Below are 121,896 nucleotides of genomic sequence, written 5' to 3'. Positions count from 1 at the left end.
GATTGCCTAGTCCAACCCCACCTGCTCAAAGCAGGGTCAGGTTGAGCAGGTTACTCAGAGACATGCCTAGGTGAGTTCTGAATGTCTCCAAGGATGGAGACTCGTCCACCTCTCTGGGCAACCAGCTCCAAATGCACTAAAGCCTTCTGGATACTCCTTCACAACCAAGACTTCAGAAATGTAAGTTTACTTTACTAACATAGCTAACACAGAGATGTCTATGCAAGTCTGCCACAAGCTAAAATTATTCAGAAGTCTGAATACCACCACCACTTTAGAACAGGGTGTTAACTGAAATGCCTGGAGACCAGTCAACCTTCAATATCGATCAATTAGCTATTCATCTGTGCAAATCCCAGACAAGCACTATTCATGAAGACAAGTGTTTGTACTATGACTTGGTGGATTTCAGAGACAGTGCCTATTATGGAAGAGCCAGGACCTGGACATATTTATTCAGGTACACAATGAGGCTTAAAGGCCCTGAGGATGTCAGAAGCCGCATAGCTGTATTCAGAAAGTTTGAAATCTCTTGTGAATACTGTACCACTTGTCAACTCATCCTGAAGAAGTTAATTTTGTGAACAGGGCCCAGACAACGCTCCTCTTCCTCTGCTCTCCCTCTCCATTCCCATTATTCCACACACACAAAATTTAACCTCTGTCTCACACTGTACCTCTTCAGCTCGGGGATCACCATTCTCACATCTCGCCTCCACCAATTTCCAGGCTTCTAAGAACTCACTGAAGACCACCAAGCCCAAGAAAGAAGGAATAGTCATTTCATCATTCTCATGACAGAAGTAGCCCTGAAAGAAAAAGAACTCTCTCTTTCATAAGCAGCATTTTTAACACTTTTAACGTTTGTAACATCACGGAAAACAGGAACAGTGGATCCTGCACAGCTGGTGACTCAACAGCATTTCTAGTACTGTTGAAGGCCAACAGTGACAACCCTCCCAAACTAATTTGTTCCACCATGTTGGTTTCAACATAGTTTCAACCACTGTTAAAATTATTTAACCGTATTACTGATGTGAATGTTAGGGCAAGAGAGCAAACCAAGAGCTGTTTAGAGCTTCAGGATTTGGTTTCCCCCCTCCCCTTGAAAAGAGTTCCCCAATAATGTACTGGAGAGTTCATCCCATTACTTATCTTATAGACAGTTATATGCAAATAGGCAAGAGACAAATGGAAATTTAGGTAAAGCCATATCAGACTCAGAAACCAATCTTTTGGATTGGTCAGCCTGTGGCTGGATGCCCACATAACAGAAAACTTCTCAGCATCACCATAGTCAAGAGAGATGCAGTATTTCACACTCTTTTGGCCCTTGCAATCCAACTTTTAAATACTAATTATAACGGGCATTCAGTAATCAGCAGCTAAAGTCATCAGATGCGCACACAGCCTGTAAAAACTCTATGTGGTGGCAGAGAAAGCTGAAGAAGACTTCAGACAACATAAAAGGAAAAAGGAACAAGTTACGGAAAAAACAGGAAAGATCAAGTCACTGTAACACTTCCCTCACAGGCAATATAAAGCAGCAACAGAAAAGCACCTAAGCACATTAGCAGGGACAAAGGAACAGTCAGCTCTGGCAAAGGGACAGTGATAGCTGCTGACAGCAGTAGTATGTTTTCACAACTCCCTTTTATTTCAGAAAAAACGAAAATAGTCTCGTATCCTGAGTTTGAAAGAAATAGTTCACTACACTACTTGCTGTTTACATGGGACACAAAGTGGCAAGTTACCTACACTGGGGGCTAGGAGATCTTTAAAACATGTCAATGGATTTGTTTTCTACAAACATAGTAGTGGAAGGAGAGAGCTCATACAGGAATGGTTTGGCAGGTTGCAATATTGGAGTAGGGGAGAACAGCCCATAATTCAAGGCCAGTTTTGCATACAACAGGAAGTTTAATCATCTTAACAAGGCTTTCTTACAGCTAATTGTAGCAATGACTGAAGAGACAGACTTCACTGATCAATACTGGATCTATGTTTAAAAGGATAATTCCTTTTCTTTCAAACCGGTATTGTTGATCCCACTAAATATGGTTCTACCATCACAAACCCCCCAGTATCTTCCATTGTTAGCAAGCTCATTAACATCTGCACATTTTCCATGGTGAAATCTGAACTCTCTCTTGCTCATTATCATGGAAAGCAGCTAGAGCTGTCTTTCTAGAAAGTCTCCATTTTTAGACAGTAGGTCATACTGCAACAGCTTTCATCTAGGAGTTGTTTCGTTATGTAGCATGTGGGCCTGGGTAGGAACTAAAAAGAGCTTTCCTGGTCATGAGTTTTTTTTTCCTCTCCAACCACCCTCCCACCAAGCACTAAACGTTTTGGTCAGCTTACTGTACCCTGATACATATTACTCAAAATGAGAATGCAGAAAAGTTTTTTTTGTTGGTGGTTAAAAAAAAAAAACAAACAAAAAAACCAAACCAAAAAAACCCAGTAAATGCCAAACATGAGATTATTGTTCCTGTGCATTACTTCAAACTGACATAAATAACTGTACATTGCTAAAAACACATCAGATATAATTTGGTGGGTACTGAGATGTGCCTGAAGTCTGCCAAATCACCACTTATCTGAAATCACAATTCATCTGAGAGGCTTATTCTGTCAGTGAAAGTCATTATCTTCTCAAATACTCCCAAATTTCTGAAGTCAGGAAATGGGTATCTAGAGCTACAAGCTTCCTGAAGAACTGACTTACCTCTTTCTTTCTTTTCCTTCTAGGTAAACCCAAATATTGCTAGTCATTCACATTATACAGTACTCAAAGCATAATTTAGTCAGATCCCATCATGTGTGCACACGCACACTCTCCAACCTCAAGTGAAAGGTATGAAATGTGGGATTATTTTTTATTCTCATCCATTTACTTGTTTTGTCTTTTTCTAAGTTATTACATTACTCAGCTCAGTGTTCCCAAATGGTGGAAGTGATGATATAACCCTACAGACTAAAAGTCTTTACGTTCTGGTACAGGAGTGCATAGTGATCCATGACAGTAAGCCAAAAGGTTCAAGAAACAGTGATACAAAATACTGATTATTAATTGCTATATGGCAAGGACTAATTGAGATATTTTTATGAACTCTCTTTAGAAACTGGCCACTAGGTCTGTGGTCTACGGACTATAGTCTGTGGATTAACTTCAGTTTTTGATCTAATTTATAAACTCCAGCAATTGAGTTTGACTTACCTGTTAAGAAAAGAAAAGAAAAGAAAAAAAAGAAAAGAAAAGAAAAGATCCCCTTACCTATCCTTTTTTTTCAAAACAGGAAGATCATGCATTATCCATGATGTTAAGGTGGATTTGTCCAAGATCTAACACTAGGTTTTTCAGTTTTATGAAACCGTGTTTAATGCTGAGTCACTTTCTCATATGTGGTCTCCACAGAGTCCTCTAATATCCTCTATTAACTCTTTACCTTGTTAGTCACTTAATTCATTTGCCTGTTTCCTTCCTCTGATAGAGCTGCATTTTCAAATCACCAGTTAAAAGCTCAAGTATCAACAGTTAATAGTCCATGTAATGATTACACCTGGCAATAATAAAATTCTTCAAGTTAGAAACTGATCAGATGAACAGAGAGAATTACTTTATCAGTTGTAACCAATAAGAAAACATTTGCAAAAGCTAGAGGCAAATACAATTCAGTTTAGAATAATCCATCCTCAACCCTGACCACTGAGCTTTCAAATTATAGTCTCACAGATTGCTACGTGTTCATCTTCATTTTTCTTCAGGGACTGGTTAGTTCTCCTTCCTTTTCTTATCTTATCCTTTAACTTGCACAAAGCTTAGAATTCTATTCAGAGATACACATTTTTGTGGTGGGGTTGAGTGGGAACTCAAACATGATTCATATGAAGGAATCTTGACCTCCACAGCATGATGTCAAGGACAAGTACTGCTGTAGATACAAAGCAAGCTCATACAGGCATATTTTTGTTTAAAACATTATAGCGACTCTTAAAAATGGTTCTTACGATGAAAGATGCTGGAGCTTGAAGGTAATACAATGTTTGTTTGACCAGTCTTAAAACCATAAAACGATCTGACTAACATTTTGTTTAACCAGTAAGCAGAACACTATGGCAAAATGATTACTGGTATTTACATCTCCCTATTCTGTTCTTGAGCTGCAACATTTATTTTCATATGCATTGTTCTGAGTAATCCCAACACAGAATGGAAAAACATGTCAGTTGTTTCATTTCAAGATAGTTTTAATCAGGTAATTACAGGAAAAAACATTTAAACAATCTTTATGGTGTTATCTGCTATGTCAACTTACAAGGATATGATGTAACAAACCAGTTACAAACTTAAAGGCATATTTACATTATATACTCGAAGTAACAAGCTATATTCATATTCATAAAGGAAACACCTATGGGATGAGTTAACTAAATTATACACCATTTAGTAGAAAGAAATAGCAGTTGAGGTTTAATGGAAACAATATACACATGAGGCACTTCGAGGTCATTAGGGTGGAAAGCAAATGGCACCAAGCGAAAGAAGGAAAACTATGTACAGCTTATACTGCAGCTTTGAACATGAAGGCTTCTTCTTCACCGAATGCTTTGATTTCTTAAATGAACCATAACTTTTGCAATTAAGAGAAGCTTTCAGGAAAAAAAAAAAACAAATCAAGCCCAAAAGACCCCCCCTAACCCCTCCTTGTATTTGTCAGTGCACCGAAGAAAATGGAAGTTTTATCCACCCAGCTGCTGGACTAACAGTACCATAAGGCATCTTTTTAAAGTTACTGTTTTGTTGCCAGCCACCACCCTTGATCTTCATTTTATTAATATGAATGTGTCACTGTACTAGCTGCATACTGTGCCATAAGCTCTGAAAAGATTTAAAGTCTAATTTCAACCTGTGCATTATTTACACGGGAGTTCAACATTATCCTCCAGGTACACATGAACAGATCATTCTGAAGAGAACACATCTGAAATGGGAATGTTATATTCCAACATGCAAAATTAAGACATTCTTCAAAATACCTTTGTTCCTCTAGAGGAAACTGCATTGGTTTAGACTGTTTGGAACATCCCTTACATAAGCTCTGGAAAGGCATCCGAGTTTTATGCCACCATTGGCTGCTGTTTACTAAACAGTTACCATAGTAATTGTAGATTATTATCAGAATATTGCTTTAATCTTGCACACAGCTGTAGGAATACCCTTCGCAACTACTGAATCGCATGTGCGAGCACACAGACCCACCCGAGCATACTCAAAACTCGATTCGTATCACAAACTAAAAGGCTAGATTCCCTCTGCATGAACATCAAAACTCCATCACTTTGCTGTGGGAAAGAACTTCAAGGAGGGGGAGGGGGGAATCCTTCTTATGAACCCAATGACAGAATCAAAAGAATTTTCATTTCATTCCTGATTTTTATGCTTTTGTGTAATAAGCCATTGTTAACTATTTTAAACCTAACAAAATATATGCTTAAAGCATTTTTACTTTCAATCAGTATTAATAAGGAAATTTAAGATGCACGATGAGATAAAGAATCACAGTAAGAGTCCAAATTACTATTTTGTAAATTCATAACTAAAGCTTAAAATATTTTTGTAGCTTAAGGAGTGCACCGATAGCCAGTTAAATGACTATGTAATCAAATACTGTGCCTGAATGCAGCTGAATGTTCTTCCCCCAGTAGATGGTGCACGAGTGCTGCTATCATTTAACTTCTTCCCCCACTTTCAAGGGGAAATAATTTTCACGGTAAGGAGGTTTTCAACAAGTGAGGGACTTAATATCTAGTGATGGTTTCCCAAGGCTTGAGTCTCCCCTCCAAGCAACACAAAGCTCTGCTACTACATGCCTGACAAACTACAGTTCTGATGCTAAGGGCAAGGGGAGGAGTAAGGATTGGGGAAGAAATTTCTCTTTTCCCAAATGCTCAAGAAAGTATTTCAGAAGAGACAGAATAAATGTTACATGCTGCCAAAACCAAAAGATGCACAGATGTAACAGCCCATTCTGGAGTGGGTTTGCTGTATGTCCACCTTCCACTACTCATCTCCCAGCTGCAACAGTGGGTAAGATCCCTAACACCAGAGGAAAAAGTACGTGTGCATCCTACTCAAACCAACCCTTATGTAACCACATATCTCTTTTAGTCCCTCTCAAACTGGGCGTGCAGGCTGACACTTCCAGCACAAGAAGAAAAAGGGAACATATGTCAGTTCAGTAACCCTTTTTAGATGGATCAAGTCTTCAAAGAAGAAAGCAAAAGGTGAAAACATTTTAGCAGCAAAGTGGTTAAATGCAAGGTGAAAAATATTAATGCACACATTCAATAGAAATATTAAAGCATATATGTTTCATACAAAATACAGTACAGGACCAGGAGTTTCACTATGTTGTATAGTGCTGAGAGGAAACTGTTAAACTCATTTCTTTCTGAAGTATATACACAATATGATTCTATAGCATTTTCCTATACAGCCAGCAAGTTCTTTTCTTAGGTTGTTCATACCTCTCCACCTTGAATTAGGAACCTAGCACTTACAAATATTAAATTCCTCTCATTCACTAGAAAAACATCACCATTTTTTAATCAAAGTTGTTTTTAAAGTTAACAGTCTATTCTAGGCAACCAAGTTTAGCTGAAAATGTGCGAAGCATGAAAATCAACCAGAGTAGCAGCTTTCAAATATATAAACAGTAAAAACCAAGACTGCTGCTACCATGTCATATTCTTGGACTTAATTCATCCAATCTACTCTTAATACAAAACTAGAAGCTCTTCCGTAACTTCTACAGTTATCAATATATTTGTCTTCTTTTCAATGTGAAATAATACTTTGAGATGATCTATGTACACAAGGTGGTCAATTCAAGCCATAATATAAATATAAATGTTTTCATTTAAAAAGTATTTTACAGACACATAATGTTATATACATTCCCTCATTTTACTTCTGGGCTACAAAGGAAAATTAAGGGCACCGATACATGCAGAAAGAAAAATTACACAAAAATATACTGAAGAAATGCATAGGAAGTGAGAAAAGCCAGTCATGTGCATCTTTTAAAATCAATTAGGTTTTTTGTTTGTTTAATAAGAAGGGTATACTGAGGATAGTCTGTCCCACTCCAGCCAGGATATCAAATAGGTACCTTCGCTAATGAATTATGACTGGTTTTAGTGTTTTACATATCTTTAATGAGAAGTTAATGTTTCTTACTTCACGACAGAGCAAAGCATGTAATGTTTTAAAAAATTCTCAATGGGTTAATCAGTTAATTCTTATCTGAAAGTTAAAGACTTAGTAAGTACAAAGCCATAACAAATACCATACACAATATACCACCACGCATACAGATACATACACACACTCTCTCTCTCTCACTCCCTCCCCCATCCTCCCTCCAAATTTCCTTAATTAAGAAGTTCACTCCAATTTTGCCTGGGCTGTAATTTATTTCTCAAGCTAAGTCTTTTGTTGTTGTTTTTGTACAAAACACACAGTACTTTTGTTCTTGCCCGTTCAAATAAGAAAAAGTTGCAGTTCAAAATAATGAAAACAATTTCACTTTTGTTATTAATCTTTTGTTTTAATCATAGTACTCGATAAACAGCTGAACAGGATCCTAGTTTAACAGAAGGATAAACAAGAACACTGATGACAATTTGTTACAACTGCCTTAATGTACCTTTTGCTTAATGAACATTTGAATATGCAATAAAGTATTTTTGGAGGACACCCCAAAAGAAAACAACTTGCTGGTTGAGCAACAGAAACAACTTCCTTTTTGCTATTATGTTGAAATCAAAGTCATTTATATATAAAAATAAATGTTATGTTCTAACAAGAACATTTTAGACAATTACATCTGTGCTTAACAAAAAAATATTGGTCACTCAAGACTAGAATAATTAATATTTTAAAGGTTTTAGGATTATCAGAATGTATGGATACAACTCAACACAAACTGTAGCTGAAGGGAAACAGGACTGAAAATATCAATTTGTCCATCTGGAATAAAAATGCGACTAAATTAACTAATTAAATATTTAAAATACTACCATGGAATGTGACAGTAGATATGGTCCATACCTACTATATCAGAGGGAAGGAAAGTTTAACATGTAATAATTCGTACCTTACACATTTAGTTAAATATAAACATTTGTTATTTATACATAAAGTTGCTTCCAAAAAACTATTAATAAGTGATTTAGTTGCACTTAAAATCAGTTTCATTTCTCATTTGCCGAGTATTAACTTTTCTTAATCTTAAATCAACTGTCGCTAGTGCACTTTTAGTTAAGATTTCCCCTCAGGTAAGTTTTAATCCTTTTAAAAGAGCCCCCTCGCCTAAACCATGAATGTACAAAGTGGCAAAAGTTAATCCCTTTTAGTATAATCATAGTTTATATACTCATTTTATAGCCAATAATAAGAATAGGCTTTCCTCTGCAAAATCTCCTTCACAACTTGCAACAAATGCCACGCGCTCAAAGGAAATAGTTAGGCATGGCTAGCACTTGTAAAATGCCAAGGTCTGACAAGTCTTGTTGCTTCCTCCACATCAAGCATCTCTTACATGAAAGAAGATTCCCTTCAGCTTGCCAAAAAGCTTCCACAAATCCAAGTTAGATGCTTCCTGGAAACAAAGATTTTTCAGCTCTGTTTGGCACAAGACTGATTCATCCCGCAGCTTTATGCTTTCCTCCACAGCACCCACATACCTCACCACAGTGATGGCACGCTCTCAAGGGGAGGTAGCAGCACATACATGGAGCAATGAATGAGAGTGCCACCAGTGCTAACCAGCGTAAGCAGAACTTGTCATCACTAGTGTCACACGAGCAAGGATCAGAGAAATCTCCTTCAGAGTCTGACATGCAGTGATACAGCATGCTCTCTGCGCAAAGCATGCAACTAACTTGGTAGATACATCTTTTAATAGGATCTGGCGCATCTTGACATTTTCCTCTCCCATTATCTTCATGATTAAACCTTTCCTGGCAGTATATACAGCGGGAACGCTCACCATCCTCTTTTCTTCTTTTTGAGTTTTTAAATTTTGATGAGGAAGGCTGAGTTTTAAATACCACAGAACTCTTTGAGTCTTTCAGGGAATTCAACTTAGTTCCATCCCCACACGGGTATAAATAGTCAGATTTTTTACTGTCTGATTTAGAAAATGGTATATTTGAGTCTGCATCATCCCTCTCCAGGTCGTTCTTCCACATGTCAGGATGCCTGTAGTCTGCATAACGACGTATCAAAATGTCACGAGGGTTTATTCTAACAATTTCATCTTCATCCTGAAAACTAACGTGTCTGCTTGACTTCAGTGGGACCTGAAATGGCAAAGCAAGGTAAGTTTACTACAGTGAAGTCCCAGATTTTGGTCCACCTACAATGTAAAACTTCAATTAGAAAATTAAAAACAGGATTTTTTTTTTTTTCCTTGCTGCTTGAAGATAAGAATTTCAGCTTATTTTCTTACTAGTACAATTTACAGACTTCCCCATAATAATGAGCCTTTTTCATGATATTAGGACCATGAGCTTTAGTATTCTTTCCTGACTTTTTAGTATCTCATATGAGCTTTGGATATTTTGGTATCCACATAAAATTGATACCGTTCTTTGAATTATGCTCAAAAATTCAGGTTTTAACATCTTACAGTAGCAACTAATTAATTCCACAGATCAATTATGCCTTAAGTGAACTTGCTGATTTCACATCAGTGATGATCCGCTGCTTCAGGATTAAATCCCTGATACATTCACTTTGAGTTACTTGTGTTATCTAGGAAAAGCTTTCCTTTATTTCTGCTCTAAGTTTTCAAACTCCCTCCACTTTTGCAACAAGAGTATTGAATACTGGTTACTTATTCTCAAAGCTGTATTCTAGATAAGGATTTTGCCACATGAATAATAACATTCAGTAGCATGATCAATCAATAACAGTGGCTGCTAAATGCATCTCCCCTTAGCTAATATACAGTACTTAAATCAATCGGTTTAGGACACCAGCAGGCAAACACCTAAGTACTTCTTAAATTCTCAACTTGTAATGAACTGACCATAATTGAAGACCTTTTACCTCAAAACGAAAGTAGGAAGGAACGTGCTAAACACATACAAAACAAACACCACAGAGATAAGGGAGTTCTTGTTTATTCTGCCTTACGATGAAAGGGCATGGGGGCATGAAACAGTTGTTGAAGGTGGCAAATTTGAATCATCCAAACTGAAATACTGCATACCTTAAATATAAGTGTAAGATATTGGACTGCCACTAAATGTTACTGAAATCACATTACAAGTGACTTTCAAGAAAAGGTGCAAATAACGACGGGATAAAAATTTAGGACGTGTATGGAAGGAGCTCCCGAAACTAGCAGATAGTGCAGCAAAAAAGCAAAAGTCTCGGTATGTCCCAGTATTCCTGCTTTACAGACAGGCAGTTATTTTCCTACACTGTAGGCCTATTATAATCTGAGCCAGAATATAAGCGAGCTTCAAGTCAAATTCCACCTTCTCCTCCTGTCAAATGCACAGCCTGCAAACCATCTCACAGAAAAGACTGGGGGGAAAAAAAAAAAAAAAAAAAATCTCACGCCCTAACCCATTAGCCTTACAAATTCTTCCAGAATCTTGAATTATTTGGGAATGCATCTTTGGCATCAGTATTGTTACTGAGAGTGTTTACCTTATTAGTACTGATCAAATTAGTGAGAATTAACGTGTCATCATTCCATAGTCTAGGACAACAGTTGAACTGCATATTCCTAATCTGTTGCAGTGTGTAACAACAAACTACTGAAGATGACTTTTTAATTTAACACACTTCTGGTTCACTTTGCAGGTGTCTATGCTCCTACTACACTGAAGTCTGTGTGCCCTGGTTTTGGAGTAGGAGGCAGAGGAGGGAAGAGAAAAGGCAGCTGGGAAAGAGGAAGGAATAGCTTCTTAAAATATGCCAGCTTCTGATTATGTAAGAATATCTGTAGCCTGCTCTAACCATCACTTCCCTGCTTGATAATCCTTGTGTGATATATTTTAAGTACAGAACTGTAATTGGAGCTGCTTTGCCCTGGGAGTTTCAGCTGGAGTATGCTAACAAGAGTAATTTTTTTTTCTTGGCTCCAAGCCACGCAGTTGGACTTCTACAAGGTCTCGAGGATACAGGGTGAAGAAAGGTTATATCCTATTTAGCTAACATCACTGCTCTTCCATACTTCCCCAGGCTCCAATGCAAGCAGTTAGGCCTCCCCTTTGCTTATAAAAGCAGAGTGCTTCTCAACTCTATTCTTTTTTCAAACAACAGAAAGAGCCTATTGTTTTAGCATCAATAACTAGCTATCGCTAATTGGCTTTTTTGAACAGTTAACAGCCTAAATTTATTTAACGGAAAAAGCATCAAAAATGTCATTACAATTCCATATGTTACAGGCATAAAGGCTCCTAACCCCACTGTCCACACAGAATATTACGCAAGCATTTAAGACATTAAATAAACCCCCATTGTTGAAAAGGAAAAAAACCCCCAAACCTCAAACCAAAAAACTCACCCTTAACCTCCCATTCCCCAGACAGCTAATAGCCATTAAAGATCACTAACAACTGTAAAAATCTGACCTCTCCTCAGTCTTTGAAGGCTTTTTATTTGTTTGAGCAGAACACACCACATACATAGAACTCGTTTCTTTTTCTCAAGTCCCCAGCCAAACATCTACTAAAATGCTTAAGGTCTGATATGTTACAACAAGGCAGCATTACATTCTTTATGCAACTGATATTAAGAAATCATTTTTTAAGAAAGCGAGTGGGAAATGCTGAAAAACAAGTGAACAGGAGAAACGTTGGAAAAGCTTTATTTATAAAGTGCTTACATATTGGGTATTCAATGGGACCTACATGAAAGCATGAGGTACATGAAACCTTAAGAACAATACACAATCCAGACTCAGTTAGGTACAAATACCAGCAAAATTCAATGACAATAATGCACATAGTCCTCTAGCCATTCAAAATTACAACTCAATACAAGTGCCGCCTCTGTGTAACAGCTGAGGCAGGAAGGGTGGAAGAATGTTACAGCAAACTGAAATTCCACAGAGTATCTCATTATGAACTTAATTAGCCAACTGGAAATTAGGCAGAAAATTTTTGTTGCCACGACTGAACTCACTAGTATTACGCCCTTCTTGAAGGGGTGCACCTTTAAACAAGGCATGGACACTTGCTTGGTACTGTAGCCTTCCCTGTCTCTCCTCAAACAGATATATCTGACTTTGCTCAGCTTGCAACTCCACAGTATGAGGACACCAGCAGCTGAATATATCATTGCAAAATACTAAATTTAAAGTTAAACACACATCAGTGTATTAGAAGCTGAAGAGCTGAGGGACTTGGGTATTTTTAGTAACAGTCAAAGTATTACAGGTAAAGATCTGAACTGTCATTAATCACTTCTTTAGAGCATGTACTTCTTGAGCTATTCAACTTAACGAGCATAGTAAGAGTGTTCAAACTTACACAAAAACGAAACAAAACAGGCATTTACCTCAAGATCTGCTGTGCCACATGGTGGCACATGCATGGAGTTCAGCAGAGACAGTGCAGTATGCACACATACTGAATGTGTGATTTTGTTGACTTGCCTATGTTCTAAATGTGTGCACCCCAGGACCATGCAAAAAGCATGGAATGTCGGATGCAGGTGGTGCTACAATACGAGAAAAATATTTTAAAGAATATCTACTAAAATTTCCATGGAGCCTCCCGTAACTTCAGTCTACAAGAATTGAATTCTAGCATTGTCATTTCAAAGAAATTCCTATTTAATTTCTATCAGACAGGCACTACCCAGCGTACCACAGCTTAAATTATCATTTTCTCAGTAGCCAACTCTATATGTGCTCTTAAAACACACAGGTACTTTAGACTACTGCACTTTACAACTCAGTGAAGACTAACAGCACATACATCACTGGTTACTATAGCTGTTAAGCATTAGCTGCAATAACCTAATCACCCATCTATTCTATTCTAAGAAATTTTAAAATTCTCTTCGCAAGTAAATGGGAAGAGGGGAAACTACGTACCTCTTGATGAACAGAACAAACAAAAATATGAGGTGATTTATACAAAGAGATAATTGGAGCAGATCAATGATTAAAAATCAGAAGTTAATAGATTCAAACTCTTTAGTCAGTTCTCCAGATAACACTGTTTGCTTCTTTTGCCCAATAAAGCAGTTAGAAAACAGCTGTTACAAGACTTTAATGCAATCTTATCTTTCTTTGCAAGAATGACCAAGGGTATTAAAAAGTTTTATTTCAAAGAGCAGAAGTATTTTCTGATGAAGTGTTCACAACTACTTGAACTTGCATTCTGCTTTGACTTCTGTCATTAAGCTTATTCTAAAAAGATTCCCATGTGTTTGCTTCTAAGCATAAGACCTTCAAATTAATTATTATCCAACTCACTATTAAGTCTACCTCTACAGTCTACAAAAACTGTCAGTTTCTTTGAGGCTTAGAGAAAAGCAAAATGTATATTGTTAAAGGAAAAGCTGTAACATTGCCTTTCCAATCTAATGTTGTATAAATATGACCTCTTTTAAAAAATGTCTATATATGAGCCTTCCTCATGTTAGTGGTTTTTTCTTCTAAGAATCTGCTTACCAATAGCTCATTACTTTTCATGCATAACTGATATATTGTCTTCCTTTCTGTACCAAAATAGAGTATTTTAGTTTAAATAGGCAGTTAGAATTCATAAACAATGTTTCACTAAAAGTATTTAGCAAAAGTGCCCCACTGTGTAATGCACCCAGGATATCCATTTTAAAGATACTTTTCAGTATTTCTAACGAAACCAATATTAGTATACGTGTAACCAAGACTGAGCTCATGGCCAGTTAGCATTTTCTGTACAAATTTAAACAGCTTTTCAAGGCTGCAGATACAGAAGTCTGTAATACAGAAATCTGACTTCAAAGAAAGTAAAAGATTTATTAATGTAGTCTGCTGCACTACAAGCATAGGTAAATAACTTCACAAAGCTTTACCTCTGCCATAATAATGCTGTAATATTTCAGCTGCAAAGATTATATTGATCATTTCAAGAAGCTGAGAGTATAATGCTACATACGGGGACTTAGAATGAAGGTGCTTTCTTGTCAGAAACTACATACTATGCCATTAATGCAGCAAGCAAAGTAAGAACTGCTTCTTTTGTTGGTAGTCTTACCTGGTTAGGTTGGCTAGGAAAACAGGCTCTCCTGGTGTTGAAATCCTCAAATGCTGAAGGCCTTAAATTTGCACTGTTGTAAGGTTCACTGGTTACTACAGTTTCGTGTTGGAAAAGGTGATCTTTCATTAATGAACCTGATGTATTTTCTTGAGTAGTCTAGAATACATAAAGAACGCCCTTGAAATGATTTTGCATTTACACAAAAACCACACCAAACCCACCAAGTTCATACATAAATGCATTCATATTCTACATAATGTGTTAGAGGCATCTATAAACACAAGTGTTTTTAAACACACATTTCTCAAGTACTTTTAAGTAGGCAAGTATTTTCTTTACTATGAGTCACCCTTGGAAAATAAGAGTTCCTTCTCTGCAGACCATACACAACTTGGGCATTAGAGATACATGCCTTTGTAACTCAGTTGCCAAATCAGCCTGAGGAACTTACTTTAAGGAAGGAGAGATTAGCCCAGTCTCCGAGATTATGCTTTCTCTAACTACCCACGAGGCTGCCAGTATTTACAAATATCCAATCGGAGGAAAAAAATTCTGAGGCAAAAGCTAGTCAGACCTTTTAAAAAATTAAAAGCAAGATCAGCTGGAAAGAAACAAAAAGTCAGTTTTAACATATACTGGCTCAATTAAAATATCTAATTACAGCAAGCGTGTACTGAACAACTAATGACTGTCTTTTTGGAATTAAGGTTGTATCAGGCAATTTGATACAAAAATGAGACTATGTGGCAACATATCATGAGATATCTACAGGATGTGTGCCACTCAGAATAAGGAAGAGGAAGTAAGTTTGGGTGGAATATTGGCTTGTCAGATGATCCAATTTCTGAAAAGAATAGAAAAACCAAACAGTTCTCATTCTTTAAGCTTAACTGACTGGGATATACTTAGGATACAGTAGAGCATATTGATACAAATCCCATCGGGCTGCCAAAAAATGTACTGTACAATGTTTTGTTTGTATTGAGACATGCTGTAACGTTAACTGGCTGTCATCATCTGATAGCACTGAGAAAATTCTGGCATCATCCAACTTCCGGCAATGAAAATGTTTCAGCTTTATTGTAAGGATTTGTATATATCAAGAAAACATTAAGGAGGAAACAATAAAAATACTGCAGGAAACTACTGAGGCAGAGGCAAACCTGAAGTTTTGGCAGCTTAAGTACTAACACCGAATCATTAGTTTTCATTTATCAAAATACTTAAGGAACTTATTCTGTGATTACATTAGCACCTCACGTACATAAAAGCCTAATGTATCAAGTTCGAAGGCATCTAGATAAAGTGGAAGCAGCTGTTCTGTAGCTGATCTTTAGAAGAAAGAAAATCATCACACCACTAAGAATTTATATATTGTTCAGAAGGACTCTGAGTGGAAAAACATTAAAATCAGAAATTAATTAATGATCAGCTTTAATTAATACTAGAGAGCATATACCCCATGAAAGACAATAGCTCCATCAGGTTAAAGTTCCACTGAAAAATTCTGAACACAGGCAAAACTCCAGAAAGAAGTACTTTTTGCAGATCCTTGAGCATGACAACACCACTAAGCAATCGACCCTGTTGTCAAAATTAAATTTTCTGGTCAAACACTGTTGGGAAAGGAGTACAAAAGCAATGTTGAAATGACTGGCAAGAGTTAGATTTCATGGATGTATACTTATTTTAAGAGCAAAAAGCATAAAATATTAGTGCAATATCAAATATCTTCCTAGCAGGAGGTACTCCTGCAGGTACATTGCCCAATGACATAAAAAGCTTCCAAAACACTGGTTCAAACCACAGGAGAGCCGCATTCAGAATGAGGAAGAAATGTCTACAACTATTTTTGGTTTGAGCAATGTTGTAAATGCTTACAAGCAGAAACTATTTAAGTTAGGAACACACTCAACAGCTAGAGGCCATTTTACAGAAACCGCAGTGATAAGCACTAACCCCTCTACCCCCCCAGATATTACCAATTTGAGTGGTCTAGGGAGAAGGATGAGAGCTGCAAAAACTACTACTCCTTCCTTCCCAGGGAAAAAACACATACTACCCACAAGCCAGTCTTTATCCCTGGGTAAGATCTGCAACAGCCTGCATTATTTCCTGTCCCTGCAGGTGATTCACACCTTTTTTCTTCAGAAATAAACTACCTACACTATAGAGCAAAAAGGACACATGCACATGCTCACACAGACACATATGCTCCCCTTGGCAGTCAAGAAGTGCTCCGTCTAATACAGGATACAGGCACTGATCATCTATTACAGTGCTAACTAGTAGTGCCAGACACTGATGTATGAAATACAAACCTTAATCTTCAAGCAAGCCTTCGTGCCCTATATGCAGCAATTATAAAGGAATGCTTTTATAAAATTCCAACAGAGACACCACAATTCAAGCTAATTGACTTCAAGAACAAATTTGGGGGTGGCAGGACACAGAGAAAGGCATCTGACCTTTGTAAGGCAAGAACTCACGAGACAGCTGTTCGGAAAGCACAACGCTCAGCCTACAAATCTAGATACTACAGGTAAGTGGACACAGCCTAACTTCTGGTATTTATGAAAAATGAAAAGCGATCAGGTCAGTTATGATTTTATTCAGCTTATAAATATTCACTATGCAGAACTACAGAAATGCCAGATGAATAACCCAAACTCTGTATATTTAATTAAACTGATAGTTTTGACGCAGCCAAACCACACTTATTAGGATCAAAAAGGCTTTCTTTGGACGACACTTCCTGCTCCAAATGTGACGTTTTATGACAAGGTCATAAACACCTGAAACCCCACATTTATAATGGAAACACTGACAACCTGATGGGAGAGGCTCTAGAAACAAAAATGCTATTGTATTGAAAATGCATTTAAGTAAAAAGCAAACATGTAAAGTTTTCCACAAGAACTGAGCTTGGTATATTAAATATACGGAATATTACACACAAACACAGATGCACACATTCCCCTTTTCTACTGTCCAAAGCAATTACACCGCCCACATTCAATATCCTTTAACCACAGCCTGCAAAGTACAGTACTGGCATAGGTTATTCAGTATCATCTGTAAAGTAACCTACGCCAGTTTTTAATGCACAACGGAAATCTGGTTTGCTCCCAGCTGCTGGTATAATAATTACTGTCCTATGGTTGCTAAGAGATACTCTGATTTTTTTTCCAAGACTACTAAAACATTTCTGTGCGCGCAGGCAAAAGGATGCTGGGTAAAGCAATAAAATGACTCCAGCTGTAGCTCTCCAGCAGAATTCAAAGCCAGATGACAGCTGTAGAGAAAATGAAAACCAGACTGAGCTTCTCTTCTTCAAATTTTCTCTCCTTACTTCTCCCAGTTTGCCAGACTTAAGTCTGGGAGAGAATTCAACATTGTTCTGCAAACATTGTTAAAAATGTTCTGCTCTAAGTAAGTTTAATGATTACACAGAAGGATGGATGAGAGACCACATTTCCGTTGCATCCCAGTTCTTTATTTACTTCCCATGAGGCCTGAAAATCTGCTGTTTGATGCTAACCAACACAAGAAGAGTTTAAATGTTTTTTCCTTAATTTTTTAATTGTGAATAAATGATACAGGTTTCAAAAACATCTGAATAACTACCTTCTGCTTTAGCTATTTCTAAGACTTGATGGAGCAACTATTTTCATATTTGGCAAAGAAACTCTATTATAATCAGGTAAGTATCTCTGACATGGACTGAAATATTACCTAGATTACTCTGAATGTTTTGTACAGTTTAAAGTAAAAAACCAAGGCATTTGACATGCCTCTTTCTTCCAAGACTGTTCTACCTGAATATATAAAGCATACTAGAGGTTTTTAGGGATTCCAAGGAAGCAACTAATAAATGAAAACACAAAGCATAACTCTGAGGAAATAAGAGAGATGGAGATGTAAAAAGCTGTTAGGGATACTGGTGAGAAAAAAAAAATTCCTCCTCTTTTTAAATACTACTCCACAAAAAAGCTTAATAAACCCAAATAATTTTAGCACAATACATTATTAGTTTTATTTTAAATGGATAATATAAGCTAGTATTACTTCTAGTTCTAGGAACTACACCTAGCCAATTTATTAAGTGCACTAAATATTGCTAATTTTCAGTGTTTCATCGTGTAGTATTTTCTTCTCCAGCAAAACAATACAGTGTCAAGGGTAAATTATTTCACATTTCCTTACAAGTCATAATGTCAAGTTATTTTTGTAAAATAAAACTTCTGCAAACCTTTTGTTACAGACAAAATAAATTGAATGGTCACTAAATAGTGCATTTAGAAAGAGGTCACCAAATAGTGTATTTGCGAAGAGGCACATTAACCATTTATGTCTGCCTGCACCAAAATCACTTAAGATGAATATAAGTTGTGGGCCTTTTCCCCTTCATATTGACAAAAAGCCCAATGTACCTATTTCTGAAGGGATAAGCCAAACTTTTTTTTTTTTCTGCTTGTAATTTATCAGTCTACAGTTTTCTTCTGCCAGTAGTAAGAAACTCAAAAGCATAAGTGCTCAATTTCTTATTACTTTGAAACTGTTAAAATGTGTTGGTAGCCTATAAATAACACCAGTATGGCTGAATCAACAAAACCTGAAAGAAATTAAGACTCAACTGCTCTATTCTTCAGTTCTCAAAAGCGAGACTTACACATTTCAGTATCCAAAACCCACATAAAGATACTTTATAATGCATGAGCTCTAGATTTCATTTAGTTAGATTTACTTCTAAGAAAAAAAAAGAATTCTGATTTTTACATTTTTTCAGTTAAGCTAAATGAGTTAGAGCAAGAAGTTTATATTTGGTAGAAGAAAAGAATCTGAGCTAATCTTTGCACAAACAAACAGACAGACTTAAACAAGTTGCTTGTCTACTGCATTCAAAATGCCTGGTTTTATACCAAAAAATCCAAACCTCCTACCAAAACAAATTCCTAATGAATATATCTGTAATTATATATACATTCCCAGCATCCATTTGCAAACATTACAGGAAGTCAGATAGCTCTGCATTAACTCATTTGTGTATTTCTATTTGAAATTAATTTAGTAATACTAAGGCTTATTTAATGATATAAACAATTTGCATATAAAATGTTCATTAAACAACTAACAGTAATTGTAATCATTTAAGCAACCATAATAAGCAAGTATGAACACCCTTAAGTGATGGTATTTTTTTAATACTAAGATTTTAACATTATTTGTGAACAACAGAGCATCTAAAAAAGCTATAATGAAGCTATGTCTTCTTAAAATGATAAATTTGATCTTCAGTAAGAAGAATGCTTTCTCTGTGAGACTGCATTTAAAGAATGTAAAAAAAAGATCTAGTGACCCAAGATACAATATAGCGAGCAAAATGCTAGCCTAGAAAGCACAAGAGAAGAGTTCAGGTTTTGGATTTGCATTTAAGAGTTGCACGTACAAGTTTTGCACAACCCCTGTTTCTGCTTGCTACATCTATAAAATGCGATACAATACTCATTACAAGTAGGCATTGAGGCTTAACAGCAGTCCCATCGACTAGATCAGAAGGCTGTGTGTTTTGATCTTATTCGCATCATTTCATTTGCTCTCTGTAGTACCAAATATAACCAGCCAGTAAAATAACTTATGAAGCATGTTTTGCTTTCTTCATCACTAATTACCTTCACTTTTTAAAAAAACACTGTTAATGAAATTTATGTACAAACTACATACTACATTCATACTTCAAATATGCACTAAATATAGGATTCCTGCTGTGTAAGATGACTACAACAGCAGAGGCAAAACACCTTGACAGCAGATGATGTAACTGACAAAAGACCTATTAAAATTAGCATTTTCCAATATACCTTGATGACATCCTGGGGACTTTACCTACAATACTAACTAAGAAAGAAATGAAACCGAAGAATACCAATGCACATGATAGTTACTACAGGGTATAGAAAAAAAAAAATAATCTAAGTGTATTAACAAACATGCTATGAAAAGTAAGTGTGAACTAACCCTTTTCTCTTTTTGATATTCTGCTATTTTAAAAGCAACTTATGACTACTTAATATTTTTAATTAAATGGAGGAGCTCCACTGCTTGATCTTTTGTACTTCATTCCTTAAAGGTTACAAATTACAATTCTGGAAGATTGTTCTGATGAAACAACAAACATCCCATTGCCCTCATATCCAAGTGTCAACCTGCTATAACATTCTATCCACACTCTAAAATGCCCTTGCATAAATACACTCCAAAACTTACTAAAAAATACTATTAGAGTCTTGGGAAAACAGCTTATAGAATAAATGGGGGGGAAAAAAATCATTAGGCCTTTTAAACTATAGTGGGGTGGGAAGAAGTGGGGGGACAAGTCAACATGACTCTTCAAATACGTAACACATAATATGATATCTTTAAACAAAATGGTCTTAGCAGTCTTTCAAGTTAAAAAAAACCCTGGGGTATCAAGTTCCACTTTCAACAGTATCAATCTTGGAAGGGGGAAGGAATTAATGACTTGGAGGAGAATGTGCACTATTTGGTATTTCCAAGATATTTGTGGTGACTAGACCTGGTGCCTGTAACTAAAATGCTCTAGCCTTTCTACACTGACATTCGTAACGCTGCGATTATTCTTTCGTTATTGATACAGAAACCTGATTTAGATGAAGCATAGCTAAACCAGGGTGGGTTCAGCCTTTCCTGCATCTCCCCGCCCTTCTGGCATTGTTATCGATAGGCAAGTCTAGCATCATTTATTTAACTTTGGTATGCAGAGATATGGTAAGAAATATTAGCTAGCTTTTTTTCCTCTAGAAAACAGGTAATTCTTGCCATCTATCCACAGCACAAATCCACAATTAAGCAATGTGTGTTGTGGTGAAGTAATGAAATATGCTTTCCTGTCTGGAATGTAACAGATAGTTCTAGCAGCAGTTTGCACCAAACAGGATTGTTTGTACCTGTAAGTTATATATAGATACTTTTAAAAATATATGTTTTTTTAAAAATATATAAAAAGTAAATCTACATCATCTATTTACGTATCTAAATATATCTATATTTACATCTAAATAGAAGAGATGATGTAAATACACTTTTCTCCACTTTTCCAATAACAAACTTCGTAAATATAAAGAATCACAGATATTTGCTTCAATTTTGGCACCCTTATGTAGAAACATAATAACTAAGCAGCATAATCAAGAGCTAATTAGTTTCCCCTAATCTCATTAGGCCTGTAGAAATTGCTCAATTATTAATACTTGCAACAAAGCATGTTTAAACAAGTCTTTTAAAAGCTGATTAAGGATTGCATTAACTTTAGCACACATTTCCTCCACCCTGTCAAAATCTCATTCCTATTTTAAATCCAAAATATCTAATATTTATAGCCATTTTACTTTAAAGTGCCTTAAAATAAAGCACTGCAAATAAAGAACAACAGGTGGTTGCACAGCCAACACTTACACAGAGATACATTTCTTCTACCATAAAATGGAAGGAAATCAAGAGACTCTTCTGCATTGCCACTGCATTGCAGTATCCCTTCTAAATACTTGACTCTCAGACTCCTATCATAATTTTATTCTTACCCATATCTTCAAAGTAGGCTGCTAATTTTCTTGATTTTGTGTTGCAGAGGTTCTACACTGCATCTATCTACACTGATAAAGAAGTTAATACTGCATAAATGACAAAACTCTTTCCCTCAAGAAACCACTTAGGAATACTATCAGTTTTCTGAATAGTCACTAAGACCCCTGAGTCAACTTGTTTCTATACCAGCTTCATATTAATTTAAATATCTGCACTCTGAAAACTGAACGTGTGTGTGAATAAAGCCAAGACTTTCCCTGAAACTGTAAATAGGAAAGAAGAGATGACAAGCACACATAGACACAAGTAGGTTTTTACTCAGTTGTATTACAGCTATTTACTGTATATATGTATCCATAATATTTGTTTATACTGGCTTTTTAATTACATGGATTCTTGGATATTACCAGGTAGTGCTACACATCAGTGTTACAGTACTTGATATGGTATTTGTGTAAAGCATTATAACTCTGAAGCATAGTAGAAGATAAGTTTTTACCTCTTACGCCATTATGACCTATAGAAATTGAATGGTGCAAATAAGGATCAGTAAAAATTTGAACCTCAACAAGTGACTGCTTTATCTTCAGTGGGTTTTTAAAAATTATCTGAACTTCCACCCTTGTTTGGACTAGATTATTTTAACTGTTATGTCAGCGTCTTTTCAATTTGAACCATACAATGTTAGTAGTGTCTATCACTGCAGTGTGAAATCTAGGAAAACAAATAGGATGTGCATGTAAAAGACGACGACTCCTGACCCCTCTATTTTTTTTCCCCCAGAAGAATATTTCATGTTCCCGTGAGTTCAAAGAGGACACACAACCTAGAACAGACACCGTAAACTTAAAAATTAAACTCAGGATGGTTAATCATCCTATTGATTAAATATTGACTACTTAGTTTAGGACAGACAATATTGTAAGTCTTCTAGATAATTGTTCTGGAACTTATTTCATTAAACTGAAATTTGCTATTGCTCTTATTTTGCTTATTCTCACTAATGAAAACAAAAATTGTTCAGTGAATTTCTTCAGAAAATAACTGCACAATTAATTTAAAAATTTAAATACTCACTTGAAAGCAGTCTTCTGCCACTTCAACATCATTTTGGGAGGGTGGATAACCTACAGAAAAAGTAAAAAAACTGATATAGACAAGCTTATTTTCATTTTATTTACAGTTTACTGCTTCCAGTAGTCCACACCATCCTTCAATATCCAGCTATGATGATATGAGTATGCTTGTTTACTTTTTTAACCAGTAGATTGCTGTATTTCAGGTTGATTTTAATAAGTACCATTCATTTCTACATTCTATATTTTATATACTGAGTATTCCTAACCACACTCTTCTCTCTTGTTCACACCTTCCTTGTAAAAACATTTTCAAAGTGCCATCAGAAGTCAGAAGCAAGGGAGTATATTCTTGTTAATGTAGCATTTTGAAAATTAAAGGCAGAATACATTCAGTTGGCATGAATGCATGCTGTGCTGTATTTTGCTATAAATCAGCAGAAATTGGAACTGTGAGACCCTAAGAGAGAAAAGGACTCATATGTTCTCTAATTATTTCTCTTGCAGGGATATGGATGATATCAGCACAATTCAAGAGAAGTCATTTAGTATGTCAAAAAGCATTTCCCTTCAGAAACATGTTTCTCCCTTTGCTAATACGATAACACACATTAAATCCCTAAATTTACAGCACATCACAGCACAGAATACTTTGTTTGAATTTCTCCCTTTGAGTTACTTTTTACAAGCCTGAAAGATATGTTCTTTCCATTCAATAGATACCTGTTCTCTTCCCTCCCTCCCTCTCCTCATCCAGCAATACATTTATCATATTTTCAGCTCAGAATCGAGGCTTGGTGATCTTCTTCAGTTTGCTCACTAGTTTCCATGAGGTCAGTGAAGCTCTGGAACCATTTAGCCATATTACTATTAGAGTAAATTCTACTGTCCCATATAAACCTGTCCTCAGAACTATTCTGTGTCAGCTGTTACTAAACAAATAAAACTATTAACTGAAAGTATGTGCAGATAAAAAGAGAACTCAATGGGTCTCAAATCATTCAACTTCACAGGTTATGCTCTAAGAATACAGAAGCTGTAACAACCTTCTGAGAAGAAGGTTCAAGAAAGACAGTAGAACACTCCAGCTTCCTCCATTTTTTCACCTCTAAAAAAACAGAGGCAATGCTTTATTATGTAGGAATGTTTCATGGAATTACCTTATTAGTGTTTGTGAAACAATTTAAGACACTTGGATGAACGGCACTTTAGAAATGTCAGAAGTACTATTTAAGAACTGTTAAAATCTCAATATGCTATAGATCAATCCACATCCTTAAATACTGTCAGCACTGATGTTATGCAAATTGCTTTGACTTATCTCATTTATTAAACACTTAAGCCGCCCCCCCCCCCCCCCCCCTGCCAACCCTTTCATCTGAAATACGTACCTTGAGAAATATCCTCTACTGCTCTCCGAATACCTCTGTCAAATGCTCTTGCATCAGCAGGACTCTGAAATGTGAGGCCAAACTTTTTGTCATCAATCTTCCAGTGGTAAAAAGTAGGAGTAACTTTGTTGTAAACTAGGTCCTTCTTTAATGTGCATTCCAAGACCACCTTCCAGAAAGAAGACAGGAGGAAAAGATATCACTGACCAATATATCAAATTTGAGAACAAAATGTAGTCTTCATGAATTACCTGAAAACATACATCATAAGAGCAGATTAAAGTCTCTGTTTAAATTTCTTCCTGTTACAAAGATGTATTTTTAACTTCATTTCCATTATGGCCAAATTATTCACTAACAGTTGCTGAAAGGTGTTACGGGTTAAGGACACTATTTGTATACCAAGTGAATTTTCCCAGCCTTAAAAGTATCTCATACCTGCAGCAAGCACTTCTGTCAGTACAGACTTGCTAGATGTTCAGCAAATTAAATAGGCCATACCCCAGAAAACCATTACTGTGCTAATATCAAGTATTACTGTATCACTGGGAATTTTATTTGTATACTTATTCTATAAAATTTTTGAGCACTAGACTAACTTCATGCTGCTTTCAGGCCATATCAGTTTTCTCCCAGAAAGGCTACTAGACAAGAGAAAATAATACAGGAGAATTGTTTTAAAATCTGAAATTAATCAAAACTAAAATATTTTTGAATGTATTACTGCCTGTACCTAGACACAAATATATTTATGGCTCATGTTCAACTATAATGAAAACAGTAATTAGGAATAATTAACAGAATTATTTGACTACAAAACCATTACAGGTATACACGCACATTCAGTTACGAAGTAATGTTGCAGTCTTCACATCATTTTCCCACTTTAAACTGGTTGGTTTTTAAAATATATTTGCATATTTAATTTACCTGCAAAAATTATTTTATGCAACATTGTGACATTGAACGTTTCTTGATTAAAAATATCCAAGGTGAACAAGAAAGTACGGAAGGACATGCACCAATCTGCTCCTGTAGCACTAGGTATAATAAAATGCACAGCAAGACAACCTGTATCTCTGTATTACTACTAGACTCTAAAAACCTAACTGAGGGGTGAATGCGGAATTTTAATATTTTGTCATTTCAGCATTAATGTATTTTCAGAATTTTCATTTTTAATTTTGTTACATATGCAGCTTCTTGAGAGAAAAATACAAAATTTCTTACAGCATGTGGAAAAATGAGGTTAATTATAAACATAACTGAGAAAAATCTCCAAATTTAAAAAAAATATGTCTGTACTTGGATTATTTTTAACTATCCTTTGTGTTCTTCCTCTCCTTTCCTTGTCTAATTATTACATAGCCAAATAGGTTTTTTTCTCCTGCTCTTCATTATTTATTCCCCTTATCCTACACCCCACCACTGATCATCTTTTCTCAAGTTTTACTGCCTTTTAGTTCTGTCTCTAGAAGGATGACATTCTTTCTGCACATACAAACTCTTTCAGCATTAAAATAATTTTTGTTACTCCACTGTGAATTCCCTAAATGGTCAACAATATGTAGGTACAACTGCCTGCAAGAAAGCATAGGAGGGAATCTGTTTGCTGTACACGTGCAGGAAAAGGTGCTGCAGCAGAAAAAAAAAAAAAGTATAATTCTGCAGTTCTAAGGTGTATTAAATGATTTTTCTTTGTTCCTTTGATGATTTTAAACTTGCTTCCTCCTAAAAAAGCGGAGTTAAAAATGAAGATTTCTCACATCACTGCATTTTCTAGGTGTGTGAGCACTTTTGGGGGATCTCTGCTATATTAAACACCAACTATTTTCACACTATATTTTGCGTGCAGTTTCACCCAAAATATCAACAAGAAGTTCTGCAAGACCGATTTCATAGCATCTCAATGAACACTTGCTCCCAAAGGGGTTAATCCAGATTATGTTATACTGAAAATTCATACCTGGATGACAAATCTTTTTAAAAGATGGTACCACTGGAGTAAAACTACTGCATTAAAACTTCACTGAGTAGAAGCTATAATTTTCAAAGAAATCCAAACCAAACCAGAAAACCCCCAAACCAACCCCCCCAACCCAAAAAGCAACACTACTACAACCTGGCCCCCACTTCCAACCCTCACAACATTTTATAAGACAAGCAATCATTAACAAAACAAGCAAACATCCTCGCCAACACTGTAATTGTTTTCAGCTTGACTTAAGGAAACAACAAATTTGACAGGATGACACTGATTTTTAAGATCTAAAACTGTATGGAAACAGACCAGTTAACAGAGTAGATGTAAGTGGTTAAGGGCATTGAAAGGGGAAAAATTAGTTGCATCAAAATTGTACGTATTATCAGTCATAAGAATCCGTATAGGTGAGACTTTGTCTGCACCACCTGAGAGAAAACTCAAAACCTGTAAGTCAGAAGTAGCAGTGGGACACAAACTATAAACATCCAGCCTTCAATAGTTTTTGTTGCATCCAGAAATACTAAAAACTCAAACCAAATAAAAAACATACCAACCTTCCCCTAAAGCATTTTTTTTCTCCCCAAAACACTTTGATGCTTTGTAGCAACAATGTATTTTTTCCCTGTTAAACATAATGCTGTCAAAGGCTTCTTTATGCTGAAGCATGCAAACTACCACTGGGACTGGGGAGGAGGTATCCTAATCCACATATCTCCAAAGCCTGGAAATGAAACCAAGCTTTTAGCAATACAGGTATTTTTTTCAAGTCTTCAAATATCCAAAACTCCAATAATTTTTTCCTGCACTTTGCTATAGTTTGGAACTCTTCACCTCATATGTGAAGGTGATATCGGACTCTCCCACACGGTTACCAAAAATCTACCTTACCAAGCCTTTTTAGGTAGACCTTCCCTAAGATCTCCAGTGATAAGCACAACAAAAACCTGCAAGACTGTAAATTAAGTGACTACAGCTTAACAAAATTGCATTGTTTAATAAACATAGGTTACTGTTCTGAAGGTTTTCTTTACTTGGAGACTCAATATAAGACTTCCATGCCAATATGAAGCAGCCACCTTAGCACGTAATGGGAAAAGTTGCAGAGTTCTCAGACTCAAGACAAAAGAGCTCCAGATCCACACAATCCAAATCTAAATTCTCAGAGCATAAATGTCTACTATGGGTTGTATGTCTACTTACTACTATTTAACAAAAAAATCCTTTTAATATCCGTATGTCATTAAGTGCAACACTAATGAGTTCATAGCTACTCGTAAAAATATTTGCTTGCCACGTTTCTTTTTTCACCTCTACAAGACACATTCTTTAAAGATATCAGAAACTATTTGGCTTGTGTAGACAAGATGAATCTCTAAAGTCAGAAATTTTAAACTTTCAACACTTCAAATACTTTTGAACAAAAATGAGTATTTAAGATATTAACATCATTATCTAGGGCTTGTTTCAGAAACAAATATGAAAAAACCCTTATTGCATTTGATACAAATTTCTATTTTGATAACAGACCCATAATTGAACATTTCTAGATACTGGATACTATTTTACTCGTTTCTAGTTGTACTTTCAACAGCTTATGACATTACATGTAGACAGTTTTGCAATTTCTCATTCCCAGCCCAAATCTACAAACATATAAGCATATAGTTTTTGATGAAACTTTTGAATGCCTTTTCTGCTAAACAGAATCAAAGGCTTTTCTCTAGTCTTGGGACCAAGCAGCATGACCTGAGTATATTCTTGCTACAGAGCATGTGGCCCCAGTGCCACCGTGACCCTGTGATATGATTATTATTCTGTGCATGCTTCCCACCCCCCCCAATTCAAAAAGTAAGATGATGCAAGGGCTGTACTACAGCCCATTAGAATCAATCTTTTCTCAAACTTTAAAGCCAATTTAAAAAGTAAATGATAAATTTTTTGAATAGCAGATTTTTAGACGAGAACAGTATTTATACTCAGTTTCAGCTTCGTATCTCTCCCTTTACACAATTACCTGTTCTTCAAAAGAAAGATTTTAAACTTTGATTTGTCACTCCTGACTCATGATCCAAAAGATACTAGTCACTTTTTTTTTCTCTCCTTCAGTAAAAACTTGCATGGCAATGGACTGGAGAAGAAAATAAAACGGAACAGAGAAGTCTATTAAACTTTTCATTCAAGAATGTAAAATTCACCAAAGCCTAGAAATCCGTAAATTTGAGCCTAATGTATGTTTAACACTAGTGCTATTAAGATAGAAGAGAGCTACTGTAAACACAGTAAAAGAGAGCAGCAGACCTGACCAGGTTAGGAGGGAGTGCAATTGTTCCAAGCAGACTGGCTGGAGCCAGATCTAGGTAGGTGAATATAATAAATGAGGAAATGTGTAATTATGTCAAAGTCTTCACGAAATACCCTTACATTCCAACGCAGATCTAAACAACCTGAGCAAACTAGCGGGGAGCAATCCCTCTCCTAAATTAATTCAGTGGTGCCACCACTTCTACTATCTTCTCCTAGATAACTAGGATGCTTTTTGTGAACCCCATGAGATGTCTTAAATAGCTCGGTACTGCACAGAAACTTTGGAAGTTCTACATGTAGCCTGAAGCTGGTTTGTAGCAGGGCTGATAGCAACCTAACTCTCAGGTATATAAAGAAATGACAAGAAATGCCTCCAAAAAGGAACTTCAAATTTTGATGTTCAGTCCCAAAGTGTTTAATTTATACAGCTGACTTACAGACTGAGATCTGTAGTCCTAATTAAATGCCTGCATATCCTATAAAATATATGGGGAGATCCAGCACACTGGAATGAATTGCAATGCAGTGTCAGAAGCAGCACTTGGAGAAGCAGCAACTAAAGCTAGTTTACAAGAAACAGTAAGAGAAGAGATAAAAGATCTCTCATTCTTTTTGAGTATAACCATTTAAGAGGCATCTGGAAGATACCTCCATCAAATACCTCACCTATGGATTTCAAGTTGCTTTGGAATAAATTCCACCTTTCTGCTGACACACAGGTTGAACAGTAATACTGACATTATGATTCCCGTATTTCTTAAGTAAAAGCCATAGATCTGATTCCATTTGCTCTCTAACCTGAGGTTATTTCAAAACCCATGCTTCCCTGTGTCCCAGAAAAGTGGTCCAAATTCCACACTATAGGTTTTCCAGAATAAGGGAATTTCTGCATCTTTCCTGGAAGCTGAGCCAGTTCACAAAAGAAAGACTTATTGGCCATAGGAAATAAAAATATAATCTAGATATAGAGGTATTTTAAGTGTGTAATGTGACTTGAGGCAAGGGGGTGAGGGGGAAGACTCCATTTGTAAGGATTAGTTTCTTTTTTAATCCATAGAAGTATTTTCAGAAATGTCTGCATGTACTTTGCAAAAAAGTGAGTGAACTGGAAATCGTGGTCCAGTTGACCGAGCTGTAATTACTTCTAGATACTACAATAGATTAAACATGCCTGAAGACACATGTGCTCAAAATCTGAGTAACTGAAATGTTCAAAATGGTTTAGGAAGCTTTTTTAAAACTATTGCTATTAAAAATATTGCTACTTTCTCTTTGCAAATACAATGGCAGAGCAACCAAACTAAACAGCATACAACTAACTTCAAAGATTATTCAGGTATACAGATTTACACACCGAGGCCATTCTAAAATGAGATTAGAGCAATGTTGGAACACAGAAACAGCAGATTCAGTATAACTCTTACTCAAAATGAGAAGATGATCAAAATATTTGGTCCCTACTCAATAGCCAACCTGATGAAGCCATAGCAACTTCCACTTTTAGTTTATTTTTAAAGAAAAAATAAAAAAATAGCATTTTATGCCACTGACATAATCTTCAACAGTCCTTTTCAGGGTTGCCTCTGAGAACAAAGCCTTCTTCACTCTTTCAAGTTGGAACAGACAATTACATTTCAACTTCTTGGTGTTGTTTTTCTCAGTCTTTTCTTTGTATTAGGAAATACAATAGTCACCTGTCAATTCTGTTTGGACTTAAAAAAACAATTGTTTGGCTTCATTAAAGAAAAGGTTAAAAATTGTGCTTGAACAGTAAATCCACAGGAACATCCTAAGAACAAATGTAAAATCATTAACTGTATTTAAAGCATAAGGATCAGAATAGTTTTAGAATCAGTGACCGGATCCCTGTCCAACAGAATTTCTCTTCCAGTCCCTGCTACAGTCCTTCTGAAAAAGTGTCATGACCTAACAATGTCCTCACATACCTTGGTGTAGGATCTTGTTTCTTTCATGCCAACAGGGGTCTTGTTGCATACTGTGCAACTTTGTTGTTAATTCATTACACATTAGCTGTTGCTTGTAAGTGCATTATTTGAAGTCTGAGTTAATACATGCATACATAGCTTCCTTTTACTGAGTTACCAAAGCATCACTGGCTCTACAGTGTTCCTCCCCACAGCCTAAACCTATATTTGTTAGTTCCCTGAGCTTTCTTCAATACACACTGGATAGGTGTTCTTCTTAACTGCATTTCATCCATCTTTTATCCTGTGGTTTTGAGGGGCTGACTTCCAACAGTCACTTCCTAAAACTGCAGTAAGATCAAAATCTGCCTGACAGACTAGTAGGTCACATTTGGGGGCAGTAGGGGACAGACAGACAGACACAGGATGGGACACACACAAAAAACCTGAACCCCCCCCCCCAAAAAAAACCTGTTCAGGACAATAAAGGTTTGGAAAACATACTAACATGAGCTCCATTTTGGACAGGAAAAGGAGCAGAGACATAAAGCTTTCTACCAGAAGTGGAAGCGAAACAAGGCTTGCCCGGGGGAAGCAGGAGAGAGAGCACACAGATCAGGATGCTGATGGCTGCAACATTTTCATATGCATGCGGGAGAAACATTAAACCAGCCTTCAGTTCTGAGCATTTTATTACCCTCAGATTCTGAAGGCAAGCTGTGAATGTCGAAAGTATTAAGAACTAAGAGAAAATTGTCAAGTATCCCTAAATGCAATTAAGGTCCTCAAAACCAGCCTCAATAAGGCTAAAAAAAGTTCTAAAGGGAACTACTGCAAAGTGAGGAAGGAACTGCAGGTGCACATAGCTGTGCAGGAACACAGGGTACTCTGCTAATAGCACTACGCCTCGCTGAAACAACTGAGTCAGCATAATTTCTATTTATATGCTCTCTTCCTACAACAGTCACAGTCAAGGCAGAAAACTCAGCAGTCCTGCCTCAAGGGAGAAACTGGTATACTTGGGAAAGAATCAGCAGTATGGTATAAGATGCAATTCTACCTTTAAGCTTACACAGGAGTCAGAAATTATTGGCAGAAAAGAGTAAGTTCTTGATAAAACTCATTAAGATGGAGGTTTTATGCTTTCCTCACTTCCCTTTGTTTCCACAGTAAGACACCCCCCCCCCCTTCAGAAACCTATTTGGCATACAAGTAACCAAGCAAGCTTTAGTAAGCCAATTTTGTCTTCCATAGGTCTGCATGTAGAAATGGCTAAGAACCTACACCTGTTTTCCTTTTGTGAGGCTGGCTTTCATGACACTATTTGAGACAAGTTTATTACTGGCATTTTATTTGTTGTAGCTGATAAATGAATACTGTCCATGTGTTCATCAAACCAGATTAATTCTTTGACCTGCCAGCTTCAGGCTTTCTTCCAATACAAAAGTTGTTCTCATGTAAAATGGCTACTTTTTGTCACAAATTCCACAACTAACTGAATCATTACTGAGGAATTCCTTCAGATTTTGTTTTTTAAGAAGTTATCTTATTTTCCAACACTCCTATTAAGCACAGTATCATTGATGTATAAACAGGTTAACAAGAAGATTTAACTTTAACCCTCCATTGGAAAAAAACCTGAATAGCAAAATGTTCCCCCAAATGGATGGAAATCTGCAATGAAAAAAATATGTTTTAAAGTTTCCAAAAGATCAACATGCTTACTTCTAGAAATGGATAGCACTACTCCTGAAACAAATAATTGGCTCTTTAGGTATATAATCATTGATACGGATAAAAGCTCAGCAATAGCATTAGACTGAGACTATAAATTTACTTCCTAGTCTACAAGCAACAATAACCAAACATCTATTCTTAGGTCCTGTGTAGTTTTAATAGGAACGTTAAATGGATGTAAATTGTTACCGTTTTATCCCTGAGTCGTTCTCCATGGATAAGAAAATCAGCACAGCTATTCTCTTCCTGGGGAATGACTTTGAAGACTGTGACACAGCTTAGTCCACCCCCTCCAAGTGGTAACCATCCACCACTTGAGTCATCCCGGGTCATCACCACAGCTCGCACTCGTGCATAACTATTACTGGAAGAGATGCAAAAGAAGAAATTAGTTTTCCATAAATGCAAACCAGCTAAGTCTAGTTAAAAAAACAAAACAAAACAACAAACCCACAACCAAGATCATGATAATTAACATTGTGGAGGTTCAGTCCTTCCAGAACAGTCACCTAGAAGAAACCAGTTTAAGAAGACCCTCTAAAAAATGTTCCTCTGTACTCTTATGCCTTCATTAGGACTTCTTGGAGCTTATATGCAATTCCTTGTAAAGAAACTTAACCAGACAATATAGTTCCTCAGAGTCAAAACTGATATACTTCTAAAACTTTACAGTCAGTGATCTAGCTAGAGAGGGCCAGGGGTGGGAAGGGAGTAAGAATCAACTCCCGATTTATTTTAGACTAATCATGAAGCCAGTCAGCCACCATGAAATTGCACAGAAAAGAGAACAAGCAAGCAGAAAGAGGTCAGGCCTTCTGCCACTGAAATCTAAACAAGAACAGGCTTCTAGCCAGAAACCCCACTTCCCTTCGTCCCTCCCTCCTCCCCATGCACATAACCCGTCCTTTGCAAGGGTAGGTCAGGACACACAGGCTGTAGGGTTCGACAACAGAACCAGTTATGGCTACTTAAAACCTAATATTTGCAGTGTCTACTTGCTGGTTCTCTCCTGTACTCGCAGTATGTGGAAAATTACTTGCATTTTACAATTTAACAGCTTTTTCCATCATTTAGCATTTTTATAAAATAAACAAATGGTTATCACCTCATTACTTAAAAAGCCAAATTCCTTTTTCAGAGTCTTGGAAAAAGTGTTTTTGGCGATATCTCTCTCTCAGCTTTTACTTATTTCTTTTAAATTAAATGACACATTTTAGTCTTAGTTATGAATTTGCTGCTACATCAGTTGGAAAACCCCATGGTTTACCAAGGATATTATAAGAGTCTATATTTGAAGTATGGTTTACTGCATGAATGTAATAATCCATGAATGAACGTTCCAACACTTTAAAAGAAATAAGCTTCATGATATCTTCTGCAACATATTTCTGATTGAGGCTTTAAGTAGTTATGCCAGTTAGCATTAGTGATGTCAAATTTAAGGACTGAACAGGAAATACTAGAAGAGGACAAAGTTGTTCCTTCTGTACAAAATTACTTGCAATATAACCATTCACCAAACTGTTGTATTTTAAAGGGATCACTGCTTTGTTTTTTTCTTTTTCCCCCAGATGTCCCAAAATAACTGAAGGTAGGCTTTTTTACGTAATTAATATATTATGTTCTCACACACACACATATGATTCACACATATGATTCACTTATATATATATATATAAGAATTTTGCTGCAAGCATCTAAAGCTTAAATACATAACGGTTTGCAAAATGGGAAATAAAACAAGACTATCCAATTTTAGCTTATAGGCAAATGAATTTGTTATAGAGACTTTGTTTGCCCCCTCCAAGCAAAAAACCAGCCGCCTCCTCCCCCTAAACCTCATAGTTAAAATGACAGTTCAGTCAATGTTTCTCACCATTTCTGTACCAACATCTTTTAGTAACTCCTCCCACACAGTAGACAAATATAATCAAGAAAAATCCAATCCTTCATTGTATGCATCTATCAATTCTAATATCTGCAAATAAAAATGGCTGTATCTTGATGCTTAGTAATATTACTGAAAGTCGAATCATTCATTGGTCTCTATCACTATACTTCACTCAGAGGTAAGTTCAGATTGTAGTTGTACACTTCAGATACAGGTAGTCTTTTGTCTTATTTCTCTCAGGTGAAGAGCCTCTTCTGACAGAAACTGAGGACACCGGGACTTTTCCCTGAAACAGTAAGAAATAGGATGCTCCAATAGGTTAAACCTACACACTCTCTTTGCTATTCTCCATTCAAGTGAACCACAAATTTAGCTTTAAAGTTATTTGGTCCATAAATTTGGTTGTAAATCTGCATATTAGAGCTTTCTTTTGTATACCAACAGACTGCAGCAAGAGTTCAGTTAAGCATCATTTAGGGGTATCACGGAACTTCACTTAGGCTACATGAGAAAACTGGAACTACAACAGATAATTATTTTTCTTTTTTTAAATTAAAATTTACACTCCGCATCCATTTTCTTTTCAAGAATTGCTAAGGAGAAGCAAAGATGGAGGATACACATCATACCTCAGTGGCTTAGCTACTTCCATTTGCTAGAAGTTTTCTGTCAGTGTTGGGTTTTTTTCCCCCTTCCCTATACTGAGACGCCTAGTTTGGTCTAGTTAACAATCTTGTGTTTTGCTTCCGTATTTTCTAAACTGTTTTAAACAACATTTATCCTTTCAAATATTTTAGAAACTACTGTCAAATCCACTGCATTAGTGCAAGAGCCAAAATAAAATTCCCCAATAGGTAATATTTAATTAATAACCCCTTAAACTGAAACAAAACAGTTTTTCCAGACAACCACCCTGTAAATTAACTGGACAAATTCATTACTGTACTTGCAAAAATGCCAAGAACTATGAAGTGATGGCTTAGTTTTGTGTTTTTGTGGTTTGGTTTTTAATTTTTTTTTTTTTTTATACTTTAAAGGAACTCACTGTTGGTAACAATAGTTATTTTTAGTAACAATATAAGCTGGCTTGCAATTAGCCACAAAGCAGCAGCAGCAGGACTTAGACTGATTTCCATTTCCAGAATCCTCTGCAAACAAAGCAGCATCTGCCTGTCACACTACTGTTGCTACCGAAACCACCCAGATGCCTTGTATCTCTAAGCGTTATAGTCCCATCTACTTTTGGGAATTTCAGAACAAATTGCTAAACTGCTGGTGTAGCTTAGCTGTGGGGAAAAAGGGCAGACAAGGCTCCAGTGTTTTCCAGCACCACCCCTGCAGCCTAGGATTTTTACCTACTCTTGCATGTTTAGCAGCTCTATCAGGAATAACTAAACAAAAGAAAATCAAACAAACAGGGCAATTAGCTGAGCATTGCTCTTATGAAACCTTTTACTAGAGCCACCACAAGCATGTGAAATGTAGGATGAAGAGCAGCATTCCAACAGCAGGCCCAAACCTATTGTATCACATCCAACCTTTCTTGAGACCCCCTGATTTTGGTTGTGGCCTCTGAAAACTCTTGAGGCAGAGCAAGGTTTACAGGAAAAGTCAAATGGGATTCTGTCTATAGGAGCATGCTGCTTCCCAAGAGTCAGTGCTGAGCATCAGTGAAGACTGGGGACAACCACACTGGAATCCAAGATCAATTCCTAACAACTATGGAAACAGATCTTCTCTCTAACAGCTGAGTGCCTCAGGCAAGGAGATGAGAGTACACTATTCTTATGTGATTTCAGTGTTATAAATCATGATGAAGTGGGGGGGGGGGGGGGGGGGGGGGGGGGGGAAGGTTATCTACAGTGTTATTTTCCCCTAGTAGTTAAGAGCTATTGAAGAGTACAGCATGTGTCTGAACAGTATACGTAGTAAACTTGAAATGAAATAATTTTAAGATAGCACAGCATATTGTGTAAAGTTGCATTCTAAAAATATTAGCAAATGTGGGGTGAACTAAGAAGCCTGAGAAAGCATTACGGGGCAGAAACAAAGGGCTACAAACCATAAGTGGACAGGAAAGATGTAAGACTTACAGTCCTTGCCTGCCATCAACTTTATTTTAAGAGCATCAAGCATTAAAATCTGACCACGGGTTTTAAAGGCTCTCTCCTCCCTCCAAAAGCTGTGTATATATATCGTTGTAATGCTCTTGGGCCCCATAATGACTTATGACCTGGATGACCAAACTGTTGTTCAAGCCCAGGAAGCACTCCACTGACCTCGACCGGCTGGGACCTTCAGCACAGCAACTAATGAACAATCCTGCTGGTGGCCGGAGGGAGGAATGCAATTGTAATTTCATCACTATGGCTTTTTTTGTAAAAAATTAATTATTTTGATAATTTGGAGTATTTCTTATGTGTAATATCAAGCCAATTAAAGATACCAAATGTTATTACAACATTTGTCCTTTCTTCCATCAGTAATCCAAAAAAGAATGAAGGTTAAGAATTTTCTGCCAAAATATTTTTCCCAAAGAAAGAGGGGAAGAGATGTTGAAGGAGGAAAAAGAACCAAAACCAAAAAACAGTTACCTTGTTGCATTACATTTCTTTTAACCCAGTTTCAACAGTATGCAAATCTTCCCTCTCCTAGATTCATATTAAGCATTACCATTCTTTTATTTGTATTGCATCTTGCACAGTTCTATTTTAATACAGGACAGAAAAATAATAAGTGATCTCAGAAATGTTAAGACAATTGAACTGCAATTGCAAATTGTTTTTTTAATACTATAAAGCTACTACCATCACCATCAAGAAACCTGGATCTTCAAGTGGAGTTATAAACTGAACCATATGAGAACCTGACCCTCTTAGCTTCAGTAAAAATGTTTAGCATTATGGTTTCTTTCAAAGCGGGAAGGTGGATTTGCAGAAAATGGCCTCGGGTTTCAGGTGGACACCAAGTTGAACATAATCCAGAAATGTGCCCTTGAGACAAAGTCAGCCAACGGTGTCCTGGCCTGCATTAGGAGAAGCGTTGCCAGTAGGTTGAGGGAGGTGATCCTTCCCCTCTACCCAGCACTGGTAAAGCCACAGCTGGAGTGCTGGGTCCGGTGCTGGGCTCCTCAGGACAAGAGCGATATGGAGCTGCTGGAAGGAGTCCAGCGAAGGCCACCAAGATGATTATGGGACCGGAGCATATCATATGAAGAAAGGCTGAGAGAGCTGGGGCTGTTCAGCCTGTAGAAGACTCAGGGGAATCTTATTAACGTATATAAGGATGGAGCCAGGCTCTTTTCAGTGATGCCCAGTGACAGGACCAGAGGCAATGGGCACAAACTGAAGCACAGGAGGTTCCACCTGAACATTAGGAAATACTTTTTCACTGTGAGGGTGCCTGAGCGCTGGCACAGGTTGCTTGGAGATACTCAAAAGCTGCCTGGACATAGTCCTGGGTAACCTGCTTTAGGTGGCCCTCCTTGAGCAGGGGGGGTGGACAAGATGACCTCCAGAGGTCCCTTCCAACATCAATTATTCTGTGATTCTTTCTTTTATTTAATGTCATATTTCAAAGCAGAGCAATTTCAATAAAACACAGCTTTAGAAATATAACTAATATGGGTTAATTTATGAGAATTCATGATACTTTGAAGTAAGAGTTGACACTGTGCACAACTGCTATTTAAACACTTCTGACAAGGCTAAGGGAAAAAAAAAAAAGGCATTCTGAAAAATCGTGACACACTCTGTTATGAAATTACACTATCTTTGCTGGCACCCAGGTAACAGCTCCAGGCTGATCTCCGAAAGTGAACTGGTCATGGATCAAGGCTCTTTACCTTTGACTGGCACTTCACACACGTACTTTAACCCCTCCAACTTCTGGTGCAATATACTTTTGTGTTTGTAGCCTCACCCAAAGAGCATACATGAACCACACTTGGCTTTTTATGGTTCTTATTATCCAAACAGCTTAGCAGATGATTTTATGATTCCCAGCTAGAGAAGTGCTTATGAGTACGTGCATGCCCAGAGTACCAAAAGGTAATACCAGACCACTGAGCTAAAGTTTATTTTACTTGCAGATAACATTTGTTGAGTATTGACTCAATTTAGAAAAAAAATAATTAATTTCACCAGTATCACATGAACATATCGGTACACTGCTGAGGATATAAAGCCCTTTGTTACTAAAGGTTTAGAGAATGACTGCCACTGGCAGAAAACATTAATGACTTATCTACAACAGAAGGAGATGCAAATGCAGCACTAATACTAAAGATGACATAATTTACATCAAGAAAACATACGACAGCATATCCTATTAATTTTTATGAGAAGGCAACTGCTGTATATATATTTTTTTCCTTAATAACAACTACTATATGAGGCTCTGCCTGACATGACTTACCTTTCTCCTCTCAAAATTATACCAGCAAATCAGAATATACACCAAACTATTATGCTGGTAGAAGTCAAAACTTTATTCACCTTTAAGAGAGAGGCAAAAGGTATTCTTCACAGTAAAGACAGGAGGTACAGCAACTGTGTGTGGCTACCATGCCTAGGAAATTTATTTCTGTGAGGAGCTTAGCAAGAAAAGACATGGATTTCCAGAAGGAACTATAGACAAATGCTGTCACATTTAGGATACTGGTACCCACACTGATTTACTGAAGAGCTTTGGATTTTGCCAAAAAACCTGAACGGGACGTTCCTGCTCGAACAACAGTAACAACAAAAATCTACCTACAGAAACCTGAACTACCAAGCAAAATGGCTTGAACTCAAAATGGCAGAAGGAAAAAGCTATGTGGGAAACTGTATTACATAAGGAGGGGATAACTGGTAACCTGAAAGAGCCAAAAATACTTGATTACACAATTAATATTTAGCAGGAGAGGCTTGTAAAACAAGGTGTTTGAAGGTGTACCTACAATATAAAAGGGAAAATGAGACACAAATGAACAAGTGTCCAGAATGGGAAACTGTCAAAACAGTATATTGCTGTTATGAAATGTTCTCTTGGACATAACGTCAGAAAAAAAAATAAATTACAAAATAGCAGCCCTAGAAGCACACTCCTATTTGAATACAGACAACTTAAGATTTGTGACCCTGTAAAGTAACCGATTCTGCAAGGAAGAATGGCTACTACCGCAAGAACTTTTGCAAAGCACAAAAGCACATGAAGAATGGAGAAGCTGTTAAAAAGATTTGAAAACCATGACAATTACATACAAAGTAGGTATCTGACATTTCCATGAATAACATTTTAGACCAGCTCCCAGGCACCTCCTCTTGTTTAATAATTGTAGCTAGTTTCTATTACTTCTATATGTCATCCGTGAGGATTGGTTAAATGAAGTAATATCTTAGCAGATTAAAGAAGACCACAACACATACTTGGGTTCCACCTCTTTTAAAGAAACTGCCTTCCAGAGGCCTAAGTTTTCATAATAGTATAGATTCTGTAACATTGTCTGGTCAAGGCATATTACTTAGAAAACTGTATCCGATACGAAATGCAAGCAAATAAAAAACCCAAACAAACTTATTTTTCTTTCTACTCTTCACCACGGAAGTTAAAAAGAATAGAAGTAACATTCAAAGATGGGTCCACAGGTTTTGGACACATGTAGCAGAAGTAAAAGAATAGTACATAGTATGTAGTTCCCCTTTGTAAGAGTTGGTGAGATGAGCTGGACATGGAAGATGCTTTTTAATGACTTCCACAGCTGCCTGCTTAACAACAGAGGACTGCTGGTACCAGGGACTCCGGGATTAAATTCCATCCAGTTTTAGGCAGATGGGCTAACAGAACTTGAGTGGTCAGATCCTGCTACTCATATACCCCCCAAGTTTAATGGGCTTCCTCCAGAAAACTCTAAATTTGCCTAATTTTTACAAGCTGACAGCCATGAACTCCAGAAACATCCACTCTTCATGCCAGCCTGGCTTCTCCTTTCTCTCTCTATTCTCATACGTTTTTTTCCTTCCTTACCCCAGAATTTCTGAAGATCCAGAGAAATCTCTTCACTCCATTTATAGCACAGAACTGTCTGTACCTCTTCTAATTTTGTGAAATCACTACTTGTTTCTTATCAAGTAGCAATCAAGCTATTGGGTACTGATGCCATGTATAAACTGTGACTTGCTTACAACGGAAACATACAGAAAAAGATGAAAAAGCCCACAAATAAAACAAGAGAAAGTTAATTTTTTAGATAAGAAGAGTTACCATTTCTTTCCAACCTTGCAAAAAAAGAGGAACATCTAAAGAAACCATGGAAGACAAACTTTTAATTTGCTCCAGCACTTCAGCAAACTTAGGACAAGCTCAAGTTTGTAGCCTAGGGCAGATTCCACTGAAACTAAGAAAACTTGACACTTCCAGTAAATGTCGTCAGACAACATCCATCTAGTCTAGAAGGAATTTTTTTTTTTTTTTTTTTTTTAAATGAAACTTACAGATTCAGTTATGCCTTTTAGTTTCCTTGGAATAGCAATGATTACTACAGTTTATGATACATAATTTAAGGAAAGTTTTTCACGTAATAGTTACATCTGAACATGTCAGAATTCTCTCTTCTCTCAGGGCCATTTTCCTCCAGTCTTACATACTCACAAGTCTCTGAGCTTCACTCAAGTATGCAAGTACAATTAGATCACCCTCATGGTCAAAGCTATTAGTCATCTAAGCCATCAAGATTAAAGATGGCAGGACTCTGGAGACCCTGTTAGCAGGAGACGTGAATGCATTAATCAACAAGTCATTTTGTAATAAAGTTCCTGACCACTAAAATAAAATGAGGGTAACTAATACATTGAAAGAAGACCACAATAAGGTTCCTTATGAAAAATTTTAGCTACTCTAAGAAGGTATGACAGGCTGTACCAAGCGTGTTATTTTCAAACAAGCACCTGTGTACTTTTTATTCCACTGCTCCTTGCACTTAAGAATAGTGCTCCAGAAATGTCCAAAAAGCTATTATTCTCCTCCTAACACACCTAAGAACTTATTTAGCAAAAATAAAGGACAAACCAAGTAGACCCTGCTATACTTTCTCTAACACATCAGAAAACATTGTCTCAGATTTTATGTTTACTACATCTGAATTTATTTCAGCTTGTCCTGGACTATATACTCTTTGGGACAGGGACCATCTGTAATGAGCATAATTCAATAATGACCTGAGTGCATGCAGTATACAGTGTACAGAGCTTAGTTGGTGGACTGCTACATACTCTTAATCTTTTGGCAATAGATGTATAGAAGAAAAAAGCATCAGGTCCACTGAGTTTACTCACCTCAAGCAATGCTTGATATTGGGTAGGCAACCACAAAATTTAGATTTTTATCTTGTCACATTAAAACAAATTTATAAAAGGTCCAGATCATTCCTGGCATGCATTTCCCACTCAGCCTGCACAGAAAAGGAACAGAACCTGAAACCAAATAAAGCATATCCACACTTACAAAAATAATCTTCCTTTAACTGTCTTGCCGAGCTGTGAGATTGCTAATGAATGTTGTATAAGAAATAGTGTTTTAAAACTATGTGAATTAAAACTGTAGTATCATTTGTTGATACTGTTAAATCTAAAGCATGTCTCAACATTTACATTGATGTAGCTTTTCAGGGACTTTAACCTGCCCATACGAAAGTGATCTTGCAAAGTAAATTATATTCTAAGAAAATCCCCTAATGCTAAATTGCTCTTTTTAACATAATAACAAAACAACAAACATCCAAAAGGATGTTTCAAACACACATGAATGGACAAATCATAAATGTCCACACTAACAAAAGAGAAAGGCTACAAGCCAAACTGCAAATTGCTTAACAAATAGCACCAAAATCAGAGTAAAAAAGAAAATCTGAACAAGCCTTAAAGAAGACAGCTTGTGAACTTAAAGGTCTGTGTTCAGTGACCAAAAGGAAGCTACCATTCCCTTACTATGCAGCAACACCCTTTGTGGTTTGAATCAGTCTTTTTGTAGTTTTAACAAACCATGTATATTTGGGATAGAGGAAATAAACTGAGACAGACACGTGAGAGACAAATGCAAAGACTTCTATTGCAATAATCCACCAAAGGAGAAGAAACAAAAGATTACACAAGATTATACAAACTGTTTCAATGGTATGCCCTTCATATTTGCAATATGTCAGCATGAACAATGTGACTTACATAGCCAATATATAACTCTATGATCTGTGTTTGACAATCTCAGTAATAATTAGCATCCTGGCCAGCAGTCCCAAGCATAGAAATAAGTGATTCACAAGTCCTAAGGTCAGAGAACACAGGAATGTTAACAGTCCACCAAAAAACTGTAATTCAGCCTTGTGTAACTACATCGCCTGCTCCAGCTACTGCTAAAGTAATACTTTTCACAAGTTCCTGCAAAAAGCTGTATGTAATGAGTACATGGGTCATGCATGAACATAACATAGAGCAAAATAGCACACCAAAAGGCCTCTCAGTTCAAAAGGAAGATTATTTAAGTTCTACTACTTGCTGCTGTTCCAGAGACGTTTAGAAACTCGTAACCAACTGCACAGAAAAAGAACAAAAAGTATACATGCACCAACCCCCCCAATATGTAACAAAGTAAGAATACATTCACACTTCATAAATGATAGCTAGTCATGAGAACTCTTAACAATAATCACTGAATCTCTCAGTCTATTCAGCAACTGAAAAGGGATCCACCAGCTATATTTTCCTTGTTTTGGAAATGACAAAGTCCTAAACAAAGGGTTACAACACTGAAATCATGAGATGATTTAGTGTTATATCTCGTTGCTTCCTCTTTGGACTTTTCAAAACCATTAATACCATTAGAAGTTATGGGTCTGGGGTGGGACTTCACTATAAGGATGAAGTTCTGAAAAGGGTGCTGGAGATAGCCAAGTCAAACTACACAAAATACATGATTAGAGTATCAAGACAGCAAGTGCAAACATGACACAGTGCAAGCTCAAAACAGTTTTTAGATAGTTGAATCTAAGCAAGGACTAAAAGAAAGGTCTTTCTGCTCCAGTCAATCTACAAGACAAAAATGTCATGTAGGAAAAATTAGGCAGATTTTGTTTTGGTACAGCTCTGACACCTATGTTGCACAGTTTTACCAGACAAAACAGATTGCTATCCACCCTACAAATACTTTAAGTGGCTACTTACCACTTCTACTACACAAAATATGGTATAATAAAATAGTTTATAAAATAGAAAGTACAAAATTGAAAAATCTTACTAAATCAATGAGATATACACTAAGCTGTTCCACAAATATTTGTGGTGTTCTATTTAACAGCACTGAAAATGAATCCCTACTGCATAATTGAAGAAATACAAACAGAAAATTAAGTATCTCTGCTTAGAGAGACAGAAATACAAGGAGAAATTAAACTAGTGGAATGGACAAATAGGTGTAGATGGTGAAGATCAAACTTAAGAAACAGGAATCTAAATTTGGCTGTTTCATTTGTACCCATGTGTTTTGTTACAGAATTTTGCTCTTATTCCAGTGACAGAAGGACCTTCTCTATTCATATCCCAAGCACAGTGTCCACTATTAAAACAGTGAGAATTACAAATAATTTTCCCTTATTATAAATAAAAATTAATTTTTGAGTACTTTTATCTGCAATGAGACTGTCCAACTAATCCCCCAAACCCGGAACTCGTTAACTGCTTTACTAGCTAAAGAAAAGCAATCAGCATTTTATTATGCATCCTGAAAAGCAAGGTCTAAAGACCAATAACATATTACAAATAATCTCTAATTTTTGAGCCAAAATTTTCACTGTTTAGGAATTTAAGCCTAAAGTACTGGCTGTATCGTAAAAGTTCCTCTGACAGAATTCTGTAGACTTTTGTTCACAACCCAACATTGGGAATGCATTCATCACATATGAGCTTTACATAAAGGATGTACAATAGTGTTTTTGAGGGCTCTGCTTCTTGAATTTGGGTGCTCAAACATCAAAAAGTTATTGTGTTTGAAGGGAAGAAAGAATATTCCCTAGTCATGCAGTAATTCCTAGACAGAATTCATTTGCCTGTAATTTTTACCCATTCCTCCCAGTTACTAAAGACTTATTATTATTTTAAAAAACTTTTTGACTAAAAGAAAAATCAAGAGAGAAATGATTGAGTCAAATGATTCTAGAACCATCACTCTGCAATTTTAACTACCTGATGACTAAAGTAGCTCATCCTTGTTTTCTTCACCCATCTATTGACTGGGAAGCGTTGTGGATCGGCACTCAATGCAACCATCTATTTGAGGCATTTTCACAAAAGACTGAGTAAAAAACCGATATTGACTATTCCGCATAAAAAGCTGATGTTTAAAGAAAAACAGCTGACACAGTTGTTTCTTTAGGAAACACAAAAAAGAAAAGATTGCCCAAGAGTTATTTAAGGGGAAGAAAGGAGAGCTAAAAATGCCAGAACTCAAGTAACAAAAATGAAGTAATAGATGTTTCAAAAGCCAGTGACATGAAAAGATTGGGGGGGGGGGAGAATACAGCTTGCATAAATTCTTCCCTACCAAGTAAATAAACATTAAAAAAAAGAAAAAAAAAGTGGGGGGTAGGAGAGGGGAGAGGAATAGGAGAGAGGAAACAGCATCTCCTTCTCCCAAACAATACAGCATATGAAGAAAAACCGGGTGCCCTTCTTTAATGCGTGCAGCACAAACACAAAGTATTTGGTTCTAACTGTATGACAGAAGCATAATCACAAACCATATCACTGTTCAGCACGCAATTCTCATGCTATGGCTTTCTACACTACACTGATTTTTTTCTGCATTAAAAGGGAAGTATAAAATCTTGCAGCTAAATCTAAACTAGTAAAGATTTGGTTAGATTGGTTCCAATAAAAAAAACCCACAGTAAAATACTGAATTTTTTTATTTTTAACTGTATATGGATTAAGTAATTCCCAACAAATACAAGCTTTTGTATTACATCTATATCATATTAATAGTTTTAAGTAACACAGGTGGAAAACTGCTATGGATCATGAAGGAGTAGAAAGAAAGGTTCTAAGGAGCATTTCTACAGTGAATAAGCAGAGACAGATGAAAATGCACAGCACTCAGATTTCTTCTTATCTTGCCTGTAACCACTTTCTGCAGCCTGATTTCAGGAGGTTCTTTAACGGAAACTGGTGAGAGAATACAAAACTACTGACAGTTCTACACTATCTTCTACTAACAAGTCCAAGGCAACTTTCATACCTGCACTAGCATTACTGTTACAAGCACTTTAAAGTAATGTGATTTGGCACTGTTGCTAGAAGCACTCTCCATCCTTCTCTTGCCCTCATCATTTATTCCTGCCATGCACTCTCTCCACTGCTTCTGCAACTTTGCAGTGATCAACATTGGGAAGCTGATGTGAATCAAGAGTAATCCAGAAGAAAGGTTAATTTCAACCCAGAACAATTATCCAACCTTAATCAGTAAATGATTGGTCACAAGGCTATCTCATAACTGCTCCAAGTGGTTCTGTAGGTACAATACTTCAACACAAGTTCCAGAGCAGTGTCTGAACATGTGTATGAGTGTTTGCTTCACTGTCAGCAACTGTTGCCAAACTCTCATTCACATAAGTCTGTATGTATCAGAAAAAGGGGTCAGTCACATTGCAGCCCAGCTGGAGCTTGACTGCTTCTCTACATTATATATGTATTTTGAGATCAAGCCACAATTAGCAGTATAAGCACCTAAAATTTAAGTCACAAAATTTGGCACATTTGATCTCTTTCTGCAGTATCAACATAACTTAAGTCTTAAATTTCCCCTTTTTTTTGGCTTCATGCATGTGGAATGATTAGCACCAAATGTGTAACGAAGTTGTGAATACTTTTCTTCCTCCCAAGAAACATACATTTTCTTCCTGTAATTCTTACTGTGAGAGGTTTTGGCCCTCTTTGTATTTAGTAAAGCCCAGTTTATGTACTAACAAAACAAACTGAATTTGTTTTATGTAATGACTGAATACACAAAGGGAAAGCCCTCGATTCCAGAAGATGCAAGGGCATTAACTCTGATTGCACAGAAAACCGATATTCTGAACACTGCAAAAAGTTTATCCCACAATGTGGTGAAAGCTGAGATGCAGAGAAACCACAGTTTTCAAGAAATATAACTGAAAATACATCACAATATGAGAATGAATTATAAGCACATGTAACCTACATGTAGCTTTTAATTTTGATATCATTAATCCACGTAAAACCTAGTATTTTCAACACGGAGATAAAAGAAATTAGTACTATATTGCTGCAGATTAGAACATTGATACAGCATATCTGGCCAAACTTTTATACTCACAAAACAGTAATTTTACAATAAAGTAACGCTAAAGATTGTAGTCCAACTGTATGAATTTAGAAGTCTGAATACAAACTGTAGTAAGACTCAGCAAGGGTTAAGAGTATTCAGTCTGGATCTTTTTATTGGAAAGGAGTTATAGCAACCTGTATTTGGAAGAAGTTTAATATATACCAAACAAATGTGATTTGTCTGAAGTGATTCATCAGCTCATCTTCATTGATGCAGCCACCAATATTCAAGGAAATATCACACAAAAAAAGTTTTAAAATAGAAAAGTAGCCTTTAAGAACAACCTAGAAAAATTCATTTGACAACAGAACCTTTTCTGCTAGAAAACATTTATTCATTTTAAGGAATAACAAAAATAGATGAAGTGACTATACCGTTAACTAACTACTTGTAATGGAGACTCTTTAAATTTTAATTGAGATTAGTCAATTTACTGGTACAACACATTTTCCAAACTGCAGTACTACTGGCATCATGAACCACTGTTGCTTGTCACCACTTTTTTTTATTATTTGTGCTCCTGCATTATTATGCCAAGCACACAAGTGAGAGGAAATACAAATCTCCCCTCTTCAAAAGACGAAGAAGAAAAAAAAAATACATTAAAACCCTTCAAGTTTTGCAGCTATTCATCCTTTAATAAGGATCATTATTTACAGAAGGTTATTCAGTATTTGTTGAGAATGCAAGGAAATGCAAAATCCATTAATTTCAAGCTTTAAACACTGGGTTCCAGTACACTGGCACTCAGAAGAAAAACAGCTTCCAGATTACACTCATGCAAGCATTTTGCCACAGACAGACGATATATCTCCACAAGACAAATTAAAGGGCAATGCTCCATTGAACAGTTATACGAGTACAGTATACTATGCATAGCACATAAGTGCTACATAGATCTCTCATTTTGTGAGCTCCTTACTAATTGCAAGGTTTTATTCATAGGAGATGTCTGAACAGTCATACATGTAGAGTTCTACCAGTGATTCAGCATCTGTAGGTCTGCAGCAAAATGATTTAATTTTGTGGGATAATGGGAAGGCAACTAAACCTATTTACCTAAATCCAGACTGAATTCCTACCCCCTTCTCCTCCTCCAGACTTGGGGCACTATTCTGCTACTTCCTTTGAGTTAACTCAAATCAGTATGCAACTGTGAAGTGAGCTGGTTGTGCAACTGAAACACAAAATCCATCAACCCCAAAAGATCATTCTGACAGATCAGTGCCCCAAATCACCTGCAGTCATGTGCCCCTTAGATCTAAGCCCAAGGCTGTGTAGATGAATGCAAACTATCCCTTTCAGTGGCAGTCCAAAACTACACTTCATAGTTCACACTTACTTAAAGACTATTCACTGGGGGCGTGAAGGGGGTGGGGCATTTATATATAATTTCATCTTTAATCCAGAGGAAAGCCATAAAAGTTGTTCTCCAGTCCATACACAAATTTTAATTCTAAATAGTTTGCTTTTTTGTTTGTTTGTTTTGCTTACTGCTTTAACTCTGGTTTAAATCAGTCTGAAACTGATGACAAATAGCGTAGCCATTTGTCCAACATAAAACTCCGCTTGTTCCCATGCTGTACAGGAGGAACAAATAGACCAAATTACCCCTTTGCTTTAAGAGACCTAGAAACCAAGAAAAATTTTCTGTTGCACTTGACATATTTCAGTCACTGATCTATTATACACACACTTCCTCCACCAGGTGTGAATCTTTGGAAAGTCGCATTCAGTCAGGATACTGCTACAGTAGGGTTTTACAGATACAGCCAGCAGTGCTTACATTCAGTTGTACATAAAGTTTGAAAAAACACAGAAATTAAAAACAAAAAAATCAAGGCATGATTAACTTCACACAGCTAGAAGCTGAGAGCATCACAGCCCTGTTTCAGATATGAAATAAATACTTTTATCATTTTAATTTGAAATTAGCCCCATAAGTCTATTTCATTTACTCTTGATCCTCATGTTCCAGCTTCCTGAGCAGCAGCTACATGGTTAAAACCTGATGCCTATTAGAATAAACTTCTGGTGGGAAGTGCTAAGAATTCACCCCACTGCCTACCAATCTATCCAGAAATCTGTTCTCACTCCTACTTCCTCCTGTCTGTTCCTTTCTGAAACAGCAGTAGGGGGGTTGGGATTTTGCCTTTCCTCTACTGGATCACGGTTGTGTACATGAACTATATCGGACCATATGGCAATCTCTTTCAATTCTTAAGAGGCAAAACAAGCTCCCTACCAACCCAATCTGAAGAGATCCAGGTAAGAGAGAAAGCCTACAGATACCAGTGTTCACACCTCCGTGTTCACAGAGACCAGTTACTAAATTCTGCCAATATATTAAAGTAATAGATAGGAACTATAGAAAATGTTGCTTCAAGGGTAAGAGCAGCCCTGTCCATACTCACACAAGCATTTACAGCATGTTCCAGTTCCTCTCTGCACCATACACAGAACTAGCCAGCTGCCTACATGCAACTTCAAGTAGTCCGGAGAAAAAACAAAGACTTAGATGCATTATTCAGCACGCAGGAAGGCTTTGACATAAAGAAAATTACTGTATTGAAGGAAAAACAGTGCCCGTTTAATGAGCAACTCATACAGAGGATAAGCCTACTTGCAGGAGAGTGAAACTGAAAAGGAGAAAGGTTGAAAGCTGAAAAGAAACCTCCGTAGCTGCCTGGAAGCTGCCAGGAAGAGGCAGGCCAACCAGAAATGTAGCAGAGATGGATTTTCCTTTCGTGAGGGGAAAACATTAAAGTTTTATTGAACACCAAAATGCAAAAAATCCAATAGGAAAACAATCCCCAGACACAGCACCTCAGGAGAAATTCCACTACTCACTCTCAGCAAAGAGCAGATAAGCTTCTCACGAGGGCCCAACCTTTGGATACATGAAGTTGTATTTAGCTCTTTGGTAAAACTAGGATTGTCTGATCAAATACACTGGAATAGGATCTTGCTCACTTCCTTTTCTGGAAAGTTAAAACAGACTTTTAAAGAGACTTTATTTTCAATCTTACAAAATAATCATTGCATTTTACAACAGCTTTTAGGCTAGCAACCAAGTTCTTGTGTAAAATAGTACAAATTTTGTCTACGTTTCCATACCAAGTTTTAGGGAATACGACTTAAATGAATATGCAAGGAACTGACTTGACAGAAAATAGCTCCCTCAGCTGGAGCCGCATAATTTTTACCTTTCAGTTTAATTCTACTAGTAGAGTCATTAAGTATGTAACTAAATTATATTTGTATAACACAGTAACCTAATTATTTTAGCTTTACTGTTCACTACTATGCTCTGAAGTTCTTTACTACCGCATAGATAGCTTCTTATTGAGAATAACAAGCAGCAACTATATCAGAGGGAGAAGGGAGCAAACCGAAAGCAGCATAAGGCTTGCCCATTACCTGCCCTAGCGAAACACAAAAATCACCAGAGACAGACAACTGCCAACTGACTGGAGATACACCCAGGATCTGCCTATATTAAAAATCAAAACTAGACCACAGTTTGCCATTGCATCATTTCTTCTTCAGCTTTAATATTGTACACAATGTGGAGACAGACATGGGCCATACAGGGTAAGACTGAATAATATTCTGCCTTTGATTTATAGGTGTTAATGCACCTGTAATCTGCAATCAGAGATCCATGACATTTGATATACTAATACCAGAAGTGTTACTGTACAGAACCATTTAGTCCTCATGTTAAGGTTAAATATTCATCCCGCTCAATTTAAGAAATTTGAACATTTTTCTCTGTCCACACTTCATATAAAAAAAAAAAGCCAAACCCAAAACATAAGCAATTAAAGAAATAAAGAATGAGATGGCCAAGAGATTTTTAACAAAATCTCTAAGCACTAAATTAAACTAAGCTAAGCAGAAGTCTGACCACATCTGTATTTGCCTTAGAGAGAAAAAGCGATCCTTTACTGAAACACTGCTCTAGACATGACTAAAAATTGCCACTTACAGAATAACAAAGAAAAACAATTTTCTTTTCATTGATAAGCAGCTATGAAAAGAAGGCACCTTTGTATTTTCTTGGTTCTGCTTTATGTCATAATTGCATGTTATGAAGATTAAACATCCAAAAACCTTAAGGGTTCAAATGTTAGCATGAAAAAGTTGAAGGGTTACAACTCTCCCTCACTTAAACCTTACAATGAACATTGGCAAGAGGATGTCAAAGATGCTAGTAGCCCATCACATTTTCAACCTTCAGAAGACAGCTGTAAAAAAACAACTCCCCCCCCCCCCCCCCCAAAAATCACAAAACCCCAAATAAACCCCACCCTTCAAAGAAACTTCAAAATCCATGTTTAACAACAATGTGTTAAAATACTAAGTAGTCTTAAAAGTTAAAATACTAAATCTTAGCAGTGCTACAGGGTGATACAGATTCCAGAAAGCTCACAGAACCTCTTTAGAAACAAGGTTTTCTAATTCACGCCACAATAATTTAAGGTTCAGTTAGTGTCAAGCACCATTATTTCTTAAGGGCTTTTCTCAGACAGATTATATGTCAAATAGATTTAACCCCAGAGATGTAACATGATCTTATAATAGTTATGACTAAATTACAAGTTTTAAAGTAGACAGCCATCAAAGCAAGGAGAACAGGCAATCGTGGATTCAGGAAATGTACATTCCCCCATAGTCAGCTAATGGCAACTTTAATAGGATGTGATGGATTTTTCTCCACCAGGAGAAAATACTGCCTGCATTTCTGCTTCAACAACCCACGCCAGCTGACTAATGGAGTTATATTTTTGTCTCATATGAGGATGGTTACTTGCCCATCCTCTAGCAGTTGCAGAATGAAACATTAACAGCAGCTGTGGGGCGAACAGAAAAGCTGCTCTATTTGGTAGCCAAGATCCAAAGTACAGGCCTTTCCCCTCAAACAGTGGAGCTCATTTTCTGTCACATGGTGACGAAAAGACGCAGCACAGAACAAGGCTACTTTTAGGGCTTAAAGTAGCTAACTGAAGATACTTCTAAGGAGTAATAAATCTTCATGGGGAGGAAAAGTAAAGGATTCACAGAAATTAAAAGTAGGGTTCTTGGACAGCTAAGAGCCTTTGGGAGCTTATAAGAAGTTGTTGGAAAGAACCACTGGTGGATCAAAACAGGTTTCTTAAAACAACTCTTATCAAATACTATTAAACGTAAAAACTCTACCTTGGCATAAAACAATCCTAATCGTAACAGACCAATCCCAAAGAAACACTTCTGCCACACTACTGAATAATCAGCATATGCCTGCAACTAGAAACATCTTTTTATGCAAGCACTTGGGCTTCAGTCCTGCAAAAATTTAAATACATCACTCTTGAGTAGACCTACAGATCTCTGTGGAAGTCTGTAGAGTTTATCACACACATAAAAGCTAACACATATTTATAAGTCTTGCAGGATAATTGCTTTTGGCAGAATATAAATAACATTGCTCTAATGTGTTTCAGCATCATGGTCTCCTGCCTTGAGAACCAGGCATTCTGGTGAAGCCTGTCATTCTTCATGTAAAGAGTGGCAGCTGCATAGCCCACAGAGACATTTAAACTTCTCTTTGCATTTTCTTTAAAGTTGCAGAATAGCGTTCGGGCATTCTTTAAAAGTAGCAAGAAAGCTAACAAGTGAAGCCAATAAAAATTGCCTAGAAATGCTTTCCTACTAGTGCCATAGATACCACTGGTAGGACTGGAAGCAATTCTTAGACAAACTATCTATAGCTTCCAACACTTCCAAACAGTACATCAATTAGGCTGTGGAGTTTACTACGTATTTTTGCAGAACCCAACGCACTGGGTGACAGGGCAATAACTCAATATGAGAAGCAGTCTTAATAAAGGACTCTAATGTTCACTGTACTATACTACAATGAAAAAGCTTAAAAATCTGCTACAAGAAGAGCTCTCAAATAGCAAGACAGGCATCTGAAATAATTTTAGAAACTTAATGCCAGTAGTTTGCCTAATTGACTTTTAAATGCATACCTAAAACTAGGCCTTAGATTTCTCTCCTTGTCAGTCGTCTTTATCTTTTCAATATTGTCTTACTGTCTCTATTGCCTTTCATTTTAACTTCTAGCAAGGATAAACTTGAGCAAAGAAAGGGAACTTTGGTAACTGTCAATGCCATTGAGAATTAAAAGAATGGTGTGTATCACCTCCTGCAGTCACTACTGCTTCTGCGAGCCCCAGCTGGAACAGCAGATCTCTCTTGGCAGAAGGCCCAGCTCCAGTAAGGAAAAAAGAATTAATGTATTTTGTAGACATAGGAAGCTCTTACAGCAGGTTTACTTTTGCTGTTCCATTCCCCACTCCCCCTTATTTTCATTTGATACCTTTATTTCTCTAATCCCACCTTGAAAAACAGACAGTTTCAATGATGGTACATCATCAAGATTTTACAGCTGACAAACCATTACATGCAACAAGAACAGCCCTGGTATAATTTACTTCTAATAAATTGTCTACAAGAAGTCCAACAACACGAACAGCAATGAGGGGAAAAAAGTAATTTAAAATACTCAGCAGCTCTCTCATACTCACATGATTTCACATTTACAGTTTGTATTGCCTTGGCCCAAATAACCAGTTAGAAATTTCTTGCATTCAATTGGTTTCTACTAAGCCCACTTTGTTTTGCGTACAAAAATTACAAGATAGACCTACAGGTAAATGGAACAGACGGATAATTTTTTAAGTATTTACCTAACTTTTAATCAATAAATCCTTTGTTTGCACCTCAGATGTATCTAGTGTAAAGCAGTGTTCTTTAAAAAAAAAGCAGTTTCTAAGTATTAATGAGCCTGCCCTGACTGAACGGAGACTGAAGGAAGGTGACACAGGCCATCCCCTCCCCACTTAATGAGGTCCTTGTTCAAGGCCAAAGCCCAAGAGCACCAGCACCTCCCAATCCCCTTTATCCTTCTGCTAAAACATTACTTTAGCATCACAAAGCAAGCAGTTGACACTGACATGACCATAAATTCAGTGCATTTCCCAACAAAACTGAAGTGCTAAGTTTTTCCCTAGAACATCATGCTTACTGTTTTACCTCATCACCTTATTCACATAGTTCTTGTGAGACAAACCATTTCAAGAAAAGAAATACCCATACAGTACACAATGCTCTGAAATACTCCTTTTAGATACCAAGACTAATTTCACGTTCTAAAATGCAAACATGAACAGCTAACTATACCAAAAGCTTAAAACTGAATAATCTGGCATAGCAATTTCAGTTTGCTTCAACTTCTGAATGCCTGAAAACACAACACTTGTATTAAGAACAGATAAGCCATCCAAAACTAAGCTAAAATGAAGTCCTATGAAACAACCACATGGTAAAGTTTTCAACCAAAGAAACAAATAATATATTTCAGCTCAAACTTCCTGATGAGGAAACAGATGCATATGGAATTTAACCAAGGATAGCAAGCGGAAAAGTCAGAGAAAGGACGTCAACAAGAATTTTTGCCAGATCCTTTATGGCAATTCTTATGTTTTTATGTAAAGCATTAATATCTTAAAGTAATAGCACCATTAACACCTTAAGATAATAAAATATAGTACTAAATCATTACTAATTTGTGATGCCCTTGGAACACTTTGTACAGATATTAATTGCATCTCTGAAGATCTTCAATATCTCAGGTATCAAGCTTCTTGAACATTTTCAAAGGGAGATTTCCAGTTTCCCAGAAAGGAGAAACTGTAGCTGACCCTCTGTAGTTTTCAAGCTGTTCTGAGCCATCATCTGCCTTGTCACAAAAACTTCCCCAAATGATTTCAAACCACAGATCTGCTTTACCATTAAAAAGCAAACAAGTGAGCAGTTAAGTTCAGTGGATTTTAAATAAATCTACTCCCACTCTCCCTCATTAACTGATCTCAACTGTAAATTTGCTTTAGATGCTTTAAGAGGTGGCTATTAACTACATAGAGACAAAGTTATTTTGTGTGTCAAAATGACAGCACCAGTGCTATTTATTTAGTGAAACTGGATTTGTCAGTGTTGGTAAAATGCAGGCCATTAATGGAATTCTTTTCACTTGTATTTTAAATGGCTTGTGTACTTATGCAACTTTAGCTTATTCTGAAATACTTCACAGGTTAACAGACAGGATCTGAAAAAAAACCAAACCCCAACCCCATTCTGAAGAGTTAAGTATTTCAAATTATGTAAATAGTCTATCAAAAACCATTAAAACAAACGCACCCATAGCACTACCACTACAAAACTTCATACCATTTGGGGGAGGTGGCATTTGAAAAGAGTTCAGATTTACATCTCTTAAAAACACCCACAGAGTTATTAAGATTTGCTTGTGAGTACCCTTTTCTGCATAGTTTTACAAAGGAGCATCAACTTCCAGACCTTTAAAGCTACAGACAGATAATTTCATGCAATCCCAAACAGCATCATTAATACCAAATTCAACTTAATTCCTGTGGATCTTGGAACCTCGCTTGGTAGCAGCCTTAACCACCAGACTGGGTAACTGCTGCTGCAAGGCTATCTATTGAAATGAATAAACCACACACAAAACATTTTCCTTTGTTAAGGAAGTGGTACATAATGGAGCTCAAGAGACTGAAGATGAATGAACAGAAGTTTTAACATTAGAAAAAACAAACCTTAAAAAAATGATAGACAGAAGTAATGCATAATCCTCCCTACTTCTACTGTCAGATATTAGAGCGATTTCTGATCATGCTCTCTATGGAAGTTAAAGGCATACAAATACTACCTGGCTATTTAAACCTTGGGAAGTATCAATCTGAGCTTCTTGTGATCTACTGGAATAATGCACAAAGAAGGGGTTAGACCAAGAGAACTTCCTACTTATTGACCATCTCTGTTATTGCCAAAGGACATATCCCAAAGTCAAACAGAGGCAATTCCTGACAAAATTATTTGCTGAGCTGTAATAAGAACTCATTGTGGAGGAGTGCAAAAATAGTCCTTTGGAGAACACCATTTTCCAGGGTAAATAAAGACAACAGAAATTGCATCCTACTGAAAACATGATACAACCAAACTGTTTTTCTTGGTTAACGATAAAAGCTTGAACAGCATCTTTCAATTTAATCGTTAAGACTGCATTTCTCAGGAATCAAATGTACCATTTTATTATATAGACAAAATAAGGAAATATTTGTCCCAGCCAAGGAATACCAAAACTGCAAAAAATCCCCTCACCAAATACACCCTAGATCATAGATATTAATGCTGTAACTGGGAAATGACAGTTATGCTTTCTCCATTGTAAAATACCTAACTATAAGTTAGACAAGAAACAAAAAATACAGAAAGCAGATCCTTTCTATTGTAGGATAGTACGATTTCTGCACTATCTGATTGTAACTGCCTTGGAAACAAACTGTGAAGCAACCTCAGAAAAGCTGGCCAAAATTACTCTTGCCTTTGAAAAGTGACACTTGTTCCTTCCTTTGACATGTGAAAGTTAATTAGGGTATCTCTTACTCTCCACTGAAACGATCTTTTCCTGAAGCACATGGCAGAGATTCAGATCATCATGCCTTACTTGGGATGATACATTGATCAAAGCTTATTGTTTGCACTCTCCAGCTGAAAGAAGCATGAGGACCTTAAAGCTTACTTTAAGGTTTTACTTCATCCATTGAGCTTCAGTTGTGGGGATCAAGCTCACGCAGCACAGATAGATAGCTTGCCAAAAGATAGAAAAGCCAATCCTATACCTCCCAGTAGCTGCTCAGGCTTAAAAAAAAACAGCTGAAGTAACAGATTTGGTAAACTTACTTCCAGTTTTTCCACAAGTCTAATCCATACATTTTTATTTTGTTCAGAAAAGAAGCTATACATATAATTGTAGTTCTACCTCAGGAAGATTTGTTTACAAACCTCAAAAAAGTTGACTCTTCTGTAGTGGAGAAGTCACTCAACATTGATTTTCAACACTTCTGTAATGTCTTCTCCTTTCACTGCTGAAAGGATGAACTTGTAGCCTGTGGGAAGCATTCTGTCTTTCTACAGCAAAGGAAACACATGTTTTCATTTGGGTTATGTTTTTGTTGTCCCAGAGTGGCAAAAACCAGGCTTCTTGCTAGCATTGCTCAAGGGTAAAACCCTGGTATTAAGACCTGTAAGGGTGCTCAGCGGGCCAGTCAAAATGTCTCAAAGAGACTCTAACCAGTGTCTTATTTTCCAGAGAAGCTTTTCAGGATAAGCTGTACGAGAACACTAATACAGAGAAATGCTCAGAAAAATACTTCCTAAAATGCTAAAATGAAAACAAAACCTACAAGGATGGGTATCTCTAAAAGTCAACATACTTCAAGACACAGAAAGATATGCCACTTTCAACAGTAAAAAACAAAAAACCCAAACCACAAAAAGCAAACAAATAACAAAATAACTAATGCAAGAAAACTACAGTTTTAAAAAGGTACAGCAGAGAAGGAAAGAGAGGGGAGAACCTGAAAAACTCCTCTAATTAGACAGCTAAGCTTATCAGTTTTCACCTAGTTAACCACAACTTACTTCAGAAGGAGGAGAATAAAAGGTCCCCACAGGAAATTACACTATACTAAACTATGGCACTCTAAATTCATGTCTTGTTCTAGCTTCCTTGAATAGACCCATTCTTCATCCAGAATTCAACTAATAGATGAAGAGCAGCTCATGTTTTCTACCTTGCTTGAGGGGAACAAATGTGGACATACTCTCCCTTTGCAGGATTTGCAGGCAGCCATAACAGAGAAATGAAAGGTAGTGAATTCCTGCACTGTCAACCCAGGGAGTTCAAAGAAAACCAGAACTGGTTTTGTATCAGTGACAAACATACAACATGCTTGCACAAGCATCTCCTTTACACTGTGCAGAGCACCCCAAGCATATGATGTAAGATACTTAAAAGCATGTGATAAAGCAACACTGCTTCAGCTTCTCCTGAAAGCATTTCCAAAAAGTCCTCTTCATCCCCCAAACAACCTGAAAACAGAGGAGTGTCTAATCCCATAACAAGATTCCATCAGCCTGCCTGTAGCCAAGAGGCTGGGGTGGAGGTATGGTCACGGCTCAATTTTCAGTGCCCCAGGCAAATCCTTAACTGATTTCTGCAAATCCTCCATTACCTAACACGGGGTTGTTAACATGCATGATTCTTTTCCATCACCATAGTAACAAAGCACGTACATTTTAAGGTGCATATGGGGGCTCTTCTAGAGGATGTGTCAAGTTGAATACAGCTAAGACAATATAAGATATTTTAAGCTAGACCCGTTCAGTACAAATACAGAAAGCAAGAAAGTACTGTGCTAGATATCATCACAGGACTGCTTAAGCAGTGGTTACACATCCATTAAAAAGTCTTCTGGAGGCTGAAAGAAGTAGATGATGAAGCAAGATTCTGTCAGGACATTTATGGGCCTTAATGCATAAAACCAGCTGTGCAATAACAGCCTGATTTTAGACACTCTCTCTAACTTCTTCAGGAACCACAGAGCAGAACACAGTAAAAAAAAAATCTTAAGAACAATGCACTTTACCTACCAATTGCCAGAAAAAAAAAAAAGGTATAAAAAAATCTAATTAGAAAAACGTATTTACCGATTAAGAAACGACAAGCAACTGGCATTTTCGTTTCAATGAGAGTTGCAAGTACTTTGCACTTACATGCCTGAAGTATGACACTATTCCTGTAGGATACATGAGTGACACCACAAAAACCCAGGCTTAATGGTAATCCATACATTAGGTGCCTCCACAGCAAATATGCCCACACATGTCAACAGCCTAACTGGCACTCTGCGACTAGCATGCTAGATGCACATATCCCATAGTGACATGACTTCTCATAACAGATGTCATTATCACCTTAAAAGAACCAAACCAAAAGCAAGTTCAACATAACAAATGTATTTTCCCTCGAGTAACGTCTCATACAACACTAGAGAGAGCTTCCAAATTGGGGTGAGGGAAAACCCCAACACCAAAACCCCAACTTTCAGATAAGGATTAAGAAAATAATGCTAGCAGAAAGAATATAAGAAACAGCACACTACAAGTCTGGATAGAATTACAGCAATATTACCAACATCTGAAATACTCTCATAGTTGAAATCTGAAAATTAAAGACTAAAACCTGACTAAACTGCAGAAACAAACCAACCACTAACAAACTTGTTAGAACGTTGCTTTACTTTTCAATATTAGTATTTATAGAATTGTAATGCTTAAGGTGCAGTCTTCAATTATACAGCACGACCTGCGCGTGATCAGAAAGTGCAGTCCTCTCTGGCACACGATGAGCAGCAAATGAGGCAAGGGGCTGAAAAAAAGAAAATGAGCATTTCCTAGTATTGAAGGTTTGAGAGCAGAACCCAGGCAATCTGATTATATTCCTGGCTCTGTCTCATTATCAAAATCATCAAAATTCATACCCCCTGGCCACATGGATTGTATTTGCACAAACAATCTCAGTTCTCAAGTCTGAAAATTCTCAAGCATTTCATTTTCAACTTTGCATTCCCTTGGCACGCTCATTATCTACCACTGGTAGCAGCAATCGATTTCGTCTACAGTTTTTTCTTCTTAAAATCTTGCAAAATTAAAATAAGAGGCAGCAATCCCCAAATTTTTTTGCATAACAGCAGCAGCACAGATCAGTACCATTTGAACTACAAGTGGAACTTTTAATGAGATAGATAATTGCCCCCTGAAGTGGGCACAAACATACCTATCCTAAGTCTACCCTACTAGGAAACTTCCAATCTATTCTTGGTCCCAAAGGGAACAAAGACCAGTGATTAGCAACAGTAACTAGTGCTTACAAACATACAGGTTTGGTACATAAGATCAGCCACTTACATAGATTAAAAAACAGGATTTCCCATTTTAAATGTATAGGCCTCAACTCTAAATCCTGAATTGGCTTCTTTACACCTTTCAAAAACGTGTTCCTGTTCAAGGCTCAAGGTGAATCGGCCTGAATCACAGGCTTCATATTAAGGCATGCTGTACTGGGATCCAGAGTAAGCACACCACGCACAGAAAGAAATACCTAGGGCATAGAGTACTTCATGTCCGAGAGGCTGAAAAGTTTCTAGGAAGCTACCTAAAAATTCCTAAATCACAGCAGGCTCTGTACTCCCACCTTTCACTACCCTTACTTAATCCTTTCAAAAGGTTAAAGAGAGAGAAATCACTTCTGCCCTCAAGGTTTATACCACTTCACCAGAACAGGTCTGCACAATTTCTGAAAGAAAAAAATCCCAGGCAAGAAGCCTCACTGAGAGTTGTATCTTACCAGTTCTGGGTTTATTTAGGGAAGGCAGGCAGTCTCAGTAACAATTTTTAATAACCCTGACACTAGTTTTCAGTAATTACTTGTTTTATTAATGAAATTCTTGATGCTTCTTGTTGCTACGCTTGTTTACTCACAGCATTAGACTTTACTAAAACTGAAATAAATGAGTTTCATTTTTGCTTTGACAAACTTCAGTGTCGCAACTCGTCAGTCCAAGTCACTAGAAAAATGGTAATTGTCAACAGTTGTCAGATCATCTTGGGGAAACCCTATTTATTTGGTACTGTTTTTCTGGAGTTTCTTTTTTTGGGGGGGGGGGGGGGGGGGGAGAAAAGACAACTCTTCCATAGACTTAAATGCCGCCTGCTCTTGCAAACCATTCAAGCCAAACACCGGCTCACAGAATTTCTTTAGGGGTTCTGAACAGGTGAGTGTTTGAATTGCTGTGGCAGAAGTACGGATTACAAAACTTCCTCAACTAACTAAAATATCACAAACAGCAATAGTCAAAATCTTCAAATACAAGAATGAATAGATCGGGGTGGGGGGAGAAGAAAAAAATAAAAATCTTTACCACCTCATTTTTAAGATGGCTTGGATGTTTCAACAGTACACATTTGGGGAATTCTTGTGTAGCACACACATGAAAAATATTTTCTTCTGAATGGAAGTTTGGTATCAGGCAGCAATGCAGAATGGAACACAGTAACTGCTGAAGTTTCTATGGCCTATTTTCCCTGTTTGAATTGAAGTATTTACTGTCATATGACAATGAGTTCTTACGAGAAAAAATGCCTGTGATCTCCTTGCATGTATAGATGCATTTATCATCATTATATTGGTACTTTATTATTATTATTATTTATTTTCCCCACCTTATTTGGAGCATCAGGAATTAGGGCCTGCAACTGTGTGTAGCAAGTCAGCTATTATTTAATCAGAGCCACATTTATGAACAATTTTAGTACTCAAAGCACTTAAATGCACATTTTTTGTCCCTTGGCATATCTAAAGATTTGTCAGTCCCCCCCCTTTTTTTTTAATTCTTTTCTTGTCATATGTAGGAGAAAAACAGTGACTATAAAGCACTGAATATAAACAAATGAATATTCTTTTAACAAACTGGTATTACAGATATCAGCATGAACACTATGTAAAAGATAAGCTTGAAAAAGTTGTGAAAACACATGCACTTAAAATGTCTGCTTACCTCCTACAAGTTAAGTGCTGTTCAATACCACCACAGTCTTAGAGACTGGTTCCTATTACAGATATTTTTAAAGTAGGAGAGATACCATGCTTACCCTGGTACCATATACCATAAAATATGTTACCATATACAACATGATACCACCTCATGTATGAGGCAAACCACAGGGAGTAGTGCCAGCCAACAGATTTTACCAGATCATAGTCTAAGCACTAGCAAAAAAAAAAATTCTTCTCTTACAGAGTACAGGAAAAGTAAGTGCAAGGAAAGTACGTATTGCTATTGTCTTAAGCCTAGAAATATATGTTAATACAGCATACCAAAAGAGCATCCAGTCACCTTCCTTCCCTCAAAAACCAAGCATCACTGAAGATTATTTCTGCTGAATACCAAGACTGGTTAGAAGACACGCCTAACAAAGTATTAGAAAGTATAAAAAAAAAAAGTTGCAAATATGTTTACATCTTATTGAATTTTAATTTGAATATTTGTACCACATTAGTCATCAAAAATTGAATAAATACTTCACAACTGGAAGTGCTTTCAGAAAGAATGAGTATTTTCGAGGGAGAGAAAGAAGGAACAAATTTTTTATTATCAGGAACCATTTAATTTTTGTTTACAACCAATTCCAGCCATTCAGTAACTGTGCAAACTGTGACAGTTAAAATTTGCTTGCTTAATTGTTGTTGCACATTAGAACAGAGAGGAAAATGACAAAGATAGTTCCCTTTTTAATATATCCATAAAGAAACTGGGATCCTCAACAACATGGCAACTCCCAGGCATCTTTCAAATTCCTTTAAGGAAACTGCAATATGTTCCAATTGAGAAAGAAGAGTAAGAGAGAGAAAGCAGAGAGTTAAACATTAGAACACCACCATTTAAGACAACATACATTGTATGCTGTTTCATAGTTACTTTTTTTGAATCAGGGAAGTAGAAACCAAAAAAAGACAAAAGTATTTCCTTTGTCTCCTTTTTAAACTTGTGTCAATACTCTGAAAAGTATTTTTTGTTTCTGGTGTTTGTCATATCCCATCGAGTCATCACCAGTGCATATGATTTCTTCAGATGTACATAAGAATGGGTAAATAACAAACAAAAATGCCAGTGTTTAGCCTAAAATCCACCAGAAATGCCCTCAGCTTTAATCCTGTGACTTCCGATCCTGTCAAGATATATTCCTTTCAAGAAATGTCTTTACTTTTGAAACATATGCTGACGCCCTTACTGCCACTTTAACACTTCAAGAACATTAAATTTTAAATGAACAAACAAGGGAAACACTCGTCATTTTTTAATTCAAATATTATCACTGGCTCCAGTTATGCTGAAACATCCAGAGAGCATTCTTCTGCAATACCACAGTAATCAAGAAATGTTGCTAAGGTGAACCTTTTTTTTTTTTTTTAATAATAAAACAAACAAACCAACCCCCCCTGATTCCCAGATTATGTAACATGCAAATTCAGTTTCACCTTCAAAATAGCATCATGTAACATAAAGCTGAAGAGACAGCAAGAAGCAGTTCGTAAGACTGGAAAAGCCTCCCCAGAACTCTATAAAGAGCCACTGCCCTAAAAGAAAATATTTCAGAATTGCAATGATTTCATATAATCAATTGGTTTAGAGGATGCTTTCCTTAAAAAAAAAAAAAAAAAAAAAAAAAAATTAAAAATTCTTACTTCTTTTTACAAAGTCCTTACATTAAGGGATGAAGAATTCCAAAGTCTATATATGCCTTAGATAGCAGAAAGAAAACTAGCCTGCTGAAAAGTGTTAAAATCCTCCGAGAACTAATAAAACCGAACTAATTGGCTTTGCTTTCTGCGATACGATTTCATGTTCATCTTTCAGTATTTGGGCTTGTAATACAAAGAGTTCTGAAGCACAAATGAAGTATAGACAGTATTTTCATAAATACTGAAGACATGAACATACCAAGTAAGTATTTTATTTTAAAAATTTAGTTCAGCTTTACTGTTTCAAATCAACGCTTGACGATGTTTATAACATCATAATCTAGAGGCTGTTAAGCACACAGCATTAGTATACACCATGTTTCTTTAATTTATATTCTCTTAAATTAAATTATCTAGGACAATGAGTATAAGATTACCTATATTTATGTAGCAAAACAATTAGCATATGACAGTCTGAATCTGTAAAAATACAGTATGTAAACCAACTCTGAAAATAATTCAAGAGCACAAGCATTCCCTGAAAGAGACCACCTGCAATACAGAGGAAAATAAACAAGCCAATAAAGCAGTGCTCCTACTTTCCAATAGCAGCAACTCAGACTCCATCTTAAGCCTGTCATCATTCATCCCTGCTGAATGGGGACTACATAACGTAACAATTATTTTGTTTTACCCAACACTGAAATTCAGTAGCATTTATAGACAGCAATAAAATCTGCCACCAAAACAGGAATTTGGTACAGTGCTTGCTGACCTGCCTGCTTTGACATTATTATGTTAAGTTGCATGAACAGCAAATTGACCCGCAAGTCCACAAATCCTACTAATTCCTTCATTTAAAAACTGATAGTATTTGTGAACACTGTGTTCATGCTGACCACACTGATTGCAAAACACCACCAAGGGGGGGAAAAAAATAAAATTATCTGGAGGTATAGAAATACTTTCATTTAACTAATACCTAACTGACAAATACAGTAACATCCTTACAAAAACAATGTAAAAATCACCAACAAAGATTCATCCGTGGCTATCAAAATTTTATAAGGCTGCCTATCATATGTTCATGACTGACAAGAAACCTAGTAGTCCTTAATGCAGCTTTTTAATTAATCTTCCCCCCACCACTGAGAATTTAACATTATTAACTGAGGTCAAACTCTAGACACTGCAAATATTTATATCTTATTCCATAAAATGAAGTTTTATAAACAAAGAATAATGCTCAATTACCAGAATATTCCTGGTAGCCACAATGACACAAAATGCATTGCAAAGTACCCGTATTCGCCCTTATATGCCAAGAGATTTGTTAATGAATTCAAGGCCATTGATGTCATCAATTATACTGATAAAATTAAACACAGTGAACTTTTAATATATGATGAATTTCAATTTGTAGATCTGCCCTATTTTCACAAACAGTTTATTTGGAGCTTCCATCATATTTCCCAATCATTTAAAGTGACACGCTTGTGTTATGTGCAAAATCAACCAAAGAGGAACAATGACTCTGGCCTCACCAAAAATGCTGTCAAAAAAAGCAGCAAATGAAACCAAGAAGAGAAATATTTTTCTTATTTTTCTTCTGATATTCTAATAACCAACGTAAAAAAAAAATCTATCCTTTGAGAAAAAACACCATTTATGGTGCTTTGTAAGGTTATACACATTTAGCTCTAACAACACTGAATAAACTCAAACCAAATACTGTATGTGAGCTTTTCTTTCTCATTTTAAGTAAAGATTAGTAATCTTTCAGGTATTCTCTTAGGTTGCACTAACAACAAAGCCTCCACCACTCCACAAATGTATAATTAAGGATCACTTCAGTGTAATTTGTTAAGATAATGAAATAGTGTATTCATGAGCAGTGAACATCACCATTTTAACGCTGGCAACCACAAAACAGTTACATCAAACAAATACATTGTCTGCTTCAGGGATCCTTCATCACTAAGTTTCATTTGATTTTATTTTTTGAAAGATTTCAAAATTTTTTAAATCAAAGTTAATACACTGACCTCTAAACAGTTTATGCCATCTTAAAAACATTTCTCTGTTATTCTGATATTTCAGAGGTCTCTCCAGCCACAGCATAGGTTAAGGAGAAATGACGATAGCTAATCTGCCATAAAATTCTCGAAGTAAACAGACAAAAAATGAACTGCACTGCTGGCTTCTATCAATTTAGTTGTCTTCGCTGTTACCTGGATTTTATAATAGGCAACATTTTCAGATGTCTCATTAGGTATGACCGACTTCCTTCTATGCTAGGTTGATTATCTTGCAGATGTAAGACAGTATTGTTCAATAAAACATAAATTACCCAAAATTTATTAACATACTGTCTTGAAAACATGCTCATAATAATGAATTTAATTTTCAGTATTTTATTTTTGAGTCAGTATTTCTGGAGGGGAAAATATTTCAACGTTTTCTGAATAAAACTCTTCCCTGCTTAAATGTTGGGTGGTACAGCGAGAAGGTACTTCTGAACTAATGCTCCTTTACAGGAAAAGGACAAACACAAACCGTAAAAACAACTGCCCCCCCCCCCCCCCCCCCCCCCCCCGCAATCTTTACAGTAACTTCCCATGCTGGCAGCCATAAGCCCTCTTTCTGCTGCCCTCTCTGATAAACCTGCCGGCCTGGCCGCCTCTCCCTTCCCATGCAGGTCTGATCTGCGAGGCTGCTGAATGCAGACACTGTACTGCACTGTGAATGGACAGCCAGGTATTTTATGAATGGAGCGGATCACGTGCTCCCAGCACCTCCCCGAGCTGATATTTCCCACATAACTGTGTCAACAAGCAGCGAACAGCACATATTAATACAGCAGGTCCTGGAGACCTTCCTCCGCCAGCCGCCGGCTGCAGCCTGGTCCTTAGCACAGGAGCAGCAGCTTTGGGCGCTCAGCAGGGCAAGTTTTGCCGCAGGTCAGCGGTGATGACAGCAAATTTTTTTTTGGTTGGGTTTTTTTTTTTATGAATGGAGATTGTGGTATGCAAATGAGAGCGATTCACAAAAAAGGAAACATGGCGGCGGCCCCGGCTGCCGGCCCCGCGGGCGCCGCAGCGGCTCCCGCCCGGCCCGGCCCGCTCGCTCCGCTCCGCGCTCAGCGCCGCGGCCGGCAGCGCGGAGCAACCCGGGCTCCGCTCCCCCGCGGGGCTCTGCCCACCCCGCTCCTCGGGGACCGGAACGCCGTGTTTTGGGGCGCGCACGGGAAGGTGCGCAGGCTGTGCTCAGGGGAAGGCAGCGAAATGGGAAATCCGGCTTTCCTGCCGGAGGAGACCCGTCCGCACCCCGCCAGCCGGGCTGCTCTTCACCCACCCACTGCTACCTACCCGTACAATGGGCGCAACGCTCCCTCCCCATCGCCATGGCCGCGGCCGGCGCCCGCATCATTCATAAAATCAGCCCCAGCAAATACCGACATCGCAGACGGTAACGCTAAAGCTCGGAGGCTGGAGCCATCAACCTTAAACTTCCCGGCAACAGAAAAAGTTTCAAAATACTTTATGTTTGGCTTTCAATGCCGTAAACAAGACGGATGTTCTCTGACAAATATTTTTCTCCTCCGACCCAAAATGTATTTCAAAGACAAATTACATGCAGGGGGGATAGAGCCGCACACACGCACATTCTCCTCCTCTGGATTTCCTCCAAACCAGTCACATTAAAAATATTAAGAGATTCTTGAACTGGCCCCTTCCTCTCTCTCTCAAAAAAAAAAAAAAAGAAAAGAAGAAAAAAAGAAGTCTCAAGTGCTCATTAAAAGGGAAAAAAAAAATGCTCTAGGGTAGGTTTAAGCTGTATTTACACTGACTGACTCATCCAATTAAAATTCAGGAGCAGTTTCCTGCAGGATGAAGCTCCCACACATTAGTTTCCATGTGAAATATCTACAAGTAATAGGATATTATCAGAGGTGGTACGTGCCGATACCTCTCTGGGCATTCAAACCCCATCCTCCCCCTCCAAGACACCATCGTTACCTGCACCGTCTTCTACCGGGCTTTAATTAAACCACGCTTTTCTGGCCGCTGGCTCGCAGCCCTTCTGAACCAAGCTCCTTCACAAAGAGGGAGCTTCTGGGCTTCCATGTATGCGAGCAGAAATGCGCAGTACGCGGACGAGGAGGCCAGGACACGTACGTGCGCGGGCAGAGGCCCCCGCGGGGCGCGGAGCCGGGGGGGGGGGGGGACGACGACGGACGGACGGACGGACACGCCGAGCCCCGGCCCCAGCCCGACCCCGGGGCGGAGGGGAGAACGGCGGCTTACTCGTTGTTAGAAGTCGCCGTCTCTTCGCTCATTTTCTCCTCACCGCGATCCGACAGGGAGACGGAGCAGCACCGACGCAGCCAGGGCGCAGCCAGAACTCACCAGAAACTTCACCATTGTTACCCCCCCGGTCCGCCGCCCCCGGCCAGGGCACGGGCAGCGCTGTGAAGTGAGGGAGAAGGAGGGGAAGGGCGGGGGGGGGGGGGGGGGGGGCGAGCGATCTTTATCCTGGAAACACGAAATCCCGTTGTCCGGCGCTGGAGCGTATTTCCCGTGTCTGTAGAGATGATGATGAAGGTAGCGGTAGAAACAGCGGCAACAACCACGGGTCTTCTGCTCTCGAGCTGCTCCCGGTTAAAGGGGAACAGAGTGCTGGAGACAAGGGAGGGCTCCCCGCCGCAAAAAGCTGCACCGCACCGTCCTCCCGCTGCAGCTCATCTCCCGCTGCAGCCGCCTTCGCTGCTGCTGCCCTCCTCCTCCTCCTCCTCCTCCTCCTCCTCTTGCTCGGCCGCCTCCCTGCCCGCCCGCCTCCCGCGGCCAGCCGGGGCAGGCGGCGGCAGAAATTCCTCCAGACACCGGAGCCGCCACAGGCCGGGGCGGGAGAGGGGTGGGTAAGGGGGGCAGAGCGGCTCGGCTGGGCTCTCCCACCCCCTCCAAAGCGACGCCGAGCACTGCGGAGGGAGGACGAGCCGGCCCCAAGGAGAAGGCTGGTGACGGGGGGAGGGAGGCGTTTTAAACCAGCCTGGGGGTGGGAAGGGGGGGGACGGAGGAGAGAGAGGATGCGTCACGGCTGTTTGTGTGAGGAGAGGAGCGCGGAGGGAGGGGAAGAGGAGCTGTAAGGGCGAGAGACGAGCCCCTGGCCGCAGGACGAGGGGGAGAGGAGGGAGAAAGCCCGCGGGGAAGTTCAGCGGCAGCGCTCCCCGCCCGGCAGCAACTCCATTAGCGGCCGCCGCCGCCTCGGCTCCTCGCCGCCGCCTCCGCCTCCTCCTCCTCCTCCTCACAGGAAAACTGGGCGGAAGCGTTGACTTCAAGCTCCTTCCGCCACCACAGCTTGATCCAAAATAACCACGGGGGAGAGGGCGGAGGGAGAAGAGGGAAGAGCGAGGGGAAGAAAGCAATCCCCTCGGCCTCGCGCCCGCCGCCGGACGGGCCCGCGCCGCCGCCCTGCGCTCGAGTTTCCTGAAAGTAGTTCCCTCCCCCCCGGCGCTGCCTCACGCGCTTCCCGAGGAGCCGCCGCCGCCGCCGCGCGCGCGCGCACGCACGCACGGCGCCGCCGCCGCGGAGGGATACGCGAGCGGCCCCGGCGTCGCCCTCCTTCCTGCCCCGGGGGCGCGGGGCAGGCGGCTCGCCGCGGGAGCCGCTCCTGCCCTCGGCCTCAGCTCGGAGTGGGGCTGCGCCGAGCCCCGGGCGGCCGGCGGGAGCGGGCCGCTGGCGGAGAGGACGCCCGGCCCGGTCCGGGGGGGGCTCTGGCGGGCGCGGCTGAGCGCCGTCGGGTCCCCGCGGGGCCGTGCCCGGGCGCCTCCGCCTGCGGGCTGGGTTTCCGCTCCTTCCCTACTTCCTTAAGCCGAAGTGAACGTGACCGCGAAGCGCGCGGCAGCCCGCCTCTGGCGAGCGCGGGGGGCTGGTGTCCCGTTCCCCGCCGCCGGCGCCGCCTGCCTCGCAGCCCGCCGTTAGCCTCCGCGTTCCACAGAAACGCGCCGGCCGGGAGGACGGACTGGCGAGCCGAGAAACGCGGTCACGTTCACCTGGATCTGCTCTGCTTCAGGTGACGCCGTCTGAGGCCGCCGCCGGGGCGCGGAGGTGCGGCGCAGGGTTTGCCCTCTGCCGTTGCGGGGGGAGCCCTCCCGTAACGGGTTCCGTGACTCCGCAAACGCGGGAGCGGGCGGTGGCGCGGGAGGGCGTACGGAGCGCCGGCTCGGCCTCTCTGCCCCCCTCTCTCTCCACGCCCGCTGAAATGGAAGCGCTTGGAGTCGCTCCAGGTAAGCGGTGAAGGCGAGAAGCAGCAGCAGCAGCGACCGAACCCAAGTCCCTCTTCAGGAACTTGGATGGTAGGCGCGCTGCTTGAGCTGAGGGAGAGGTGGAGCGGCACTGCAAACCCCGAGGACTCAAAAACCATGAGTCAGACCATCAAGTAAATTAGGTTATAATAAAAGATTATGTTGCGGGCTTGTCTGTCGGCTGGATTTTGATCTCTTCCTGTCTAGTCTTTGCATGCGTGCTTGCCAACCGATACATCTCATTGCCCGAAATTTAGGGGGTAAAATACTGTGGTGCTACTGTAAGAGACATCGCTTCCCTGATGCACGTTCGTTAATCCCCGGCTTCTCGTGTACTTCCTCACTTTTTCGCAGCAGCGCTCCAAGAGCCTTCACTGTCAACTCTAGTCCTGTTTCAGTTTTTCCTGTAACTGCGGGATTTCTTCCCAACCCTGGTGGTGTCATAGGAGCAGCGATGAGCTGTTCTCTCTTCCTGTTTGAAAAAGATGGGGCGAGCTCCCTTGGCGATAATAACATGTCTGATTCCCACACTACCAGTGGTTGGCTGCTGTTCCCAAGGAAGGGAGAGACTGGAACATGGGAAATCAGGAGAAGGAGTTTTCACCGTTTCAGGCGAACCTGGAGTGCCTCACATCATCATAGGCCAGACTGCAAACTTGCAGCATCTGTTTGAATGCACAGAAGCAGGGCAGTATTGAGTTTATCAAGGGTATTTGTTAAGGAAGTTCTTCCTTTTCACTTAAGGTTCAAAGTACAGTTTGTCTGTGGGTCTTAACGATGTCCAAAGATTTTTTTTTCAAGACTTTCCCTTTTTCTGTGTGACTAAAAACTATAAGAAAATTTTGCAGTGAGGAAAAAGCGTATACAGTTTCAGTCAGGTTTTTATTTTGAGGAGTGGTTAGTTAAAGCATTTTAAACATAAATGTATTTTTATTTTACGGCAGGCAGAAAAGGGCATGCTTTGTTTCTAGATAGTTTATGTTCGTCGCAATATTCCTATGGATCGAAATTCCATGTTTCTGTAAGAGGGTTCTACCATAAGCATAATGGAACAATTCTAGTAAACTGCTATCATGCTCTCTCTGATAAAGGGCCTATAACACGTTTCAAGCAGCATACATCTCAAACCTGCTGTAATAATGCTTGCTTCCTTGGATCTGGAAGGGTTTTGGAGGAAAATTTCCAATGGTTTTGTAAAAGCTTTTTTTTTTTTTTTTTTTTTCCTAAAAGAGTACACTCAAAAATGGATAAGTTATTCATGGCACAACCTCATCCAAATACTAAAAATACATTACAAACCCATTTTTTGTACAGTTTTACAGTTCACATGAATCAAATTGAGTATTTGATGGAACTCCCCTCAAGTGTTTTGAAACTCAGCTGTGGGGACGTAGTATTATTCTACTTAGCAATGAGAATCCTTTCAGAGAACTTCCTGTCTTGTGACTGGCAGATAGTGTGACTTCCTGCCAATTTAATTCTCATTTTCTACTGGCTTCAAAGTTGAAATACTTAATGTTCTGTAAGCTACTGGTCTTATTAAGATAATTTAATTAATCTGATCCTGTACAAGAATGCTCAAGAATCAGCTCAGTTTGTCAGATGGTGGTATAGCTCTGTTCAGATGCACCTGAAGAAAAAGACATGATGATGACAAGAAAGAGCATTAATCTGGGGTTTTATTTTAAATTCCTTAAATATGTTTGATGTAAAAATGATTTTCGTCATGGAGATTCAATAAAAGGAACTGTTTTGTAATATACCAGAGATAATTTCAAATCATTTCAGTCTCCCGAAGGTTTTTGTGAGTGTTTTTATTAAGAATAAAACATGTATCCATTTGTCAACTGAAAATGAGAGACTCGTCCTGTGACCTGTGGTTGTCTGTGTGGAGGAGGTAAGGGGAGAAGGGCCCACTGGTTCTTCACCTGTGGCGGCTCTTCAGCTTCTGCAAGCAGTCTTGTGCTGCAGTCTGTGTAGCAGAGGCCTTGCAAGCAGTTTCTCTCCCTTTACCTGAATACCATAAAGAGGACAGAAAATCTGCACTAGTCTGTGTCTTGATTTTGAAATCCTGTTTGTTTACCTCTGCCCAGGTTGGAAAGATCAGAGGACACAATCCCAGAGGACTGGGTATTTTGCTGAGCGGCAGTTGGTTTCAGGGCCTTCCAGGTTCGTTTTTTGGAGTAGAAATAAGAGATCAGGTGTTTTCAATGTAAGTGGCTTATTTCAGAAGTATGTGTGAGCCCTCCCTGTGCAAAAAAGGCAGAAGCAGGCTGGGCATGGGTGACACCATTCGGAAACCTCAAATGGCCACTTCATGTCCCAAGCACCACATGTTTTAGGGTCTTGTCTTTCTTCGTACGTTCTGTGCCTCTTTGCTTTGTGGTGTTCCAGACTTTACAATTTAAATATCCTGAGTCGAAATATGGCCTTCCTGTGTGTGACCTGGAAAAGATAACTAAAAAGGAAAGCTTCTAGTGCTTTTCACTAGAGCTGCTGAGGTGTACTCACTCAGTCTTCGGTGTAAATACAGGGATGACTCCCTAGCTAGAGACAAGATATGCCCAGTATGGAATGGGACAAATGTGGTCTAAAACTGTGATTTTTTTACATTGCTTTTGATGTTTTCCTACACCCAACACCTACTTTAGTTGCACTTTACAAAAACTAACTTACACCTCAATGCCACTGCTCTGCTGTAGCATTTTGATAGCTGTGGACCTCTGAGGTGCAAGTATTCTCTGGCCTTGCTTCCAGAGACCCTTTTAAATGAGAAATGGGGAGGCGATAGTTACTGCTGAAGGAAAATGAAGGCAATGGATGTAATTAGGAAGCCACATAACATACAAGGAGAAATCTGTGTAAGCAAAATAATAATCTGTATTCTGAATTTCTGTGGTTTTGTAATTTTCACGCATGTATGCATCCCAAACTCATCAGTGTTGGTCCTTCTGTGACGAAGGCTATTCTTAAAAATGCTCAGTTAACCAGGAGTAATTATGATGGGATGGCAGTCTGCTCTATGTTACAAAACATACTTACTTGACTAAGTGGGACTAAAGCATTTCTCATACGCTACTACTGAATGTAGAGCCAGTGTACATTTGGCCCAATATGCTTATTCACCATTCCTTGAAATGGTTCCATATGTGTCTGTGAAGGTCTCTGATGAAAGAGGTGGTCAGGAGTGGCCGTGGAGTGTAGCAGGACTCTGAGTCTGCGGCAGAAGAATTATACATAGAAGATGCATTAGGGGGGTTACGTTGCATAATTCTCGTCAGCGTGCCATTCACATCTTAAAATCCATAATAGGATCAGTGGAAGTTAAGTAACACCATCCAGATTAGTCAGTCATTGCAGAACTTGTGACCAATTCTTAGTTGAGGTTTTTGAACTCTGCCTCCACAAAACAGAGTGATGCTTATATTCGTATCCAGATGCTAATGATAAATTTACAAAAAATGGAGGTTGGATGGATGTTCTGCCATTTTGAGGAAAATTACTAGAGGTCATTTGGGAATTTATTCTGTAATAGCCTTCATTCAGAATCCTAGTGTGAGTTAAACACTGGGTGGTCATTACACATATCTTAATAAGGATTTAGCTAAACTGAGCTGATTAAATTTATATTAGTATTTCAGCAAAGTCAGATTTTGTTAAGTTCTAACTAGGAATCCTGTTATTGCATGCAGGATAAAAAAGTTGTTTGTTCTACTTGATGCTACTGTCTCAAAAAATGTTTTCCAGCAAGATAAAAAAACATGTTAGAGTCAAATCTGTACCAATTCGAATGTATTTGAGATGGCTCTAACTCATCAGAATATCAGAGTTTCATAAATTATTCCAGTTACTGATTTGTAAAAACCTAGTAGTATTTATACTAGATAGAAAAATGCTAGCGATTGCTGCTACATGTTGGAAAAATGGAGACCCACGTGGGAGGATGGGGGGACATCTTGTGTGTTTTCAGATGTATCAGCTGTTGCACCTTTGATGTGGCTGATGTGGCTGGCGTGCACAGCAATTGCAGTGGTGATCTGTGATATCAGTTGTTCAGTAACTTTATTCTGTCCTTTTTGAGCATGCTCACAGGATGTTTTGGGATAAGCACATGTTTGGTTTTTGTGATAGCTTCCTTATATGCTTTAAGGTACAGCCAGCTGGGACAGCATTGACACTGAAAGAAGCAGCCTCACCTTCCTCCTACTCTGCTCCCTTCCCTATCTTGCACCTTAGGTGGCCCAAATATTTGTGTGTTGAGCAATGAACTGCACTGGGAAATTCACCCAGATTGAAACTAGTGTGGGAAATAAAAACTGAGTAGTCTTTCAGTATTACCAGTTAACCATGCAACTAGATAAACACCCATGCTTGCCCGAGAATGGATAACATGGAGGGTGGAGCAAGAAAATGGTGGCAGTGCAAAACTGCTCTTTATGGAGGCCATGGTGATTTGTGCCAACCTGAACTGTGGCTTGGTAAAATACTGCAAAATTTGAGCAAATAAAAGGAAGAAAACAGACAATCTAAGTACACTGAAAGTGACTAAAATCCCATTTGTTTGCTAATGGTTATGTTAAGAAGTAAATATTCTGTGAAGAACATGCAAAAATCTTATTTAATCTTTCATATGTTTCTTTTTTTGGACTTTTTGGCCTGTTAGTATCAATAGTCACCTAGAAAATCAGGCCCCAGGATCCTCCAAAGGGAAAGTCCCAAATATATTCAGAAATTACAGTGGTGCCTGCTGGCCAGCAACTGGGACAGATTCATTGCAGTCATTTCAGTCTATATAAAATAGGAACCGGAGACACATTTCTGTTCCCTATGCAGAAATGTATTGTCTAGGGGAAACTGTGGTCTAATGCACCGAACACAGAATGACCTGTCAGCAATTCTGGTTCTCCTCCCAGCCTTGCCACCTCTGTGTTGTGCGATCTTTGGCAATTCATTTAAAAATCTGTGGGGTATGGCAGGATTGAACAGGAGCTTGCAATGTACTTGAAGAGATTCCAGCAGAGACACTGTGGTCAATTGTATGTAGACTTTTAATTCATTTCAGGGCACAGCTGGGAGATTAGTTTTAACCTACCACTGCAGGGAGTTAAAGCAAACCTTTTTCTTCTGCAGTAAAATGAACAAGGAGCATTTACACAACCATTTAATATGTTCAGGCATGAGGAAGTAGGTTCCTACATCACTCAGCTTCCATGGGAGGACAATTCTTACTCCACCCTGGTTTCCCTCACTTCTAGAAATGAGAATGGAAATATCCACTATATTTTTAAACGTGCCTCAGAGATTCGAATGGATACATAACTCTCAAGCTTTTCCATTCCAATAGAAGCAGAAAGGAATCAGAAATGGATAGGCAAGGTCTGAATGGAGTGTTAGCTCAAGCACAAGTCAACGTTGCCCATAGTCTTTGCTTTAGAAAATAGACTGCGCAGTACCAGGATTGCAAGGAGAGAACTTGCCTTGCACCACTTCAGGTGCCCAGTTACTCCAATATCTTCTTCCACCATGCTTATTATTGCCATTTGATTGAAATTGTTTAATTTAAAAGAATGTTAAAACTTGAGACTTTCTGTGTTGTGCTTGTTTCTTTTCCTACAAATAGGCTTGCGCTGCAAGCCAGTGTGACACCTAAGCTGCATGTGCCATTATTTCTAGGAGCCACACAGAGTTGTGCTAAATTAACTAATGGCATGATTATACCATCAAACAGATTCAATTAAATTGTTATACGTGCATGCTGCCTCTTGTAGAAAAGCTTTAACTCAGGGAAGGAGAACAAAAATTTAAAACAGCAATATAAACTAATTTAAAAGTCAAGCACCCAGTATAAAAGTTTTTTTGGTATTTATACTGCGTGTTTCCATTCCTCCTTCTTTACAACGAAGCAAATTCATCCTTTATTTAAAAAAATCACTGTCTGTCTTCTTAAGTAATGGAGATTATGAATATTATTTTAGAATTGTAGTGTACTTGAGATCTGGGCTATTTTTAATTCCAATTGCCTAAGAGATTTTTCTTTTGCCCAAGAAGGTCTGGAAGCAAAAAGTCCTCTTGCTTACTTCCCCAATTCAAGCTCATGATGTGTAACTCTAGAAACTCACTGCTTCTAGTTACCAGCACGCGGACTAGGATGTAGCTCTGGTTTAGTAACTGGCTTAGACCAGACACCCAACTTTTAGATCGTTAAATGAACCCTACTTACAAGTGCTTTCTATACTTTAAAAAATGATCAGTCTAGCAAATTGGTATAATACTTTAGGGTCTTTCAGATCCTGAATTGCTCTGATGTCTCTCAGCTGAGAAATAAAACAAGGTCCTGATTAGCAGTAGCATTATTAAAAACCCTGTGGCACTTTTTGCCCGAGCTGACTATAGATGGGTAATCACATCCACGGTTACATAACGAAGATAAACATTTCACGGCATTATAAACTCTCCTGCTGTGAAGCATAAGCCACCCACCAACTGCCTGATTTTAGGAAGAACCCTCTCTATTACATAACTGTTCAGTATGGGGGTTTCTTGCACCTGCCTCTGAAGCATCTGGTACTTGTCACCTTCAAAAACAGGATTCAAGACTCGATGGACAACTAATCTGAGCCAATCTGGCAATTTTTATGTAACCGAAGGCTCTTTGTGACAGGAGGACGAGTCATAGTTCTCGCTGATGTATCTGCCGAGTTCCCAGGGCTATTTAAAATGTGTATTGTATGTTCTTCCTTAAAAGTTCATTTTTAAGCTGCTTGATACAAGGTAATATTGTAGGAATCGCTATACAAATGTGCAAACGAGTGGGACTGTATTCATATGTGTGATTGTGGGTGACTTTTAAGTACATTTCTGTTCATGAAGAAGCAATGAATTGCTAGCAGAGAAAGTGGGAGTACTATTACATAAGTTGGAGCTATCCAGGATATCTTTAACTCATTCTCATATGCTTTGTGCATTTTTCCTTCTCAGAATGGGCAGAACAGGTGTAACTATTTAACATCGGCCATATCTCACCCTAGATTCAGCTCCTCCCTACAGAGTTTAGTTAGTGTGGATTCCTGATTGCTCTCACAAGCAGATCACACAAATGCTACCAAAATGCTTGTGAAAGAATTTACACAAGAGACCTGTATCAGGGGATTTTATCATTTGTAGGAAGAAAAATTTTAGATACCTTCTATTGAAGTAACATCTTTGATTTCAAAGCATTCTTCAAACCCTAGATAGGAAACCTGTTATTTTTCATGAGAGTGTATTAGGCTCTGGGATGGTAAAAGGTTATGTTTAAATCAAAGTATTTTCTTTCTAGCCCATATTTAAATCTCACTGATGTTTCTGGGAATTAAACACGTACATAAAGCTAAGCACATTCTTGACCGCTTTGCGGCTGTAGGATAGTGTAACTTGCTACCTGTATTAAAACAGATCTAAGCATTTCCTAAACAAAGGTCTTGTAGTGCACAGCAACACAGTGAAACATTTTATTGGGGGACATTAACAATGCCATATCTAACTGAAATGTAATGCTCTAAGTAAAAAATTGGCAGCATTAGATGCTGTATACATGTTCATTGGTAATGATATTTAATATTTTAAACATCAGATTAATCTGAAGCTCTCCAACCAATAGACTTCATGAAAAGCTCTCCAAACATTTTCATCCATCTCTGTGGGTTCCAAATGTATCGGCTCTTTGTCTTTTTCCTGGTTGCACTGATTGCAACTGTCACTGAGTCACACAGCTTGCTTTGGGCCTGCAGCCAAGTTGATTACAACAACAACTTGTGAACCATAAAAAGGTAGTTTCAGATCTCAGAGTGCTGAATTATAAAGAAAAAGGACACACTAAATCCATCTGAGAAAGAGCACACTCAAAAAGTATTTTTGCATCATTCTCACTACTTTCTCAAGAAAGAAATTAGTTATCAGTGGTGAAATTAATTCTTTTGAGATGTCACAGGCAGCTACAAATGAAAAAGATGTTGAAACTGGCTGTAGACCATCAGATGGTAAGGCAGTACCTGTCAGTGCATAGATCACAGACACACAGGTTTAGGGGCAAATGCGCTAAAATGATTTCTTCGTTACTTTCAGTGTATTTCAGTGTTAGTTATTTCTCAGTAAAAGGACTGCTCACCAGCTGTCTCGGAATATTTGACATCTCCAGGGTGTAAACAATAAAACTAACACATTTCTTTATTCAGTAGCATTTACATGGATGATCTTTATAGAATGGATGGTGAACATACCAAGTAGGAAAGAACTAAGCTGTTGTCCTTTGGGGGGCCCTGGAAAGCACTATCATTAAAAATAATATCACAACTTTTTTGGATGACTGACTAAAAGTTTTCTTCCTATCTTCCACAGCATAGCCTGGCTCACATAAATCATTTGGGGAAAAAAGTACTTGAGTTCTCAATGTTTTAACCCATATATTTTAATTGCATGAATTCAATGGGGGTTGGGTGTATTGATAACTTTTAAAGATTTCAGTCTATCTGGGGAAACACCACTTTGATTTAAAGATGGAGTTTTGCACTAGATAAGCTAAAAGTATTCTATAAAGTAATACGGAGCAAGACATTAATTTAATCTATGTGGCTCCAATGACATGAGCACCTGTGTTACATAATTTTTCTTCTCTAGTGTCCAAACTTTTAGAACAACCCAACTTGTTTCTCCTCCATACTCACAGTGGGAAGCTGATCTCTGTCTTCATTCCCTAATTAGGAGAAAACATCATAACTTCCAACCTAAATTTATTCATGATCAGATTATATGCACGTGTTCTCATGACAACACTGTCTGCTAGCTTAAACCGTTATTTTCTCCCTTGATACATTTATAGTCCATCACAGTATCAGTCCCCATACTCTGGATGAACCAGACCACGATCTTCAATTTTCTTCTCACATGCCAGGCTCTCCATTTCCATGACCAGTTGAATAGCCCATCTCTGCAACTGCTTTAGCTTGAATTCATCCTTCTTGAACATGAAACACAGGAATTGTGCAGAACAGTTTATATGAGGTATTGCCAGGGCTCTGCACTAATGGTATTAATCCTTCCATGTCTCTGATATAGCCTATGAATGCATTACTCTTTTTCTTTGTTTATAGCAGATTGGTAGCTCAAATAGTTTTGTATCCAGTTAATGTATACATGTCATTCTCCTCCTGAGTTGTCTCTAGCTGAGGAGCTCAGATTTTATAGTAAAACTTTTGTTCTTAGTTTCTAAATGCTTGATTTTGGCCTTTGAATTTCAGTTCATTTCTGTTACTCCAGTCCTCAAAGTTATCCAGTTTTTTCTAGTGCGATATCTTCCTCTGTTGTGATCACTTTGCTTTGTCGGTCCATCTCATAACCACAGATGTTTTCTGTGACATCTACATTAATCCAGATGCAAATAAGACTGATCCCAAGAGCAGTGCTTGAACTCCACTAGCTGCCTCTCTCTAACTTGATGCTTTTCTTTCAACATTTGATGAGAAACATCTGCACTTTGTAAGGTGACATGGAGACCACTGCTCCTGCAGTTCCTTCAGAACAATTAAGGGCAAATAAACAATATTAATATTCAGATTAAGTATAAAGAAGTATAATCTACTGTTGATGCTTCATCTGATTTAGAACTCAGATTAGAAGGCATCAGAAAGCCTACAGCTTGTCTCCCCTTTCATTCAACTTTGAATAAAGACTATGACAGTAAAACTAAAAGCCTTTGTGAGAAAGAAGGTTGTCAGGTTCATTCAGATCCAGAAATTCAAATACATCTTGGAACAGTAAGGCAGAAACCATACTAACTGCTTCAGTTTAATCTGCAAATCACAAAGCTGCATCAGAACTAGCAACAATTTATATAATTCTTTACAGTTTCGGTATACAAGGCAAGACATAAAGACTAAACTACCACCTACTATCTGCTTTCTCTCATTTCTGAGATTGTAAACTGTTTGAGGTAGGGCTAGTTTTAAGATTATTCTGTTTCCATAGTGCTTAGAAAAATGGGCTCTTATTCTTAGTTGGCACTATTGTAGGAAACACGATTTCTGAAGAAGTATGGACAAAAACTGCCCTGTCGTCAATGAATCATGGATAATAGTAATGCTTTACATATTTCCTCTTAGCCTCCACATTCTGTAAAGATTAAAAAAAAAACCACAAAAAACTTGCACTGTAAATAACAAAGTACATATATTTGCTGTACAAAGAGCAGTGTTTGGTTAATGTAATGACTAAATCCAATTCACAAATACACAAAAAATTTAGTCAGGTTTTAGAAACTATTTTTAATTCTTTCCATTGTACACACAAGCTGCAACACATATGATATGATATTCCTACATCTCTGATCTGTATAAGAGGAGAAAGGGATTTTAAACCCTATTCTTGATTTTCTGAGATTGATTAAAATGCTTCAGCACAGCTGAATTGTGCAGGTGTAAATTGTCTGTGTGTGGGAGGAAGAGACAGAATTGCTTCTCTTCAGCCTGATCTGACTTACACTGCAGCAAACAGCCTTTTCTCCTTTATGAAATGTGTGGTAGTCAAGAAGCATCCTGCTCCTCTTGTGATCTGGGGTACTGACAGAGTGTTTCCAGTTATTCATTCTAGATGGGAAATGCAGACAAGTACAATGCAGAACACATGGTTGGAAATGTGCTCTGGGTTTTTGGTAGAATTCTTCCATCGCTAAATCAGTCTTCTAAATGTCTGTGAAGTGCGCTTGTTCTTAAGCTGTCTTTTATACACAAACACATTCAGGCACGCATGCATGTATAGCCATGCACACATACACATGTGTGTGCACAGATATGCATACATATGCGTGAACACATATCTCAGTTGTTCCTGAAAAATGAAGCATTTATAAATTAATAAACCTTTTCAGCTATTTTTCTTCCATGATATTATACCTATTCGGCAGGCTTTGATGCTGCCGGTGTCAGTGTGTCTGCGGGGCTCAATGATCTGGGCTTCATTGCACTAGCCATTGAGTGTGCACACAGAGAAGAATAATCCAATAAAGAGTGGAAGCCCAATAGTGTTTGCAGACAGAAATGGGGGGTACCTACAACTATTATCTGTCCATTGCCTGGAGATGGAAAGGGAGACTAGACTGTAAGCGAGGCACCTAGATCATATGCTTGTTTATGTGTGTTGTATATTTTTTCCTGCTGTGATTCGCCCCAAGGTTGTACTGAGTCTCTGTGGCAAGAGCATGAATTGATTACAGATCTCTTGATTTCGGTCTAATATGTTAACCACACATTATTGTCCCACTGTTACTAGAAAATACGTACCTGAAAATGCTGTGTATCTGAGATTGCTGGGAACTGTTATTTGGCTTGACTGGCTATGAATCAATTTAGAACAATAAGAGTGGGCATACTAAAAGTGGATTAGTAAAGCATTTTGGGAAATTAAGACATTTTAAAAGCCCCAAGAGAGAATTGAAGAGCAAAACTTTCTTGGAAGTCAATGGAGAGAGCAGCTGATTGACATATATTTTATGGAGAACTCAAATCCACCTAGTGTGCAACAGCAATTGTTAATGTAAAAGCAAATAATCTTTGTTTTTTCAGTCACTTGACTAGAAAGAAACTTGCTGTTCACAGGGGACAGACTACAGGGAGAGCTGCAAAGGGTCATCCAGCAGAAAATACATTCTGAGGATGTTCTTTGGACTCTTTATCTTTTTAGATTCCTGTCAGTGAAGTCTCAAGGTATCATCTCTTTGCTGATATGCCCTCCTGAATGAATGTAGTAATTACCTCTATTAAAACAGCAAATACCATCTGAGCAGCACTCCTATAACCACAGTTCAGGTTTCAAAACAGAAAAAGGAAGTATATTTATCTTCAGGAATGAGGAGTCATCAAGCAAAACAGTCATTCAGCACATGTGTCTCTTTTTATGTCCCCTGATCTTCTGAAACCATCAGAAAGATTTTGCTGTGGTGTGTTTCATGATGTTAACGGTCCAATAGGATAAATGGTATTTGTTAAAAAGTTTTCAGAAGCCCAGGAAGAGACAAACTGGGATGAAGACATAGTAGAAAGAACCAAGGAGGGCATTTTTCTTGGTCTGGAGCTAAATCTTTTAGTACTTACAAGCTTTCAAAGATCAGCTTCTGTATTTTGCAGTGGAGAACTTGGATACAATACCTAGCAATAAGTTTTTGCTGGTTTTTATTAGTTTAGCATTTATGTAGTTAACATGGACTGTAACAGCCAGCTAGACTTTCAGGCAATAATTGTGTATGGCCTACTATTCCTGTATGTGTTTTCAAGTGCTATGTCGTATGACTCCTACTGGCAGGAATTTTCTGTCCTCCACTGTATTACTTTTCTAACAAATAATACAAATATTCAGACTGCCAAATATGCATATGCTTACATGTACATTTTCAGTTTTGCTTTTAGAAATGTTATTGTGTTTTGTATGGCTTACAAAAGGTGTGGCATTAAATTTCTGCCTGGTGTGAGAATGTAAAATTGTATTGCTGGAGAAACATTAGCTTATGGCAGCTGTAAGTGTATGTGAAATGTAAAGAAAACATATTCTTCTAGATTACAGAAAATATGCTCTTTGATATCTTCTTCTGCCAGTCCAGCAGTGCAAGGGACATTTCCGGAGGAAAGACGTTGTTACTGGGAATGTATAGTTTTGCAATAATTTTCTAACAAAACACTCTCTTGATCTTGTGATTGAGTTATAAGTTAAGGCAGCCCTGAAGTGATCTGACCTTGGGACCAACAACTTCAAGACTTGGGGAATGTAAAAGGAGCAGCATCTTGCCACTACTAATCCTCTGAACATTAAAAACTGCATTCAGCTAGGTTCAGCTAGATCAGGGTGTTTTTCCACTGTCCTTCAATCTTTCCACAACTCTTTTTCCTCCAATAATGTCAATGCTGTTGTTTTTTATTTTATTTTCTATTAGTAACAGAGTCATAATCAATGGCTTTCAGGATTGGTGAGCAGCTGACATTTGCTTTGGGATTACCCCAAACTGTCAGACCATTACCATCTCCTATGTTGGCCATGACCATATTTCACTGCTTATATATTTGCTAGCTACTGTATGTTGCTTACTTATATTAAATGAAACACATGGAAGGAGCTTTGCCAGCATCTTAATGAATCTTCTGAGAGTGATTCGCTTGTGGTTCAGCTGCCTTGCTGTAGCTCCCAGATCTTTCATTTTCAAATCTGCCACTTAGTTTTCCACAGACTTTTGTCATTTGCTCAAAGATAAGGCAAGGAAATGTGAAGTCCGAGAGTTGGTACATGTTGTTGCTTTCCAAATCCCACAAAGATTCTTCAAACGCTGTAGACCACAGCAAATTTCTTAGGCAAGTCAAGCTATTGTAAATGAAAAAAAATCAGATGCAAAAAAAGCTGATGTAAAATTATATATGTTTATGATTAAAATGCTCTCATGGTATACAGAAACACAGAATATATGCTGCTCTCAAGTTACTCACAGGATTGCTAAAGAAGTCATCCTGCTATTCTTAGAAACAGTTCTGAGAACATTTCTTTTGCTGTATGATCACAAATAAATCTTACTTCATCTGAAAACCCACAGAAACTCAGAAGCCTTTTCTGTGCCACCTTCGGATTGATCAGGATACCCCATTCCATGATTTTGGATGAATCACTGTATCTTTTTGAGCAAGATTGTTACTATCACATAACTACCACCCAGATAATAGAAATGATGCTCTCTCTTCTCATTGCTGACTGAATAATCACCAGCTGGAAAAAGCAGTAGCTGGTATCAGGCAATACACAAAAGGCAGGAGAGTCAATATTCATCAGCCAATGTGATGAAGAACTGAGCTGGAATATTTTTCTCTAGCTTCAAATGATTCTCTTTATTTTTAATATTACATTTTTAACATGAGACTGAGTAAGTGTAAAGTTAGTTATTCATGTGGAGGCTCTTTACATAAATCATGGTTCCCAGGCTGCACCTTACAAAGTGTGATCAGCATTTAAAGTAAAATCCCTTTCCTGATTGGCTTGTCTGCAAAAAATATTTTAAGGAGAGATCCCCTATACAGGATATGACTTCTTCTACTCCTCTTTGTATCCACTTGAAAGCTCTCTTTCTAGATTTCAAAACTGTCCCTGACTTGGCTTCATACTTTTCTGATTTTGTATTCTGTTCTTCCCATCTCATCCATTTCCCAGTTTTAGATTTTTCTCTCTTCTTTTTCTGCCCTTTTCTTCTGTGAATCATTCTTCCATGTGTACTACACATCCTTTCATCCAAACAAATGTGGCCGCTAACTCTTACATGAAAACTAGAATTGGTGAAAATTGGAGTAATGCTCCTGAAAAAGCTACAAATTTTTGTAATTTTCTTAATGGTTTCACTGAAGATCTTAGTTTCTACTTTAGACACACTTCCTTTGCAATATATTAGTGATTTAATATATTAAGTATGATATATAAATCTGTCAGGTTTTGTAATGAAAAAATACATGAATGAACAAGTTCCTAGCAATTAGAAAGAGGAATTATATCTTCACAGAGAACAGAAATGTCCACTAAGACTGGCAGGTACACTGGTGGTCCCTTAGACTTCTATCAGACTATTTGCATGAGAAAACCATCTCCAGTAAAGCCATGCAATCATACAGTGCAAAATATTCCTATGAGGCATCTGCCTGGGGTTTATTTTACCACTTCCATGTTGCGCTATTTTGGCATGACCATCATTAGGCTTTTGAGGTCTGAAACAACCCTACAATAAAATGCTATTTTTTTAGTGTAGTTATAAAACACTCACAGCATGAAGTCCATCACTGCCTCCTCATACACCACAAGTTAGGAAATGGTGTGGGATCACATTTGCCTGTTGCTATTTTCTTAATGTCGTTTGGGGTTTTTTTTCAGGGTTTGGTTTTTTTTTTTCATTTACAATCCTTGTATTTTCCATAGAGGAGGGTGAGCTACCAGAAACCAACACACAAAAAGCTATTCAAGATATATGAAAAAGTGGCAAAAACCCGAGAAGTCTGAGGAGACCAGTGCTATGGTCTGTGAGAAGTTGGCAGTGAAACACACTGATAAAAAGTAATGTTTGCCCATTCTTCTTCCTCATTTAAAATGCAGTATTAGATGCTATCTGAAGTTAGAAAACACACAAAACCAAATCTACATATGCAACTAATTTAATCAAAGGAGTGGGAGGGGTGACTAGAACAGATCAAATGCCAAAACCATACTTTGCCACAAGAAAAAGTATGGAGCTGGGAGTGGAGTGGGTAAAAAATTTAGTCCATATGGTCTAATTATTGATGTTCAATGCCTTTGTCATCTGCCAAGCACAGGGAAATGCAACTGGAAGTATGTTGTCCTGGCTGAACTTTCTGACGGTTGCTTTGCCCATATTTCTGTTTAAAGAGTGATAAATCACCAAGGACTACTGCATAAAAATGTTTTCTTCTTACTCAAGGAAAGGCTGTGCCTCCAGTCCCCTCCAATTATAGCTTAATATAGAGTCTATGGAGAGAAGGACAAGAGAGCATGGGGTGTTTCTTACTGTGCAGGATGGTCTGCTTGCCTATGGGACCTAGAGGGGTGCTTTAAGCAACATAATTTTTCTTTTGATCCTGGCAAAGATTCAGTAGTAAAACCACATTGTCCTTGCGAGAGCCCTTGGGTCAGGGTAAGCTTCCTGCTGACGGGACACACGCACGAGGCTGTGCTGAGCTTGCCCAGGGGAAGTGGTAGGAGTTCCCGTGTTTAGGGAGCTGGGCCAGGCAAGCTCTAGCAAATGGACCTTGCAGTTACGGAGGGACTGATGAGATATTCTTCCACTGACTGTAACTGTTTACAGTATCCCAAATTCTCTTGGATTATGAAATAAGGATTGTGAAACACAGGGGCAGCCCCTTTGATGCAGTTCCCCTGGGAGCAGGAAGGAAAAGTGAGCAGGAGGTACGAAACAACCTAGATTTTGTGGTTTTAGCTTTCAAATAGTGCTTAAATAGTTGATACCATTGCGATTAGTTCTCATGAGCTCCAACTTCAGCTTGAGAGTCGTGCAGCACAGAGACATTACCGCCAGTCTTTTCCTTGGGATTCAATTTGGCACAGGAGTGCGGGACGGAGGATGGAGGGGCCACGGGACCTGACTGCCTGGTAGCACAGCACGGGCCAGCTGCACTGTGAACAGCAAAGTGTTTGCCCTCCAGGTTGTCTCATTGTTCTTCTGGTACTTTGTCACATCTGCGTGGGACGAGTTTTTCCCCACTACAAGAAGTAAACTTAACTCGCAGTACTCTTACTACTCAAATGGGGTGAGGCATGCATGTGTAATATCAGCGCTGGCATTTTTTGAAAACTTTGTAGATTATGTTTCCTGCTGTGTTCAGAATTGTCATCTGCTCAATAAAACAGTTTCTACCTCTGTCCACCCCCCCCAGGCAATCACATTTGCCAATTTTCAAATCAAAATACTCCCGCTCTTTTGAGCTTCTTCCTCTTAGAAAAGCCATATCTAGTACCAGTGCTAATAAGTAGATTTAGTGCCAAGCTTCTGCTTGGTTCAGTCACACATTTTAATCAAACTTTCAGAACTGAGTAAAGCATTAAGCACACTTCCACTATTAATTTTTTAGTGAATTATTTAGTAAGTATAAAGCAATAATTGGCTACTGTGTCTTGTGACAGACAGCCTCCCCCTCTGCTAAGCTACAAATATGAGTATCGAAGCAGCCATCTAATTCAGACTCAGGTTGTTAATGTATTGTTATATGGAATTTTTTTTAGGTGGGCCAATAGCTGACATCTCCGCTTATGGGTAAGAACATTTTAGTCCACAAAAGGATTAAACATCCAGCTGATGTTTACGTGGATTTTACCAGCAAATTCAACAAGATCCAAATTAGCTCTCAAACAACCCCTTGGAAATCTAAGCAAATACACTTTTACTACCCAGATTTTTATCACTTCTGTGTTACTGGTTGCAGATAAGTTCAAGTCTGTGACAGGACAAGTATCTGTCATTTAGCCCTCTAAGAAAGGTGCTTGTATACAAGCTGGAATTTGCACCTCTTACTTCAGTAAAAACAGTATGAATAGCTCTGATCAGTGCAGGGAGCTATACTGTGCTCTAGAACAGTCTAATAAATTGCCAGTTTTTAGTTTTCAAATTAAACCTGTTTATTAGACATTCAAGAACAAATCTATATGCATGCAAAAGTCTCATTTTTAAAGGAACTCAAATAACTTAGAAATAACTTTGCTTACTAGGAAAATAAGCAAACCCCAAGCCATGAAAACCTGAAGTAACAAATGTGTTGCCAGGCTGAAAATATTCTAAGTTTGCAGGGAAATTTAAATATTGTCTATAACTTCATGGAAAGTGATTCAAGTATTACCATTATAGTTCTGAAAGTTTGCCCTTCCTCTGCATGAGTGTAATGAGAGTCAGATCTACATTGATGAGAATAATTAAATCATATGGTGATAATACAGTGAATAAACACTACCAAGAAAATCATGTAATTTCTTTCATTAATTCTGCATGGCATATTCTCTGGCTAAGTGTAAGAGTGTCAATGAAATGCATAACACCTTATCATGCAAATATTACATGTTAAATGAACTGAAACCTGATCATTTAATTAACAATTATTTTGCTGTATAAAAGACTTTAACTACATTTGAGTATATTAAAATATAGAGTAAAGATTTCCTAAGTTTTAAATCCACATTTCATGCAGCAAGCAGGGAATAACTCTGCTTGTGTGTCATACTATTATTCTGGAACTTCTGCTTACTAGCAAGGATCAGTCAGACTGGTTGTACTGTTAAGACTGAAGTGTTACAAATTTAGGGAGCCATTTGCAGATTGCATATCTGTGCATATTTACCAGTTTTCATCTTAATGTATGCATGTGTTTCTGTATACATACACACATGCATATATACACAGTAGAAGATCGGAGAGGAATGTTGTAAGTAACGTCATAAGACACCTGCATACAAAGAGAATGTTACCTTAAGGACGCTGCAAAAGCTTTATCTATAGGTTTGCCATAATGGAGGAGGCAGTGTTGACTATATTTTTTACAATGAGGATAGGAAAGTTCAAATAAGCCCCCTTAAGGTAGATTTAGGTAAGCTCATTGATGGAGTTTGTATGCTGTGGAGAGTTTATGCTCACTGTTAACTTGAATTAGCCTATTTTTAGTGCTGAGGAAAAGAGAATCAATGTAATTTTATCAAGTTTGGAATAGCAGCCTTCCCCGCTTAGACACAGATAATAAAGCACTGAAGGTAGCACAGTTACCAAGAGTTTCAGGAAGTGCTTAGTTTTGGTTAAAGGATGGAAAATAGGTTAACTGATTTTATTCATGAATGAAAACAATTTCAGGCCAGTAATATATCAAAAAACCAAAAGCCATTTTAGAGTTTCAGAGTACAAACAGTCATATTTTATAACTGAACGCAAATATATTGTCAGCTATTGCCTGGCCAATTACGTATTTCTGAAATGGAGCTTTACAATCACATTGCCCTACAAGAAAATAAATACAGAGTGAAAAGTTTTTCTTACTCTGATACCTGCCAGAGTCTCCAGCTTAGTCACTCTTCTTTCCTGAAGAGCAGCATTTGGCTGCTAATGTATTAGCACTTAATGTTATTTTTAAGAGTTCTGAAATACATCCTAAAAAACTGCTGCTGGTAACAGGCTTAGTTCTAAACAGAAACTCGCAATGGTACTTTCCTCTGGCAAAAGTCAAAGAACCAAGCTAGGTTTTGGTAATTCTGTAACCACAGTAACCAATGAGATTCCACACTGCTGTAAGTCAGTACAGGTTAGCTTTTGTCCAGTAACGCAACTTTTCTCAGGTCTGGGACCACAAACATTTGGGTATTCTTGGTACTCAGAAACTGGTATTTTGCACGTGAAGGACATAATAGTGCATAATAATAATAATAATAGACAAATGCAAAACATGCATCACTGACCTATGACAAAACATTTCCAGCACTGAAAATGGTTCCTGAGATGCATGGAGGTACAACTCTGAAAAGGCTGGAAGCTTGAATCCAGCCAAGCGGGACTCAGCACCTTCCTTGATGTTTTCCTTGTTGACATCCAGATACAAGGCACTCTTCAAACGATTTTCTTCTCAGTCCTGGGTGCTTTGGTGACAGCAATGAGCAGTGAACCTAGTGTCTCATAGTGTTCTTTCTGTACCCCTGTACCCATGCTATTATCAGTATTTCATGCTAGGCTTGTAAGATCTGATTTAGAATATTTGTACAGTCTCTTAGAATTCCCCTGAAGTTTTTATGCAAAAGGCATAGTGGAGATAGAAGTTACTTTCAGTAATGAAACTTATATGATGATCCTTTGATACTTTGAAACATGATTTCCTTCTACCTATAGTGTAAGTAAATTAAAAAGAAGAAACCAAGTTCTGACTTGTGTACTGACTACCAGGAGCACTTACAACTCAGAAATGTTGCTACTAACGAAAAATTAATGAAGCAAACGTTCAAATTTTTTCAAAACAGGATCTTCCTAAAGCAAAGTTAGTGCTAATAACTGATTTCAAATACATTCCTTTTCCTTTTTTCATAAGCATAAAATTCTTTCTAAACCCTAATTAATAGCATCTTTGGCCCAAAGCAACATGACAAATCATGAAGCTGCAAAATAAGTAACAGTAAAAAACCCCTTGTTTGTGTGTGAATTTGCACGTTTTATCCCACAGAGCATGTAATATAAGCAGAATAATACTTGCCCTGACTTTTCTTCTTGAAGTCTAGTTTGCCATTGCTCTTTATCTTGAGTAATGATTTACACTTGAACTAACTGAGTGCAGAGAGCGTGAAATAACATCTCCACATTTAGGAGCATTTTATACCCAGTTTAGGCTGGCATTTGTGCAATTGCTATGCAAGAAGAACAATGAGTGAAGCCCTTCAACTTTAAAAATGGAAGATTCAGCAAACTGTTGCTTATATGAGTCACCTTTACTCTGCTGAGCAGATTTGTGATCTTAATGACTCTCTGTGCCATCCTGAGAAAGCATCCTGAAGAAAAGCTATAAGGAAAGTAACTCCCACCCATTGCACCCCTACTTTGCAGGAAGAGAGTATGTATTACCTACAGTCACCTTGTCTGGACCTAGCTGGCAGGTTATAAACTGGACACGTTCAAATCCAGATTTGTCTTGCTACAACAAAATCCGTATTTTCAGGTTTGTTGTCCACATACATAAACCCAGCATTGGCAAGTAAATGTGCAGCACAGAATGGTTTTATTTAGCAAATCACTAATTTATCACTGGGACAAAGCCTATTGTTATCAACCAATTTGAGCAATTAGGCTGGTGACCTTGTCTTTGCACAGAAATGCTAGGTAAAGGACTTCTTATGCATCTCATATAGCATGAAAGGACAGGAAATCCAAAAGAAGAAGATCAGAAAATGTTTTAAATGCTTTTTAGGGCCAGATTTAACTGCTGACCTCTGACAATTTAACTCTCTAGTTACAGAAAAGCTATATTCTATATATATATTCTATAATAGGACAATTCTATAATTGTCCTATTTGTAAAATACTTTCCAGAATGACCTCCATGTAAATTGAATTCCCAAATCAATTGTTGCCTCCATATGAGCAAAACTCATCAGTTGAAATTGTGGCTTTTATTCTCAAATAGAAGTTTTCTATGCAGGTCATAAAAAGTTCAGTCCCAAATGAGAAACTTTTCAAAGGTTGTGTCCAGTTACAAACCAGTAATTTAGGTCAGCTTGACTGTGTGGCCAATTTGTAAGGCAAGATGATGCAAGGACTGGGTAACTGAGTTCACCGCAAAAATGGTATTTTTTTGAAAAGTAAGCCTAATTTTCCAAGGTTGGTTATTTCTGTATTTGTTGAATTATTTATCCTAGTAAAGAGCACTGCCCAGTCTAAGATTCTTTGGTTTCTTATCTACCCTATTCACATAATTGGCAATGACTGATTGTGCAAAGCAGCGAATGATTCATTCACTGTCCTGTGTTGAGAGGCATCTGCCGGAACTGCATGTTGCCTTTTAAAGTGGAGGTACTTTTTGGTTAAAAAATGCTTTACTTGACAAATTCCAGTCTTAATCCTACAAACATACATACCAAATGTGGAAACCTTTTAACTCCTCTGATATTTCATTTATATGCCAGATCACAGACTAAAGGTGAACAAGGGTATCCATTTTGCTGGAACTCATCAGATAGACTACTCTATGCCATACATTAGCTAGCAAGTATGTCTGTCACTCATGAATGGGTAATTACTGGGAGGGCAGCAAATGCGGTCCAGCCAGTTTTGACACCCACAAAAATGCTTTATTTTTGTGCCTATGATGAATGGCACAACAAAAAAGTTTCTTCTTTTCTTGTATGGTTGGCATCCTACTTCTTACCTTGATGAGTAAATATTTTACGTATCTCAAGCTTACAAAATATCCAGCTTTAAAAATCTGTTGCCTTACTACCTAAATAATAGCTTGGAATAGTTACTAGGCTGAGTCCAAAGGAGGTTGTTTTTTTAAACCAACATCTCTGAACAAAAGTCTTTTGGTTATATTCAGTGCAATCTTTAGGGTAATATGTTTTCAAGATCAAGTACTGATCATGTTCACTATAAGAAAACTCAGGTACTACAGAAACATTTCACTGGTTTGTCTCATAATACTTTACAGAGGAGTAAAGTTTAACACCATTTTATAGCTGGAGAAATATAGCTGGAGAATTATAGCTGGAGTGTGAGAAAGATAAAGTGATGAGACTGAGGCCATGAAAACAGCTAAGCAGAGACAGAAAACAGCTGAAGCTGTCTATGTTGCAGTACTTCAGCCACATTCAGGAGGGATTTATATCATTTTGGATAGAAGAGATTAAAACATTAGGTTCTGTTCTGAGTTTTGGAATTTTGAGTTGTGAGATCAGTCTCTAACTGATTTATGGTTATTTAATACTAGGCTATTTTTGGAACAATGAAAATATACATATTGTGTCTCATATATTGGCTAACACTGAAACATGCCTGAAATCACAAGGAAGAGAAGGTAGCTTAAGAGGGAGGTGAACACAGCTAAAAAAAAGTCTTTGTGTTTACTAAATTTTGGGGCTAGAATACAACCCAGTCCTACCAGAAGATGACAGGTTGCATTCTCCTTCAAATGAAGTGGTTCTGGAAAAGAACAAAGAGTAGACAAAGAAAAAACTTTTCATTCAGAGAAGTTAAAGGACCACTACTTGAACACCACATTCAGGCAGAGATGAGTCTGACAGGAACATACACACTTTCTGCCAGAGAGCTGTTTATGCCAAGTCTTTGGAAAAGGGAAAGCTGAAGATGTTGTAGCCACTGAAGCTACTCTCTGACAACCTGGGAATTCTCTTTACATAAAGCCTAGCAGCAGTTAAAACTGTTTTGTCTCACTAGAATAGTGCAGAGCTGCTAAGCTGGCCTAAGGGTCAGTGTTCTCATATCACAGATGAGAAATTCAGAGACTACTCAAACTATAACATCAAGTAAAGAAATGTGATTTGTAGCCTTCATAAATCCAGTCTTCTATTTAAAGAAGAAAAAGGCTTTTGGATTGATTAACCGTGCCAAGGAAGGATTTGAAAATACCAGAGTAGGAACCTCTACCATTGCTCTAGTTCGAAAAGATAATTGTTAAGTAAACAGAACTTTCAAAGCAAGAGCTTTGCTCTACATAGCAAATAAACACTTAATCAGGCATGTAAATGGAAGAGAGGCATGTCAGGTATTTTCTGAAGGTAATTTAGGGGCACTTAGGACTGCTGTTATGTGCTCAAGTTGGTACCCCTAGTAGATTTGTAGAAGTGGTCAAAAGAGATTTTGAGAAACTAGATAAAGGTTCTTCAGAGCTACACAGAAGACTGAAGATCATCCTGGAAATGCCAAAATTGCTGGGAAGTACTTCAGATTTATTTTTCCTTGATACTCCTGGAAAAAGGGGCTCTGATTAGTCTCATGTTTGAGGAACATGGAAAGATTCTTGCTAAAGCAGAAAAAGGTTAGTAGGAAAAATCACAGAAGCAGCTGTGTAATAAAGTATTGAGTTATGCATGCATATATTTGAAGTTCTATATTCAGAAAGAAAAGATGGCAATGAGGAACATGAGGAAGTACTGGGAAGAGGATGCAAATGTTCTGAGGGGAATTACTGTTGCTCATTTCTCTTCCTCAGCTGGTCGGTCTGCTTTCGGGTGAATTACTGAGAAGATGCGTCACAAGTTAAGTGTCTATCGCTGCAGGGATTCTGCTTAAAGGTGGACTTCACACATGTAATTTGCTCAGGTGTCTTGCTAGTGTAGGGATGGTTAGGAAAGACGGGGTCCTAGCTGAGCAGGAAACGTAGCAGCACGGGGACCGGCAATGCCGTCTGGCAGGGGAATGCCGTACCCTTCTACCTCCCCTCTTCCACACAATGCTGCTGTCTGTGGGTCCGCCACGGGTTAGCCAGCTGACACAGGGCCCCCTTCACAACTGGGGCTCCATCAGTTTTTGGGTACTGTTACTGCAGAAGGAAGCAACATGGGTGTTCTCCATGGAAAGGACTAAATGCACTTGTCTGGTAGTTCTCTAGTCAAAACACAGCGTAAATTCACTTGGGCAGCTGAGCTTTGACTCCTGGAAGCCACTTCATCATGTTCTGTCCCCTACCATACAATTCCTGTTTGACAGCGGTCACCACCGGTTTCCATGAATACTTAACAGGATGCAATTTAGATCTTTTTTCTTATGTATACACTGAACATATTTAGAATAATCACACTACTGATTTCTCTCACCTTCTTATTTCAAATATTGTGAAGGAAAGTGATCTCACCTCCAAAATTGGACAAAATTTGTCCATCTTATATTTTTTCAAATTTTGACTTATCCATCCATAAAAAGAAATTAATTGCAAAACTATCAGAATTTTCTTGTTAACTATTCACATTTCCAAATGGAAATAAATTGTTTTTAGAGACTGTCTCCCAAATAAATAAAGTTAAATTCAGTGATAAATTGAATGAGATTTTACACATCTCTTCAAACAAAAATATCCTTTGTACAAAAAAGTGAATAATGAATATAAAAAAGAGCAGTTAGAGTAGACACAAACATTTAAAGCCAGGCCGAGACCTAAGGCCATACGGTAAAAGACATGTACCACCAATGTAGGATAATTCAGTGGTTCTTAAAATTACAATCTATTATAGTGTGCCAATCATTTTCTAAATCTGTCATCAAAACCACATACCTTACGAAGCGAACTTTTTTTTTATAAGGCAGCAAACCTGTTATTTTCATGACTTAAAGCCATATGGTCTCTCTCAGACTTTCCTCTGCAGCACAAATTCACTTGTAATATTGAGATTAATTCTCTGTTCAGTAAATGCTTGTGAATCACACCTTTATCCGTCTGCCATCCGTGTCAAAGAAGTGGCACTCCTGTATCTACAAACATTTCATTCACCTTGTTTTTTTGAGTGCTGCTCTCAGACTACATTTTCCACAGATTTTATTTTTATTGATTCTTCAGTTTCACGTCTGTCTGTCTCGTGTTCAGTCTCTTGCGGTGGATACATTAAAATGTGATTGTAATGGGTGAAGTCACCAGACTGCTGACCTGATTCAAGGTAGATTTTCTGTGAACAGGCCAAATGATCCTATTTTAATAGACAATAGATCACAGCTTGTCCCCCCCAGTACTTCTTTGCATTGCCATTAAGCAGTTGTGCTTGTAAATATGTAAATACTGCTTTACATTTTGTAATTAACTTTATTCTGACAAAAACTGATTTTCTGTCCACGTGATAATGATGTCCTCAGGTTGTTTGCAAAATAGTTTATAGAAGACAGTTCTGTGTTGAATTTTGATTCTTTTTAAAGCATATTTTGGCAATGGTGAGTACATTACAGTTTCCAATCTCACACTGAGTGAAATAGGTAAGGTTGCTCTTTAGGGAGGAGACATTCCTTTTCTCTGTGTGTTTGTGTGTGTATACAGAGCCTTCCATAGTCCTTGGTGATGCCAGTCTGATGCTGGAGCTCGCAAAGCCAACTGTATAATGAGAATAATATGACACTGGGAGGAGAATAAGGAACGTAAGCAACAGTGTTTTATGTTCCTGATGACGTGTAGTTTTTAATAGATACAGGTTGAAACTAAATTGGCACCACACTTAAAATATCCCAAGACCTGTTCTTGTTCCTGTTTTCAGAGATCTTGCTACTGTTACGATAGCAGCAGAAACTACTGGCTTTACTTCCCATGGTTTTTTTTTTTCTTTTTGCTATGTAAAAGGCTGCTGACATTTCAAATGACAAATCTAGTTTCCTCCAGTTCTCAAAAGAGGAAGCCTGACTTCAGTGAACATGTGAATCAGATACTGCTGCCAAATGGAAATGGTGTCCTTTTGGGCTAAATCTTCAAAGAAGGATCCTATATTAGCAGCACTAAGCTTACTGCACATCTTGAACACAAAGCCAGATAATGACCTTCAAATCTGAATATGCGAAGGTACCTTTACAAGCAGGTCTCCCAACTCCCACAAGAAAAGGGGGTTTGGCAGCCAAAATAAGGAAGTTCTGTAATCACTCCCATGTCCATTAGACAAGGAAAAGCTGCACAGAGGTAAAAAAAGGCAATTTAGGTGGGTGGTAAGGTGGGGTGAGTATTATTTTTACCTGTCCTTTCAAGTGCTGAGAGGAATCACTGGATAGATAAATTAAGTCACAAGCCACAAGGATCATTTGGTGACTCTTTCTACTTTGTTAAGGCTAAAGTGGCAGGGAATTAGGAGTTCATTTGAAAGTTTGTGAATTTTTTGGTGAATTTTTAGAGATAAGGCCACCCATTAGTTTCACAGACAAAGCCTCTTGGTATTTGAAGAGGGAAAATTTCCCTTGTTCTAGTGAAACACTGCACTGTTTCTCTCTTATTTCTCTCTACAGGGTTCTCTTTCACAAGCTTTGCTATGATTGGGATGCAAATTAAAAGACAGGGTGGGGAAACATAAATTATGACCTAAGGCAGAGAAATTTAAAGCAGAGAGAAATTTAATCATGAGTGTAAATAAAAACAAGGCAGTATAAATAAAAGTGGAGGTCACATCTACTCAGCACAGTCACTGTTATTTTTATTGTGGGAGTGACAAGGGACTCCAGCAGAAGCACAGACTCCCACTGTGTTCACTGCTGCTCAAAGACAGAATGTAACAGGTATCTGCCGCCAAGAGCTTCTAAGTACAGCCTAATTTTATTCAGCATCTTTACAGAAGAATGTGTTCTAAAAGAAAGTCATGTTTCTTTGAAAGAGGGAAGACACCATAGAATATTACGTACTGTCACAAAAGGAATTGTGTCAGAAATGCTTTCACTGATTCCACTGCAAAGAGAACAAAATTATATTTATATCTTTTTCACATAGATCTCTTTAGAGATCATGTTATTCGCAGTTCTCAGGAAAGTACAGACTTTCCCAACCCCCTTTTGAGAAAACCATGTATAATTATGGAACAGCACTGAGTGGCCTTAAAGCAGAAGTGTCCAGTGTGTTCTGAAAAAACTATATAATGTTTAGAACACTGTATGAATCATCTTTATTATCACAAAAGGAAGCATCCAATTAGAAACAGACATCTGAAATTTCGAGTGAGGGCATGGTAGACCACCGAGATTGGTAAAGTGAGGAAAAAGCATAATAACATGCTTGTGTTAGGCTGGTATACTATTTAGTACCAGCGCAACTGTGGGTCAGAAAAATGTTACTTGCTAAATAATATTTTTGCTTTAGTGGTCTGGATACAGTTGCAAAGTAACTGTGAATGACAATCTTGGCATATAAATGGTTAGCAGATATGACAATCTTGGCATATAAATGGTTAGCAGATATTCAGTCCAGAATTTAAGCAGCTGTCTGGTGCAACCCGATATATTTTGTAAGTAGTTTTCCATACAAAACGTTGCAGAGAAGGCTTTACAGCTAATCATCCTTTGTATATGCATACGCAAGAGGATACCAGTTGCAATATAATCCATATTTGGCATATAGAGACATAGTATAGGCAGAGGCCAATGAATTAGGATCTACTGTAAAAGCAGACACTCGTAAACAGCAGCTAATTAAGAGTTTATCAGCATGTCACTATGCACAACAAATCCTAATATTTCAGTAAAGCATAATAGTGTGTGCAAGCTCAGCTGTCATATCTTACCAGATTGGAGGCTTATGTGAGGTGAGGACATGACACTGCACACAGCACTGTGCTGTATGTGGGAGTAGCAGGGTAGAGTATGACAGGATGGTTCTGCTGTAAATCCTCATCAGTGCTTACATTTTTCAGAATTAAAACCTTACAAAAATGCCTACTCTTTACAACCTTTTACCATTAGTAAGGTAAGACATTGGGCTCTTTTTCCTAAAAACAGAAAGTAAGAGCTAAGTGTAAGGTATTAATATGAAAAAGCATCCTACATTATCAGAAGACAGCTGCTTTCACAACACCAAAGCAGCAGCTGAACAAAGGAACAATGTCATTAACTGCTGCTGGACATTCAACAATATGCATATCGTGTGATTGTATGAAGTATGTAAGCACATCATTCTTTCGGTGGGAGAAACATGGCAGAACTAAAGTGGTACTTGTTATGCCAATATGAAGAATACTCTCATTTCCTTCCGTTTTCTGTTAGTCCTACAGAACTCCCATTTTCCTCACCACAAAGTAGCAAAGATTGCACAGCAACGATATGAAATGAATGCTTTCTATTTAATGCTTTAACTTGTGATCCCTCCATCGTGATCACAAATTGTGCAACTTAGGCCTCATTCAAAGTCTCACAGCTTTGCAATATTGCTGAGGGGTCAGCTGGGAGAGGGTCAAAATATCCTAAATGGTCAGACTTCAGTTTGGCAGCGGGAAGTCTGTAACTGTCTGATATCAGTATCATTAGAAAAAGTCTTGTTTCCAAGTCTTCCAGATCTGTTTTCTTAGGATCAGAAGAAGATTCATTACTCATGCTTGAAATCTTTCAAGCAGACAGCCTGGCTTCTGGATTGCCAGGGGCATTAAACAGAAAGCACTGCTGAAATCCAGAAACTCTGAGAGAATGGGAAGAACCTTTGATCTGGAAAGCCTGCTTAAAGAGACTGTCCTTTCTGTCAATGCAGAAGGTAGACCTGATAGAGCCATTTGCTTTTTGAAAAGGGGAAATGTGATTCTGAGCTACATCAGAATCCAACTGACTGTAATTTTAATCCTTCCAACATTTATTAACAAAGACTGTTTACTATCTTTGTCAAATGCAAGTAGTGGCCATCAGATGAAGATATTAAGCAGCCAAGTTCAAAGCAGAATGGATAGTAGACCTGTGGAACTTGTTACCAAAGCACACTGTGGCTGCAGGAAGTTTACAGGATTTCAGGGAAATGTTGGCTAACTGAGAGAGATCTGTTGGTGGATTACTGAACAAACGGTATCAGGTTTAGGAAGTCTTCCAATCTGAAAGAATCAAGAGGCTGGGAGAGTAATAGAGAGTACACGTTTGATGCTTTTTTAATGGATTTTATGCATCTAGTTACGGACATTGTTGGAGATAGAATATGGGGCTAGACAAACCCCAGGCTTTTCTGTTCTTATGTAATGAAATCTCTGAATTACAAACTGCTGGTTATCAGGATCTTCCAAGTATCAGGGAATGTTGACAATATACTCATCCTGTTCTTACATTCTTCTGTAGGTCCCTGCTGTTCACCAGTGCTGGAGTCAGGATGTGGGGCTACACGGACCTTCGGATCTAGTATAGCTGTCCTCATGCTCAAGAACAGCAATCTAATTCAGGGTACTACTCTTCCAGTCACCTTTTTCTATCGAGACTGTTCAGAGGCATCTTCTGGCATATCCTACTACTTTTCATCTGTCAAGTAATCTCTGTGGGTAATTCCAGAAAAAGGAAGCAAAACCAGAGTATTTAGGAGAATGACTGTGATCGTGGCTTGGTTCCACAGCTGCAAAGCTTTGAACCCCCCCCCACTATTCACAGTCTCACAGAATATAAGACCATTACAATTGGTCTCAAAAATTTTAAGAACAGTTGTTTATATAAACAACCCTTTTATCTTCAAACAATGTCTTTTGGTCTAAATACTGCACCTATGATCACAAATTTCTGCTTATTATGTGGCTTAAAATAAATAAACAGAGGACAATAGAAAAATTGCAGTAGGCCCTTTTGCTTAATTTCCTGAAAATACAGAAGTGGCTTCTTGGTGGGACTTTCCAGACGTATGTACTCAAGTCAGTTTTCTCTGAAACCACAAAAATGTCTCAAAGTTTATGCCTGTTTGTAATTGTACATTTTAGAACATTTCTGATTCTCTGTTAGTCAGAACTTGATGAAATATTACAGGAATGTGTGCTGCTTTTTTTTTAATGCTAAAGCTAACAAAGGATGATTTTCAAAAAATATCCAAGTCAGGCATCTAAGCTCTTTTTCCAAAGTGACTTTTCCATTCAGAAGCCTAAGTTCCAATGAAAATTAGTCATGTATTCATGAGATGTTTAATCAAGGAAATAAATGTTTTAAGTAATTAAATAGGACTGTTTTCACACTGAAATGTAAAGTGTCATCTAAGGTCACCAACTAAACTTGTAGAAAAGGCTTTTTTCTACCCATATTAGTACTGCATGCAAAATATACGGAAAAAGGTCTACAGAAATTACCAGCATGGGAATTTAAAACACAATTTTAAAAATGTCAGAACAGAGAGACTTGGTTTTTCACTGTCCTTTACATTATGAAATTTATTAACATCCGTGCTTAAAACCACAGTGACTGGGAGTAAAGGTTTCCAAAGGTCCATGGTGACTTTTAATGACTGTAAGCAACAAGGTAGCAAGTGTCCAATTTCAGCATCCTCTACATATCACTGCTTTTTTAATTCACTGGGTCATGGTGGAACATGGCACTTCCCTGATCCAATGAGGTCTATGTATTTTACATGCTGTCCATGAACATGTTTCAAGTAAGTTGTGGTCGCATTTTTCTAGTTTCATGTCAGACACAGTAAATCTAAAATGTGTCAAACTTTGTCCTCAACATGTAAGAATCCCATTCTGTATGCTCAAAACAGCAAGTACTCTGCAATGTAACTGTTTTTATTAGTCATATGCATTTATTATTTCATTGAATATATGTAAAGATTTTGCAAGAAGGCACAATAAATGTAGTTTTACTGAAGAGGCTGCTAAATTAAGTGGGAGGGATTTATTATACTAAATGTCTTTGTTCACTAGTTTGCTCCTGTAGTTTGAGTATGTGCTTTCTAGAAGTTCTTTTCATATTGACCCACTGAAAGGAGTTCCTGGATTCCTTTACTGAAAATGTATTAGACCATGAAAAAAAATCTTGAATTAAATGGGAAAGAGGGAGAGTGTAGGTAAAACTTCAGAACCATGGGGCTATGCTGTGGAAGCACGTAACAAGTGGCACTGGTAGGGAACATTAAAATCCCTCAATCTAAGTGAGTCTGCATATGAGTTTATACATAAATGATACAAAGACTGAGTTTCTAGTTTTCAAGAGGATCACGCAGAAGACAATTTCTCAGTAAGGGCAGGAAGAAAGGAAGGAACTATGAGCCAGGAAGGAGAGCCATTAATAGCTTTTTTCTCGAAATAGCACAAGGGAAATGGCAGCTGAGAGAAGGAATTAAGTCTAAGAAGCTTTCAGGAATTTGCATGGGAATTGATCAGTTGTGAATGAATGTACTTGTCAATTTTTGGTACAACTTAGCAGAGGAAGATGTAAAAACACAGTTGTTTATGACTCTGATAATGTAGGAGTGCTTACATTCATTTTGCTATCTTAGCTCTTGCTAGCTATCTGTAATTGATGATAAAATTCCAAGTAAAACCTGAGTAGAAGGTCAGGTCTTAGGCCAGAAAACTTGAGCCATTTTTGTAGATTACAGCTGCAGTCCTGTTTTTAAGCATTTCAGAACATATGGCTCAGATTTTTGGCTATTTTACAAATATCTTGAGAGTATTTGCTACAGAAATGGTCTAGTTCATCTGTGAGGTGAAAGACAAAAGAAAGTTTACTCTGAAATTCTGAATCTGAAGTAATTAAGAAACAGATAATCTGCCTCCAGAAGAAGACAGTGCAAGTTGGTCTCGTCTAAAATGAAAAAGGACGGATTTTCCTAAATTTGCAAAAGAATGATTATTCAAGTCTATACATTTTTCGTAGATGTCTTGACAGAAAACCGTTCACAGCTGTTGATGTTAGATTGTGACCTCTACATGCTCGCTTAAACAGGGAAGCAAGTAGACTGATGAATGGATTTGTATTTGAATAGCTAAGAAAGAGGTGGTTCTTAAATACAAACTTTGAAAATATTAAAAGCGGAGCCTCTTAAGGAAGTGTTGGGAAAATTCTGCAGTACAGTGGGTATGTAACACACCTCAAGGATTTCCGGGAACCAGACTTGTGTACTCCTTGATGTTTCCTATATGGTCTTCATAGAACAAGTATTTCTGTGACTTAGCTTTTAGTCACATATGTTTACCACTTCATTGAAGAATTCCAAAAATTTTACAAGAAAGCACAAACAGGATGCTATCTGCACATGTAACATCCAGGAATTTGTCTCTCCGCATAAAAGCCTGCCCTAATAATTTTTGATAATGCCTACCAATGGCTAGACAGAGCAATACAGAATATGTCAGTAAATATGAAAGTCTTACCAACGTTATGTTGCATGCTCAGTCTTAAGCTGCTAGAATCAAGATTTTATTTCTCTAATATGTAAGGTGTGGCCATTTATTCCTATATAAGATGAATATGAATTGCTACCAAACCAGACTTTCACTTTGATCCCTGAACGCAGGAATCCATAATGAATTTTTGCTCCATCTATTGTTAGGTTAAATTTCCCGTCAATCCATATTGGAAAGTGTTTATTCAGGGAGGGATAGAAGGGAAACCTCTAGATCCAAACTAAGGCAGCTTCTAATAGATCATTCATAGAGATGACTCTATGAATTTGTAACCATCCAGACCTGTAGATTGTGCAAGGCAAAGTGAAAGAGACCCTCAACCTGTGAAGACAAAACTTCTTTGAGGGCACTTGCATCCATCTTTACCACCATGCTGGTGAGTCTTCTTGGTAGCAGCTGCAGAGGTAGCTTCAAGGAATATTATACTTCTGCTCTGCGTTATCTTCCTATTAGTTTTTTATAGAGAAATCCAGAGAGGATTGTGAGTCAGAGAACAGCTGCTTCCTTGATTCGCCTCTTCCTGTTCTCACTCAAAGGCTGCTGTACGTAAGCAGAAGGGCATCAGCGGGGTCACAGGCAGGGAGGAGTGGAAGCCATGCCTGGAAATAAGTACTGCTTTCCTCAAAACACAGGCAGAGAGACAGTTAAAGATACCTGCTTCTTTTTCTATTAAATTCAAAGAGGAATTTAGTTTGAGTGCAGCATAAATGTTCTTGGACACTGAATAATATCCCAATTCCAAAGTAAGAAAGTAAGAGGAAATAGTGTGATTATATCTAATGACTCCCACATTTTAAAATATCTGTGAAAATTCTTGACACAGTAATAAGGAAACATACACTAATTGTTCAGAATTAGAAATTGTCTAAAAATCTTCACAACAATCTGTGTTAGAGTTTATATCCCACTCAAAATATGATTTCCCTATGCTTCACCAACACCTGGAATCTAGCATGTATTTGACTACCCGTGGTAGGCAGAATTGTTTAATTTAGCTTTCTATATACAGCCTGTAGGTTAGGAACAGCAGACAGTACTCTGCAATTTTAGTGATTGTTGTCTGTTTACCATAATTACAGAGATATTTTAAACTTCCACATTTTGTTGTAGGCATAATATTAGGTAGGGAATAGCAGCAGAACATTTTGAGTAATCTGTTATTGTGGACACATCCTGAAGACTAGCTGATGCTATATTTAGTCACTATGTGGTTAACTGTGACTAGACTGAGGATGTTATTTTTTGTTTTGTGTTTGAAGTTGCAAACGTTGATTTTTGCAGTCTGAAATTGCTCAATTACAGAAATAATAATCTCAGTTTTAATTCAAAGCTGTACATATGCACACACACACACACAGATTTTTCCCTTTACTTTCTGGTGACTAGTTTATGTTGCTGTAGCTCAATGTAATTCAGTTAAGTTTCTCTTGAAGCAAACTAGCTGAACAATATAAAAATAAAAATTCACATCTGACTCCAATATAACCTTTATTAAGGATATATCCTTAATATATTCTTTACATATATGTATACAGATCCAGATTCTGTATCCTGATCTTGTTCCCCCTAAATAGAATCAGAGAACACTCTAAAGGAACAGAAGTTTAAGAAAAACATACACAAAAGTTATTCAGCAGGTACATTTAAAATTATAAGGCTTTAAAAAAGACCTATACAGCTTTAAAAAAAAATCTTTTTAAATTGGAAGTATTCCTAGCTGCAACCTGATTTAGCATTTTGGTTAAGCTGTGACTGCCATAACCTCCTCTTAGTTTTGTGGCTACTGTAAGTAACAGCAGCAATTGCAGCCCCTGTTCGGGGAAGTTCAGGAATTCCTTTTCTACAGGATCAGGAGCCCAGAGACACAGAGGGATAGGGAAGGAAGCCGAATTGTGCTGTTTCCTCTGCACAGGACAATACGGTTAGTAAATTATAGGCATTATTTGCAAAAAGCATAGGTGAGCTGTGAAACAATTTAAATTGATTTTGGGCTAAGGCTAAAGTTCTGTTTTTATCAAAGATTCCATTTATTGCATTGAAGCCACAAAGGTACGCTGAAATTTTGTGGCTAAGGTTTACTGAGGTGTGCGATTAATAAGTGTTTATATAGTTTTGTTATATGTGTGGAGCCTACACCTATATAACGTCTTATTTGTTTCTATTGTAATTTTTTGGATTTTTGATAAACAACATGGTTGCTCTTAGTAAGAAGTACAACATGTACCTTTCTTAGGACACAAAGGATCACCCACAAAACCTCTGGCTTTCAAAAACAGAATGCAACATCAAAAAACTTAGAGAAATATTAATTTTACAGCCATCAGTCAGTGCTTCCAGGTATTATTTTTCCCAAGTTCGTCATGACCTCTCTGCAAGAAATTCCCCTTTCTGCTTCTCTACCAGTAGAATGGTTCACAGGGATGCTTCCTAATCCACATCAGGCAAAACCAGGAGGTAAATTCAAGTGTTAGCTAAAGTAGTCTGCCTGTTTTTAACATTGTGAGTTAGGGAGTGCTCCAAGGAACCTCTCCACTGACAAGCAGTGAGAACCAGCAACCTTAAAAACAAGAGTGGTGATATAAAATCTGGAGATATAAAATCTACTTAACAGCATAAGAATTGCAAATTGCTCCTGTCCCTTTCAAAAGAGTACAAAAGAGTACAGGTCTGCTGTTTAAGTCACATAGGTACTCCTGAAAATTTTACCCTTTGTTAGTAGGAAATGATCCATGTTTCCAGGAGATCCGAGCATGTTAATTATGGGAAGATCCTAGGCATTTCAGGAGCACACCTGATGTTTTCCAGCTTATAGTATGTACTCAATTCAAAGGACCAGTCTAGAGATAGTCTGAAACAGTATCCCTTGAAATACACACAGTATTTCAAATGTTGTATTCTCCATATCCCTGCTCCTTTTTGCACCGCCACTTACTGGTAGCAACTTTAGCTCTGAACAAATCAGAATTGTGTTGTCAGCTTTCTTTCAAAATGCAATTTAGACAGTTGTTCCACTGCATTTGTTTCAGATTTATGCCATAACCTTTTCTTCCTCATCCATATGCCTCTAGCCTCTTTCAGGTACTCATGAACCCTGTGATCTTTGGATGTCTATCTCTGCTCCTAATCAAAACAGTCAACTGTTTAGCAAAGACTATGGGGCATGCTCACAGACCTTGACTTTAGGGATATGTAGGGCTACTCTTCCTCAGTCACCTACATTAAATGGAGGGACAAGGCCTCAGGAGTGAGGACTGAGGATGATAAATTGACTAGAATTGTCAGCTGTTGAATGTCAAAATGTCAAATGTCAACCCCATATTACGTACAGATGAGAAAAATCTGCCTTCTGAGATATTCATAAACCTTTCCACATGCCAGACAAAAGAGCGCTCTGTACTTTCAGACAAACCTGCAGTAATCATCCTAAACTGCTTTGTAAAGTACAGGTAGCTATAATTATCCTCATAATACAACTTGGGTAAACCAAGGCACAGAAAGATTTAATGATTATTTGAAGATACAAAGCATGTCAGGATCAGAAAACATGGTTGTTTGACTTCCGTGTATCATTTGACCCTCTTACAATGCATACCCTCTCAAGGCAAAAATTATATTACAGTAGGTAGGACAAGAATACAGTTTTAGCTAAAAAACATTATCTGGCAAAGAGTCAGTATTAATCATGATTAATACTGCAGCCACCCAGATCCAGCTGTACCACATTTCAATCTAAGATAAATAAAATCTTCTTCCTATATTATGTGTTGGCCATACCCATACGACCTTGTAATGATCCCCTGTGCTGTTCAGTGGCTTATATACACCTTAGCAGAATCTCGTAGAATCACAGAATGGTTGAGGTGGGAAGAGACCTCTGGAGATCATCCAGTCCAACCCCCTGCTCAAGCAGGGTAAATTACAGCAACAATTACAGTTGCTCAGGGCTTTGTCAAGGTGAGTTGTGAGTATCTCCAAGGATGAAGACTCCATGACCTCTCTGTGCAACCTGCTCCCTGATAAAAAAATTTTTTTCTTATGCGTAAATGGAATTTCCTGTACTTCAATTCCTACCCATTGCCTATTGTCCTTTCACTGAGCACCACTGAGAAAAATCTAGCTCTGTCTTTTTTACTTCCCCTTGCCCCCAAGTATTTTTAGACATTGACAAGATGCCCCTTGAGCCTTCTCTTCTCCAGGCTGAAAAATCCCAGTTCTCTCAGCCCTTCCTTGTATGGCAGATGCTCCAGTCCCTTAATTGTTATCATGGCCCTTTGCTGGACTGGCTCTACTAAGCCCATGTCTCTTGTATGGGGGACCCTAGAACTGGACCTGGCACTCCAAATATGGCCTCAGAAATGCTTAGAAGAGAGAAAGGATCACCTCCTTTGGCCTTTTGGTAATGATCTTCCTAATGTAGCCCAGGATGTTGGTTGTTGGCCTTCTTTGCTGCAAGGGCACATTGATGGCTTGTCTTCAACTTCTTGTCCACCAGCATGCCCAGATGTTTTTCTGCTAAATTGCTTTCCAGCCAGTTGCTCCCCAGCTTGTACTGGTGTATGGGGTTATTTCTCCCCAGATGCAGGAGTTTGCACTTCCCTTTGTTGAACTTTATGAGATTCCCATCAGTCTGCTGAGATCTCTCTTAATGGCAGCACAGACATCTGGTGTATCGTCTGCAAAGTTTCTGAGGGTACATTCTGCCCCATCATCCAGATCATTAATGAAGATGTTAAACAATATGGGGGATTAGCACTAATTTGTATGACCACACTATGACAAAGATTAGTCTGGAAGGGGCTGCAATGGATTACAAAAATCTGCTTCTGATCGTGGTGAAAAACATGATTTTATAATTGCTTCCTAAAAAAGGTGAGATGGTATAATTTTTCTACACCATCCTCCCTTTTCTCCTTTTCCCTCCAAGTAGGAAAACTCAATACAGTCCCATTCCTATCTGAGCGACCTTCTTCATTTTTCCTTGTAGTTGTTCTTTTTCATGGTCCATCTCATTTATTGCACTTGGCCAGCACGCCAGTGTCTACCAGCTGCCAGCTGTTTAAAGAAAATAAAGAGAAGAGGCGTCCATACTAAACCGTTTCTCTGTCTTTCATGAAAACAGTTTGCATTCTGCACAAAAAATTCATTCGTGGTGTAAGGGCATTGACGTCAGTACTGTTACACCCAGGATGATTTTGGCCCTGCATATCTATTATGCAATACTTTCAGATGCACAATTCTGTGATGAACAAATGACTGCCAGATGTGAGAGTAGTCTTTTCTCCTTTTTTTGAGGTCCATGAACAATTCCTCATGTGTGGACTGTAAATTTTCTCAGTGTATGTATGTGTATATACTTTAAGAATAATTCTATAGAAAATATTTAAAATGGCAACACAAGAAAGAACAAAAGAAACCCTACATTTATTGCTCTTAAAAAAATAAAGTTCTTATAACGTCCTTTCATACATGTGATACAGGCTCCTCTTTCCTTCCTGTCAGGCAGAAACTGGCAACTTCTACCAAAATACTGACCACATCCAGCTTTGGGAGAGAAGCCCCTGGAAGAAACAGAAGATAAAACTGGTATCTTGGCCTTCTCCCAAAGTCATGAGTGAATGCTGTATAAAGAGACCTGTAGTTAAAGATGATAAATGTCACAAGATGTGTGGAAGAATCCAGTGGCATGAAGCTGTCCATCAGCTTTCCAAGTATATCCATAATATTTTTCAATGAATCATAGTAAAAAAACATGAAGATTTCAAAGCTGTATTTCTGCATTTAAGCATCTAAGTAAGGGCCTAAAAGTCCTGCATATTCATTGTTCCTATGGATTTAATCTTGATTTCATGAGAGTAGGTCACTGCAATGACATGCTTTGCAAGGATACTTCACTAAATACTGTTTTCCTGCCCTTAAGTTGATTTCTGCCCTTTATGACAAAAGTCTTGGATTGCTGGTTCTTCTTGAAAAGATCTTCCCACCTAAACAGCTCACTTTACACCTGCTTCTTTTGCCTACTGTCTAGGATCCTAATGCTACTGATACTGCCTCCAGCAGTTTACTGCAGAAAAGAAATAGTGCAAGTGAGGAAAAAAGTTCCTTCCAGATCATGTTCTCACTGCATTTTATTGAAATCTCATCTTCTATAAATGTGGGTGATAAGTAGAAAACATTTCTTGCTTTATTTTTTCCTCTATTTTTATTTGTTCTTTGTGCTTGTATTGGGTTTGCGTGGCAAGGTTTTGGTAGCGGGGGGGCTACAGATGTGGCTTCTGTAAGAAGCTGCTAGAAGCTTTCCCTGTGTCCGACAGAGCCAATGCCAGCCCTCTCTAAGACGGACCTGCCGCTGGCCAAGGCTGAGCCCATCAGCAACAGTGGTAGCGCCTCTGTGATAACATATTTAAGAAGGGAAAAAAGTTGCTGGGACACAGAAGCTGAGAGAGGAGTGAGAACATGTAAGAGAAACAACCCTGCAGACACCCAGGTCAGTGAAGAAGGAGGGGGAGGAGATGCTCCAGGTGCCGGAGCAGAGATTCCCCTGCAGCCTGTGGGGAAGACCATGGTGAGGCAGGCTGTCCCCCTGCAGCCCAGGGAGGTCCACGGTGGAGCAGATATCCACCTGCAGGCCAGGGAGGACCCCACGCCGGAGCAGGTGGATGCCCAAAGGAGGCTGTGACCCTGTGGGAAGCCTGCACTGGAGCAGGCTCCTGGCAGAACCTGTGGCCCCATGGAGAGAGGAGCCCACGCTGGAGGAGGAGCAGGTTTGCTGGCAGGACTTGTGACCCCGTGGGGGACCCATGCTGTAGCAGTCTGTGCCTGAAGGACTGCAGCCGAGGCGAGGGACCCACGCTGGAGCAGTTTGTGAAGAACTGCAGCCCGTGAGAAGGACTCATGTTGGAGAACTTTGTGGAGGACTGTCTCCCGTGGGAGGGACCCCATGCTGGAGCAGGGGAAGAGTGAGGAGTCCTGCCCCCGAGGAGGAAGGAGTGGCAGAGACAACGTCTGAGGAACTGACCAAAAGCCCCGTTCCCTGTCCCCCTGTGCTGCTGAGGGGGGAGGAGGTAGAGAAAATCAGGAGTAAAGTTAAGCCCGGGAAGAAGGAGGGGTTGGGAGAAAGTGTTTTAAGATTTAGTTTTTATTTCTCATCACCCTGCTCTGATTTGATTGGTAATAAATTAAACTAATTTCCCCAAGTCGAGTCTGCTTTGCCCGTGACAGTAATTGGTGAGTGATCTCTCCCTGTCCTTATCTCAACCCACAAGCCTTTTCGTTATATTTTCTCTCCCCTGTCCAGCTGAGGAGAGGAGTGATAGAGTGGCTTTGGTGGGCACCTGGCATCCAGCCAGGGTCAGCCCATCACAGTGCTAACCCTTCCCCTGAGTGCCAAACAAATTGGACTCTGAGTGTTTATGGCTGGGATTGGAGTGTCACAAATGGAGTTAATTCCCATTCTGAAGAAACTGCATGCAAAAGTCAGCACATTATTACATGACTTAGGTTCTGTTTGCAGTACATTCGGTACTTGAAGCTGAGTCAGTCTTCTGCACAGACTAGCTGTACTCTGAACGATAACAGCTTCAGCTGACTATCAGGACTGCCTGATGTTAGCAGTGAAGTCTCCCTCCATGCACTAGCCCATTCCTACTGCCCCCACTGTCTACTACATGTGTTGTAAAGCCAGACTAACAGAAAAGAGGATTTTTACAACTAGCACTATTCATAAATGTCGTATTCAGCAAGTGGTAAATACAACTGCAGCATGAATCAGTAACAAATGTCTGATTTTAAGCCTTTCTTAGACTTATCAATAGTGGACTTTGGCCAAAATACCTGGACCACCAGCATTAACAAAGCATCCTCGGTATGTACTTCCCATGTCTGCTTTGCAAATATTGAATGTTTTTTGAAATTCAAGGGAATTAGCAAAAGCAATGTTTTGCCACTGAATAGCAGTAGGACTGCAAACCTAGCGTGGGTTTTTTCCTATATCTTTCATCAACAATACAATGCCTCCCACTGTATTTCCTCCCCATCCCTGCTTTCCAGCTCCACATTTTATTTTTATAGCCTATTCGTAATACAAATGACAATGGAGCCTTACCATATCCAGGCAGATTGGGATATGCTTCAGGTATTATGTCTGTTGTCCCAGTGATTAGCTCCCTGTTAGTGATTCCTTTTTAAAAAAAAAAAAAAAAAAAAAGTTTATGTTCTCAGTTTTGGTAAAATACCCCTGTAAATTTGCATGGAGCTTTGAAATGACATATACCATAAGGCTGAAGTAGCCTTATATTTCTAAACACAGGAACTTCTGTGGGTATCTGCTCTGAGATAGTCTGACGATCACAATATTATTTAGAAGACTGTTGCTTTCAAATAAACTGTATAACATTTCCTAACCTTTAGGACAAGGGCTGAAAAAGTGGCAAGCTTTATTTCTATACAGTCCTATCCTGAAGCATTTTTAGTTTTTAACCAACCTTGGAGAGTTGGACCTGGCTTGAGTTGTATACAAAGACCAAAAAGCAAATAAAATGTAGCTAAGAACTTCAGGATTGTGAAGAAGCTGCACCAAGAGATCCTTTGAACAAGAAAGGGGCGGGGGTTGGGCGAAGGGAAGGTTGGCACAGATTCCACCTTTTTGGTTTAACAATCAGGTAAAAGAACACCTGAAAATAAGCCTATGTAGTTCTTGATGTTTCTGAAAGGTGGGCCTTCTTCTTTGGGATTATGTCAGATTTCCATTTCCAGTCTCCATTAAAGCTAGGAAAAATTGTAGAAGCTCATAGGAAATAATTAAAATAATTATAACTTTAAAGGACCACTTCAGATGGATGGCTCAGGCACAGAGACATTTACGTCTGCTGTAGGAAGTCACAATTGCTGCTGTGTGTATATTTTCAGACACAAAATATCTTAAAAAAACATGCTTTCCTTGTGAATCAGGATTAACTATTTGTTTCTCTGCTTTTTGGCTGAAGAGAGAAATGCCTTCTTTTCGTGACAGACAGGAAGCAAGATTCTGTGTGAAGCAATACTCATCTCCTAGTCATGCCCAAACGTATACTTATATGGAGATGGTGGGGGGGAAAGAATTATGGAGGGCAACAAGATCCTCTCCCTGGCAATAAGAGAACTACCTTGGGAGATCCAAAGCAGCAAAGTCAACTGGAAGGAAGGGTGCATAAAACAGAATTGCAGAAGCAGAAACAGTCCCCAGGTAAGAATCACTTTTGGGTGGCTCAGCCCATTTTGTTTTTCACCTTACAAATGCAGAGGACTAGAAAGCATGGAAGTGCAGAAAGGCTCAGACAAAAGAAGGTCAACATACCTAAAGTGGAAACAATCTTGAGATCTATTTCTAGTCAGCGCTCCACATCTGTATGCATAGCAAAAGCACTACCCAGTTCATCACAGAATTAACAGCCTACGGCTATTCATGAACGATGCAGAATGAGAGCGTTAGAGGAATTGTGGACGAAGGCAAAGCACTAGAGGTGGGGGAGCTGGGGAGTTGTGTAACACCTGCTTGCAATACTGTTGGCGCTAGCTACCACTCTGAGACTGTCACTTTCCAAGTTTTCTAGAAAAGTATAATATAAAAATCTTGAGACAAAAGGAGTGGTATTTCTGCAGAATTCCCTTTTGTTATTCACAGCCATCATATACTAACCAATTTCTGAGATGATGTATTCACTATCCTATGGAACTCAAATGAATTCAATGAAGTTATTTAGGGTATAAATCAGAGTCAGTTTTGCTCTGTTTCCTTTAGATTTCATATGCTTATTACCCTCAGAACTAGCTGGTCCCTCCTCCTTTTATTTCTGCAACTCATTTCCCACAGCTGTAGTATTTATTCAAAATCCTTGGCTGCTTGTTTTGCCTCTCTTTCTGCTGCCTGAATAATTTGATCCTCTGGAGTATACTACTTTTAAACTGTGTTGTACACACCAGATGAGGGATATTTTTGCACCTCTTTTCCAAGGCCAGATTAGAAATGAAATTATTTCTGTTTAGCTGGCTAAATACTGATTTCCAACTTTTTTTTTTTTTTTTTTTTTTTTTTTTTTGCTTGAGTGTGTATCTATCTTTTTCAGTATATACATTGTAACACAGTCTCTGGTATTATTAGGGCCACAAGTAGGGAGTTGAATGGGACCCAGATTATTACTTATTAAGACATTCTGGGCAGTCAACGAGGTGAAAGCAAGTAATTTATTTTGTATATCAGGCCCCTTGATGTTATTTTTGTTTGTCATGCTAATATTGTTCTAGATCTCTGCTGCATCAACTGAAGTCAGGAAACTAGTCAAGAGTGCCGTGTCCTTGACAAAAAGTACATTTAAAAACAATAAAAAATAATTACTTTGAAGATGCAGTTAAAGCAGTAATTGTTAATTTCTGAGGTCCTTGTGGAGATAACTGTTTTTAGAATGGCTAGCCCTGAAATGGAATGACCTAACAGCAGTTTCTCTTTGTCTCTATTTGTTTAAATTCTGGAAGGAAAATGTTCAAGATTCATGGAGAGGACAAGCCTTCATTTCAAACAGCAATATAATATAAATACAGATACTTGGCTCTAAATGTAAGGATTGAAATTTCAGTCCTCTTTTCATGCTGACATCTTTTTAACCACCTTTCATCAAAACATTCCTGCCTGTAGGATCACTTTTGATCTGTTTCCTCTGAACTTACTATTTTTAAGTATTGAGGGCTCTAATCCTACAGCTAGTGATTCAGATCTGTCAAAGTTCTGGATGAAAGTTCAAACTGGTGTTTTCTTTTAATCAGTTTGGTTTGACACCTGTTAGCCTGGGTTCTGACAATAGATTTCAGCTAAATAGTGACCTGTAGCACTAGGCTCAGAACTAGGACTTGGAATGTTGTTTGCCATAGATAAGAGCTGGAGACCACACATATCAGCTCAATTAGATGATTAAAAATGTTTTCACCAATGTTTATAAGAACCTCAGATATTTTGTGGAGTTTTTGTCCATACTCGCATTCTTTTGTGTATATGGATTTATCTATATTATGTATATATTTATACTGAAATATTTTACACAAACATATATATGTATATACATATGTATACAAACATGCATATACATATAATAGGCATGACAATTTACATTTTGTTACTACTGTAACCATTACTTGGCGTTGCAGAGATCTGGCTTAGTCCAGAACAGAAAAGACTGTAGCAGCTGTCTTCTCTCCTCCCAGGTAGATTCTCACTTTCTCTTGACAGGTATTAAAAATTTCTATCAATTTGACCCTTTCTGTGGTGCCTGGTGAAATCTGACAGATGTCCCTCTGCTTTACAAGTTGGACTATTTTACAAGTTAGCAGACCTCCTCTCTAGTTATCTTGTTTTACTCTGCTTTTTCCCAGAAGTAGTTGTGAAGCAACACTATGCATTTCCCTACGCAGTTTTAAATTTTTATTAGTCAATGTATTTAGAGTCAAATTATCTTTTCAGTCTTCTATGGGACAAATGCAAAGTGGTGACAATCAGCAACTTATTCCTCAAGGCTGTTAAAAAAACACCATTAGTTTTATAGTGATAGGGTGATCCAGTCATGGCTTTGGACATTCAGCAATCAATTGTTGCTAGTTACTGGCCAATGCACAGTTTTTAAGCTGTAGCAGGAGTGTAAGATGCCTTAGGGCATGCTTTGATCTCATGTGCTTCAGCACAAATGGAACACGAGGCAGTACAGACAACACAGATATTGCCTTTAACTTGCTAAAGAGCATCTTTTAAATTTGGGGCAAAGTTTCACATTAAATGTTTCTCATTACCATTGTCAATACAAAGCTAATGTTTAAGACAATGGTTAGCACATTAATCATCCAGAGAGTGGAGGAAATGTCCTAGCTGAGCTGACTCAGCGGAGGCATTCTGAAGAATGTTTGCTCTAGGAGTTAGTCACCCTTCCACAGTCACAGAGCTGGCTTCCACTGACAGAGGTAGCTGGCTGCGGGGTTGACTATTTATAGTATGAATACATAAAGATGACTAACACTGCATCATGCCTTGGAGTGAACACATAGCATTTGTCAGAAATACATGTTCAACAGAATTTAAGAAATATCATAAGTGACTGTATCTGTGTCTAACAAATTTACCACAGAGAGGAAGTGATTGAGCACACAAGGCAACATCTAGGTATGAAGAAATAATGAGTTTTGTGAGCAGAGAGGAAGAAATGTGTCTCTCTTAAAGTGGTCATCAAGGAAAAGAAAGTAATGAAATAAGACAGAAAGATCATCCTATTACAAATTGTCCCGTTATTTATCATGATGCTAGTGAAAAAGAAGTCCAGTGGAAATGGGTGTATATATGAGATTGACCAAATCTCAGCAGGGGGGACGGGATCTGAGAACAAAGAATGAAGTGGGCACTTTATGTTAAGTACACAAAAGTTGTAAAACAAGTAAAGCTGTAAGATGAGGTGCTGAAGGAGATATGAAATATATCTCTTTGTGCTACCAGACTTTTTATCACATAGAAGAAATATTATTGTAACAACAATCAGTGGATGCATAAAACTGAAAAAAAGGAACAGAAAACCAGTATAAGAAGCCCCTAAATTACCCCTTCTCCATACATACACACAATATATCTTTTCAACAGTCAAAAGGGGAGTTGAAGTTCAGCTTCCAATGCACAAAGAAGTACAGCAAGTACTCAATCCACTTGCAGAAATATCAGAATATAGCATGGTAAAACACTCAGCCAACTCGTATGACAGCATGAAGAGAAAAAAAGGAGGAATAAAAGGAGTGAGCTAGTTCAGAGCAAACAGACAGTAGGCTGTCATGCAAATGGAAGCATTCATTCCTGTTTCACAGGCAAATCACTTGCAGATTTGTTTCTACTGTTGCACTGTGTTCACCTATTTCTAACTTTTATTATTTGAGGATGAATGATATTTTATCCCCAGCAAGTACTATCTACGTAAAGGAGCTTGTTCTCCACACTCTGGCATACTGCATGGTGAGCAGTGAACAGTACACAAGAATCCATGGTGTCGTTTTGACCTGAGGACCTTTGTAGCTTCTGGCTTGGCAGCATTGCTTGAAACAGACCTGGTTGTACTACTCTTGAAATAATAAAATATAAGCATCAGGCAATAAAGACTCATGGATACACAATATCCATGTGTAGCTTGCATATAGTGAGGGCTCTGGTTAGGATCTGAAGCTGGCTAAATAAAGTTCGGTGAAAGGACTGGACAGAAATTCTGTCTCAGGTTTCATTCCATGCAATTCAGTGACTTTTGTACCCTGGTAAAAGTAGATACTAGGGAGAACATGGTCTGTAAAATCCATGGTGAAATCACAACAATTTCAATGCTTTCTACTTACTGTGAAGGGTTCTGAAAGGTCCTAAAAATTAATCTTTTTTTCAGAAATAGCACCAGCTGTCCTCTCTCTATGTGAGAATATAGTTATTTATATTAAATGAAGGTTGCTTCTGTTTGAAATGACACAAATATGCCAACTTTTTTAAAAAAAAAAAAAAGGTGGGATACAGACTGCGATTGGATGATGAAAGTCTTTAGTTCTCATTAGGGGGCTTGAGTGCCACATAGGAAACACTGTATAGCACATTGTAGGGTTGCACCTGCTATATGTGTTATAGACTATGTGGTGGAAGAGCACGCAGTGAATGAAATTTCTTTCTAAGTTTTCCAGCTTTCTGACATAGGTCCAAATGTGTCCAGTGGAAAGATACGGGGAAGAGATATGTTTTACAATTGCTTCACCTTTGCAGCTGGGCATATTTCAGGTACAGTACAGAAAGTGGGGCTTTGGAGACCAGACATGCCATCTTCCCACACAGGAGAAAGATGACCAAACACAACAAAAACTGAAAATATAGCTCAGGCAGTGAGTCACTCGCTCGTTTGTGACTTATTTTGCTTTGGTGTGAGAAGAAACTTCAGCATATTCTTTTCCTGTAATGTTCAGCCGTGGAACTAATTTCAAATGAAGCCACACACATATCTGACACACCCAAACCCATACTTCATTATGAGGGACATCCCATGTTTTAGACCCAAATTTACATCAGTCATGTAAGGACACAGTGTTCTCATTTCAATTATAGTAAATTAGCTGCATGAGAAACAGTGAATCATAAAGCTCAGGTTAAAGCCTTCCTATATAATTTAACCCCCTTGCACTCTTTGCTTGTATGTTCATTTTAGGATTTGGGCTATGTCATCAGGCTTGATTACAAAACCTCCCTAAGCCTTACAGAATATTGGGAATAACTCTTTACAGAAATTAAATCAGTAAATAAATTATCTTGTAAGCAACCGTCTGTAAAAACCTTCCCTCAGAAAATACATCTTTTATCCTCAGTAATCAGTATGAAGTAATGGCATTTGAGCTCACTGATGATATACCTACTTAACCAATTATCAAAGAAAGTTCTACAAAAACCAGGAAAGCATTTCTGGAAGAAACATTCTAGGGGACAGTATTCTACCTTTGAAGAAAAAGAAATCTATTGACTATTTGCTGTTTACTTCTTTCTTTTTCTGTTTTCTGAAAAAATGTTTTTGAAAGCAAGTTTTCTAAATGGCATTTGTTCTGGAACATTTTCTTTAAAAATACTTTTTTTGTTGTAGTAATGTTTATATCCTCTTTTGGAAGGGCTCAGATACTTTATAACCAAAACTTATGTATCTGTTACTGCAGTGCAGCCATCTTTGAGGTGAAATACAGAAGCTACTCTGGTAGCAAAAATGTTCACTATTGCATTAAATAATAACTCCTCTTTTATTGCTTCTGCCTTAATAATGTATTAGTTATTTAGATGATTGTATACTGACAAACATCTATTAGCATTATTTTTCAGTAAACCCAAATCTGTAAAAGGCAGTAAACCCAAATCTGTAAAAGTAGCTGGCCTCATCTTGCCCTAAATGCTATTTGTTTGTCAAATTTAAGTCAGCTTTTCACAAATCTCTGAATGTCCAACTTATAAAGAGATCACTGTAAACTCAAACAGCTGTGATTTCCTAAGAAATGGATGAACCATAGAACATAGGAGAAAAGAGACTATTTTCCCAAGCTGTGCACATTCTTAATACGCATATATAATTTTTGGTCCTGCTGCTCGATTCCTTTTGTATTAAACCAGTCTGTGTTCCTGTTTCTGACACTGAAGCTATGCCAGATGCAAGGAGGGGGACCAAGCTGACAAATTCAGATACTATCATCTCTCAGGATACTTAGTGACTCAGAAAGATACAGTAAAATTGGTATTGTACTACACTGCCTGCTAAGTACCCTTTAACCTCATTACAAAAAAAAATGAAGTGTGTAAAACAGGGCCAAAGAGATGAACTAGAAAAGCAGAAAGGAGTTTGATTGTCTTGCTCTTACTGTCTTTAACAGTAAATGTATTGAATGATGTAGATTCAATTCATTTGCTATCATTCTTTATCTCAGTGAGTAATACAGAGCTGTGCAGAATTCAAGTGTATTGTGAAATCAAAGAAAGAGCATCAACTGAAATGTAATCACATTTCTGCCTTAAACACATATGCTTGACAACACTGAATGTAACACATCACTGAGTCATAGGGAATGGCAAAACACATAAATTTTTCTCTATATTTTAAATTTGTTTACATTAGCTTTTGACAGCATTTTCACTTCTCCTATAAAGTCTGCCCCCCCCCCCCCCCCCCCCCCCCCCGTTGCTTTGCGGATCTTTCAGACAGCACAAAGGATCTTAAAGGGAGAACAGGATTCTGAGTCATACTCCAGTACTGGAAATCTCTTTAAATCCTTCTCTTCTTTTTAAAAGAGCTGAGATTTCAATAACTGTGATACTTTACATAACACATAGTAACTGTATATGCACATACACTACTAGAATTATACATTATGCCTGGCTTTTGCTTGTTCTCATTCTACTAAAATGTCCACAGCTTTTTGTATTTGAAGCCTTATATAAACATTTATTTATTCATCTTGAATGCTCACCTGTGAGATCAGTCGGTATTGCCATTTCTTTCTCCCACCATAGGAAAATGAGGGTGGAGAATTATATTATCTTATTCAAAGCTACAACAGATTTCATTAAATTCTCAGACTTAGAAAATAGTCTGGATTTTAGGCCTGCAAGTGGGTTACAATATTGAACTTCTTACAGATCCCTTGCTCCATTAATTTTTTTTTCCTCATTTAAATGCCCTGGAGTTGCTAGACCTTCTTTTATTCTCCCCTCCCAAGAATGATCTGGCCAAGATGTAGCCTACTACAGAGATCAGACATATTTTAAATACCTGTTTCCTTCAAGAATGCTTTTAACTACAGAGAAGCAATCAAGTACCAATTAAACTGACCTACCAGTTACCCGGAAAAAAACCCAGAATTTGATGTTTAGTTCTCGACATAATTGCCTGGCTCTAACAGACAGGACTTATACTGAATCTCACCTAGGGCAGGCTTTTCTAACACAACAATTAGCACAAACTGAAAAAAACCAACCCAAAACCCAACAGATACGTGCAACAGAAGAGGGAAGCTGGAACTACAGTGGAAAGAAAAGAGCGCTCCAGATTTTTCTGTCTAAGCTAGACTAATTTTTCCATGTCACCTTGCATACAGCAACAGTGCTGTGTGCCACAAACAGATTGGTGGTGATGCTCACATAAACCTTGAACTTTTAATTTGATTCTTTTTCATATATAGAACTTCACTGACTTCACGGAAGTAAGGATCTGTTTACATGAATCTAAATACAGAATCCCAGTCAACATAAAAGGTGGTGACGTATTATTTTCAATACAAACAGAGAGAGAAAAAAAATATCCCCTTCAAATCATTAACATCAGACGGAAAAACAGGAAGAAACTTTGGGCAAGGACAGTCTTCATTTTATGTGTATGCAATACTGAGGACAGTGGAGCACAGATCTCTAACTGATGCCTGAAGGTGTTGCAATGATTCAAATAAAATTGATAAAAAAAAGCTGTCACCGACTTTTTTTTTTTTTTTGTACTGTGGAAGAACCAAGGTCACAAAGCTCTTTGGTACAGCTGCCTCCAAGCATATGACTAGTTGTGAGATTTTGATTTTTTATTATTGTACTTCTCTGCTTGTAAGTTTTAAAGACATGTAAGGCCAATAACATCATGATCTTGCACAGATGAAGACGGAATTTCATACAAGAATGAAATTCCTGTAAACAGAAGCTGGTCAAAACTCAATAAAACCATAGTGCCTGTGACTAATATCAGATTTGTTTGCAAACCTGAGTTGAAAGGGACTGATATTCTCTAAATGCATGGATTTGTTACAGTTTTTAATTTGTAATTTCACTTTGTTATGAAATTCCTAGTACTCCATAGGCAGTCGTGTTGATTTCTTACTCAGACCAATGTAGATGAACACTGGTATTCCCCTAAAATTAAGGACAGTATAACTGCTTTAAAAGATCAAAATCCTTTGGGTGCTCCATTTGCTGGACTCCATGAGGGTACAGGAAGAATTAAGACAACTTTGCAGCAGTACATCGTATTTCCCCGGCCACTACAGTAGCAAGTATCAGTTGACTGACTAGGCATACTCTAATTTATGGCAGGTATTGTAATGCACTCTTAGACATTAAGCTAAAGTTTGGAGTATTGCCATCCTTTCATACTCTTGCACCTATGGCAGAGGCAGAACTGGAGACTATTACTGAAAAAGGGTAAGGTGCTCAGGCAGAAGTGGTATTCTAGAACATAAAATACTATTAAAAATAATGGGTGAGATTTTGAACACAAGAACTCTCTACAGATGAAACTAACTGCAGGACCATTCTGTGGTGTGAAGAAAGACTCACCGATTCCGCAGTTAGGAGAGCCTGACTGCTAACATTGTCACCATAGCTGCATAAACTTGGAAAAGTAATTTGTCAGCTTTTCCATTTATAACTGAGGATGATGATACTGTTCTAATTTCACAAGTACAAGGAGACAACTAATTTGTCAGTTTTTGTAAAATACTTTAATCATATAACTACCACGTCTGATGGGAAACTGATTCTAGACAGCTCTTAATGCAACAAAGTACTTAAACAATTACCTATGTTTAAACATGTGATGTTATGCTGATGAAGGTTTCAGGTTTTCATGTCTAATACACAAGGCTGCTAGATACTCCAGATGTCTAAATAATATAATTTTTTTCTGACAATTATATGAACAGATAATTATTTTAAACTGGTTTTATTGCATTGCCACAACAGTCACTTTTATTTATATCTCTGTACTTATAAATCAGGCTAATTCAATCCTGTAAAATAACTTGGTTGAGTTTTACACTGTAAGAGTAGAGTAACTTCTTTCTATCTGGTAGTTCTGTGGTAATTCAGTATCACCACATCTCACCCAGCATGGCTTGCTAGTGGTTGATTACAGGATTGGCACAGAGAGGAGGGGGAGAGAGATTTAAAAGCCCTCAGGCTGAGAAAGACATTAGTCCTCCATCTCCTATGTCCTAAATAATGTCACTAACCATTATCACAAACATAACCAACAGCGAGTCAACTTCTGTTTTCTGTGTAAGAATGAGTATAAGATCATCTCTTTTAGAGGAGGCTCATGTTTCTGGAGTATTAATGGACAGAGACTGAATTTCAGCATGCAGTCTTACTGCATATCCTGAAGAAGGACAAGGTTTCTGGAAGTTCCAGGAGAACCAGAGCCAATATAATGGGAAAACACTGAGAATGTGGCAATTTGAGCACTGAGGTTTGTAGTTCATCTTAACATTCCTGCACGTGGCAAGAAATAAAACATATATTCACAAATCCCTGCATAGCAAAACCATCAAGTGTCACCTGGCCTAAAGCTGCTTAAGGAATTTAAGAGACCTGCAGATCATTAGCCAGTTGAATCTAGGTTCATGGCTAGCATTTGCCGCTGTATTTAGTTTTAATAAGGCACAGACAAGAAGAATATATTACTCTCCTTCCCTTTTTTTGGTTAGATGGAAGAGACAGCATTCCCTGTGTAGTTTCAACTTTCACAAATGCCACAGTCTTGTCAACATGTTGCATTGCTTTAAGTTACCTAACAGCTGTTTTTGCTTTTCCTCCAATCACTTAAAATCTTCTCAAAATGATACCCCTTTTAGTAGGCTGTCCTTCATGATTGATTCCTGTAGACTTCCATTTCCTTTTTAAGCTGTCTTTTAAAACAGCTCCTAAGTAGAATGTGGGAAAAATGTTGCAGGCATTATTTCCTTGATTAGGTCATTAGACTCTATGAGGTAAAGTGTCCTTCATGAAATCCAGCAAAAGATAGGCAGAAAAGTAACAGAACTCTTCTCTGAACCCTGTTAGGTGAAAGTATTGCCCTTTTTTGCTAACTATGTTGCCACAGGGCACAGGATTACAATTATTTTAAAGCCATCCTTCCATTTAGATAAGTAATCAACTCAATGGAATCAGCTTTATAGAGCTGGTAAACTGAATCTAGTCACACATGTAAGCATTATGAAATGAGAAAACATCTGCTACACTGATGCACCAGCACCTTACTTATTTAAAATGATAAAAAAAAATTTGTGAACTTTACATACCATGAGTACAAATTAAAATTATAAAAGCTGGAAATCTTTAAAGTTTAAAAAAATTGTGCAGGTAGCAAGTGTTTTCTGAAAAATTCTGCCTAATGCTGTCAATTTAAGGAAGTGTAAATTACTTCAACTTGTAACAGCAACTTGTTAAATTAGTTGGCCAGTTAAAGGAGCCTCCAAAATTTGATCCTTAATTAAATGCTAAGATTAATAATTCTGACAGTGTTATGGTATCTGGCACAGATATTTTGGTTTTGAACTATGTTACATGACACTACAACTGTAAATACTTTTTCTGCACAGAGGTTGTGGTAAACTTAACGGTATATATACATGACTGCTAAAAGCAGCAAGTGAAATGCATAAAGGCTTTAATTCCTTGTAAAGTCTGAATTTTAAACTTTAAATGGATCTGCAAACTGTAGACAAACACTAAGTTAAAGGAAATGCTGATTTGATATTTTCATTGTGATGAATAAATATAGGTACTTGCACTGGACAAGTGCAGCCCTTGTTGTTATCAAAATGAATGCTAATGATATTCTTGAGGAAGTACAGTGTCTGTAATAACAGCAGAGTTTTTCCCTTCAGTAAATGTAGCTTTAACTGGGTTTCAGATGCACCTGTAATTCATCCTGTATAATATAGTAATTGCCAACAACAGAGAATAGAAGACAAACCAATTGGCACAGCAGCTTTACAGCTAAGGAGGAACAACGTGTAGTGGTAAGAATGCAGTACTGAAAACCAGGTCTCCAGCCGAGTTCTCCCTTATTGGTTTCTGCTCGTTGTGTTGCCTCCTTGCTTGCTATGCAGTCTGACACAAGTCTTCCCAGCCAAGGTTTCCATCAGCACATATTGACTGAGTACCTACCAATGGACACAAAACAGGGAAGGTGCACTCCCATCGATACTGAGGAAGCAAAACAACTGCCTTAACTTTTCTCTGAGCTGAAATTGTCACTAGACAAGTGCAGCTGTGTTCTGTGTTTCATCAAGTGGGGACAAGAATCGAGATGATTGTCTGACATATCTTTTCTTTTGTGTCCTCAAGTCTTATTTTAGTGGTGCAGGGACTGGCTTCTCCTGGAAACAACCACAGCTTCTATGGGAATGATTTAGCCTACGAACTATAGAACCATGGTTTCTGTCCTGAAACTGGGGTCTCAGCAGGTTTGTCCTGAGAAGCTTTAGGTAATATGAAGTTGAATCCATTAGACTTGGACTTCTGTCTTCTCATGAATTAGCAAAAGATATTTTAAACTGGAATATGTAACTTTGAAACCAAGAAAAAGAATGTCTCCCATCATGGGCGACTCATGGAAATGTGTTTGGAAAAAGATGAAGACTCTAAAAAAAAGTATGAT

At 38.2% G+C, this 121,896-nt stretch overlaps 1 protein-coding gene across 7 annotated transcripts; it reads right to left on the bottom strand.

Moving 5' to 3' along the window:
- Positions 1–4,236: 4,236 nt before the first annotated feature.
- SPRED1 (sprouty related EVH1 domain containing 1) lies at positions 4,237–68,168 on the bottom strand. Of its 7 annotated transcripts, none has more exons than XM_030043289.1 (6): positions 67,095–68,168; positions 32,495–32,669; positions 24,356–24,524; positions 22,966–23,015; positions 14,281–14,439; positions 4,237–9,372 (listed from the first exon to the last, which is right to left on the bottom strand). In XM_030043289.1, the coding sequence occupies exons 1-6, from the start codon at positions 67,124–67,126 to the stop codon at positions 8,713–8,715; spliced, it is 1,245 nt and encodes a 414-aa protein (XP_029899149.1). In that variant the 5' UTR covers positions 67,127–68,168; the 3' UTR covers positions 4,237–8,712. The 7 variants fall into 7 exon arrangements, with proteins under 7 accessions (XP_029899149.1, XP_040985433.1, XP_040985424.1 ...); XM_041129499.1 differs by lacking the exon at positions 67,095–68,168 and adding an exon at positions 66,807–67,023; XM_041129490.1 differs by lacking the exon at positions 67,095–68,168 and adding an exon at positions 56,487–56,545.
- Between the last annotated feature and the right edge of the window lie 53,728 nt (positions 68,169–121,896).

Source organism: Aquila chrysaetos, chromosome 2 (genome assembly GCF_900496995.4).
Source record: "Aquila chrysaetos chrysaetos chromosome 2, bAquChr1.4, whole genome shotgun sequence".
Classification (NCBI taxonomy): Eukaryota; Metazoa; Chordata; class Aves; order Accipitriformes; family Accipitridae; genus Aquila; species Aquila chrysaetos.
This window is presented reverse-complemented; position numbering and strand designations above follow the sequence as displayed.

Excerpts from the sequence above, each read along its gene's own strand:
- SPRED1 (XM_041129490.1), bottom strand. The coding sequence starts at position 56,530 with ATGTTGAGTGACTTCTCCACTACAGAAGAGTCAACTTTTTTGAG. Across the intron at positions 23,016-24,355 it reads AGTAGAGGATATTTCTCAAG|GTTATCCACCCTCCCAAAAT; the intron begins GTACGTATTTCA and ends CTTTTTCTGTAG. Across the intron at positions 9,373-14,280 it reads TTCCTAGCCAACCTAACCAG|GTCCCACTGAAGTCAAGCAG; the intron begins GTAAGACTACCA and ends TTGCCATTTCAG.